Here is a 144,179-nt window from a genome sequence, read left to right as displayed (position 1 = left end):
TAAAATGAACCACAGCCTCAGAAATAGGTTTTTTAAAGAGCAAAAGTTGGAGAAGACTCGAGAGTCCCCTGGACTGCAAGATCCAACCAGTCCATTCTAAAGGAGATCAGTCCTGGGTGTTCGTTGGTAGGACTGACTTTGAAGCTGAAACTCCAGTACTTTGGCCACCTGATGTGAAGAGCTGACTCATTTGAAAAGACCCTGATGCTGGGAAAGATTGAGGGCAGGAGGAGAGGGGGACAACAAAGGATGAGATGGTTGGATGGCATCACCGACTCAATGGACATGGGTTTGGGTGGACTCCAGGAGTTGGTGATGGACAGGGAGGCCTGGCGTGCTGCACTTCATGGGGTCCCAAAGAGTCGGACATGACAGAGTGACTGAACTGAACTGAACTGAAGGAGCTAAATGTTTCACCTGTCTTTATCTGGAAAAAGTTTCTTATTCTTCCATTGAAAACATGGTATGAGATAGAGTATATCCTCACTGAGACTTAGTTGACTTACACATAAAATAACAGAAAAATTTTCTTTTTGATGACCCATAAAGATACAGTTTATCAAAGTAAATTTTTTAAGCTGCTACCTACAAGGTGAAAAGGTTGGAATTATCCTACTTGATATTAAAGTGAATAAGTCATTTACTTGTATTGACTTATTTATGTCAAAGTCCATTTAGTGTCCTGGTTGCTACTTTAGAAACCTGGCTGCTACTTTAGAAACCTTGATGAAATACATTTTTCCACCACCTTTCCCCGCTGCAGTCCAACTTCTGTATTTTCATGATAAGAGAAGGGTCTTGAGAACTGGAAGATAAGAGATTTGTTGAGTCAGTCTGAAGGATGAGTGATTTACCAGGTGAACATAGGGCAAGAGGAAGTAAAGCAACATTCTGGAACACCGGCCTTGTGCTGGGTACTTTTTGCATATGTTACTCCATTATCACCACATCCCCTCAGTATAATTATCATTGATTCCACTGAACACCTGGGGAAACAGAGAGGATCAGTTTCACACTTACAGCCAACCAGCCAGTAACTATAGAGCTGAAATATGAACACAGGTCTGTCTGCTACCTGGCCCTGAGTCTTTCCTCTTTCTATCCTTCCTTCCTTCATCATCCTATTCCTGGCAGGCTCTCTAAGCAGAGAAAGCAACAAGCAGAAAAGCACAGCATCGTAAATATGTTTTCCCACTTTGAGTGACCACTAAGATTCTTTACATTTATCAGAGTTATAAAAATAAAACTAAAGTAATACCCTCTATCAATTAATAATACTGTCTCTAAGGTAAAAGGTCACATTACCCTTCGTAGTTGTCCTTAAAACAAATTGTCCAATCCTAAATCTAGGAAATGTCCTCAATTTGGTCCTTTTGAATGTTTTTACAATTTAAACTCCCAAACTGGCTTCAAAAAGTACCTCATATGCTGATGTAAAGCTTTGTTGACTGCTGGTTGCAAGACAGGCAAGCCGCTGTCCTGGCCTCTCGTTCCAATTGTGATTAGTGTCTTTTTCACCACACTCCAATTAGAAACACAGGTGTACTTCTAAGTCTTCCCTCCCCAGGAGGATTCTTTACCCAGGCCATTACAGTAATGAATCACATGATCTTTCTTCCCTTAGGTGATGGTCAGTGGTGAAAACACATGCAGTAAATCATTAGAGGAATTATTACCAGCTCCCTTAAAAATCGGTTAAGAACATATGCTGCCATTTAGAAATCCTTTAGTATGTTATTTGATCAATTCTTAAATATTTTTATTCCCTCTAAAACTGCATTCTTTAACCTGTCAGAGCTTATTTACATTTTGTTCCTATTCACAAACCACTCAGAAGAGGCTGCGGGAAGAAACTAGTACCAAGTAATGCTGTCTTAAAGCATTCTGGGACTTCCCTGGTGGTCCAGTGGGTGGGACTTCGAGCTGCCAATTCAGAGGATGCCAGTTCAATCCCTGGCCAGGGAACTAGAATCCTACATGCCATGTGGCATAGCCAAAAAGTGAAAAATAATCATAATAGAAAATTAAAAAAAATTTTTTTAAAGCATCCTGTCTACTCTAAGTTCAGTAAAATCTTTGTCAACCTAGGCTTAATCTCAGATTAAACACAACATGGTTACTAAGTAGATGACCTCTTTAAATCTGTTTGCTTTGCCAAGGATGAACAGGTCAAGACTATCTTAATTTGCAGTTCAGAAAATGCTCTTCCCAACTTAGAAGCAGAGGGGAAAAAGAAATCCAAGCATCAACTTAAACATTTCGTAATTATAGGATTTTGGGTTTGGAATCACTTCACTTAATCTTTACATGACCCAGAACTCAACCCAAAAGATCAAAAGAACAGTATTTTCAATTCCATTCATGAAAATTAAGGACTTGGCTAGAGTTAATAAAATTGAGGAGAAAAAAGAAAAGTTGTTAGTCAAAGCAATGTAATCCTCATCCTAATGCCAAGTGGAAGAGTCTTCAGTTCAGTTCAGTTCAGTGGCTCAGCCGTGTCCGACTCTCTGTGACCCCATGGATCGCAGCACGCCAGGCCTCCCTGTCCATCACAAACTCCCAGAGTTTACTCAAACTCATGCCCATCGAGTCGGTGATGCCACCCAGCCACCTCATCCTCTGTCGTCCTTCTCCTCCTGCCCCCAATCCCTCCCAGCATCAGGGTCTTTTCCAATGACTCAGCTCTTCCCATGAGGTGGCCAAAGTATTGGAGTTTCAGTCATACATTATTTCCATTACAGTAGGTCATACTTCTGCTTATAGATTTGTAAAAGAAAACACTATATCTTGAAGGTGAATTGCTCCATGTGGGAAATCCATATTAAGATGCCACTGTTAGAGCAACCCCAGAAGCTTATCAGATCTAAATAAAAGATTGATGGTAATTCTGAGTTTAAAATTTAATGTCCAAGGCTAGCTACTAAATTTTACATTACAAGAATGCTGACGGTACTGTAAATCAATAAAATCAATTATTTTATCTTCAGGGATTGATTTTATAAGATAAAAATTATTTACATATCATTGTGTGTTTTTTCCGAGGTCATTATTTATTTATGTCACTCACTATTATTTGTCAAGATTTTCATTTTGATGGATTTAGTGGATAATATTCCATATATGGTACTTTATAAGTCCTATTCAGCTAAAAATGCCCTTTTCACCTGTAAATTGCTAATAGACATGATTGTTCCTACCTATAAAATTGGCAGACTGTGTCTGCAGATACAGTATAATAACCTGAACACCCGATTCAAAGAAACAATTCGCAACTCTTAATCATATTTTTAACTGACTCCTTGGAAAAAGGAGCTTCAAGCCAGCTATATTGTGCTATGAAGACACAATCAAAATAGTAATCATAGCTATGAGGTATCTTTGTAAACAAACGGTGTCCGTTTATCCAACACCTTAGTTACTATGAAAGTCTTTCCCAAAACCAGGTTACCAATACACAGGGGCTTTATCTTTGACTAAACCCATTTCTCAAGTGGGTTAAAGGCTCGTGCAAGAAAGTAAGTGATCTTCTGTAGGTTTAAAGTGGGCTGTGAAGTTAAGACCCATGAAGTGCCACTCAAAGATAGGAGCTGGCAGTGTTTTCTCCAGACTCTGTCACTAATGTCCTCAATGAACTCGCTTCCCCAACCTCCAAGAGGGAAGAAACCATCTTTCTAAATAATGCAAATACTGTAGCAACACATGCCTCCAATTGTGTTTTCATAAAATTATAAGATCAAGGTTTTTGATCATTTAGGCTGATCAGACACTTGGTTATATTTATAATAAAAAAATTAACAGACGCCAGTATGGAAAAAAGGCTCAAACATTATCATAAGGGATCAAAGTATATTTCAAAATAAGTTATCAAAAGTTATAATTAGTGTTGAAACTCAGAATTAGTATCTGAAAAAGACAAATTTCCTGGACAATAGTGACTTCATAATTTCTTTTCTTAATATAAGGGTGGTCTATTTTAATCATGAGGAGAAATCCTTTTACTTATTCCTAGATATATTGGATTAAAGTCACATGTGCATTAGAAATAAGGGTGTTTTTAAAGAGTTAATCATGTATATTCAAGATAAAGATACAAAAATCAATAATCAATTATATTTAAGTCCTGAAATCAAGAATTTACTCAGAAAAGCTTTTATAGGTTTTCATCAGCTAATATGATTATTTGTTTTTAAATGTTTCTAGTATTAAATTTGGGCTTCCTTGGTAGCTCAGTTGGTAAATTATCCACCTACAATGTAGGAGACCCTGGTTTGATTCCTGGGTTGGGAAGATCCCCTGGAGGAGGGATAGGCTACCCACTCCAGCACTCTTGGGCTTCCCAGGTGACTCAGACCATAGTCTGCCTGCAATGTGGGAGACCTCGGTTTTATCCCTGGGTTGGGAAGATTCCCTGGGGGAGGGCATGGCAACCCATTCCAGTATTCTCCCCTAGAGAAAAATGGACTATGGAGCCTGGCAGGCTACAGTCCATGGGGTTGTAAAGAGTCAGATATGACTGAACGACTAAGCACAGACAGCACGGTATTAAATTTAAACTTTTTACCTTTTCCAAGTAATTTGAATCATTTTCCCTCTATATATCCCCATATTTGAAAAAACACAAAATATATGACACACATTTTAAAACATTTATAGGGTTTTAAAAGTTACAAAAGATACAAGCACCTATGTGAAAGTCAAACATCACAGATATGTAAAAAGAAAAAGTTATTAATCTTCTCTTCACTTTCTCCAATTCTATTCCACTGAGAAAAACAATGTTAAATTTTAGTGTATATTCTCCTCACTAAACAAATAGCTACATATGCATTTATTCAAACTGAAAGTGAAAGTGTTAGTTACTCAGTTGTGTCCAACTCTTTTTGACCCCATGAACTGCAACCTGCCAGGCTTCTCTGTCCATGGAATTTTCCAGGCAAGAATACTGGAGTGGGTAGCCACTCCCTTCTCCAGGGGATCTGCCCAACGCATGGATCAAACCTGGGTCTCCTGTATTGCAGGCAGATTCTTTACCATCTGACCCACCAGGAAAGTCCCATTTATTCAAACACAAATGCATAATTATAAAGGCTCCATTTTATAGTCATAATCAAGTCATTCACATCATTTTACTTCTTAATCAGGACTCTTTGGGTAGCAAGTAACATAAACAGAAAGTAGTTTAACTAAAAAGTAGGATTTACTGTTTTTACAAAACTGAGGCTTCAAGCGCAGCTGGATCTAGGGACTTAAACCAGCACCTGGTTTTACTATGTCCAGGTGCTCTCCTTCTCTGTATTGGTTTGTTGTTGGGTGAATCTTCCCTTGTGGTGGCAAGAGAAGCTTACATCTTCACAGCTCCAAACCCAGGGGGAAAAAAAGAGTTATTCTCTTCCAACAGAATCGGCTCTGGTTGGATCAATGAAATGTCCATTCCTGAGGCCAGAGGACTGCTCTCATTGTGATCACCCAGGCATGTGTTGTGGGTACACATAGACTGAGAACAGTCTCCCTGCCGTAACAAAAATATACAAGATTGGGCAGCTTAAATAACAAGCGTTTACTTCTCATACTTATAGAAGTTGGAAATCCAAAATCAAGAGCTAGATTTGAGCTGGTGTCTGGTGAGGATATTCTTACTGGTTTGCAGACCCCCGAGAGAAAAAGAGACAAAGACAGAGAAAGGAGTGGAGATGAAGGAGGAGGAAGAAGAGGAGGAAAAGGAGGACGGTGGGAGGAAGAGAAAGGGGAGGTGGAGGAAGCTCTCATACTTCTTTTTATAAAGACACTGATCTCATTCATGAGGCTCCATCCTCATGAACTAATATCTGAAGTACCCAAAACATCCCACCTTCTAATATCATCACATTCTGTTCAGTTCAGTTCAGTCATTCAGTTGTGTCCAATTCTGAGACCTCATGGACTGCAGCACGCCAGGTTTCCCTGTCCATCACCAACTCCCAGAGCCTGCTCAAACTCATGTCCATTGAGGCGGTGATGCCATCCAACCATCTCATCCTCTGTCGTCCCCTTCTCCTCTTGCCTTCAGTCGTCACATCGGTAGTTTTGATTTCAACATGGGAATTTGGCAGGATAGTAGCTGTGGACATAAACATCCAGTTCAAAATACTCCCAAAAGGAAAATCCAGGTTCTGATTTTCCAAAAATGTTAATGAATTCTGGGTCAGCAAAACCCACACATTGTCTGTTACCAATGCATCCTGTATCTCTCTTTCTACACTTAATAGTACATTATAAACATCCCTCCATATAAAGTAATCAGTGTAGATATAATATCAATAATGAACAAAAAAAACTTCTTTTTTGTAAATTCCCATAGAATATACCATTTCATCACTGATGGATGTTCTGCTGTCTCCATTCCCCCACTTCCCACAGAGTTTTTCCCCCCATATTATAACTGGTGCCACAAAAACATCCTTGCATTGTCTAGTTCATTTATTTCTGCAATACAGATACCTCTAAGCGGGATTGCAAGTTCTAAATATGATATTTTAATATTCATTACCTGATGTTGGAGGATGGAGGGAATGAAAAAAAGCCACCAAACTAGAAAGGCATCCTGAGACTGAAAAAACAAGCAGGCAGCTCCATCTAATCAATTAATCACTTTATTACAAGGCAACTTACTCACAGGATGTGATGCATATCAAGCAGACAAACAATCCAGCATTCACATCTGCACTCAGCACCACCAAGGGGCCACTGGGACAACTTTATAGTTAACCTAGGGTATGGAGGTGGTGCTTGAAAACAGGACCTAAGTCAGGATTTAAGAATGGATAACTAGTGTCTGGGGACCAGGAATATGTCAGTGAAGGTCTTCATTATTATTTGGAAACTAACAGAGTAGAGCCCATCTCTCCTAATGATTATTAAGTAATCTCTATTTACTACAAAGCCCTTGACAACAGAGAAGTGATTTACCACACAGTATAGTCCTAGGTAGGGTCAGTGGAGGGACAGGCTGAAATAAACAGATCCAAGGAGATGTTAGTTATGCCGACAGCCATACAGCTGATTATATGTCAAAATCTGTTGTTTGCAGATTTTGTTGTTTCCCATCAACAACATAGATGGGAAAGTTGGTTTCCTCACATTTTTGACAATGTTATTACAGAGCGTAAGTGAAAACAATAAAATTAAATTTCAGTGTATCAATTTTATAGTTTAGGTTGTGATGAGCTAGCAGAACACAGGAAAGCAAGAAAATGTGTCACACTTATACCAAATTAAGGATGTTGAGTTATGTTACTAATGTATGCAACTTGAGTTTTAATACTCTCTGCCAAAATACAGTTTATTCCCTATAACTTAAAATGTATATATATATATTATATACATGTATTTATATATATATATAAAATAGCTTTTTATGTACAGTTAATTCCACTGTTTTGGGCGCAATAAAATAGATTTTGAAAAAAAAATTTTTTTAATGTGACTGGAGGCCAACATCCCACTTGAGAAGGCAGATCACCCAACGGTCCATGCTTTCCTGTCTCACCACGTGAAGAACAGAGACTCCATATTCAAGTCAGACCAACAGAGGAGAGCATATCTGCCTGATGGGTATAAGAATGAGAATCAGCTCCTTAAAACACAAGATTGTTGACAAGGAGGTTACCACCATTGTGATCAAGACAAATAATGTGGAGTATTAAAGTTAAGTGTTGATTGTGTGGTTCATTTTTATATTTATTTCAAAACTATATGGAATAGTTTTGCACTGTATATATAGTTTCAGGCAACTATATTGCTTGTTTGTTGTGGTTTAGGTTCTAAGTCATGTCCGATTCTTTTGCAATACCATGGGCTATAGCCCGCCAGGCTTCTCTGCCGATGGGACTTCCCAGGCAAGAATACTGGAGTGGGTTGCCATTTCCTTCTCCAGGGGATCTTCCCAACCCAGGGATCGTAATCAGAGCTCCTGTATTGATAGGTGGATTCTTTAACCACTGAACCACCAGCAAAACTCCATTATATATGTTATTATAACCCTTTCAGTTTTTGCAAATCTCAAAGGTAAAAATGACATCACTTATAAAAAGAATGACAAGTTTGCACACATGGGAAACATTAAAAATCTGCCTGTCAATGGAAAGACAACTTTAAAAAGGTTGAAAACCAGAATAAGAGAATATTTGCTGTAAATGTGGCAAATGAAGGTTTGTCTCTAATTTGTGTTTCCTTAACAGTTTAATGAAAATTTAACTTTTCATATTTTAATTCACCAACCTCTACAGGTCCTTGGTGAGCCTAGGATCTTCCCTGACCAGGGACTGAAACTGCACTCCCAGCTTTGGAAGCTTGGAATCTTAACCACTGGACTGCCAGGAAAGTCCTTACGAACTTTAAAAGTTCTTTTTATGTTCAGAATGGTTTCTGAATTTTATCAATTCCTATTCTAGGGACGTATAACATGATTTACTTTTAATTAGCTAGTGCAATATGTTGAATTATGTTGATATATTTCCTAAGATTGAGTCACCTTTGCATGTGACCATAGGGCATTATTTTCAACTCACTTTTATTGTTTTTATTTTTTTAATTTATTTTTTTTAATTGAAGGATAATTGCTTTACAGAATTTTGTTGTTTTCTGTCAACCATCAACACAACTCAGGCAGAGTCAACCCACTTTTAGATTCAATTTCCAGTTATTTTATTTTGAATCTCTCTAGAGATATACTGCTTTGCTTTGTAAATACATTTTATTTTTAAGTTTTTTCTATATACACACATTTATAAAAATTCCTAAATGTGAATGTTGAAAAAATAAAATTTTCGCATCCCTTGTTCCCTTTTTTGCTTTGCTATTCTTCACCTCCTTCTCCTTATTACCTACATCATTCTTTCTCCACCCTCCCCTTTTCCTCCATGCCCATATGCCTCAGGTTAAAAATATACTGTAAGACTTCCCTGGTGGTGCAGTGGATGGGAGTCTGCCTGAGAAGGCGGGAGTCATGGGTTTGAGCCCTGGTCCTGGAAGCTTCCCCATGCCTTAGGGCAACTACGCCGGTGCACCACAATGACTGAGCTCATGTCCTAGAGCCTGAAACTACTGAAGTCCATGTGTCTAGAGCCTGTGCTCTACAACACGAGAAGCCACCACAATGAGAAGCCCACTCACCACAATGAAGAGTAGCCCCTGCTCGTCACAACTAGAGAAAGCCCATGTGCAGCAGTAAAGATCCAGCACAGTCACTCATCTGTTGATGGATGCTTAAGTTTCTTCCGTGTCTTGGCTATTGTAAGTAGTGCTGCTGTGATCACCAGAATGCACGTTATCTTTTCGAATTGGAGTTTTCTCTGGATATATGCCCAGGACTGGGATTGCTGGATCATGGTAACTCTATAGTTTTTTAAGGAACCTCCATACTGTTTTTCATGGTGGCTGCAGCAATTTTTATCCCTACTATATGTATACAGTTTAAAATTTTTCTTCTTAGGGATTTTTATTTGTCAGGGAGGCAAGCGTGATATTAACGGAGAAGACTTTTTAAATCTATGGGTTTTTTTCATTAGTTCTGGAATTTGACACAAGCACACAAATTGCAAGAAACAGACAGTCTTCAGGAAAAATATTAAATATACTAGGAAACAAGGCACCGTGAACAAGATCCAACAGAAAGAGTAGATGTCACTAAAGTACTCCAAAGACCTCATACTGGCTATATGAAACACAAAATATAAAATAACTATGTTTAACAATTTTAGAAAAAATGCAAGCATGAAAATATGGACAGGCAACAAGACATAATTTTAAAATGTCACAGACACTGAAAGACCATTTAAAACTTATAAGAATGAAAAATATAATAATGAAATTAAAAACTCAATGGGAGGGACTTCCCTGGGGGTCCAGTGGTTAAGAATCTGCCTTGCAAGGCAGGGGACATAGGTACAATCCCTGGTCAGGGAAATAAGATCCCATACACAATGTGGTAAGTAAGCCCAAGTGCCACAATTACTGAGCCTGCACCACAGCTAGAGAATCCATGTGCCCCAACAAAAGATCCCACATGAAACAATGAAGATCTCGAGTGCCACAACTAAGACCCTACTCAGCCAAATAGATTAAAAAAAAAAAAAAAACTCTGTGGAAGATTTCCATGTATGGCAATATGGTTATCAAGATAATTTGGACCACTCTCCCACTGGAAATAATAAAAAATATTGGCTATATTAGGAAAAAAATATGCCTTAGAGGCATCAAAGAGCTAACAAAATAATAAGAAAAAATCAAGCCAAAATCTAGGTACATGAGGAAACACAGAAAAATAAACATAGTTATGAGGCCAGTACTTATTTATTCAAGATAATTCCTAAATGTACTCTTATTTTGTGTGAGGGCATTGTCTCATAACATCATATGATGACCCTACAAACAAGGACTCAACACTGAATAGCTATCCTCTACACCTTGGGGATACTCAACAAGTAGGCTTATCTGGAAAGGGGCCAGTCAAGAGAGAGGTTTCCTAGGCATCTCAGAATTAGATCTGTCCCTTGAAAGTGTAGACCACAGACTGCCAACTCCGCTGGACCAGCACTACAATATGCTTGCAAACCCTTCACTGAAAATATCAAAATAGAATAGGATTGGGGTAAGAAGAACACCCCAAAATCGGAAAGAATGAGCTAGCCGGTCATTCTTCCTTCCTGCTTTACCCACAATGAGGAGAGCAGTAGAAAGGACAGGATGCCTGCTCTCAGATCCAGGAGGAGCAGGCTGCAGGGCTAAGTTCAGATCTGCAATCTTTTCTGTATCACGGTCACCACGTGACTACTGCCTGCCACAACTTCCTTGCCTGCAGTAGACACATTGGACTAAATTTAACTTTGCACCTGCCCCACTCTAACCATCTGCTATTGCTCAGAGCTCTGAGAACACATTACCAGTGCTCCTGTATCAGTTAAGGTGCCCTGGCTTCAAGGAATAGGATGTCCAGCTCAGATGCTGGACAATAAAAGAGGATGTTCTTGCTAAAAGTTCTGAAGAGGGTTCTCAGTTTAAGCACTAAAAATTGGTTTAGGCAATAATAAATTTGTTGATATGGAAGAATATCAGTTATCTCAAAGGCCAGGTAGAAAGAACCACAGCCAAAATTATGAGCCCAGAACCATTTTGGCAAAGACAGTGAATCATCTGACCCAACTTTTCATTCTGTCCTGGGGTATTAACTTCGTGTCACCCTATCAAATGCTGATCACCTCCTGAAACAGCAAACAGAAAAACAAAAACATTAGCAAGCTGTTTTTCATGAGCAAGAAATCCTTGAGAACAGCAACCTAATTTAACTTGATTTAGCTATCTGCCTGCCTAGAAAATGTCAGGGCTAAGGTAGGTGCTCAATAAAATGGTTGAATTCACACACACACACACACACAAATGTAGCTTTGTTCAACACCAATTTTTGCTCACAAAAAATTGATTTCCCTCATTAAGACTATAATGGATGATGATGTTCGTTGAACAATACTTGCCAGACACTAATATCTCAGTTAAAACCCATGACAACCCTATGACTTAGACATTTTTTAATCAGAAGATAAAACTGGAGCTTAAAGGAGTAAACTTTGCGATTACTCTTCTGAATGTTGTTTTGTTTTGTTTTTTACTTTTCTAGACTAATCATTAGCATGCACACACTTAAGCAGATTTTAGGAACCAAAAGCTTTTCACCATATCAGAATCATTTAAAATAGAAGGTTTTCAGCACAGCTTGCCCATAAGCACCAGAGAAAGAGTACAAGTGAACTCTTCCACATCAGAGGCTATTATTTACACTGGGTCCGCGTTTGTTTTCATTTCCAGCTTTGAAATTCCCTTCCCCACCTCTAGTTTTCCTTCTTTTCCTTTGTGCTAATGGTTTAATTACTTTTTGTGACTGTACAACAATGTCTGAGCATTGTGACAATTTTGCTACAGTTTTCAACATTCTTTGTCTGAGTTCTCTAGAAATTAGAGCCTGAGGCAGATTTTACTTTCTGAAGCTTTACCAGAAGAACACATATTCATGGAAGCACAAGGGAAGGAGAACAGGGCACTGAGGCAGGAGGAAGGGGAAGCAGACAGAGGGTGGGTTTTGACTGACCTGGCCCCGACGTCACTAGAAGACACAATTGGTTGCTCAGTAGTGTAGGAAGTTTCCAGAGGCCACATGGAAACATTTCTTAGAAGAGTCCTTTGGGGAGAGGAAAGAGGAAAATCATCCATCCTCTCAGTGTTTTTTTTTTTTTTTTTGAAATATAGTAGATGTCCCTTGGACTACAAGGACATCAAACCAGTCAATCCTAAAGGAAATCAACCCTGAATATCCATTGGAAGGACTGATGCTGAAGCTGAAGCTCCAATATTTTGGCCACCTGATGCAAAGAGCTGACTCACTGGAAAAAACTCTGATGCTGGGAAAGACTGAGGGCAAGAGAAGGAGTGACAGAGGATGAGATGGTTAGATAGTATCAGCAACTCAATGGACATGAGTTTGAGCAAACTCTGGGAGATGGTGATGGACAGGGAAGCCTGGCATGCTGCAGTCCATGGGGTCACAAAGAGTTGGACACGACTTAGCAACTGAACAACAACATAATTGGTGTACAATATTATCTAACATACAGGTGTAAAAAATAGTGGTTCACAATTTTTAAACTTCCTTTATAGTTATTATAAAATATTGGTTATATTCCCTGTGTTGTATGACAGAGACCCCCAACCTCCAGAATCTAAGGCCCAATGATCTGAAGTGGAGTTGATGTAATAATAATAAAAATAAAGTGTATGGCTCAGAAAACTCAAACAGGGGCTCTGTATCAACCTAGAGGAGTGGGATGGGGAGGGAGATGGGAGGGAGTTTCAAAAGGGAGGGGATATATGTATATCTATAGCTGATTCATGTTGAGGTTTGACAGAAAATAGAAAAATTCTGTAAAGCAATTATCCTTCAATAAAAAATAAATTAACTTAAAAAATAAAGAGTTCAATAAATCTTATGAGCTTGAATCATCCCAAAACAATTTCCCTACTCCCTTGTCTGTGGAAAGATTGTCTGTCACAAAACCAGTCCCTATTGTCAAAAAGGTTGGTGACCACTGTTGTACAATACATCCTTGTAGCTTATTTTATACATAATTATTTGTCCCTCTCAATCCCTTACGCTAACAGTGCCCTTCCCACCTTCCCTCTCCTCACTGGTAACCAATAATTTATTCTCTACATAAGATATGGAATGAGTTGCAATGGAATACTATTCAACCATCAAAAAGAATGAAATTTTGCCATTTGCAACAATATGGATGGTTTGGAGGGTTCAGACAGTGAAAGACAGAGACAAAGTGATATCACCTATGTGTGGAATATAAACAATAAGACAAACTGGTATGTGATAACACTAAATAACATTAAATAAAACAGATAAGAATCAGTAGTTAACATTTGCTTCATTGGGTGTTAACATCCTGTGCTTCTGGCATCATTTCTGGGCTCCTCCTGGCAGCCATGTGGAGACAGCCATGGCATCTGCCACCTTGGGAGCAGGCACAAGCCGGGCATATCCCTTTCTGCCTGTGGCATCCCATCAAGTCAGTGTGTTCCCACGGTCCTCTTGTGTCTCATACCTCTGTGGAGACAGGGAGGGCTCAGGGTGGGAAAGAAGGGGCTGAGGTGTGAGGCTCGAGGCAGCGTGATACCTGGGCTGTACCACGGGTGGCCCAGAGAAGCTCTATGACGGGTCCAGCTAATTGAGCAGGAGAAACATGACAACAGCACGGCTTCCACAGATGGAGTTCCATGAGCTTCCCCGTAACAATGGTCAAAACGACCTCTCAGTGGCCCCAAAGAAGGTGCTTTTCCTGGAGGATCTTGAGAAGACCTTGCTAAGTCACTTTAGTCGTGTCCAACTCTTTGTGACCCTATGGACCGTAGCCCACCAGGCTCCTCTGTCCATGGGATTTTCCAGGCAAGAATACTGGAATGGGTTGCCATGCCCTCCTCCAGGAGATCTTCCTGATCCAGGGATGGAAACTGTGTCTCTTGTGTCTCCTGCATTGGCAGGTGGGTTCTTTACTACTTGGGCTTCCCTGGTGGCTCAGATGGTAAAGAATCTGCCTGCAATAAGGGAGACCCGGGTTTGATTCCTGGCTGGGAAGATCCCCTGGAGAAGGAAATGGAAACCCACTCTAGTATTCTTGCCTGGAGAATCCCATGGACAGAGGAGCCTGTCGGGCTACAGTCCATGGGATCACAAAGAGTCGGACATGACTGAGCGACTAACATTTCATTTAGACTACCACCAGCGTCACCTGGGAAGCCCCGAGAAAACCTTAGCTGAGCCTAATAAACTGTCTGTCCAAAACATTCTCACACAAGTCTTCTTGTGCACATACAAGAGATTTCCCTAGGGTATATATTCAGAAGTGAATGGCTGATAAAAAAAAAAAAAATCAGCTGCTTGCAGCAACAGGATAGACTCAGAGGGCATTGTGCTAAGGAAAACAAATCAGACAAAAATACAAATACTGTATATTATTTATATGTGAAATCTAAAAAATCCAGCAAACTGGTGAATATAACATAAAAGAAGCTGATTCAATATATAGGGGACAAATGACTGGTTACCAGTGGGGAGTGAAGGGAGGGACACTATAGGGGTGGGGAAGCAGAAGGCACAAACTATTGGGTGTAAGACAGGCTTAAGGATGTGTTGTTCAACATGGGGAATATAGCTGATGTTTTGTAATAACTGTAAATAGAGTGTAACCTTTAAAATTTGTACACAAATAATTTTAGAGTGAGAAGTGAATGGCTGGATCATTTGAAATGTCTATCTTCAACTATACCAGGTATTGTCATATTATACTCCCAAATAATTACTTTTTATTGATTCGGTCTCTTTCTTTTCCTTTCCTGCGGATATGTCTGAAACTCATCTATCATTTAATATATTCACCTGGGAGTGGGAGGGATCAGTGACTATATCTTCCAGAATTTCTTCCTGTTTTTAGAAATATTTTGCCAAACTCATAGGGAAACTGAAAATATGAATTAAATGGTGTCTATGAGGTATTTTGATTTTCTCAAATAGGCTACTTAAATTCACATTAATTTTAAAACCAAAATTTCTCATTGTTTCCAGGAGAGGGCACAAATTTGTTTTATATTTATTCTTAGTGCTCTTAGCCTAGCTAACTTTACCCCACAGGCAAACTTGTTTGTCTGTATGCTTACACACCCTGACTCCCATTTCACACTCACCCAATAAACACACAGCTTCTGCTATCATTTCAGAGTTGGATGATAAACAGCCTTGGGAAGGCTCTTCACCCTGGTGCAAGACCCAGACGATCTGCATGGGCTTCTTGAGACTCCCATGGCTGTGGGAACTGGCCTGGAATGGAAGATAAGGAGGCTTTTACAAATTAAATACATCTGGCTTTAAATTATAGTTTCTATATTAGTTTTCCTCATTTCCTGTGCCACTGATGCTCCAAAAGTAGTCACAGGAATGGTCCCAGGCAATAAGGGAGTGGATTGTCTGTAGAGAGTTTTAAAACAATATTAACTAAGTTGGTCTGCTTTTATTAATATTAATACATAGTAATAATATTAATACATAATCACATACTGGCAATTCTACACAATGTCAGATACAATGTGAAATACTCTTTCTCCCCCCAAATATTTTTTTGTCTAAATTCTGAAAGAGTTTTGTGGTTACTATTCAGTTTTTTAATTTAGTTATCTATTTTTTTTAATTGAAGGATAATTGCTTTACAGACTTCTGTTGTTTTCTGTCAAACCTCAACATGAATCAGCCATAAATATACATATACCCCCTCCCTTCTGAACCTCCCTCCCATCTCCCTCCCCATCCCACCCCTCTAGGTTGATACAGAGCCCCTGTGTGAGTTTCCTGAGCCGTACAGCAAATTCCCGTTGGCTATCTGTTTTACATATGGTAATGTAAGTTTCCATGTTACCCTGTCCATACATCTTACCCTTTCCTCCCCTCTCCGCATGTCCATAAGTTTATTCTCTATGTCCATTTCTCCACTATTGCCCTGCAAGTAAGTTCTTCAGTACCATTTTTCTAGTTTCCATATATATGCATTAGTTTATGACATTTATCTTTCTCTTTCTGATTTACTTCACTCTGTCTAATAGGCTCTAGGTTCATACACCTCATTAGAACTTACTCAAATGCATTCCTTTTTATGGCCGAGTAATATTCTGTTGTGTGTATGTACCATAACTTCTTATCCATTCATCTGATGGACATCTAGGTTGCTTCCATGTTTTAACTATTGTAAATAGTGCTACAATGAACAATGGGATGCAGGTGTCTTTTTCAATTTTGGTTTCCTCAGGGTAAATGCCTAGGAGTGGGATTGCTGGGTCATATGGTGGTTTTATTCCTAGTTTCTTAAGGAATCTCCATACCATCTTCCATAGTGGTTGTGTCAATTTACATTCCCACCAACAGTGCAAGAGCATTTCGTTTTCTCCACACCCTCTCCAGCATTTATTGTTTGTAGACTTTTTGATGGTGGCTATTCTGACCGGTGTGAGGTGATATCTCATTGTAGTTTTGATTTGCATTTCTTATGCTGTTTTGGTGACTGTAGCTTTGTAGTGTAATCTGAAGTCAGGAGGGTTGATTCCTCCAGCTCCATTCTTCTTTCTCAAGACCATTTTGGCTATTCAGGGCCTTTTGTGTTTCCACATGAATTGTGAAATTTTTTGTTCTAGTTCTGTGAAAAATGCCATTGATAGTTTGATAGGGATCACATTGAATCTGTAGATTGTGTTTGGTAGTATAGTCATTTTCACAATATTGAATCTTCCTATCCAGGAACCTGAAATATCTCTCCATCTGTTTATGTCATTTTTTATTTCTTTCATCAGTGTCTCATAATTTTCTGTATATAGTTCTTTTGTCTCCTTAGGTAAGTTTATTTCTAGATATTTAATTATTTTTGTTGCAATGGTGAATGGGATTGATTCCTTAATTTCTCTTTCTGATTTTTCATTAATAGTATATACAAATGCAAGTGATATCTGTGTATTGGTTTTGTATCCTGAAACTGCTCAATTCACTGATTTTAGCTCTAGTAATTTTCTGATAGTATCTTTAGGGCTTTCTAAGTACAGTATCATGTCATCTGCAAACAGTGAGAGCTTTACTTCTTCTTTTCTGATCTGGATTCATTTTATTTCTTTTCCTTCTCTGATTGCTGCAGCTAGGACTTCCAAAATTATATTGAATAATAGTGGTGAAAGTGGACACCCTTGTCTTGTTCCTGCACTGTTTTAAATTTTAATCACACATTAAAGTTCCAAGTGGTCACAGAAAAATGAGAAAATTCAATTGAATGAGAGAGAACTGAAGTAGGCAAGAGAACTTTAGAGGCAAGATTGCCTTTTAAAATTTAAAATCTTTTGTTTAAGTGCAGAAGCAGAGTTTCGCTGGAGTTGGAGACATGAAATGTGTTGAAAGCAAGCTTGGATGATTCTGAACCATTAGGAACCAAACTCTCAAGCAAATGCATGTAGATAAATCCAATTATGCTGGGGATTCTGTGAGTTAACTTCCATGTAGCACACAATGTTTATTGTAGGATAAACAATAAAATATGCTAATTTTATTTTATTATAAAACTGAATAGTGGCCAATATCACTGATGAACATAGATGCAAAAATCCTCAACAAAATTTTAGAAAACAAAATTCAACAACACATTAAAAAGCTCATACACCATGATCAAGTTGGGTTTATTCCAGGGAAGCAAGGATTCTTCAATATACACAAATCAATCAATGTGATATACCATATTAACAAATTGAAAGATAAAAATCATATGATAATCTCAATAGATGCAGAAAAAGCCTTGACAAATTTCAGCACCTATTTATGATTAAAACTCTTCAAAAAATGGACATAGATGGAACCTACCTCAACGTAGTAAAGGCCATATATGATAAGCCTACAGCAAACATTATTCTCAATGGTGAAAAACTAAAAAACAAAAAAATATTTGGGGGGAGAAAGAGTATTTCACATTGTATCTGACACTGTGTAGAATTGCCAGTATGTGATTATTAATATTATTACTATGTTACTGAAAATATTGTATAAAGTAGGATCTGTTAAACAATGATCTGCTTTGTGTGTCAGATAGGCAGGGCGCACAGCTGCCTCCCAGCACAGTGAGACCACCCTGCAGAGCCAAGGATGGAAGAACTTCCCCCAGCTAAGGAGGCTGCCCCCTACTGCTGGAGTGTGAATCTGCCCACAAGGGCGATAGAAGTTAACCCTCACTTTACCCTCAATCTTCTTTTATTCTGAGATATGTAATTAAGGGAGATTCCCTGGCAATCCAGTGATTATGATTCCGAGCTTTCACTACTTAGGGCCCAGGTTCACTCCCTGGCCAGGGAAATAAGATCCTGCAGTGGCATGACCAAAACCAAACCAAACCAAAAAATTCCCAGAGGTGTATAGTTAATGAAATGACAGCTCCATGAAGATTCGAACTTGGTCTTGTCAGCGCTGATCCCCAAGAACAGAGGGCAGTCAACACATTCTTATTAAATGAAGGGAGCAAGGTGGTGTTACTCTGCACACCTGGGTGTGTGCGTGTGTTCCTGTTTCTGAGTGTTCAGGGTGAGCATTCCCAGGAAAGGTTGGGACCCCATCAAGAGCAGACATTGTGTATTTTTCTTCCTTTGTACCTCCCCACAACTACCCCAAAATGCCAGAGACTCCATGGTTGCAGACTGACTAATCAATTGACTACAAGGTCAAGACTCAAAACATTATTCTAATGAAATGTAAAATGGCCAAGGAGTCATTTGTAGAGACGTGGATGGACCTAGAGACTGTCCTGCAGAGTGAAGTAAATCAGAAAGAGGAAAATAGTTATCACATATTAACACATACATATGGAATCTAGAAAAGTGGTACCAATGAACTTGTTTACAGGGCAGGAATAGAGACCCAGATGTAGAGAACAGATGTGTGGGCATGGGCATCCCAGTTCATGGGATGAACTGGACCAATGGAATTGACATATTAATATATACACTGCTGTTAAGTCACTTAAGTCGCATACAACCCTTTGTGACCCCATGGACTGTAGCTTACCAGGCTCCTCTGTCCATAAGATTTTCCAGGCAAGAATACTGGAGTGGGTTGCCATTTCCTTATCCAAGGGATCTTCCCAACCCAAGGATTGAACCTGCATCTCTTGCTTGGAAGATGGATTCTTTACCACTGAGCCACCTGGGAAGCCCCAAATATATATTGCTATGTGTAAACTCTATGCCTAGTGGAACCTGCTAAATAGCACAGTGAGCTCAGCTCGATGCTCTGATGACCCAGAGGGGTGGGATGGAGAGTGGATGGGAAGGAGGCCCAGGAGGGAGGGAATATATGTGTACCTATAGTTGATTTACTTCCTTGTACAGCATAAACTAACATAACATTGTAAAGCAACTATACCCCCAATAAAAATAAATACATAAAAAATAAAATGGTCAGGGAAGTAAAATTCAATAAAACAAAATAGTCCTTTTTATTCTCTTCTTATCCTCTTACTGATTTCCTTTGGAGGGAGGGCTACTCATTAGAAAATAAAACGCTCAACATATTAAAAGATACAATGCCTGCTACTAATCTTTGCCAAATTTTAATAATGTATTGCTCATTTATACAACTGATGCCAGGAAATACATCTAACTATGTGTCAGAATTACTAAGGTTCTGTTCAAAGCAGGAAAGTAGGAGAATGTAACTTTTAAAGGATCTGAGCAGCTCAGATAAGATGCTCTTTCAAAGATGAGTAATATAGAATATTAAAGACCCTAAAGATTACATAATCCAGCCTTGGTTTGTAAATAAAGATGCCAGAGCCTGGAGAACACAAGACTTCTGTCCAGTCTCACAGAAGGGGGAGAGCCAGGACCAACAGAGAGCAAACTTTACTTTTACCTCAGGTTCTTTTTCTCTGTGACTGAGCTTCTAAAGTTCTAGAAAATGCTCTTTACTTGCTTATTGTATCAACTTGCTTAAAGTACTTAAAAGGTGTTCCAGAGTCACGGCTGTTTATGGTGGCCATTGATTAAACAATGGAAAAGAAATGATATCCTTACATTGGCAAATAACAAGGTACTGATTAATGAAGATTTGAAGATATCTTTAAGAACCACTTATTGCAACACACGTAAATATTTTTTAAAAATTTTAGAGTGTAGATTATTTAGCAACACACATATTTATAAAGTAGAATTGTGTGTTAATTGCTCAGTCCTGTCCAAATTTTTGTGACCCCGTGAACTGTAGCCTGCCAGGCTCCTCTGTCCATGGGATTCTCCAGGCAAGAATACTGGAGTTGGTTGCCATTCCTTTCTCCAGGGGATCTTCCGACCTAGAGACTGAACCTGGGTCTTCTGCACTGCAGGTATGTTCTTTACCGTCTGAGTCACTAAAGGATTAAGAAATATTTATTGAACATCTACCATATACGTGACACAGAGTTATTTCCTGTAGAGATTACTGGATGAATAAATAATAGACACACTTGCAGAACACTCACCATATGCCAGCCTCTGAAATTCTTTACATTCACTAACACATTGATCTTCACAGCAACCTTCTATTATCATCATCCCCCCATTCTACAGATGAGGAAATTGAGGCAGAGATAACTTCGCCAAATCAAACAGCTAATAAGTAGATCTCTACTAATCTGATCACCTGGCAACATAGACTGTACAAACTATTGGATATGATCTCTTTCTTGCTTTAAGGAACATAAATTAGGAAAGGTGAAGGGCAGTGCAGTGCAGATTTAAAGAACACTCAAGGAAGACTCTGATGTCCACCAGGCCATCCACAGAGCTGAGGGGATGGTAAGTCAGGGAGTTCTTTGAGTCCAAGAGGCAGATACTAATTTAGAAATAGCACTGGGAAGACCCAGAGGGATGGGATGGGGAGGGATGCAGGAGGGGGGATCAGGATGGGGAACACATGTAAATCCATGGCTGATTCATGTCAATGTATGACAAAAACCACCACAATATTGTAAAGTGATTAGCCTCCAACTAAGAAAAATAAATGAAAAAAAAAATAAAAGAGACTTAAATTTGAAAAAAAAAAAAAGAATGAAATAATGCCATTTGCAGCAATGTGGATGTAACTAGAGACTATCATATGTAAGTCAGAAAGAAAAAGACAAAATACCATATGATATTAATTATATGTGGAATTTAAAGTACGACACAAATGAACCTATCTATGAAACAGAAACAGACTCATGGACATAAAGAACAGACTTCTACTTGCCGAGAGGGAGGGGGTTGGGGGAGGGGTGGAGGGGGAAGTTGGGGTTAGCAGATGTAAACTTTTATATATAGAATGGATAAACAATGTATAGTACAGGGAACTACAGTATATTAAATATCCTGTGATGAACCATAATGCAAAAAATATCCTGTGTAAAACCATAATGTACATTCAAAAGGAAGCTATATATGAGTCACTTTGCCAGACAGCAGTAATTAACACAACATTGTAAACCAACTATACTTCAGTTAAAAAAAGAAATAGCTTTTTTAAAAAGGAAGAAAGAAAAGAAAATATTATTTACTTGTAACCCATATTTGTTTTTATGAGCTAAATTGTGTCTCTACCCCAAAACTCCAAAATTCATTTACTGAAGCCTTAACCCCAGCACCTCAGAATGTGACTGTCTGGAGAGAGGGGCTTCAAAGAGGTAATTAAGGTAAAATGAGGTCATTAGGGTGGGCCCTTATCCAATCTAATCGGTATCCGTATAAGAAGAGGAGATCTGGACACAGACAGACATGAAGGGAAGACCATGTGAAGACACTGGGAGAAGACGGTCTTCAGTTAGCCAAGGACTGAGACCTCTGAAGGAACCACCTCCGCTAACACCTTCATCTCAGACTTTCTAGGCTCCAGAACCATGAGGAAATACTTTTCTGATGCTTGAGCCACCCAGTCTGTGGTACTTTGTTATGGCAACCCTCAGCGATAAAGAATCTGCCTGCAATGCGGGAGACCCAGGTTCAGTCCCTAGGAGGGGCAGATTCCTTGGAGGAGGAAATGGCAATCCACTCCAGTATTCTTTTTTTTTTTCACTCCAGTATTCTTGACTGGAGAATTCCATGGACAGAGGAGCCTGACGGGCTACAGTCCATGGTGTCACAAAAGATCGGCCACAACTTAGCAGCTAACAACAACAACAAAGACAAAAAGCAAAATAATATAGAAGAATACTGGGTACTTTGCAGAATTGAAGGAAGAGTTGGTTACAGGAACCAGTCAAAGTCAGTAACCACCAGGACTGGAAACAGAGCCTACACACACACACACACACACACACAAAATCTCTCTCATCTGTGTTTGACTTCATCCTTCTCTTCTAACTCTGCTTTTCTCTCTCAGCTTCAGAATATAAAAATGTCAAGGATGGACTCGGTTGACCCAATGTGACTTGTATGTCCCACCCTAGACCAGTCAGTTCATTCTCTCCTCTCAGCAAGGTGTCTCTGCACATCCTTGGCTGGTCCATATCCCTGAATCTAGAGGCTCCTCTGGGTCACTGTACACAAAGAGCAAACCTGGTTGCTGAGCTGGGAGAAAGATACTCATTTGTCTGCTGAGAGGAGGAACTTGAGGATCTGACTGTTCCTTCAAAAGACTTTCCATGAAACTCCTGTTTGCAGCCCTACCTCCTACCTTCAGAAGAATCTGTGCCCCTCAATCCTAGGGCCTTTCTGAAGTGTGGTGTCATTAACTGGCTTCCTTCTTAACTGTTTCCCATCTGCAGAAACTGTGTTTTGGCTTCTCAGCTCTGCAAGGTTAGTTACCACTCAGCCAGACCCTGTCCCTATTCCCCACAAAGTTGACATTAACTATTCACTCCTTCCCTCTGTCCTTGTGGACTTGGGCCATTTTGACTTGTTTGTTGTCATTTTGGTGGTGTTTGGGAAGGGATCAAAGAAAAGTGAATGCTTTTAAACAGCAATGTTTAACCAGAAGTCTATTCTGGGGATTTTCAAATAATCCACTCTGAACATGCCACAGTGACTGCCTTCCGGCTTGGGAGTGGTGATGGGGGTTTGGGGGCAGAGGGGAGCAAGGTGGAGGGAAGTGTGGGAAGGCGCTGGCCCCCACCCCCTATCTCCAGCAGAAAATCTTTTGCTTTTTTCTGCTTTATATTTTGGGGCTTCTCCAATTTCATTTGGACAAAAAGCCTTTAACTAAAAATAGAAAACCTTTAAAACCACTGCATAACACCAGGCTGCCTCTTACATATTTTATAGAGCTGTAATCATAGTGTACACCCGGTTTGGTATTCTGGCTTGTTTTACATTTTACATTATGTTGCATTATAAACATATTTTCATATTTCTGTAGCTTTTTCATCACCAGTTGTTCAACCCCGTGCCTGGCACATGATAAGTCCTTAGTAAACAGTGATTGAATGAATGAATGATAATATTTAATAGCTGCTGTTTTGGTTTTTTTTTAATTTTGTCTTTGTGAAGCTAGTGAAACTTATATGTTGTACATGATACTAGTAAACCTTAAGCCTAAAAAGTCATTTTACATAGAAAATTGAATGTCTTATATAGCTGTTTCAAATTGCTTCCTTTTCTTTCTTTTTTTGATTAGTTTTTATTGGAGTATAATTGCTTTACAATGTTGTGTCAGTTTCTGTACAGCAAAGTGAATCAGCTATGCATATACACATGTCCCCTCTTTTTTGGATTTCCTTCTCGTTTAAGTCACCACAGAACATTGCGTAGAGTTCCCTGAGCTATACAGTAGGTTTTCATTAATTATCTATTTTATACATAGTATCAATAACATATATATGTCAGTCTCAATCTCCCAATTCATTCTATCACCTCCCAATAGCTGCTGTTTCTAATTTCTTATTATTACCGTAATAACTTGTGCTGAATTCATACATTCACTCACCTAACATGCCTACTACATGCCATACACTGGTGAATGGTGCTGAGAATATGGCAATGAGATAGACCTGGTCCTTTCCACACCACGCTTGTAGTCCAAATGAAGAATCAGGCAAGTGAGCTGAGAATCACAATACAGAAACATAAACACTATAGCAAGCAAAAATGACGAAACAAAAATTGGAGCACTGAGTAAGTGTGTGTTAGTCGTTCAGTTGTGCCTGACTCTTTTCGACCCCATGGACTGCAGCCCGCCAGGCTCCTCTGTGAGATTTTTCCAGGCAAGGATACTGGAGTGGGTTGCCATTTCCTTCTCCACTGAGTAGGGGCCAGTAACCTAGACCTGAAAGTCATGGAAGGCTCCCTGGAGGAAGAGACCAAGGAAAATCATTTTAAAAGTAAGCAGAATGTGCCAGGTGCAGAAGGGAAGACAAATGCTCCCCTCAGAGGAAGCAGCAGATGCACAGCTAGTCACAGAGGAGACTATGGCATAGTCTCAAGGTTCAAGATGACTGGAGGACAGTGTGTGTATAGGTGAAAGGCCAGGGATGAGCCAGAGAGGCAGATGGGAGCCAGGGAATGAAAAATCTGGCGGATTTTCTGCATTTGGCCTGCACCCTAAAGGTAATGAAAACTGTGAGCACTCTTAGAGTAAAGCCCACTTGCCATTTCAGGGTCATATCTGCAGATCCTACTATATGGCCTGTAAGCTGTGATGAGTCTGCAACTTATCCCTAAGAGCAATGGATACCATTGAGGGATTAAATAAGCGGACAATATTTGCATCTCAAAACAACAACAACAACAAAAAACAACCACCCAATCTGATTGCAACTTGAAGACTGAATGGAGGGAAAAGGAAGACCATTTAGGACTAGCAGAGAATATAAGAGATGGGCAGTGGGGGTGAACCGAGGTAGATGGGTTCAAGGAACAGGCTCAGAGAGAAGCAATAAGCCTTGGTGGCTGGAAATGGAATGTAAAGGAGAAGAAAGAGGCTGAGATGACACTGGATTTCTGGCTTAGGCAATGCGTGGGCTGTGGCACCACTCATTAAGATAGAGACTGTAGGATACGGTAGCCAGTGAGTTCAGTGGGCACACAGGGCTTAAGGCACCCGAAGAAAAGAGCACTGGACCAAAGATGGGATCTGGGTATCATGCTCAGCATGGAAGTGGTGAGGGGTGTGGAGCTGAAGAGGAGAGTGAGATTGTTCAGGAAGAGATGTGGAGAAGAAGGAAAGAGTCATGTGATCAGATCCCCAGGGTGTCCTGATAATTCAGGATGGGCAGAGGGAGATGAGCTTGCTAAGGAGCTGGGAAAGAGCAGCTCAAGATGCTGGATGAAAATCATGGAGGAGCCGTGTTATGGAGGCCAAGCAAGACAGTGCGGGAGGAAGGGGCAGTGTGTCGGCCTGATAGGGACTACAAAGTCGCATCCAGAATGCTACCCGGGCTTCCCTAGAGGTGCAGTGGATAAGAATCCACCTGCCAATGCAGGGGACATGGGTTTGATCCCTGGTGTGGGGAGATTCCACATGCGGAGCAACTAAGACTGTGTGCTGCAACTATTGAACCTGTATCCTAAACCCTGTGGGCCACAAGCACAGAGCCCCAGTGCTGCAACTACCGAAGTCCATGTGCCCTACAGTCTGTGCTCCACAACCAGAGAAGCCACCACAATCAGAGGCTGAAGCACTGCAACAAAGAGTACCCCCCCCCCCCACTGCAACTAGAGAAAGCTGGCTCAAAAGGCAACGAAGACCCGGTGCAGCCAAAAACAAAAATAAATAGAAATGATATGGTAGCACAGGGAACCATGTTCAGTATCTTGTGATAATGGAAAAGAATATGAAAAAGAACATTTTATATATATATGTGTGTGTGTGTGTGTGTGTGTGTATATATATAGTAGCGCTAGTGGTAAAGAACCCACCTGCCAATGCAGGAGACATGAGACACTGGTTCAGTCCCTGAATCGGGAAGATCCCCTGGAGGAGGGCATGGAAACCCACTCCAGTATTCTTTCCTGGAGAATCCCATGGACAACGGAGCCTGATGGGCTACAGTCCATAGGGTCACAAAGAGTTAGCTGCAAAGTGTGTGTGTGAGTAAGAACACATACACACACAGATATATAACTGAATCACTTTGCTTTATAACAGAAATTAATGCAACATTGTAAATCAACTATAATTCAATAAACACTGGGATGACCCAAAGGGATGGGATGGAGAGGGAGGTGGGAGGGGGGTTCAGGATGGGGAACACATGTACACCCATGGCAGATCCATGTCAATGTATGGCAAAACCACTACAATATTTTAAAGTAATTAGCCTCCAATTAAAATAAATAAATTTATATTTTTTTAAAAAAGGAATGTCAGGAGATGCTTGATAAGGCCACTCAAAGCAGAATGATGAACAGAAGTCAGGCTGCAAAGGTTCAGAAGCTTCTGGTTTTCAAAGCATTTAGGCAAGACTTTCAAGAACTAGGGGTGAAAGAGAGAAGAAAGTGATAGGAATCCAGATAAGGAGAAAAAGAAGGTAAAAGAAATTTGAGCATGTTTGAGTTCTACCAGTGGCTACATATTATCATCTATTTAAAACCAAAACCAACCAACCAACCAGATAAACATACAAAACTCTGTTCAAAGGCTGGCTCCAACTTTCTACTATTCTTTCACCATCACCCAGTGCTACAGCCAAACAGGTTAGTTCCCCAAATAAACTGCCCAGGTCACCACCTCTTTTTCTTGCTCTATATTATTTCCTCCCTTGAAATGTTACTGTCACCTCCCCTGGTCCAATCCAACCCACCTGCATCACTTTTGGGAACCCCATGATGCTCCACCTGAGACTCTCCAGAGCTCACTGCTTGACCCACACAGTGTGCTCTTCTTTCTTCTGTCCCTAAGTTATTTGGATATTTCCATCAGGCCTCATCTCCTTCTGCTTCATTGACTATGCTAAAGTCTTTGACTGTGTGGATCACAACAAGCTATGGAAAATTCTTAAAGAGATGGGAATACCAGACCACCTTACCTGCCTCCTGAGAAACCTGTACGCAGGTCAAGAAGCAACAGAACTGGACATGGAACAAAGGACTGGTTCAAAATTGGGAAAGAAGTAAGTCAAGACTGTATATTGTCACTCTGCTTTTTTAACTTATATGCAGAGTACAACACGTGAAATGCTGGGCTGGATGAAGCTCAGGCTGAAATCAAGAGTGCTGTGAGAAAAATCAGTAACCTCAGATATGCAGGTGATACCACTCTAATGGCAGAAAGTGAAGAGGAACTAAAGAGCCTCTTAATGAGAGTGAAAGAGGAGAGTGAAAAAACAGGCTTAAAATTCAACATTCAAAAAACTAAGATCATGGCATCCAGTTCCATCACTTCATGGCAAATAGATGGGGGAAAAGTGGAAACAATGGCAGATTTTAATTTGGGGGGCTCCAAAATCATTGCAGATGGTGACCACACCATGAAATTAAAAGATGCTTGCTCCTTGGGAGAAAAGCTGACAAACCTAGATGGTGTATTAAAAAGCAGAGACATCACTTTGCCAACAGAGGTCCATGTAATCAAAGCTATGGTTTTTCCAATAGTCATGTATGGATGTGACAGTTGGACCATAAAGAAGGCTGAGCGCTGAAGAATCAATGCTTTCAACTTGTGGTGTTGGAAAGACTGTCGAGAGTCCCTAGGACAGCAAGGAGATCAAACTAGTCAATCCTAAAGGAAATCAACCCTGAATATTCATTGGAAGGACTGAGGCTAAAGCTGAAGCTCCAAAACTTTGGCCAGCTAATGTGGAGAGTCAACTCACTGGAAAAGACCCTGATACTGGGCAAGACTGAGGGCAGGAGAAGGGGGTGACAGGGCATGAGATGGTTGGATGGCATCACCGACTCAATGGACATGAGTTTGAGCAAACTCAGGGAGATGGTGATGGACAGGGAAGCCTGGCATGCTGCAGTCCATGGGGTCGCAAAGAGTCGGACAGCACTTAGTGAGAACAACAACTCATGACTTCACTTGACTAAATTTCTAGAAGGCATGGGTTGTTCCTTAGCTTTGTAAGCTCTTTTTATACAGTAGGAGTTCAACAAATATGGATGAGCAAAAACTTCAATGAACTTCATGGAAGTGTTCATCATCCACAGTTGATACCCTGGCAAGAGATAACCCTCATTCAGATCTTGTCCTTGGCCCCTGCATTTTCATGAAATAGCAAATCCCTAGGCGTTCATGATATGCCAGGCATATCATCTATCGTACACATCCGTCCTATGAGGTGGCTACTGTAATCACTCCATTTTATAAATGAGGAAATTAAGGCGCAGAAATGTTAAGTGACCTACACAAAGGACACATAGCTAGTGAATGGCTGAACCAAAACTCCAAATCCAAATCTCTTGGCCCTTGGAGCTTATGACCTTATCCAAAATGGCACACTGACGTTGCCCTGTTCTCTCCGCTATCCTTGATGACTTGAAGAATGGAGAAAAACAATTTTAGGAAGTACTCTAAAAGTGCCCTCAGTAACAGCTGTGCAAAAAATTGTAAAATATGCTGCTTTAGAAAGCCCTTTCAGACTGGTAGAAAAGTTGGTGGATTCTGCCATTTGTTTCCTTTTTAAAAATTTGGTAATGAGTAAATAGCATAAATAGTACACACCTCCAAGAAATAGCCAAAAAGAAGTCAGTCATTGAGAAAACAAGATATTGGAATACTGGAAAGAAAGGAAGTAGCTAGATAGCAGAAATATTCACTTTTCTTGGCTTTTCTCTGGCAACACTCAATATTTAGTAAATTCTGGATGTTCAGCTCCCTGGCATGATTCTGAAAACCACTTTTTGTACAAAAATTATATTTCCAAGGAAGATTTGTTCATGATGACACAAAATTAGGTGTCCTTAATTTTTTAAACTTGTAAAAATGACTCTTTGCTTACATGACTTTGTTTTTCTAGTAGAGAAACATCAAGCCCAACAACTTATCACTGCCTGGAATGAGAACCCTGCCCTCATTCCTAGGTAGTGATCCAGGAGTTGGACTGTGTTTTCTGTTTTCACAGACATGTTGGGGTCGGTCTTTTTCCATTCATCTAATAACATTACTCATTATTTCTTGACAATAATTGCTTAACAACTCATTTGTTTTTCTTTGGAGTACCATTCTAATCAGATATTCATTATAATAAAATTAAAACATAGCTCAATTTCTGCTAATGGACTGTGGCATTCTTCATATTAGGAAAAGCTTCTATCTCTATGTCATTATAAAGATATTGAGTTCCAGGAATATTCTAAACAAAGTCAGAAACATCCAGTAATAGTCCCCACTTTGGCCAGATTCCCAGTAATGTCATTGTGTTTTTTCCCCAGATAGTCTATTAGAATGCTGGTTCCTCATCTTTTAAAGATAAGCTGTCCACCCTTGTTTGATGGGAAAGATTTCTTTTTTGGCCTAACTCCTTTTCTTCTCTCTGACCACTTGTCCTCCATCAAAAAGTGCTTCATAAAACACTTTTAAAAATAAGAATGAATTAAAATAGCTGGGTTTGAGAATTTTTTTTCCTCTCCCCAAAATTCTGGATCAGGCCTAAAAAATCTGTTTTGGTCAAAATAATGTCATAACCTTTAGTGAACCCTTTTAGATTCACTAGTATTGAAATGTTTTATAACTGATTTACTGTTTATTCCTTTTCCCTTTATGAGAAATTTAGAAATTGGTCAAAACAATTTTCTTAAATAGAGAATTGTGGAGAGAAATCTAGCGTTTGGAGGCATGTGATGTCACACTTTTAGCAGTGCAGCAGCTGGGCTTTATCCTCAGCTCCCCAGGGGAGTGAGAAGAGTCCATCCCATCACGCAACTGGCTGCGGCCAAGGCAGGGATGAATACCTGAGGGTGACCTGGAACAGGTGCAATGTGGCTTATCTCAGCTGTACTGTATAACGTAGGATATGCCAGTGCAGTCCTGGCATCAGGTAGAACAGAATTCAAATCACAAAGAACCACTCTGTGACCTTGTTGCTGTTCAGTCATTCAGTCGTGTCCAACTCCTTGCAACACCATGGACTGAAGCATGCCAGGCTTCCCTGTCCTTCACCTCCCAGAGTTTGCTCAAACTCCTGTCCATTGAGCTGGTGATGCCATTCAAAACCATCTCAACCTCTGTGGCCACAAGGTCCCTCTGTGACCTTTGGAAACTCTTTAATCAGCTTGAACTCCTGTTTTCTCATTCACAAAATGGAAAACGGTGATATCCATCAGGGCCTAGTCAAGAGACAAGAAACCATACCAGTCATCTGAGAAGTGAGAATTTAATATGAAAAAACCCTTAAGGACTTCTTTGGTGGTCAAGTGATTAAGGTTCCACATTTCCAGTGTAGAAGCTGTGGGTTCAATTCTTGGTCTGGGAACTAAGATCCCACATGTCACCTGGCAAGGCCGAAGCAAACAAACAAACAAACAAACAAAAGCTGGTGGCTCAGACTTTAAAGGATCTGTTTGCTATGCTGGAGACCCGGGTTTGATCCCTGGGTTGGGAAGATCCCCTGGGAAGGAAATGGCAACCCACTCCAGTACTCTTGCCTGGAAAATCCCATGGACAAAGAAGCCTGGTAGGCTACAGTCCATGGGATTGCAAAGAGTCAGACATGACTGAGTGATTTTCCTTTCACTTTTGTTAATTAGGTATAACATTATTAACTAGGAGACCAAAAAGGTAAAAAGAAGACATTAAGAAATCATACCAGCAGCAACTATGGCAACAGCTACCTTCCCACAAAGTGGAGCAGAGAGACAAAAACCAAGTAATTGGCACAAACATCATCTCTGGAACACCTACTCCATGCCACGCACAATGCCAAGTGCTTCACACGCCTTACTTTATTCACTTATATTAACAACTTAGGGAAGTGTCCCCATTTTACAGATGTATATGTAAAGAAGCTGGGTTTATCTGACTCCTTAACTCCTCTGCCATATATAATGAAACAGTGTCTGGATCTTATCTCAGTAAGCAGACATCCTTCCCACCTCCATCCTCCCTCCCAGTTCTAATATATTCAATATTCTCAGAGCTTGGCAGATCCTGGGGAGAGGCAAGGGGCATGCAGAGTCAGGCAAACTTACAGAGGGCCTATGGGGAGGAAGTGGGCCCATTTTGTGGTTCAGAAGTGTATAATGAGACCCTGACAATAGGCAGATGGTAAGGAAGAGCAAGAAGGGAATTCACCTGGCAGGAATTCACTAGGAAGGAGAAGTCTGAGCTCATGGCCAATGGTTCACTGGGGAACAGTGGTGCTGGTCACTGAAGCCTTGGGAGATGGTCTGATCCAAGAGGGTCAGCAGCGTGGAGGTTCATAGGCAGGACTGTGAAGCTGGGGTGGAGCTCCTGAGAGAATTTTGAAGGGAAGAAGCCTTCTTCTTTGTATCTTAAGCCATCACTATGACCTGGAGCCCTGGAATGAGAGAGCCATCTCTGGTCATCAGGGCGGAACAAAGGGTCCAGTTTAGAATGGGCAGCTGTGATGAGAAGTGGCATCTTCCTGAGTTTTGGAGGTTTCAGTGAAGAAGGCAAAGGTTTTTGCAGGAACAGCCCATAGTCATGTCATCTCAAATAGTTCTAGAAAAAGAGTCAACCTCTAGAGAGGATTGTTGAGGTGAGAGCCACAAGGCTGAGTGAGTAGCATGTTCCATCTGCCTTGGGTCAAATTGCCCAGAGACAGACTCTGAGATGGAGACTTGCAAGTAGGTGTCTCACCAAGGTGTTTAGTCAGCAGTAACACCTATAAAGAAGTGAGGAAAGCAAAACTGGGCACAGGGAGAGACTAAACTGCACTGCAGATGCAACAGAGGCCTACCTAGCTGACTCCAGCCTCAGTGGGAACTGGGATGGCCCCTCAGAATATTCCCAAATTGGGACTGGTCTTTTTAACTCCCACATAGACTTACAACTCAGTGCCATTCTAGGGGAGCGGTTGTAAATCTTGTTCTACAGGAAATTCCTAGACATATGCCAATCAGGAGACCTTAGCATCTGACACCCCAGCATTCTGACACCCCAGCAGTTGGGGCAATGATTGCCTTGGTCCCAAATGAGAGATCAAAGAAGCCCACCACAGCATACCCTGTACATCCATCAATTTTTAAAGTATTTCTCAGATAACTCCTCTAAGTTAGGCATTATATGGAGCACAAGAAACACAACAGTGATTGAGATGGACAAATATTCAGCCTCAAAGTACAGTTACATTTACTAAACTTTTCTTGGCTTCAATGACCTCATCTACAAACTGGATAATAATAGTTCCTAACGCAGAAGATTGCTGTTAAGAAGGAATGAGGTGCTTCCCTAGTAGCTCAGTGGTAAGGAATTCACCTGCCAAGGCAGGAGATGTGGGTTCGATTCCTGGTCCGGGAGGGTCCCACAAGCCACAGAGCAACTAAGCCCTTGTGCTACAACTATAGAGCCCGTGCTCTAGAGCCCAGGAGCCACAGCTTCTGAAACCTGCATGCCCTGGGGCCCATGCTCTACAACAAGAGAAGCCACAGCAATGAGCAGCCCGCACACCACAGCAAAGAGTAGCCTCCACTAGCTGCAACTGAGGAAAAGCCCACACAGCTACCAAGATCCAGCACAGCCAAAAATAATAAGTTAATAAATAAGATTATTTTTAAAAAGAGTGAATAAGACAGCACATCTAAAACCCTTAAATCTGCCCAGTACACAGCAAGCTCTCAATTTGTATTAGATGTTGTTATCATGATGTGCAACGTCCACTCTACAGTATTTGAGGACTACAGCCTGGAGGACCAACAGGGCAGTCAGCTCCACCACTGCCATCCTTCCCAGGCAAGAATTTGCATGAATAATGGGTCATCCCCCAAGGGATAAAGAGTTGGAACTCTGGCACTGATCCAAAAGCAACAGTGAGGAACTCCTGCAGGAGAGAAGTGTTTCTCTGTAGTTTACCTTGTCGACTGATGGCCAGTCCAGCCCCCGTGGACTCAGAGAGGCAGAGGACTGCAGGAAAGATTAACTACTAACACACATCCAGTGATGCCATTGAATCCCAGACCAGTCTCGGGATTTTTCAGTTACATAATCTCTGTGGCCAAGTAAGCACAGCCTGGCCCAGCCAGCAGCTCTGAGAGAGAGGACACTCACCAGGCAATCAACTCAAGTTCAAGTCCATTTCTCCCCCTTGGTGCCTCTCAAGTATCTGTTCCCCTCCCCTGGACTTGGGCTCTGAACTGGGACTTGAACCAGGCACCGCATCCAGGAATTTCCCTGGACTCTACGGATTCTTTTCCTTGGCTTTGTGACCACAAACAGCTGTGCCCCAACCCCTTCTTCTGGCTTACCTGTTGGCTGGGCACACCTGACCCCTGTCTGTCAGGTAAGAGGGCCTGAATGGCAGAAATGAGAGCAGAGGGTATTGTCTTCACACGGAGTCCTTGTTGGAGAAGTGAGGAGACGCTTTCAGCAACACGTGCACCGTCTCTGCTGTCTCTGAAGGCGTTGGACGCTGCAGCGGCAGCACTGTGCTTTGGGTACCTTGGCTTTAGCAGCCACGGAAACATCACAGGAGGCCACTGCAAAGGGGGCAGAGGTTACTGGTCCTGAGCGATACCCAGAAGAACTGTTCCACACATGTACACGGGACTCCTCGCTAAAGTCTCCAGGGACTCCCCAAATAATTTGGGAGGAAGCTGAGGTTCTGAAGTTCCCACATAGCAGGGAGGGATAAAGCCAGAGAAATTCTAGTCTGTATGCTCTTGCGACCCTCTTTGTCTCTCCCATCTGCCTCCAGCCAGTATCACCGCTCTTGTGTGTCCTGAGGTCTTAAGAGTTATTTATGGATAATTGAGATTTGTTTTGTCATGTAGCTTCTATTCTCCCTACTACTAACCACAGTATAATTTCCCTTGGGGGATCACCAACTCTTCTTCTCTCAGTTCACAGAATGAATATGGGGTTGATTGTACCCTTGGCTCAACATACGGACATGTGTCTCAGCCTTGCTAATCAGAAAAAAAAATATGACATTTCTTTTGGTCACACTGATTGGTTTGGGGATGGGCACATGATCCAGTCATAAAGCTCAATGAAGTTTTTACTGGGAGTCTTAGGGAATAATTACTCTTTCCCAACATACTTGAATAGAGGTCTGCTGCTCCTGGAAGCATCTTCTAACCACATAATATTTGGAAATTGAACCAACACTGAAGATAACCAGAGATGAGAGAGAGTGTTTGGGTTCCAGTGATGCCATTAAATCCCAGACCAGTCTCCGGATTTTTCAGTTACAAGGGCCAAAACATCTTGTTTTCAGTTAAGGCTGATTGGGTTGTTTTTCTGTCACTTGCAACAAAGAAAATAAAGACAGATGCAGTCTGCAACCTGTGCACGAAAGGATATAGAACTTAAAAGGCATGCAAGCTCACTTCAGTTTCCATCTCTCCTTTAATTTAATCCTTATTTCAACTATGAGATGTATTAACAAGTAAGGATGAGGATTTTATTGTCCCACTGAGGAGGTGATAAAGCTATACCCTTGATATGCTGAATGACTTGCCCAAGGTTTTCTAGTTAATATTAATAGATGATGGAACTTAGGGTTGGTGACCTTCTCATCTGGGAGATAGAAAAAGTCAACAAGATCAGTCCACAACACTACAGGTGATGAGACCTACTTACTGATAGTATTGTCTTGAGGATACTTTTGAGAAAGCATCTGATGCTGCAAATATTTTCTGTTTATATCCACTAGTGTCATTTTATTTTGCCTTTGGTCATATTTATAACCCTAAGTGGGCTTCTCATATTAATGGAGACAAAAAAAGTGCCTGGAGAAAACAAACTCAGTTGATCAATAAGAATTTATCAAATACTTAGAAACTATGCCATGACTTTCAACCTCATTCCCTCAGGTTTTCTGCCCTTGGCTCTCCAGAGCTGCTCACCCAGATCTCCTTCTGAAAGAGAGCAGAGTTGGGGCAAGGCTGCCACAAATACCAGTTCTGGGCATTAGGGAGCTTTTAAACAGCCCTGGGTTTCCTATTTCCAAGCATGAGTCACTCCTTAGCCTGGAAGTTGCAGCTGTGAGTGATGCCTAAGTAGATTCAGATTGACTGACTGACTGACTGACTGACTGTTGGACAGATTGGTTCTTTCCACTGTCAACCCAAAATTCTCCATGACTTCACTCTGTCCAACTGCTGGGATGTGAATATCACTTATAGGAAAACTTGGATAAAGACTCTTGCCCCATTCACTGATTCATGTAACAAATGCTAATCGTATACCTGCTACGTGTCAGACACTGGACTAGATTCTGAGGATACGAAACCAACGCATAGACAGCTCCTGTCCTCAACAACTTTACAACTTAATAGAGAGCAAGCCACCAATGATAAGAATAAGGGTTCTAAAGCAATTTAGGTGTTTTTATACAAATGTGTACAGAGTACAGTGGAGGAAAATGAAGGAAGTTCCACCTTGGGCAAGAGAGCCAGAAAAGACTTAGAGGTGGTTGGTGCATAAAGTGAATCTTGAAAGAGAAGGACATATTTGCCAGTCGATGGAGGTGGGGTGGGGTTGGGTAACTCCACGCAGTGGAAACAACAGGAATTTTCCATTCCAGCTGCATGAGACAGAAAACCTGACACTGGTGGGTTTAAAGAAGAAGGGAATTGACTAGGGAACTGATTGAGAAAACAGAAAGTCCCAGGATGGACTCATCAATCATGATGGGATTCTGGGCCCAAGCACTGTCTTTAGGACCTACTCTCTATCTCTCGTCTAATTTCCTTTGAGATAGCTCCAATAGTATCAAGATGGTGACAGCAGATCTGACCCAACATCCCCTCAGTTCTTAGCTTCAGAGCAAAAATGACTTCACATCCCACTCTTCACAGAAATGTCTCATTCTCCAAAAATGTTTCATGGCAACCCATGGGCTCTGGGGAGGGAGCATTCAGATGCCCATCCCTGAAGTGTTCGCTGTGGCCAGGGGAGTGGGAAGCTCTGATTTACTGCTGCCTGAGTCACTGTTCCCCCCAGAGAGCCGGGGTGGAGCCTCCTCGCCAGGACAACTTGGACGAAGAGTGGGGAAGGACAACCCAGGCACTGAGCACAAGAATGAGGCGTTGACCACAAGCGTCCATTTCAGCTCTAACCCTGCCAATCTCCGCTGCCTGGTGTCACTGTGGGAAAGGCTTTCTCTTCATTCCCACCAGAGAGTCCCCACCTCTAGGGAGAGCCAGCAAGCAGCTGCAGTCCCAGAGAGGCCCCTGGAGTCTCAGGGGAGTCCTGGCTGTCCCTGACCCCCCCACGACCCCTTTCCCCGGGGACCTAATGAGACCAGGCCACAGGTATTACCACCTTAGTTTTTTACTTTTTATTATACTCTATTGGAATCTATGAGCCACTGCTTAGGAAGAGCAGCTAGAGCCTACCCTCCCAGGAGCTGAATTTCCAGTTGGTGCAGTGGCCTCACTCCTGTATTTTGGAACCTATTTCTACCTGCTCATTGCATGTTATCCTCAAAGCTAAGAAACATGCTCATTCTTGGTACAGTGTCTTCCTTGTCTGGAACTTTCTGGCTATAGTTCCCTATATCTTCATAGACCTTCTTATACAGAGGAAAGGGAATTTAAGAACACACACACACATATATATACATTTTATAGGTAGATATATATATATATAAATTTTTTTTATTAATATATAAATTTCATACAATAAAATCTACCTATTTTAAGTGTACAGTTCAGTGGGTTGTGACAAGGGCACATACCCATCGAACCACCACCACCATTGAGCTATAGAACATTTCCACCTCCCCCAAAAGTCCCCTTGCACCCTTTGCAATCTATACGCATCCCCTATTTCTGGCCCCAGAAAACCACTGATATGCTTTTTGCTGCTCCGGATTAGTTTTGCCTGATTCAAAATTTCATATAAATGGAATAGTATTCTGTACTCTTTTAGGCTGACTTCTTTTGCTCAGCATAATGTTTTTGAGATTCATCCATGCTCTGGCAGGCATTAGGAGTCCCTTTCTTTTTTGTGACTGAGTAGTTTTCCATTGTATGCGTGTACTGCAATTTGTTTATCTACGTTCCTGTTGTTAAACACCTGGGCTATTTTACCTTTGAGCTACTATGAATAAAATGACAATAAATATTCATGTATAAGTCTTTTTGTAGACATATATTTTCATTTCTCTTGAGAAAAGATGTAGGAATGGGGTTTCTGGGTCAAAAGTGTATGTTTAACTTTGTAGGAAAACAGGCAAAGCAATGGTTTTCCCCAGTGGCTCAGCAGTAAAGAATATCCTACAACACAGGAGACATGGGTTCAGTCACTGGGTAGGGAAGATCTCCTGGAGCAGGATACGGCAACCCACTCTAGTATTGTTGCCTGGAGCATCCCATGGACAGAGGAGCCTGGCGGGCTACAGTCCACAGGGTCTCAAAGAGTCAGACATGACTGAGCACAGCACAGGCAAAGTAACAAGGATATATTTACAGGACAGAGAGTTGTAGGCATTATTTTGTAATAACTTTTTTCACCTAGTACAAAGTATTTATTTTAATTGTAAAAGAAAACCTTAATTATAAAATTGCCATATTTTTATTATAAATAATTCATATATTCAGAAGAGTGTAAGGTAAACATAGAAACCCCTCTTGCAGTTGCTTACTTTCCAGATTTTTCATGCATATACAAATACATATGGATAAATATAAACATATATGTGTGTATACAAACATGTACATATACATACACACAGACATCTATATTATTCCACAAATGGGATCCTTTTATAACAATATTTCACAACTTACTTTTTAAACATTTAAAACCTGATCATTGTTTCTTACTAGTACATAGAGATTTACTCCATTGCTTTTTTTTCCTTCCAGTTTTTTTTGAGACATAATCTACATAAGATTAGTAGTACTGTATAAGCTTAAGCTGTAGTGCATGATGATTTGAACCACATACACCATGAAGTGATTATCGCAAGTCCAGTTACCATCTCACATAGGTATTGTGAACTTTAAGATGTAGTCACAACCTAGAAGTTCAAAGCCACATTTTATTTGATGGGAATTTGGGGGACTTCAGCCTGGGAGATAGCATCTCAAGTGACCCTGACAGAGCTGCTCCAAAGAAGCAGGAGGAGGAGTCCATTTATACACAAGTTTGCAGCAAGGGGCAGGTAGTTTAAACACTGAAAGATTATTGTTAATTAAGGAAAATCAGATATCTCAGTCTAAGGAATTTAGTGCTTTTCTATGTATGGGAAGCTGCAAGAGTCTGGACTCACTGCAATCATTCCTTTCATGTGCCTCTCAGCTATCCGGAGCCAGCAGCCTGTGGTTTGATTACTGATATTCCTAGTTCCTTGCTCACCACGGGGAGTGGGGGTAACTTGTGGTGGGAGCTCGACAGCTGTCAGATAGCAGGCATTGTTCTTCCTGGGCTCAGAAATTCACATTTGGAGGGCTGGATCCACGGATGCCTGGGACATCCTCGTTTATTGATATGGCCAGAAACATTCCATTTCACAGTACAGAAGTAAAGAAATATAAAATTTTTTTTCTTGTGATGAGGACTTTCAGTACTCATTCTCTCCAAAATGTTCACACATAACATACAGCAGTGTTAATATATTTAACATGTTGTACATGGCATCTTTGGTACTCATTTATCTTATAATTAGAAGTTTGTACCTTTTCACAGCCTTCATCCAGTTCTTTTCCCTACGCTGCCTTCCACTTCTGGTAACCACAAATGTTATCTCCTTTTTAAATGTTTGTTTTTGAAGTATAATTGACATAAAACTATGCTGGTGTCTGATACACAGCATAGTGATTTAGCATTTCTTTGAATGGAATATAATCTATAGAAATATTGAATTACTATGTTATACATCTTAAACTAACACTGTATATCAACTATACATCAATAAAAATTAATTTAAAAAAAGAAAGTAGACAGATGGATATTTAATAGAGAATAGAGCACTCATAGATGTCAATGCTCCAGGCCATGGTTTCCTCATTAGCAAGATGGAAATAATACCTACCCTAATTCTTGCCACCATTGCAGTGGTCAGAATGGATAATGCATTCAGGACATCATAAAGTGCTAAGCTGCACAGCATGGACAAAGGGCCAAAGGGATTCCAAGGGAGGAGAGAGTGGAAAGGGTTTAAGCAGGACTGGATCAAGAAGGACCTGACCCTTGTATATTTGATGAAATCTGCCCAACAGGTGGACGGATGTATGGACAAACAAAGAGGTAGACAGATGACATAGTCTCAAGAAATAAGTAATAATTTAAAGACTTTAGGGAGAATATTAGATGTATATTAATTAAGATATGTGTGTGTGTGTGTGTGTGTGTGTGTGCTCACTCATGTCTGACTCTTTGCAACCTCATGAACTGTAGCCTGCCAGACTCCTCTGTCCATGGTATTCTCCAGGCAAGAATACTGGAGTGAGTAGCCATTTATGTCTCCTGCTTGGCAGGCAGATTCTTTACTACTGAGCCACCTGGGAAGCCCTTTAATTATGATACCTGTTTTGAAAAATCACATGGGCATAAATAAGTTTCCCAAGACCTTCACCATACATATTTCTCATTTTGGTGCTCAACTGAGGCAAGAGTGACCGCTGCTAGTGTGGTCCTGCAAGAAAGATGATGCTCCTGTGAAAGAAAAAGCATCATCTTGGCTCTTGCTTCAAAAATTCTGTTATACCAAACTCCAGACTTTCTTAATATTATTTCTGTACTGTGCTGTTCTTTGTCGCTCAGTCATGTCCAACTTTTTGCGACCCCGTGGACTGCAGCCTGCCTGGCTCCTCTGTCCATGGCAATTCTCTAGGCAAGAATACTGGAGTTGGTTGCCATGCCCTCCTCCAGGGGATCTTCCCAACCCAGGGATTGAACCCAGATCTACTGCATCGCAGGCAGCTTCTTTACCAGTTGGGCTATTTTCTACTAAAAGTTAAAAAAAAAAAAAAAGAATTATGCAAAGAATAGAAAATGAAAGACGAGAAGTGCACAAGTTGACTAAAGAATGCTTACTTTTGTGTGGTAAAAGTCTAAGATAATATGAAAGCTTCTCTTCCCTAAAATTTGCTGGCTGCCCAAGTCCCTCCCTTACTGAGGTAGCCAGGTGCATTGCTCAGGGTTAGGGAGGAGATACACTATCCCCTTTGCTGCTGCTGGAGACCATGGAAGTCTTTGGAGACTAGAAGCCAAGCTCTTTCTCACCTTTGAGCTGGTGTCTCCTGTTTCCTTCATCCAAATGCTCTTTTCTCATTCTCAAGCCTGGTTCTTTCTTATTATTCAGGTCTTGGCTTAAATATTATCACAGTGAGGATTCCCTGTTCACCCAGGGCTTTCTACCACAACATCCTGTTTTAATTTTCTCTAGAGCTTTTACTAGTGTCAATATTTTTCATGTATTTATTTGTTTGCTTTCTTATTGTCCTCCTTCCCCACTGGAACACATGCTTTCTGAGGGGAAAGACTTTGTCTTTTTTTTTTTTTTAATTATTGTGTACACATGGCTTCTCTCTAGTTGTGGTGCATGCATGGAGCTCAGTTGTTTTGGCTTGAAGGCTTAGTTGCCCCTGGGCAGGCGGGATCTTAGTTTCCCAACCAGTATCCAACCCATGTCCCTAGTATTGAAAGGCCGATTCTTAACCACTGAACTACCCAGGAAGTCCTATGACTTTGTCTCATTTGCCATCATATCCCCAGTGCCTGGTTCCTGCTGAATAGTGGTAGCTCAGTAAATATCTGATGAATGAATGAATGAGGTCACTCCTTGAAGAAGAGGAAGAGAAGGGAAACGATGACTGCTGAGTAACCACCCAAAATAAACTGAGAAGAAACTGGCAGTGATTTGGGTTTAGACTCAAGAAGTAAGATGAGGCTTTCTGCCTTCTAGGGCCTTGTGTGTGTTAAGTAGCTTCAGTGGTGTCCCACTCTTTGAGACCCCATGAATTGTAGCCCACCAGGCTCCTCTGTCCATGGGATTCTCCAGGCAAGAATACTGGAGTGGGTTGCCATGTCCTTCTCCAGGGAATCTTCCCAACCCAGGGATCAAATCCAAGTCTCTTAAGGCTCCTGCAGGCAGGAGGAATCTGGTGGGCAGGTTCTTTACCACTAGTGGCACCTGGGCTTGAGAGATGGCATAATTTCAGCTCTAGAAAAATTGAGGAAGTTTCATTTTCGTAACATCTAGCTCTATCACTATAGGATTCATATGTGCTGCACAATTCAATTCAAAACTAGTGTCTGATTTGATGGGCAAGATTTTATTAATGATATAAACAATAGACCTAGTGTCCCTAATTATATATGTGACATTTGACCAAAGTAAATATAAAAATATTTCTGATTTCTTTGAAACACTGTAAGTTTCATATATTGTAAACCTTTTTATAACTTTAGAGAGGCCATTGATTTTTCTAAAGACTCAAAGATTTTTGATTTTTGAAAAATTCAAAGATTTTACTAAAGCTGTTTGTCCTAGCTTTCAAATATATTTTTCATCTTTATATAATTGTAAGTTCTTTTAAATCTGTACTTGGCTAAATAATACATAGAATTAAGATAATATGATTTTGTTTAATTCTAACAATTTGAATTTAACCTGTTGATAAAGCTCATTTTCAACAGAAAGGGTACGAATCTCCAGTTGGTTACGTTGAAATTCTAACTGATTTAAAGCCTATTATTTTCCCTTGGGCTTTAAACACCAGGGATGGGAGAGGCAGGCTAAACCTGCTGAGAATGCTTGGGAACATAACTGGTCTTCACACCAGATAACAAAAAACGGCAAGAAGGAAAGAGAGTGGAAGGTAAGCAAGGAGGGGAGTTCTCACAGTGAGAGAGATAAGTTATAAGCATTTGCTAAAGGCAAATGCACTGTTTATTTAAATACTTGCAAGTGAGAAGCTGTTTGACTCTCTTGTAGACCAGGACTATTTATTTAAAATCTAACCAGTCATCTAGATCACTGCTGCCCCATAGCTGTGGCTCCTGGATACTCAAAATGTGAAGTGTACAACTGTGGAACTGAATTCTTAAATTTTATTTTAATTGATATAAGTTTAATTTAAATTTAAATAGTCACATGTGACTGGTGGCTGTCATTGAATAGCATACATCTGTATACTCAGCTAAATTATGTTTTAATTTACTGTTTCTCAGAACATTAAAGATATCATAGTTATGCTTTAAAATTAATGTAGGGAGCTAGTATTTTGGATAAGTGTAGATCCAACCACAAAAATGTTGAGGAGTAGCAATAGCGAGAATCTCCTAATCACCTTCTCATTGTGTCTAATGTTCTCCTGTTTCCTTTTTTGGAAACCAAGAAGCAAGTTTCTCCTGTTTTTTTGCTTTTGCTGCTGCTGCTGCTAAGTCGCTTCAATTGTGTCCGACTCTATGCGACCCCATAGATGGCAGCCCACCAGGCTCCCCCGTCCCTGGGATTCTCCAGGCAAGAACACTGGAGTGGGTTGCCATTTCCTTCTCCAATGCATGAAAGTGAAAAGTGAAAGTGAAGTCGCTCAGTCGTGTCTGACTGTTAGCGACCCCATGGACTGCAGCCCACCAGGCTCCTCCGCCCATGGGATTTTCCAGGCAAGAGGACTGGAGTGGGGTGCCATTGCCTTCTCCGTTAGTGCTTTTAGCAGAGAATTAAAAAACAAGTCCAACCACCAGGTCATCATCCGAGATATTACCCATCTGGACACTTAGTATTCTGTTGTTTGTTTTTGCCCTGAAGAATTCAGTTGACTGCTGGTATTCAATTTTTTCTTGGTGATAATCATTTTGGAGATGGAGAATTGTTGGCTTGCTGTACTATCAGTTAAAATCCTTTGGGCTGCCTATGTTTTCACACCCACTAGAGCTACCTGATGAGAGGGCAAGCTGGAGGAGGATCCAACAGAAATGCATTAGGGTACAATTATTCTGGAGATAATCACATGGTTTTGTAGTTTTCATTTTTTAATCCATTTTTTTACTTGGTCTTTCTTTTCCTCAACTACAAGTCTTTTGGTGGTGGTGGTGGCATGGGATGGTGTGGTTTTGGCTTTATTTTGTTTAAGAGAAGAGGAAAAGCAATCCAAGATGTCCCAGACCTGCAGGTCTGGACGTCCTAGATTTGTAGGTAGCACAAGCAGTCTAGAAGAGACAGGCAATGTAGGATGCCCGCTGTGTGTCTAATTTTATACCTTACTGCTGTTAAGTGTCTCTTGTGCAAGAGTGAAAAAACAGATTTGGAGCCTTAGACATCCAAAGAAAGGCATCATTACAAATAGTCCTACATACACGTTCAGTGGAGTTGGACCATGGAGGGCAGTAGACCTCTCTCCTGAAATGGAAGAACAGTAATAATGCACTTGTTTATTTTTAAAAGTTAATTTTTTTCACACAAAATTATTTTTGTTAAATTTCACCTTATAAATTTCGTACCACCACTGTGAATTCATAATATAAATTTTATTCATATTATTTATTTTTTAAAAAAATTTATTGAATATAGTTGATTCACAATGATGTGTTAATCTGCTGTATAGCAAAGGGACTCAGTTATACATATATATAGATATATAATCTTTTTCATATACTTTTCCATTATGGTTTAATCACAGGATATTGAATATAGTTCTCTGTGCTTGCTTGTGTCCCTTGTTGCCAGACAGTTAAATTCTTGATATAGCAGTCTTTATATGGGGGTAGCAGTGAAATGTTTCTTTCACTCTCACTGTCCTTCCATGCCTTCCAAGAACTTGAAAATAAAGTTGCCTCTGCAGATCATCTCCCAGGTGGCACAGTGGTAAAGAATCTGCCAGACAACACAGGAGACACAGGAGACTAGGTTTCAATCCCTGGGTCAGGGAGATCCCCTGAAGAAGGAAATGGCAACCCACCCCATTATTCTTGCCTGGAAACTTCCATGGACAGAAGAGTCTGGAAAGCTACAGTCCATGGAGTCGCAAAGAGTTGGATACAACAGAGCATGCAGATATCATACAATCTGTGGATAAAACCCTAAAATATATCCATGTGGCAGCCATGGAGTATACCATACAGATGTCCCTCAGGAGAGAACCTGGGATAAGGACTGTTATTAGCTGGTAGCCTTCAGCTGCCATGCTTTAGGAATCTACTAAGATACATGCCAAAGCCACCAGGCTATTCCCAGTCAATGGCAGAAATATTAGAGCCGGGCCTTTCCTGCCCAACCCAGGTCTCTTCTATCAGGCTCCTTGAGAGAGCTTCTTGATGATGTGGCCCAGCTTTTACTCAGGACTGCGGTTACCCAAAGTTCTTCCCACCCAACCCCCTTCTTTCTCTAACTCCTTTCACGGGTGCCAGTCTGCATTGCAGTCTGAGGCTCCTCGTCTCCTCATGCCTCCTCTTGCCTTTATCTCCCACAGGCATTTCTTGGACACCTAAGTCTGTACTATGTTTGCCTCCCAGAGGACCAAACCAACACCATACAAAATGAAAGAGATTAGTTACCTTGAATTACCAAGGAGAAATAATCTTGAAGGGCATTCTCAATGGCTAGAATACAAGCTGGGTCTGCTCTATTCAGCACTGTACACCCAGGGCTTAGTGCAACGATTGACATCAAGTAGACTCTCAAAAACTTATGAAAGGAAGAGGGAGGGAAGAAGGGAAGATTTTGGATTAACTGAGGTTAAAAAATCTAATTAAACTTTGTTGTTGTGTTGCTATTGGTCAATTGCTAAGTTGTGTTTGACTCTGTGCGACTCCATGAACTGCAGCACACCAGGCTTCCCTGTCGTTCACCATCTCCCAGAGTTTGCTCAGACTCATGTCCATTGACTCAGAACTGGAGCATTATAAGGAAAAACATGTAGTCAGAAGAGACTGGTCAGTTTGGCATTTAGAAAAGGGAACGTCAAAGAGTAAAAATTTGTTATTGCATTCTCAGCACTACCTAGGGACAACGCATACACACATTCAAAGCTGCATGCTTATCTGCATATGCATAAACAGTACATGTGCAGAAAATGCTGGGTATATTATACATATATGTTCATATATTACTTTGTTCAGAATTCTCAATATATACCAAAAATAAAGCACAAAGTTCAAAGGAAAATGAAACAAACAAAAAAAATCTCCTCTCCACACTGCCAATGGAAACATTACCAATTGAGAAAACAGACAATTGCCAGCTCCAGGCACAGACACAGCACTTCTGTTGCTACAACTTCTCATTTGTGCAATTAGTTCTACACAGAGAGCCAGGGTACTTCTGTCATTAGCGTCTGGCAAACATCCCTCAGTTCAGATGTTGCAATTGCAGTGTCCCTGAGAAGAGGCTCTGGACTCTGTCAAGAGCTGTAATCCTACTAAATTCCATCAAACAAGTCTCATTTTTAAAATTTTTAAAATGAATAACCACTTAATATCCACAATAAATATATGTTGATTTGCAAACCTTTGGGCTTTATTTAAATTTATGCAAAGTGATATTTTCTTACATATATCTTCTTTTGCAATTATCTTAGTGGAAAAAAGTACCTATTCAGAGTTCAACTCATTTCTTGGGAAAAATGAAGTTTTCGTTGGGATTATTTCAAAAGCATTTACAAGACTATAAAATGTCTTTAGAACTCTGAGGGCAAAGGCCTTGGGACACATACTTGAAGCTAGTTTTATTAATAGCATGGATTTAGAATTGTGTTCATAGCCATAATTCATATATATTTATATATAAACATATATTCATGTATTATACTGCATATAAATTCTCTACACATAATTTTATATTAATACATTCTTTATTTATAAAGTTTTTAAAGAAATTCTTAAAATTTAATTTTGTTTAATTTTCATTCATTCTCAAGTTGCAATATCTCTACAGAAATGCTTAAAAGAAAACCAACTGCATAATTCACAGCACTCTAAAGAATGTCTTAATGATTCAGTCTCATAGTTCTAAAGTCTTTGTTTACATATAATATTTATTTGGATAATGGCTTTTAGCTAGTTACCTCACTTTTTCAAAAGCAATAACCCCTAAATAATCTTGCAACTCATAACAAACAAGGCTCAGATTGCAAACACAAATTCTTTTATTCCAGATGTTTAATGAGCAATGAATGTGAATCTTTTCCTTGAGGGACAAATAAAAGATAATTGAATGGAGGTAGATTTGCTAGTTCTGCCTGTGATTAGAATTGGTTTCTCCAAACAGCAGTTTAGAAGAGTGATGAGTAAGCAGGAAGTGATTTGTGAATGGAGTTAAAATAGAAAAAGATAAACCACCATTCCTCTTAGGAAGTCATGTTCAGTCTGTCATTGCAGTAATGTTGACATTATAAAAGTATCATTGATTTTCTCCATTAGTAACTTTCCCAAAATCAAAGAAGGACTTGGATTGAAAACAAACTCTTCAAAGCCCTAGACACAATTTTATAGTAGAAGAGGCACATCAGAAAGGACAGGGAGCAAAATGGACACTAGTATCATCTTCGGGTGGCAAAGTTAGTGGTGATTTTCTTCTTTCTCTTTTTAAATATGTTCCAGATTTTATATCATGAGCATGTATTTCCTTTTTACTCAGGGAAGTTTTGACTTAAAAAATAAAAAGAAGAAGACATGGTGACTGAAGATGAAAACCCATAAGAGAGAGTTTCAGTTTTCACTACTTGGTGCTGGTTAGGGTTGGTCTGACACCACACTCTTGAGCTTTGAGAATCAGTGAAGAGGGCATAGGACCTCAGGGTGGTCTAGGGCAAAGGGATCTGAGCTAATATTCTGTGGTACTCTGGTGTTCTTGTTCCAGACTCCTGGTTCCTTGTTATTAGGCAATCATGGTGGCATTCTTCTCATCTTTGGGGTCCCATAACTTTCTCCCAAGTGACTCCACTGCACTGCCTTCTTGAAGACAGTTGCCATCTTGGCATGACTCATGATTATGAAATAAAGTTGAGTCCTGGTGAGACAGCTAGATGAATTAGCTACAAAAAGCATCCAAATGGCCTTTTTTTACTTAATTATGGGACATATATCTAACAAATAAAAAGAAACTCTTATCTACAGTTAATAATAATCATTCTTTTAGGCAAATGTTTATCCCCAAAAGTCAACATAATAAAATCATTCGGAGGTGTTTTGGATTGATTTGGTCGTGTTGATAATTATACTCTTTACTTCATGGCCCTCAGTATCATTAATATTCCACTCACTGAGGACTTTTTAGGATCAAGTTAATTTTTTGATTAACACTGGTACTTATATCTTTTCTCATGACCAAGTCTCCTTATTCTGTGGTAGAATTTTGGGTTCTCAACAGAATCTTTTCCAAATTCTTGGAGGTTCATCTTCATGTGGAAATTGAATATCTTGTTTCTCTGAAGCATTTACCTCAGGCTCACTCCTCTTTCCTATAACATCTGCTTCCATGCTGCTTCCAGAGGGTTCAGTTCAGTTCAGTTGCTCAGTTGTGTCCGACTCTTTGTGACCCCAAGAACCGCAGCACGCCAGGCCTCCCTGTCCATCACCAACTCCCGGAGTTTACCTAAACCCATGTCCATCGAGTCGGTGATGCCATCTAACCATTTCATCCTCTGTTGTCCCCTTCTCCCACCTTCAGTCTTTCCCAGCATCAGGGTCTTTTCCAATGAGTCTGTTCTTCGCATTGGATTTCCTCAATAGAGACAGGTTAATGAAACTTTGTATATTCCCCTGTCTTGGACATTAATCATATTTGTGCCTGCCATTATTTTTTCAGTCGCTTTTTAATATTGAGGGAAATTTATACAGTATGTAATTCTTATCCCCTGCAAAGAGTTGAGCTCCTAGCTTTTCTTGCAGCTGAGATGCAGGCGTGTGACATGAACATTACCAAATGCACTTGCAGGGGACTCATTCAAGAGATCCAAGCAAAGAGGGTCTGTGATGAGCTTTCATTCTGTAGGTGGCAGCAGAGCTGTCTGGCCTTTGAGGTAGGAGTGTTGGAGACTGAATTGCACTGGGCAGAAATGCGTGTGCTATGCTCACAGAGCTGGCAGTGGCAACAAGTTGAAGTATTTGCATTTAGTGCTTAGCCTTGGCGGCAGCCGTGTCAACACATTTCTCACGGGGCCATTTCTGAAGCAACGTTTTGCCTGTTATTCTGGGGGAAATAGCCTTGAAATAAGTTCCTCCAGTTCTCTTAATGGTAACATAAACTACCTTCTATTTTAAAATACATTCCTTATACTGCTTGAGCCAGCCAGAATAAACTCAGTTGTTTGAAGCTAAGAAGATTACCCAGCACAATTCCCTCCCAATGCTCTATTCTTAGGAGGAATAGTATGGTTACTATTCATCCAAAAAAAAAAAAAACTGAACTTTTAATTTCCAAAATCCTTGGTCACAAGAACAAGAGTATCTGTGCACAAGAATTCAAAGATGACAGAGTGTTCCTAAATATTGGTAGTATCTAGAAAATTGAATTCAGGAAAGGCATTTCATCACCTAAGTATTAATATCACAACTCTACACTATTATATTTTCCTAGATTAAAGAACACAGGGAGATTCCAGCGCGATAGTTTTGAAGAATGACACACGTTATGGAAACATCCTGAACATTGTGTTGTCACTAACGTGGGCTGCATAAAGAAAATTCTACACAGTGCTTCTCATACACTCTTCATTTCCTTTATACATTTGGAGCACTTATAAATCTTGAGACTGGTGTGCTGCAGTTGGAGCAGTGTCGAGTTCAAGGAAGCACAGCGCACACCTGTGGTCATGCCTCTAAGGGAACAAACGGGAGGGATGTGAGCAGAGAGCCCAGCTCCCTGTTTCGTCCTCTCCCGGCCTCTCCTCCTCAATCTGATGCAGAGCCCTGGATTGTGGTTCAGGTGCCTTTCAGGGTAATTAGAGATGATCATATCTGAGATTAAAAGGCCCCTTAAAATGTACTGAAAACAGGGTCCAAATTTTCACAGCAGATATTGAAAAACTGCTTAGAATTTTACCTTCAAAAACAAAACTAAAAAATTTTAAATTAAATTTTGTATTTAATAAAGTTTCATCTATATTTGCAGCTATGTGCCAGTTCTCAAAATACTGAATCAAATGTGGATTTTTCAGAATAATTTTCCCTATGAAAATGCATTTGAGCAAGATACAAATATTCTTCCCTCCACCTTTGACTTTCACAAAATCATAAAGTAGATTACTTTTGAAAAAAATAGCCTAGGGAGTTTTAATTGTTCACATGGGCATCTCTTTAATATTTTTGGCATTAAAAATCATTCTTTTTTTTTTTGGTCAGAGACCTTTAGCTTTTTTCCCTTCAGTTGTTCACTGGAGTGATTCTTCTAGGTTTTCATTTATCAAAAAAGTCCATCATTCCTCCATTTCTTTCAACATCACTTGTTTCCATCTTGTGTGATTCTGGATCTTTTACAAGATCAGTACTGCACCATGGATTAAATGTGCAATATATTTATGTTGCATTTTCAGATGTTTGCAAGGCTGATGAACTGACCAGGTACTAACTAACAAGATGTTGACATATTGGGCCTAGCTGGGGAGTTTCCCAGGTGGCTCAATGGTAAAGAATCCACCTGTTATGCAGGAGACACAGGAGAAGCGTGTTTGATCCCTGGGTCTGGAAGATCCCCTGGAGTAGGAAATGGCAACCTGCTCCAGTATTCTTGCCTGGAAAATGCCATGGACAGAGGAGCCTGGAAGGCTACAGTCCATGGGGTTGCAAACGGTCGGACACAACTGAGCGACTGAGTACACACAGGTGCTATATTATGCAGCAAAATACCTTTGAGTGTGGTTTGATCTTGTTAGTGGTTAGTCCACTGGTGAATATTCTCATATTCTTATGACTTTGAGTCTCTGTGCAATTTGGTTTACTGCAAAGGCTGGGTAATAGACACTTTGAACAAGGATCACCTCACCTACCACTCTGCATCCACAGGGTTTTGGTCCCCTCCACCTTTCCCTCTTCCTAGTGCCTGGAATTCTGTGGCTATCTACCATTATACCAACACCGCATCTCTGAAGTCCAGAAATTGGTCTCACTGAAGGCTCTTACATGAACCTTCAGAGTCCACTTGGGTCTGTCTCAATTTTAACACGTTAAACTTCTCGGGACATTAAAGGTTTATAATTTTGGTCAGAATTGTAGCTCCAAGTTAAATATGCATTTCTAACAGCAAATAATAAGGTCGTAGTAAATTTCTAAAGTCATCTGGTAACATCTATGTCTTTTTACATATCTCAACAGTAATAGAACTATCAATGCTGAAACTTCAACTTTTTTAGCGAGGATATAAACACAGTATAAACACATAAATTAAGAAAAGAGTTGTTACGTACTTATGTTCAAACAGTTATCTATCCACTTAGTCATGTTTAATACTTTGTTTTTTAATTTAAAATTTTGAAAACTTAGCTTAGTCCTAAGAATGAAGTATTTTCTGGCTATGATCACTTCAAATCATTACCAGAAAGTGAGTTGAGCAATATTTTCACTCTATAATTTAAAACTCTGAGTTTTCAATAAAATATCATCTAAAACACGTATGCTATTGGATAGCGTACTCTTGAAACATGTGCAAAATAAACAATCATTTATTTTCCTATTTGCTGTTTTAAAACAATTTTATTGGGTTGAGGGTGTAGGTTTCAGAATGTAATGTTTGCCAAATTCTGTAATCCTTTTTTTTTCTTTTTAATGTCTCACAGGGTGTGGTGCCTTTAGAAAATTTTTTAAAAGTTGTAGTTCTTGGTGTATTTTTCCTTCACTTTTTCAAAAATAGTAAGAAAATCTAAACCCCACAGGGAAATTCTGGTTCCTACTATTGACTCCTGGACTCCACTTTTCTAAAAATAAGATTATTCTATGTAGCCAACTTTTGTTTATTTCCTTGCCAGGAGTATTTATGTTCTTAACACTGTAGGTTCATTATTAGAAATGAAGTCTTGGTAACTACTATCTTAACGTTTATTATTATTATTTTTTGTTAGAATGGTGAAAATAATGTAGGAGGAACTTCTAAAAGGAGGCATCTAAATTCAGTTATGTCCCTTTTGTGGGGACCTGGTTACTGAAAAACCTCAGTGAATCCATTCCGTTCTTGTTTTTCTTTTATTAATCCATGGTTATTGAGAAGCACTTAGCAAAATAAATATTTAATATTATTTTAATTAAAATTAATTAAAAGAAATAAAGGAAAGTCTTGATTCCATAAGACTGCAGTTGTTCTTAGAAAAACAAATTCTCTGTAAATCTTAACTAATTAATAGTAACAGAAAAAGACATTGTTGGAAAATATCTTTTTAAAAGAGAGCGATGCCAGCAAAGAAATACTATTTTCAAAACATAACAGGGGATAGTGAGAACCGATGATCCGGATTTTGTCTTATATTTGGCACAATAATGACAATTCAGTCACAAATCGCATGGCTGAAAACTCGTTTCTAACTCCTAATCCCCCTCCCAAATAGAAACTATCTCCCTATTCTCACACACCAGTAAATACAGACTCTACTGACACTGTACGTGTGTACAGAGGGGTGTATGTGTGTGTGTAGGTATGCTTAAAGTAAGAGAATTAGGGTAGGAGTTAAAATATGATAGAATCCCTCTTTTATTTTCCCCTTTCTGTCCTTGGAGCTGGGTGTTTGAAGGAGGAACCCTACTTTTTCCAGCAACCAGCAAGCGTCAATACTTTTTATTTAAAAGCAACTAGAGAAAAACACCGCCTAAAGCAAACCAAGGCCACCCCACCCCCCCATCATCTGTGGATCAAGGCAGCAAGTCCCATTTGGGTACCACTTGGCAGGGGGTTCTCTTTCATCCTTCTCCTCACCGCCCCTGTCGGCGGGATGTGACCAGGACTGCGGGTCTCGGGGTGCCAGCGAGGAGCCGCCCGCCCGCCCCAAGAGAGGAGGAGGCTCCGGCCTGGGAGCCGCCCCCTCTCGCCGCTGGAGAACAAACGGGATATTCAGCAGTGGCCTGTGGCTGCCAGAGCAACTCCTCAGGGGACATCCAGCGGCGAAGCAGACGGCACCATAATCGCCTCTAGAAAAGCGCCCCGGCCCCGCCTGCCGCGCACACCCGGCTACCTGGGCTGCCCCGCGGCGGCGCGTGCGAGCGAGCGGGAGAAGCCGGGGTGCGGGGCGCGCCGGGGCGGGAGCCCGGGCGGGTGCGGAGCGCGCGGTGCTCCGGTGTGCGCGCCGGGGTGGGGCGAGCCCCGAGAGTCTCCACCAGCCATGAGGGGCGCGGGCGCCTGGGCCCCGCTCTGCCTGCTGCTGGTCGCCGCCGCCCAGCACTCGCGGCCGCAGCTCTCGGAGAGGTAACGCGACCCCCATCCGCACCCTTCCCCTCCTCCCTCCCTTCCCCTCGCCCGCTGCTTTGCTTTACCCAGTCCGCTTTGGGGCGCCGGGGGACCCACGCGCCACCGGGACACGGGACGGCGCCCGTCGTCGGGACTCCCTCCTGCGCCCCTAGTTTCGCCCGCTGGACGGCCCTGCAGCTGGCCAGCCACCACGTGGTAGGGGCTTAACCTGCCCTGGGTCTCCTCTGCCCGCAGCTTTATGCGGGTGCAAAGAAGCACTGGGGCCCAAGTATGTGAACTTTGGTTTACTTCTGTTTTCTTCCCCAAGAGGCTTTGCCCAGAGGCTTAAGCCTACGGAAAAGCCCGAGTTGCCCGGCGCCCGGAGCAGCCCCCGGAAAGTTAACTCTTCACCAGCCTGTGAGCTGCCGGACGGCTCCAGGACCTGGGCTGCGGGACTCGTCCTATGGCCAACTTTGGCATCTCCTTTTCCACCTCCATCACCATCAACCTCCCTTTTCAGTGGGAGGCTCTGCCAATGGCCGACTATTTTCCAAAACGGGAAGAATTAGGCATCTCTCTTAATCTAGGAAATTAAAACTTTCCCACATTAACTAATTACTTGTCTATCTTTAAAACCAAGCACTTCACAGAGCCTAGCTCTCACCCTTTCTCTCTCACTCCCCCCAGTTACATTTTCTATTTACCATTTTCCAGTGACATCTTATCACTTGATAAGGGCTTGATTGCATATGGATGGTGGATGGATGGATGGATAGATCGGTAGATTGATCTTGTTATTATGGTGTTACTATGGGGGAGATAGTTGTAGCTGGACTGAATGTTTTATTAGGCTATAATTTAAATATTCTAAGAGCTAATAAGTATTTCAAATTCCCTATGTGATCCAGACACTTAATAGTCAGTATTCATTTTATCCCTATTAATAAACTACATCTTTCTGAAATTGACAGTGAATTGTTAGGCTCTGTTTCAGATTTCTTTTCCTCTCTTATTTTCCCAGACCTGTTTTCACATGTGGCGGCATTCTTACCGGAGAGTCTGGATTTATTGGCAGCGAAGGTTTTCCTGGAGTGTACCCTCCCAATAGCAAATGTACCTGGAAAATCACAGTAAGCAGTTTTTAAAAGAGAATTCTCCAAAAATGAATACTGGAAGCAGTGGAAGAGCTGCTGCTTTTTTTCTCTGGTGACAGAATTTGGGTTGGGGGTAAATGTCTGAAATAGTGAAATGTTGGCTTTGCCTCAACTATTTGGGAGATTTTTAATAGAACTGGTGGTGTCCTGCGTTAACAATTAGGAAGGGCTCGAGATAATGCTTGGAGGGATAAATTCTTAAAGCAGATGTGTTTTCTGAAAACCCAGTTGGACTCAGCTGAATTTCATGGATTCAGAATGAAGGCTATTTTCAGGCAAAGGCCCCTTGTAAAGACTTTTAGGAGCTATTTATTGCTCCTGCATTTCATAAATGTCTCCCAGTGGTGGATAGAAAATCAAAGGTAGTACTCACCTCTGACTACTTTATATCCATTGGAGGGCGGTTAGGCAAAAGAAAAAGAAAAAACAAATCCTATTAATGTCTCTGACTTAAAACCACCCCTAAAGGGACTTCCATGGTGGTCTAGTGGCTAAGACTCTGAGCTTCCAATGCAGAGGGCAAGGGTTTGATCCCTGGTGGGGGAAGTTCCACATGCTGCAACTAAAAGTTAGCATGCTGCAGCTAAAAAGAATCCCACAACACAAAATCCTGCATGCTGCAGCTAAGACCTGGCATAGACAAATAAATAAATATTTAAAAAATAAAAAATTAAATGATTGTTCTCACAAATGCATTTGGGGGGGATGGATATTTTCTAAAAACCACCACTAAAGGCAACCTAAAAATAGAGAATAATAGTAACTTAGTGGGGGAAAGGGCTTCCCTTGTGGCTCAGCTGGTAAAGAATCTGCCTGCAATGTGGGAGACCAGGGTTCGGTCCGGGGTTGGGAAGATTTCCTGGAGACAGGAAAGGCTACCCGCTCCAGTATTCTGGCGTGAAGAATTCCAAAGGCCATGGGGCTGAAAAAAGTCAGACAGGACTGAGCAACTTTTACTTTCACTTTCAGGGGGGAAAATGCGTAAATATCAAACAAAAACTAACAGAATGCCCAGGCTGGTTAGTAATAGCATAGATTAAGTTAAGTCAAGATAAGAAGTCAGATTTAGAGACAGCTAGCTTAAAAAAAATAAGTCTGGATTTAGTCAATTAGACTAAGTCATCTTTCCAGTCAGCACAGTAGTGACTGTTATCTTCTGTATTTTTTCATTTTAGGGAATTTGTTTAATAATTGAACACATTAGTTCACGGAAAGCTTCATTCAGCGTCAGCCATGAATTATGACTTTTTAAAGTAGACACCTCTTGTTGAGCACTTACTGTGTGCCAGAAGTTAACAGGCATAATTTTACTGAATCTCTGAAATCACTGTGAGAAAGTACTATTATTCCCATATTATAGATGAGGAAACTGAGGCCCAGAGCAGCAGTATAAATGTTCATGCTCAGCTGCTTCAATTGTGTCCGACTCAATTGTAGCCCTTCCAGGCTCCTCTGTTCATGGGCGTTCTCCAGCAAGAATACTGGAGTGGGTTGCTATGCCCTCCTCCAGGGGATCTTCCTGACCAAGTTATGAAACTTGGGTCTCTTGCATCACAGGTAGATTCTTTACTGCTGAGCCACCAGGGAAGCCCCTCGAAATATTGATATTAGCATAAATGTGAAATAAGGCTCTGAAACAAACATGTAACTTGGTTTTCACGTTATAGTTGTGTTTCAGTTGTAAGTAAATGGCTATGAGTTAAAAATGACCCAAGGAAATTAGGGACCGAGAGGCATCTTGTGCCTGACAAGTAGACTCCATGGTTAGCCCAGGGTTTGGGGTGTTAGGGGCATTGTTAGTGTTGGGGGGAGAGAGGAGGGTGTCCAGTGAAAGTTCTCTTTGACAAACTAGAGTGCTCTAGAGAGCCCTGACTACCCCATTCTTATGTATGGGGGAGGGAAGTATTAATGGATGCTGCATATGGATACAATGCAAAGGTGAGGTAAGTGGGCTCACATTTCTTCACTCATAAGCTGTGTGATGGATTTATCTTCTTTAAACCTCAGAATTGTTGTAAAGACAACATGAGATGGTACATATAAAGCTCTTGGGCTGAGTGCCTGGGATGTAATAAGTGCTCACTAAATATTAGCCAACACTGTTACCCTTTGTTACTGGTATTGACTCATCTTTCCTTCTGACCCGCAGGCAACGTGGCAGATCACTGCCACCTGCTTAGTATATTGGCTCAGCTGGGCGTGGCATCAGCTTAAAGCAGCTTATCTTTGATGGAACAATCAATGTTGTCATGTACCTTTAGGAAATTTTTGTACTTCAGTTCTCCTATAATCTTGTTGGGGAGATTCTATGTGAGCTAAGACTAGGTCAGCTCCCAGTTAAAGGGATCCAAAGTAACCGTGGCTCAACCAGAAGCTTGGGTTTCCCTGGTGGCTCAGTGGTAAAGAATCTGCCTGTCAATGCAGGAGACGCAGGTTCGATCCTTGGGTGAGGAAGATCCCCTGGAGAAGGGAATGGCAACCCACTCCAGTATTCTTGTCTGGGAAATCCCGTGGACAGAGAAGCCTGGCGTGCTACAGTCCATGGAATTGCAAAGAGTCGGACACAACTTAGCAACTAGAGCAACAACAAAACCAGAAGCTTGGTTCTCTCTTACATGAAAGGATCTGGAGATAGCCAGTCCAGAATTGGTGTGGCTGCTTCAAATCATTAGTAACTCAGTATCCACTCAGATGTGTGCTCAAGTCCAGCCATCAGGTAGGTACATGGTCTAGCCAGCAAAAAGGAAGAGAAGAAGGGCACAGATCCTCCCTTGAAGGACATTGTGCAGAATTACATGCACCTCGCTGGTCACATCACATTTGCCAGTTATTAATTACATGGCCCCTTCTAGCTGCAAGGAAGCCCTGAAATGAAGGCTTCATGTCAGGAATCCGTGTGCTCTGCTAAAATCCAGAAGTCGTCTTTTGAATAAACGTCTTCTATCAACTGTGGAAAGAAGGGAAAACAAGCAGACGACAGGCAGTCTCTGTGACATATTTATTTGTGGTTTGCCTAGGCTGCCCGAACTAATGTTCAAAAGTTGAGTAACAAATGCCAGCCTTTTTAGAAAAATATATATTTTTAGAAAGCATAGGTAATGTTCAAGAAAGGATGGCACAGTTTGTTTTTCTAGTGAAAAGCTTTATATTTTTCACTCTTAGCTGGTTGATTCTATTTCAAGCGGCTGCCACTTGTATGTTTGCATGTGAGTAGCATCAAGAACTTCCAGAGGAGCCCAGCACATTCTCCTGGTTATAATTGTACCCTCAGCAGAATGTTCACAAAGGCTGTGGATGCTCTCAAGGTTATAGTTTGACGGTATCTTCTTTTCTTCATATTTCACAAGGAAAAGAACTGCATCCTTGGTAAAAATCTTTATAGTTCTTCCTCATGGTCCTCTCGTGTGTCAGAGTAGCTAAAAGGAGCTCCCTAGCTTCTGTGTATCCCTGGGTTGATAAAAGAAGGAGAACTGTGGTTGGGCTACAGTTTGTAGAAGCTTGTAGCCCTAAGGTCTATTATTCATTCAACAAATGTATGTTGGGTCTTGGATATCACTGGAGTTATGGTGAACAAGCTCCTTGACCTCATGCAGCTAGCTAGCATCCAAGTTTGGAGAGATGAGGCAATTAATGTTTAAACAAACAAGTAAATAAGAAAATATTAAGTAGTGATGAATGAATTATAAAAATAAAGTGGATACTACTTCATACCCATTAGGATGGCTACTATAAAAAATAGAAAATAGCAAGTGTTGGCAAAGAAGTGGAGACATTGGAACCCTTGTGCATTGCTGGTAGGAATGTAAAATTATGCAGCTGCTGTGGAAAACAATGGGACACTTTCTCAAGAACTTAAGCATAGAATTATCGTATTACCCAGAAATTCCACATCAGGGTGTATACCAAAAAGAAGTGAAAGCTGGAATTTGAACAGATATTTATATGTGCATGTTCTTGGCCACGTTATTCACAATAGCCAAAAGATAGAAGCAACCCAGGTATCTATCTACAGATGAATGGACAAACAAAATGTGGTATACAGAGGAATATTATTCAGCTTTAAATATTAAAGAAATTCTGACACATGCTACAACATGGATAAACCTTGAAGACGTTATGCTAAGTGAAATAAGCCAGTCACAAAAGAACAAATATTGTATGGTTCTTTTAACATGGGGGCACCAAGAGCAGTCAGAGTTAGAGAAAGGAAGTAGAATGGTAGTCTTCTCAGGCTGGGGAGTAGAGGAAAGGAGTTAGGATTTAATGGATATAGAGGTTCAGTTGGGAGGGATGAGAAGGTTCTGGAGATGGATGTTGGTGATGGGTGCACCACGGTGTGAATGTACTTAATGCTACTGACCTGTACACTTACAATAATGGCGAAAACAGATACATTTTATGTTATGTATATTTTACCAAGATAAAAAATATTTTTGAAATAAAATAAGGGAATTTTCTCGTGGCTCAGTGGCTAGGATGCTACACTTCCATTGCCTAGGGTGCAGGTTCAGCCCCTGGTCAGGGAAATAAGATTCTGCAAGCTGCATGGTGCAGTCAAAAAATGATAATAATAATTAAAATAAAAAGAGGAGTGGAGTATTAGGTAATAATTGTATAATTCACTTACATGAAATATTCGGAAAAGGCAAATCTGTAGAGACAAAGAGTATTATCGATTAGTGTTTGCCTGTGGCAGGGGATAGGTAGGTATGGGATTAACAGTTAATGGTCATGAGGGATCTCAAGAAGGTGGAAATAGTCTAAAATTGACCTATGGTGGTGGTTGTGCAACTTGGTATTTTCACTGAAAGTGCACTTAAAATGGGTCAGTTTTATAATATGTTAATATTCCTCAAGAAATCTGTGAAACAACTAAACAGACATAACCTAGTGGTGGAATAGCAGGAGCAATGAATGAGGTGATCAGAAAAGGCAAAGGTGACATTTGAACTGAGGCCTGAGTGATAAGGAGCCAGCCATGTGACGGTCTGGGGAAGAGCATTTTAAGCAGAGGGACCAGCAAGCATCCATACAAAGGCCCTGAGATTCAAAGAAGCTTGACTTGTCTGAAGAACAGCCAGGAGATCAGTGTGGGTGGGAACAGAATGAGCAAAGGGGATGATTAGAAAAGAAGTAAAAAAGGTAAGCAGGGCCTTGCAGGCCATGGTGAAGAGGTTGAATTTTTTGAGTAGGAAGCTACCGGAGAATCTTAAGCAAAGGACTGAGATGATCTGATTTTTTTTTAAAGATATTTTTCTTTGATGTGGGCCATTTTTAAAGTCTTTATTGAATTTGTTATAATATCATTTCTGTTTTGTGTTTTGGTCTTTTATCCTCCAGGCATGTGGGATCTCAGCTCCCTAACCAGGGATTGAACTCACACACCTGAAGTGGAAGGCAAAATCTTAACCCCTGGACTGTCAGGGAAGTCCTGAGATGATTTGATTTGAAAAGATGATTCTGGCTGCTGTGTGGAAGATGAGTTGTAGGGAGCTAAGAGTAGAAGCCAGGAGACCAATTAGGAAGCTCTGCAGTCTCCAGGAGAGAGGTGGTAGAATGGACAGGAGTAGTTACCAAGGAGATGAAGACATATGGAGCCTTCTGCCTAAAGCAGTTGTCTTAAAGGTTCTGAATGCAGCAGGGGTGGAGCAGTACCAGCCAAGAGGCCCAATGCTCCAGGCTGTCTCTGGACCCTTCCTTGTCACCTGCTCCAGACAGGGCTGTGTTGTATAGCCCCAGTCAAGGCAGTCTATTAAAGGCTTTCTGAAAGCCAGTGGATCCAGTCTACCTTCCAGCTCCTGCAGTCAGTAAACTGAGGAGTTCCCACTAGTGATTCAATATCATAGAGACCCTCAAGATGGAAGAGTCTCAGAGTAGCCCTCAAACTCAAGTTCCCATAGCTAGAAATATCCCGCCTCTCACCCCTCATCTGCCTCCCAGTCCATTCTTCTAGACTGGAGATGTGTCCCAGCAAGGTGGCTTTCACCATCAAATTCCTTGTCATTAAGCTGTGTCTTATCAGTGGGGGGATTGGGGAAAGTCTGATGTTAATGTCTGTATACTTTGAGAAAGGTGAAGGCTAGCTAGTGGTCACAAGCAAACTTTCTAGCCATTTGTATTGGACTTTCTGATTTGGAAGTTCACTTTGCAGAGTGGAAATTTAGATTTGTCCTTAAATTATAGTACTTAAAAGAATTCATTGCTATTCTGTGGACAGCTGCACTGTCTAAATGAGCAATCAACATTGGCTATTTAAATTTAAACTTAATTAAATTTAAGTTAAAAATTTTTAATCCAGTTCCGTGGAGCTTCTCTGGTGGTCCAGTGGCTAAGACTCTGCACTCCCAATGCAGGGGATCCAGGTTTGATACCTGGTCAGGGAACTAGGTCCCAGATGCCACAACTAAAGATCCTGCATGCCACAACTAAGACCTGGCATGGCCAAATAAAACTTTTAAAAAATCCAGTTCCTCAGTCATATTTCAAATGCTCAGTGGCCACATGTAGATGGCAATCACCATATTAGACAATATTTAATATGAATATATCCATCATCACAAAAAGTTCTTTTGGACAGTGCTGTTGTAGAAAATGTTCAAGGTGTTTTTTTGTTTTTTGTTTTTTTTTTAATTGGAATGTAGTTCCTTTACAACATTGCGTTCATTTCTGCTGTATAGCAAGTAAATTAGCTATATCTCCACCCTCTTAGACCTCCCTTCCAACCCCCTGGCACCAACTTCCCACCCTTCTAGGTCATCACAGAGCACCGAGCTATGCTCCCTGTTCTACACAGCAGCTTCCTGCTAGATACCTGTTTTACACATGATAGTATATATATGTCAATGCTACTCTCTCAATTTTTCCCACCCTTTCCCTCCCTTGCTGTGTCCACATGTCTGTTCTCTAAGTCTGCGTCTGCATTCCATCCCTGCAGATAGGTTCATCAGTACGGTTTTTCTAGATTTCATATATGCAGTATGACCCTCGTAACTCAAAAAGACACATGTGCTCGAATGTTCTTTGCAGCACTATTTACAATATCCAGGACATGGAAGCAACCTAGATGTCCGTTGATGAATGGATAAAGAAGATGTAGTGTGTGCGTGTATATATATATACACACGCACACTGGAGTATTACTCAGACTTAAAAAGGAAAGAAATTGAGTCAGTTGTATTGGTGTGGATGAACCTAGAGCCTGTCATATGGAGTGAAGTTAGTATTCATTCAGTTCAGTTGCTCAGTCGTGTCCGACTCTTTGCGACCCCGTGAATCGCAGCACGCCAGGCCTCCCTGTCCATCAGCAACTCCCAGAGTCCACCCAAACCCATGTCCATTGAGTCGGTGATGCCATCCAACCATCTCATCCTCTGTCGTCCCCTTCTCCTCCTGCCCTCAATCTTTCCCAGCATCAGGGTCTTTTCAAATGAGTCAGCTCTTCACATCAGGTGGCCAAAATATTGGAGTTGCAGCTTCAACATCAGTCCTTCCAATGAACACCCAGGACTGATCTCCTTAAGGATGGACTGGTTGGATCTCCTGGCTGTCCAAGGGACTCTCAAGAGTCTTCTCCAACACCACAGTTCAAAAGCATCAATTCTTCGGCGCTCAGCTTTCTTTATAGTCCAACTCTCACATCCATACATGACCACTGGAAAAACCATAGCCTTGACTAGACAGACCTTTGTTGACAAAGTAATGTCTCTGCTTTTCAGTATGCTGTCTAAGTTGGTCATAACTTTCCTTCGAAGGAGTAAGTGTCTTTTAATTTCATGGCTGCAGTCACCATCTGCAGTGATTTTGGAGCCCAGAAAAATAAAGTCAGTCACTGTTTCCCCTGTTTCCCCATCTATTTGCCATGAAATGATGGGACTGGATGACATGATCTTAGTTTTCTGAATGTTGAGCTTTAAGCCAACTTTTTCAGTCTCTTCTTTCACTTTCATTAAGAGGCTCTTTAGTTCCTCTTCATTTTCTGCCATAAGGGTGGTGTCATCTGCATATCTGAGGTTATTGATATTTCTCCTGGCAATCTTGATTCCAGCTTGTGCTTCATCCAGTTCAGCGTTTCTCATGATGTACTCCGCATATAAGTTAAATAAGCAGGGTGACGATATACAGCCGTGACGTACTCCTTTTCCTATTTGGAACCAGTCTGTTGTTCCATGTCCAGTTCTAACTGTTGCTTCCTGACCTGCATATAGGTTTCTCAAGAGGTAGGTCAGGTGGTCTGGTATTCCCATCTCTTTCAGAATTTTCCACAGTTTATTGTGATCCACACAGTCAAAGGCTTTGGCATAGTCAATAAAGCAGAACTAAATGTTTTTCTGGAACTCTCTTGCTTTTTCGATGATCCAATGGATGTTGGCAATTTGATCTCTGGTTCCTCTGCCTTTTCTAAAACCATCTTGAACGTCTGGAAGTTCATGGTTCACGTATTGCTGAAGCCTGGCTTTGAGAATTTTAAGCATCACTTTTATTAGCATGTGAGATGAGTTAGTATTAGGTTTTACTAATTAATTTTGCTGAGTGTGTTCTAAAAAATATTCAAATCAATTTTGCTGAGTGTATTCTAAAAAAAGAGTTCAAATCAGAGAATTTGAGGATTAAGAAATTTTAAAATATTTTGTTATCAGTGATGGGGTTAAGGGTTTCTTAGTTTCCTTTATGAGTTCACTACTGTGACCTAAGGAGTGTCTGCATAAAATACTAAGCCTGCATACATAGGGGTGTCAGGAGTTAAGTATGATTTGACAGCTGAAGGATCTCTAATTTTTAGGATATGGTGGCTGGTCTTCTGAACAGGCTTGGAAGGACATGATTGGGTTGAGGCAGAAGTCATCCAAAGTGATTGAAGGAAAAAAAAAAAAAAAACCAAAGTGATTGAAGGATAAGAAGTATTAATAGTAACTGCACCTGTATCAAGCCTGGCAACATGAAGTGTATCTCCACTTATTGACATATCACCACCTGGACCTCTCTATTACAGTGGTCCTTGTGCTGGGCACATGCCCAGAGGGGCAGGACTGTGCTGGAGACAGTCCTGCCGGAGATTGCCCCTCTCCAAAAGTCAGGGAGAGTGGACCATTGTCAACAAGAGCACAGCCAGGGGGATATGGCTTACTGGTAACATTGGCAAGGCACATTTACGAAGAGACCCGCAAGCATGGTTCTAGGTGCTGGAGACACACAGATGAATACGTGGGAGATGTGAGCATGGCGGGCTGGGCAGCCTGGGATGACGTGTTTCCCAGGCTCTGAGTGGGAAGGGACGTAAAGCCCAACAGGCGCCGTGACTTCTTGATTCCAGGGGCACAAAGATCACCATTCTATTAGTGGTTTCCTTATAAATTTGTTGCTAACTTGGCACATCACCAACTCTTCTGAACCTTGATAGTCTCATCCATAACTTGTTCATTTTTCAATCTCATAGTAGAACTAGAAATTCATAGTGATGATGTGAAACAGTTTTTTAAAATAAGAAGACCATACGTAGGTAGCAAAATAATACCTTGCGAAAGCAATTCTATTCAGAGTTTGACTTGGGCTGCATTTGGTATGGCCAGCTAAGTGGAACCAGCTGAACCTTTGTTTATAGCAACTATGCAAATTAGAGGAAACTTGAAGCCTAGAACCTTCTGGGAACTCTCCTCTACTAGGTATGTAGAAATTGTTATTTTAAATTGGTTCCTGACGTTAAAACTAAATATTCCATCTGAATTGCTGTTATTATCTAAAGAAATAGCAGTTGGTATGCAGATGTCAGTGAAAATATTCTGTCCTTACATTTAAAAGTGGGCATCATTAACAACACAGTTTTTAAAATGAGATAATTCATGTATGTGGTCCTATTGTTGTAAATCATCATTGAAATTGCAAGGTATTTATTTATGATTTATATCTCTTCTTTATTTCCAAGTTTTTTTAAAGGCACTGAAATTAGAGAGCAGATTATTGAAGGTTTCAGTTATTATTTTTGGCAGAAATCTGGCTTGGGAAAAAAACCAGCTAACATTTGAGCAGTTTAAAATTTGGTACTGGAGGTTCCTTTAGTAATGTGGGCCGATTAGAAAGTCACAGACCTATGCCAGAAATAGGAGGAGAATTACAGCGATGAATAGAGTCAGTCCCATTTAAGCTGAAAGTGTGTGGCAAAGTTTTCCTTGTTTGGCTAATTAACACAGAAGAAAAAGGCATCAATTGTCATATGTAGATCTTCAGGTTCCCCAAGTAATACATGTACTGTCACTTTGATAGCTACCTTTTTTCTTCTGTTCAACTGGAATTAAATATACTAGTTATTATGTATGTCACAGATCTAAAATAATAACATGTAGTTATTTCATCTGCATCCTATTCCATGATGTCAGTGGATACATGTCCATTTCACAAATAGTGAAACTGAGGTCTAAAGCATTTGTATCTTTACCAATATCCCTGAAAATGGCATGAAAAGACTGGCACATTTCTGGCTTGGCAATATAAATGCACTCTTATGCCCTTCTGTAACAAATAAACAAACATTCATTCAATGCTTGTTGAGCATCTACTATGTACTGAGCATTGGGTGGGGTCCTGGGAGTAAAAAAGGAAGACCTAGTTTCTATCCTTTGGAGAAGGAAATGGCAACCCACTCCAGTGTTCTTGCCTGGAGAATCCCAGGGACGAGGGAGCCTGGTGGGCTTCCATCTATGGGGTCGCACAGAGTCGGACACGACTGAAGCGACTTAGCAGCGGCAGCAGCAGTTTCTATCCTTAGGGAATTTATAATCTGGTAGGGAGTAGTTAGGGTTCCCTGGTGGCTCAGTGGTAAAGAATCCACCTGCCAATGCAGGAGACCCGGGTTCAATCCCTGGGTTGGGAAGATCTGGAGAAGGAAATGGCAACCCACTCCACTATTCTTGCCTGGGAAATCCCATGGACAGAGGAGCCTGGTGGGCTGCAGTCCATGGAATTGCCAAAGAGTCAAACACGACTTAGCGACTAAACAACAACAGGGAGTAGTTAGATAAGAAAATCAAGGACTTCCCTGATGGTCCACTGGTCTACTTGCCAGTGCAGGGGACACCAGTTCAATCTTTGATCCAGGAAGATCCCACATGCATGCACCACAACAATGGAGCCCGAGCCCTAGAGCCTGTGAGCTGCAACGACCAAAGCCCATGAGCCCTAGAACCGGTGCTTCACAACAAGAGAAGTCACCACAAGGAGTAGGCACTGCTTGCTGCAACTAGAGAAAGCCTTCGTGCAGCAACAAAGACCCAGTGCAGCCAAAACTAAATAAATGGATAAAATTTTTTAAAAATAAACACCTTAAAAATAGAAAATCAATAGCAATTCTGTTGTGTAAATAATTGTGCTGCTCACTGTAAGTATAGTTTTAAGTATTGATAATGTGGAATAAGGCTTATGAGATTTTAAAAATTATTTAAGATTTTAGATGATTTAAATGAAAATAGTTCTTACCTCATGCAAAGAGTAAAAGATGCTATGACTCATTTTACCTCTGTGCTGCTCTGAGACTTGAGAAACTGTTATATGCCCTTTGTTTGACAGCACAGGGCTGTTTCACAACACATGCCTTGATATTTCGAAGTATGCCTAATAAACAATGATGTATAGGCATTCCTGTACCATGGGGAGATTTTGTTACTAATGTGTGTTAAAGTCATCATATGGAATACATCCTCCAAAAGCCTGATTAAATTTAAATGGCATTCACATTTAGTTTAAAGAAATGATAGACTGAAAACATGATTGGGATGTACATCCTCATAACCTTCATATGGCTTCATGAAAATAAAGCAGGGGTGGGACATGGAATTTCATAGAAATTAATACATATAGTGATTATTTATTAAGATTAGCAATAGGTATATAATTTGAGAAAACAAGTAGGGAATTTAGACAGGAACTCAATATTTAAGTCCCTTAATTATACCGAAGGCTATAGCAAGGAGTTCTAAAATTACTGTAATTATTATTTGCCTGGTATAACCACAGCAGCACAGATAGGGGAATGGAATTTTGGCCTTCAACACATATTTCCTGGCTTTAAACTACATGTAGGATTTAGAGTTAAATAGAGATTTAAATTCCAGTCTTAACTGTGGGGTTTGTCTTAATGTACATATACATTGGTTGGGCTAGGCTTCATTATTTCAGCTGCCTGAGTAGTAATTTAACCCAGTGCTTGACTTAATATTTATGTCTAATTCCTTAGTAAAGATGAGTACAGTTAACAGCAATGTCTCATACCCAAATTTGATTATATGAGCAAGAAAAGAGCGCCATAGCTTCTGGTTGCTTGTTTCTTAATTAGGAGAGTGTCATTCAGAAACTTTGTGATTCTTACAACGGTTAAGTGTGTGTGTATGTGTGTGTGTGTGTGTGTGTGTGTGCTCAGTTGCTCAGTCGTGTCCGACGAAGTCGTGTCTTGGACTCTAACCTGCCAGGCTCCTCTGTCCATAGGATTTCCCAGGCAAGAATACTGGAGTGGTTGCCATGCCCTTCTCCAGGGGATCTTCCCAATCCAGGGATTGAACCTGCATCTCCTGCATTGCAGACGAATTCTTTACCCAGTGATCCATTGGGGAAGCCCCCTTGTGACCCTTAAATTGTTCCAGTGAGGTTTCAGTTGATAAAACACTGGAAAAATTAAAACGTTTTCCTTGCTGCCTTCCATCCTTCTTAGAAGGAGGGAGGAATATAGATCCTAAACAAATAAGCCAAGTAGATGACGTTTTCCCACTGGGGCCCCAGTCCAATTTTTCTAAATTTGTTTATTTCCCTGTTTGCTTTTAAGGGCTTCTGTTGCTTTTTTGGTTTTGTTTTTCTTTGCTTTCTCACATGGAAATCAAATATGCTTTTGTTGATTAACAACATGATGTTTTTTTAATGTGCTTATTTGTACTGCCTGTATTTTTAGTGCTTGGTGAGGGCAGATGCCTTAGATGGCTTAATGAATAGAGAAGGAAATGAGAGACCATGAAAATGAACTCCTCTTTAGGTAATTTTTCTGAAAAAGATTCTCTTTAATAATATATTAACGACAAAAAGTCTTTTTTCTGAAATATCGCTATAATAGAGCACAAATACAGCAATCTAAAACTGTCTATTAAAAAGCTGTCTAATGAAAAAGCATTTAACAGAGGTAAAATGCCCAGAAGTGATTTTAAATATTTTATTATTAAAAAGACTGGTGGAGTTACTTTCCCAGAGTTCCCTTTCTCAGAGTTCAATTTATGATATGGAATTATAGGCAAATTTGAATTGTTCCAAAAATTTTGTGGATTCCTTGCAACTGGGATGGGTTGCCATGGAGTGGTATTTCTCCTGGAGTGGGTTGCCATGTCCTCCTCCAGGGGATCTTCCCCACCCAGGGATGGAACCTGAGTCTCCTGCATTGCAGGCAGATTCTTTACTGACTGAGCCACCAGGGAAGCCCTTGAACTTATGCACCCACCCCTTATAAATTAGCAGCTTTATCAACAGTGGCAATGGCACTTTGGGGGTACTCTTGAATTTCTTACTCTAGGAACTTGGGAGAATAGAAGTGTTTTCTTCAGTCACATTATTTCTTAGATCATAAGAGTTAATGTGGCAGGTCTCTGGAAAACCAGTACGCTGCTGCTGCTGCTAAGTCGCTTCAGTCATGTCTGACTCTGTGCGACCCCATAGATGGCAGCCCACTAGGCTCCCCCATCCCTGGGATTCTCCAGGCAAGAACACTGGAGTGGGTTGCCATTTCCTTCTCCAGTGCATGAAAGTGAAAACTGAAAGTGAGTCGCTCAGTCGTGTCTGACTGTTAGCGACCCCATGGACTGCAGCCTACCAGGCTCCTCCATCCATGGGATTTTCCAGGCAAGAGTACTGGAGTGGGGTGCCATTGCCTTCTCCGGGAAAACCAGTATAAATTTCTGAAAATAAATGGGACACCCATAGAAATGTGGGGAGTTGCAGTTAAAGCAGGACAAGTCCCTCCCCTAAGTGTCACCTCTCTCTTACCACCTCTCCAACACACTGCTAAGCGTGACACATAAAAAAAATAGTGTTTGCCAAAGTGTGGAGGGAGGGGGAGGCCTTTTGGTCACAGACGGGCTATTCCGTGGACCAGGCTGAGAAGAAACACAGGGAAGCCAATGGAGATTGGATTGCTGTTTACTGCTCCCAGAAAGGAGTTGATATTGTTACTGACTGGGGTTCTTGGCCTTTCTTAATCAATGGAGACTGATAAGAGGCCAGACAAGAAATTCAGGCAAGGCTTCACTGGGGCCTCTGCAGCAGCAGAGGGGAGTGAAAACAAGTAACACGTTCCCTTGCTCATTCCCTGAGGAGGGTTGAGCTGGTTCTTCATAGAGGGTGAGGGTAGGGGTGTGTCCTGGGGTTGGGTCAGAGAGGTGGCTGAGGTGGTTGGCCCACCCCTGAGGTGGTGCTGAGTGCAGGGGTCATGCGCAGTACCCCGTTTTGCCCCTGGCTCTTCAGAAGTGGCAGTTGGGTATTTGGTCTCTTTGTATCTTGTTGTCCAGAATTTGCCCCAACTGCGCATGTGCAGGACTCTTTTCAGTCCCTTAAAATTTCTTTGTATTTTGTTGATGGAAGAGATGTTTTTCCAGGTACAGGCGCTGCAGCAAAAGGTCTGAAGGCCTGTCTCAGTGGGGGTCTGATGGAGGTCTGACCCAGACTTCCTAAAAGCCTGGGCTATGACTGATCTTCTGTGAAGAAATCATACTTCATGACAGTTTAAGGTACCTACCAGAGATCAGGTGCTGGGTTGGGCACAGAGACTGTAATGATTGGAAAACCACGTCCCAGAACAGCTTGGGATAATAAGGAAGAGTCAGTAGTCTGGGAGATGTCCGGGAAATGAATCATGGTAGCACATTGTGACAGGGTTCTTGGTGGAACTTTGTGAGTATGGCATTATCCAGTAACGAGAAGAAAGGGCGTTGGCAAGTCATACTGAAATATCATTCAGCCATTTGCTAGGAATGTGATGCAGTTTCCAGAACTTTCCAAAGTTGGTTATCATCGCCAGACCTGCCTCATAAGGGTAGTGTGAGGATTGAAGGAGGAAGTAGACGAAAGGCCCTTGGCACAGTGCTTGATGCAAGAAAGTACTCAATAAATGTTTTTTTTTTTTTTCAACCTCTCTTCCAGGGTTGTAATAAGGCATAAAAGTGTGGTGTTTGTGTAGAACTTGTCTGCAAGCCAGTGCATTTCAAACTGGATGGTAATCCCTTTGGGGCATGGCTAGCTCCCACTGGAAATACCCATTCCTACTCACTGTGTCCTTTCTTCACTTAAAATATGGTCTTTCATAAGACTTTGTCAACAGAAGTGCTTCCAAACCTTCCCTGATTCTCCTCAGGCCATGGGCCCTCAACCAACCACCCCCATCCCACACCACCTGAGAATGCCCTTTAACTTTTTTTAAAATTAATGGATAATTGCTTTACAGAATTTTGTTGTTCTCTGTCAAACCTCAGCATGAATCAGTCATAGGTATACATATATCCCCTTCCTCTAGAACCTCCTCCCCCATCTCTTTCCCCATCCCATGCCTCTAGGTTGATACAGAGCTGCTGTTTGAATTCCCTGAGACATACAGCAAGTTCCCATTGGCTATCTATACATATGGTAATGTAAGTTTCCGTGTTACTTTTTCCATACATCACGTTCTCTCCGCCCCTCTCCCCAATGTCCAGAAGTCTGTTTTCTATGTCTGTTTCTCCATTGCTGCCCTGCAAATAAATTCATCAGTACCATCTTTCTAGATTCCATATATATGTGTTAGTATACGATATTTATCTTTCTCTTTCTGATTTACTTCACTCTGTATAGTAGGCTCTAGGGTCTTCCACCTCATTAGAACTGACTCAAATGTGTTCCTTTTATGGCTGAGTAATATTCCATTGGTTATGTGTACCGCAACTTCTTTATCCATCTGTCAATGGACATCTAGGTTGCTTCCATGTTCTAGCTATTGTAAATAGTGCTGCAATGAACAGTGGGGTCACGTGTCTTTTTCAATTTTGGTTTCCTCAGGGTATATGCCTGGAAGTGGGATTTCTGGGTCATATGGTGGTTTTATTCCTAGTTTTTAAAGGAATCTCCATACTGTCTTCCATATGAAAATGCCCTTTAACTTTTAAAACTAAGATGTTAGAGGCAGAGAAGTAATTGCCAGCTAAAAATTAGAAATAATTTTCTGTCTTTAGAGATGGAGATTTTAATTCACTTTTGGAGCCTCAAACCATCAGAATAATCCCCATTATTACAAATTAACTAATGAATTTATTCATTATTCCTAATAGAGGCACTTCCATGAGTATAGTTTCTAGAGCCAGACTGCCTGGGTTCAAACACCAGCTCTACTGTTGTGGTGGTGAATCTCCAATGATGTCCTTTAAAAAACCTCATCTTCTGGTATTCACACCTTTTCCTAGTCCCTCCAAACATTGAATCTTGACTGACCTGATGGAAAAATAGAGTGAGGCAAAGTGATACTACATGACTTCTGGAGTTAGGGCATAAGAAATCTTAAAGTCTTAGTCCCTTAAAACATGAACGCTGGGGGAAGCTAGCTGCCATGTAAGGACGACCATGCTGTGAGGAAGCCCAAGCTAGCCCTGTAGCGAGGCTTCATGGACAGAGAGAGAAATATGCTCAGACAACCCCCAGCTGTTCCAGTATTCTGAGCTAGGGTGTCAGACATGTGAGTGAAAAGGCCTTCTTGGAGGACCAGCCCAGGTAAGCCTTCAGATGACTTAATCCCTAGCGGAGAACTGATAGTAATTGCATGAGATAATTCAAGCGAGAACCACTCAGCTGAGACCAGTGAATTCACAAAACATAAGAAATAAGAGTATATGAAAGAATCCGCCTGCCAATGCAGGAGATGCTGGTTTGATCCCTGGATTTGGAAGAATTTCTGGAGGAGGAAATAGACACCCACGCCAGTATTCTTGCCTGGGAAATCCCATGGACAGAGGAGCCTGGAGGTCTACAGTCCATGTGGTTGCAAAGAGTCAGACATGACTTAGCAACTAAACAATAACAACACACTGCTATATTTAAAATAGATAACCAACAAGGACCTACTATAAAATAATAATAAATACAATTTTTCAAAAAAGAAATGAGTACCTTGTTGTTTCAAGTCATCAGATTTTGGGGTTGTAACAGTTACTAGCTATATGAGGTTTAGTTTGGAATTTGTTAGTTTCCTCCATGCCCCAGTTTCCTTATCTATAAACTATGGCTACTAACACTCCCTACCTCATAGGATCACTTTGAACATTAAGTTAGCTATTGCATGTATAGTGTTAAGAAGAGTGGTAAATACTAAAATACTGTTAGCATGTAGTAAATACTAAAACAAAGATATTATTCATTCAGAAAATATTTACTGAATGCTTAGTATGTGTCAAGCCATGTTTTATATTCTGAAGATACAGTACTGAAGGTTCTTGCATTGATGGTGTTTACTTTCTGGGGGGAAAGAGAGACAATAAAATAGATAATTGATTGTAGGATGGGGATGGGTACCATGAAGACAGTAAAAGAAGATGATGTAATAGAGATTGACACTGATGATGTGACCTTTGAACTGAAACCTGAATGATGCAAAGCATCTCCCCACTGATGGTCCCTGAAGAAATGGTGAGGTCATCACTGCTCTGAATGCAGATGACTTGGTATATGGCATTCAGCAATTTCTGAGGTTTCTTGTCCTTTGTGAATATGAAATATCTTCCAGATGATTATGAGTGCAAAGGCCTTACTCACAAATTAAGGTTAGCTCCTGTGGAGAGAATAGTGGATTTGGTTTGCTTCTTTGTCTATTTATGTTTAAGTTGTTTGGTATTTACTTTAGAAAGCTGCTTTAGAATATAGGGGGGGAGGGTGGAGCTTAAGGGTCAGTTCTTGTGAGTAGTGTTGCCTTGGGTCCCAGGTGACACAGTGGGATGCAGAGTTGGGAGGCAGGTGTTCTTATCATCCCAGCTCACAAGTTTCTGCAACCTTTTGGGGGGGAGCAGAATCTTAGGAGCATCAGGAAATAGCACCCTTGAAGTAGATAGAGGCTTCCTATTTATTGGCATGTTCAGGGGACTTGGATGGCACATCAGTCACCAGGAATGTTCTGTTTATCCATCCATCTGTGAAGGGACACTTGGGTTATTTCCATCTTTTGGCAATTTTGAATAATGCTGCAGCAAAGATGGATGTACAAGTGCGTGTTTGAGTCCCTACTTTTAATCCCTTTGGGCATACCCCTAGGAGTGGAATTGCTGGATCATGTAATTCTTGGCTTTTTCAGAAGCCATCAGTTTGTTTTCCTGGAGAAGGAAATAGAAACCCACTCCAGTATTCTTGCCTGGAAAATCCCACAGACAGAGGAGCCTGGCGGGCCATATAGTTCATGGGATTGCAGAGTCGGACACACTTGTTGACTGAGCACACACACTTATTTTCCAGCAGTAAGAGAAGAAAGACCTGTGAATACTATCACTAGGGAGCCAGACTGCTTTGTAGGCCTGTGTAGATATCCCTTTGGGATACTCCAAAACAACTGAGATTTTAGGAGGGATTCTGGCACAGTCATCAAGTTAATATGAACCTGCACCATTGTATTTAGGGATTACAACTAAGCATGTATTGTTTGGGGGATGCATATATGTAGCAGAAAAAAATTTTTTAGAGCAAGAGGTTTATCAGAATCCAGGCAGCTACCCTAAGAGTTGTCTATATACTTGTTTTTACTATTATAATTGTGAGTTACAGTTTTAATGAACTTGCTTTATTATTCTCCATAAGTCTTATATATATTTATCCATATAAATCTTAGCAATACATATATTGTTTCATTACTTGCATCATTGTATTTAGGGATTACAGTGGTGTAGAGACAATTTATAGAGACAAATCTTAGCTATTTATATATCTGAAAATAATGAAACTGTATTTCTTGTTAGAGAAATGAATCATAGAATTATTAAGTCAGAAGGGAGTTCCCAGTTAACATTCCTCGCTGTCTCTCTATACCACAGTGAAGACTGGAATCTACTTCCTCTGTGACCCCATAGCATCCGGGGAATATCTGTATTACAGCCCTGATCACTGATCATCTGTTTACTAATCTGTCTTCTGTATTAAACTGCAAAGCTCTTGAGGACGAGACCCTTGTTTTAGTTTTCTGTTCTCCTAGTAGTTAACATGGTGCTTGACACATGCAGTAGTAACTGAGTGAAAGAATGAATGTATAAATGAGTGAATGAATGAGTGAACAGATTCAATGACCAAACCTGATTTTAGGCAGAATGGCATGGAAGCTACAGATCCCTGCAGAAGAGTATCTATTTATTGCCAAAGATCTCTGGGAAAGGAGACAATCTGGAGATGTTCATCATCTGCAGAATGCTGCTGCTGGAAGAAATGTTCCCTTCCTCCGTCCTCCCGTGTGTCTGGCTGTGTTACACATGTATGCTGTTTGCACTTCCCCCGGGGTTTGTGCATTGTAAGTCACTGTGTGATTGTACCAGCTGACTGCCTGTCGGTTTGCATATCAGTGACGTGAGCAGAACAACACACCCTGTGGATTGAGTGTTGGTTTTTGAATGTTTACTTTCCTTGCCGGGATGGGTGAACAGTCTTAGATGCATCACGGAGTGAAGCTCTTCCGTGCCTTCTATTCCACCGCACAGCGTTAGTATACGTGTCCTCATGTATGTATTCATTTTGTATAGGCAACAGTACAATGCTGCACTATTCGTGTTGACTTTCAAAGCTGCAGCTTTACATATACAACCATTTGGGGTTGGAATCTGTAAATAGTTGTACTTACTATCTGTTTTGAGAAATCGATGAACAGCTAATGTAAATTAAGAGTGTATTCTACTAGCTAGTTCACTTTGGGAAAAATGTTACTGACTTTTCAAGCCAGCCAACCCTACAAAAGTGTGAGTGATATAGAGCTGACTGAAATAGATTAGATTATAGTATCATTTTAACATTTGTAGAATTGTTTGGTGAATGAGTGTTTATAACATCCAGTCACAACATCTTAAGTGTTATATTTAAGTTTACATATTTCATTCCATTTACGCCCTACATCTTTTGGGGAAAAAAAGTCATTTGAGGGGAATTCTTCACGTCTTGTGAGGATGAATTAACAGTATAAATTGTCATCTTGTTGATGATGGTACTTCTTTCTGGCTGAATAGTGATTTCACAGTTCCCTAAGATATGTATTTAGTGATCCTGGGGACCTTTATGAGGGGAACAGACATGGTGGTTTCTGTCACAAATCCAGGCAACAAGAGACAAGATTTTTCTTTCCACTTGGTGTTATTTTGTGAGCTATGATAAAGACACAAGATGCAGCATCTGTTAGGGACACAACAGGGAACAATGCTGGTATGGAAACTGATGAAATGATTTTATTTGATTTATGCAAAAAATATTTACTGAGCACTGTGTTCCAGGTGGGCTTCTCTGGTGACTCAGTGATAAAGAATCCACCTGCCAATGCAGGAGATGCCGGTTGGATCCCTGGATCAGAAAGATCTCCTGGAGAAGGAAATGGCAACCCACTCCAACACTCTTGCCTGGAAAATTCCATGGGCAGAGGAGCCTGGCAGGCTACAGTCCTTGGGGTCGCAAAGAGTCATACACAACTGAGCGACTAAACAACAACAACAATTGTGTTCCAGGCACTGTTTGGTCACCAGGGATACATCAAGGAGCCTGGCAGACAGAGCTTCTTGCCCTTGAGGAGCTTTGCATGCCTGGCATGTGCTGGGAGCAGCGAAGAGGCCTGTGGTATGAACCAAGGGAAGGGGAACAGATGCTGAGGTCAGACAGGGAAGTGAAGTGTGAAAGTTGTTCAGTCATGTCTGACTCTTTGTGACCCCATGGACTGTAGCCTGCCCGGCTTCTCTGTTCATGGAATTCTCCAGGCAAGAATACTGTCGTGGATAACCCTTCCCTTCTCCAGGGGATCTTCCCAACCCAGGTCTCCCACCTTACAGGTGGATTCTTTACCATCTGAGCCACCAGGAGATCATATAAGGCCTGGAGACCAGTGTGAGCAAGGTAGTCTTATCAATCAGAGTCTCCATAGAAAACAGCACATTCAAAAGATGATGATGGGGGGCAGGGGTGGGTGTTGTTTACAAAGAAGATGTTTAAAAAGGTTAGGGAAGCCTGGAGGAGGGAGATATTACTAGAACACAGGAGTCAACCTACGATGACCTCAGAGAAAGAACCAGGGAAGTTAACATCCCGATCTCACTCTTCCTATTTTCAGTTTCTTGTTGGGGCTACCCATGGCTCCAGCACCCTGAAGACAATGGTTGATACACGGATCCAGGTCAACCACCCAGGAAGGGGAGTAGGGTGGAGATGGGAAGAGAATGGACCCAGAGGGGCCAATGGAAGATATTGGACATGGGGAACCTGTGTCAGTGGTCTCCAGGGAAACAGGACCAGTAGGAGCTAGATAAACATATACACACGTACAAACATATGCATATGTGCATATAAATATGCAACATCTATATGTATATATGGGCTTCCCAGTTGGCTCAGTGGGTAAGGAATCTGCAATGCAGGAGACACAGGAGATGAGGGTTCTATCCTTGGGTTGGAAAGATCCTCTGGAGAAGGAAATGGCAACCCACTCCAGTATTCTCTTGCCAGGAAAATTCCCTGGACAGAGGAGCCTGGTGGGCTACAGTCCATAGGGTCACAAAGAGTTGGACATGACTGAAGTGACTTAGCACGCACGCATACATATATACATCCATATATACACGTGCTGTGTTGCGCTTAGTAGTTCAGTCGTACATGCAACCCCATGGACCATAGCCGGCCGGGCTCCTTTGTCCATGGGGATTCTCCAGGCAAGAATACTGGAGTCGGTTGCCATGCCCTCTTCCAGGAGATCTTCCCAACCTAGGGATCAAATTCAGGTCTCCCGTATTGCAGGCGGAAGTTTTAGCATCTGAGCCACCAGGGAAGCTCGAGAACACTGGAGTGGGTAGCCTATCCCTTCTCCAGGGGACCTTCCCAACTCAGGAATTGAATTGGGATTTCCTGCATTGCAGGCGGATTCTTTACCAGCTGAACTACCAGGGAAACCCCTCATATGTACATATGTACATATAAATATATACACACGTATACATACACACATATACCAATACATGCTTGTGTGTGCTCAATCGCTCAGTCGTGTTCAACTCTGCAATGTTATGGACTGTAGCCTGCCAGGCTCCCTGTCCATGGAATTTTCCAGTCAAGAATACTGAAGTGGGTTGCCATTTCCTCCTTCAGGGGATCTTCCTCCTCCAGGGATCAAACCCGAGTCTCACGTCTCCTGCATTGGCAGGCGGGTTCTTTACCACTGTGCCACAGAAGTACATATGTAAAGAGATTTGTTTCAAGGAATCCACTTATGCGATTGTGGAGGCTGGCCAATCTGAAATTTGTAATGCAGGTCAGCAAGCTAGCATTTGTCAGTCGGGGTCGAAGATGTTGCAGTCCTGAAGCAGAGTTCTCTCTACCTCAGGAAAACCTCAGTTTTGCTCTTAAGGCTCTTCAGCTGATTGGATGAGGCCCATCCACATTATCAAGATAATCTTTATTTTAAGTGAGGTGATTGTAGGAACTTCAGTGGTAAAGAGTCCACCTTGCAGGGGACTCAAGTTCAATCCCTGGACCGAGAATTAGGATCTCACTTGCTGCAGGGCAACTCAGCCCTCATGCCGCCACTACAGAACCTGAGTGCCGCAACTAGAGAATCTATTAGCTGCATGGAAAGATCCAGCATGCCACAACTAAGACCCAACACAGTCAGATAAATAAATAAGTAGATTAATTAAAAAAAAATAAAACGAGGTGATTGTAGATGTGAACACATCTGTGAAATACCTTCACAGCAACACCTAGATTAATCGAATCTAATTAATTAGATTCAGTTAGAATCTAATTGTGTGAGATTGAATCACTGGGTGCTACAGGCCAGCCAAGCTGAAACTAACCATCCAGAGCCAGTGCCGAGCTCTGGGCGAGCAGGGCCACAACATGACGGGTGTTTGTAATAGATGCCTGGATGCTGTGTTAAGAACAGAGCATGGGGGGTGTGGCAGGGATGGAAGAAGGGAGGTTAGCTAGGCGGCTCTTTCTATAATTTAGGCAAGAAGTAATGATGGCTTGGACCAGCCTGGGAGCCCCAGAGGAGTAGGTGAGAGCTGGTTAGTTTCTGGATATACTTTAAAGTAGAGCCAATAAGAATTGTTGATAGACAGAATGTGGGGTGGAAGAGACAGGGGGGAGCTAAGGATGGCTTCAAAAGTTACTGGTCTGAGCATACCGGAAGGATGAGACCAAATGTGGCAGGGAAGGTGGGATGGAGCAGATTTGCCGGGGTGATCAGGGGTGGTGTTTCAACATGTTGAGCTGGAGTGTACATCAGATCCCACACCAAAATGTCCTTCCAAATACTGCTTAACTTGGAAAGAGAACAGGTGGCAGTTAACAGTTGGCTTCCTATTGAATCAGTCCTTTAGGAAAATAAGGAAAATACAAACATGATCACATGACATCAGTGAGCCCCCGTCTTTAAAGTTTGCAGTTCAAGGGACTGGCTGCAGTAAAGGATATGCTTAGGTGTCTGGCAGCTGAAGATAAATGTGTTCATGCAAGTTTTTGAAATGAAGTGGCATATAGAATTTAAAAAAATAGCTTTGCTTCACTGATAATGTTGATAAAGACATTTCTTTTACTTCAAATGACTTGCTCTGGTGTATGACGGCAATAAATCTTATCTCTTGCCTAGAGTAAACCTATTATTCAGAGCCATAATGTCAGTATTTTGCATTAAAAATTAGGAATTAGAACCTTTGAGATTGAATTGAGGTACATAGGGTTTGGTTGCTGAGAATTTGGCATATTCCCAACACTGGATGTTTTTCTTCACTTTTCAGAGAAATAAATCAATAACTTAATAATAGATATATTTTCTAACCATACCCAGATGCTGCAGCAGAACATGAAAAAACACTTTCTAGAGCTAAATGTTATCGTAGATAGAATCAGGAACCCATTCACTGCTCCTGCCCAAATTGAAACAGTCAGCTTTCTAGGCCTTGAGTGTGATAAACCCATCAATCTGACATTTTACAGAATGCTGTCATTTATAATGAGAAGTCGCTCTGTTATTCTGGATCCTGATTTGATTTGACTCACCAGAACTTTCTGACAGAGCCAGGAAACACTCATTGCCTTTCTTGACATCCTATGATTTTTAGTATTTTCTAACTTTTAGAAACAAGAATAAAAAATAAAACTGCCTCTGGGACTATTATAAAATGTATTGGCACACTTTTTTTGTGAAAGTGTAATTGATTTACAATGTGTTAATTTTTGCTATATAGCAAAGTAAGTCACATGTGTGTGTGTGTGTGTGTGTGTGCGTGTGTATATGTACATTATTTTTTACATTCTTTTCCATTGTGGCTTAATCATAGGATACTGAATATAGTTCCCTGTGCTATACAGTGGAACCTTGTTTTTATCATTGGCACAGTTTGTAATCACCCATCTTGTTTATGTGAAAATACTATTAATTATAAGATAGTAAATGAATTTAATTTTAGACTTTTTCAAAACAGACCTAAAGTTGACAAACTATATATTCTCAGTATCCATTAAATGGTCCTTGGAGGTCGAAAATTTGAGAAACACTATTCAAGACAATGCTCTTTTGATTTACAATGTTGTGTTAATTTCTGCTATACAGAACTGCTACTGAACTGAACTTGGATCCTTTTGACCACCCATGCAACATAGACAATCTACTGACACTAACTAAGTACAGTGTTTATTTGCAGGGCACCAAGCAAGACTAGCAATCTCTTCAAGAAAATTAGAGATACATTAGAGAACATTTTATGCAAAAATGGGCACAATAAAGGACAGAAACAGCAAGGACATAACAGAAGCAAAAGAGATTTAGAAGAGGTGTCAAGAATACACAGAACTGGGTCCAGATGACGATGATGGTATGATCATTCACCTAGAGCCAGACGTACTGGAGTGTGGAGTCAAGTGGGCCTTAGGAAGCATCACTACAAACAAAGCTGGTGGAGGTGATGGAATTTCAGCTGAACTATTTCAAATCCTAAAAGATGATGCTGTGAAAGTGCTGCACTCAATATGCCAGCATATCTGGAAAACTCAGCAGTGGCCACAGGACTGGAAAAGGTCAGTTTTCATTCTAATCCCAAAGAAAGGCAATGCCAAAGAATGTTCACTTCATTTCACATGATAGCCAGGTAATGCTCAAAATCCTTCAAGCTAGGCTTCAGCGGTACATGAGCCAAGAACTTCCTGATGTACAAGCTGGATTTAGAAAAGGCAGAGGAACCAGAGATCAAATTGCCAGCATCCACTGGGTCATAGGAAAAGCTTCATTGACTACCCTAAAGCCTTTGTGTGGATCACAACAAACTGGAAAATTCTTCAAGAGATGGGGATACCAGACCACCTTACCTGCCTCTTGAGAAATCTGTATGCAGGTCAAGAAGCAACATTTAGAACTGGACATGGAACAATGAAACAACGGACTGGCTCCAAATTGGGAAAGGAGTACATCACGGCTATATATTGTCACCCTGCTTATTTACTTTATATGCAGAGTACATCATGCAAAATGCCAGGCTAGATGAAGCTCAAGCTGGAATTGAGATTGCCAGGAGAAATATCAAAAACCTCAGATATGCAGATGACACCACCCTTATGTCAGAAAGCGAAGAGGAACTAAAGAGCTTCTCGGTGAAGGTGAAAGAAGAGAGTGAAAAAGCTGATTTAAAACTCAACATTCAAAAAACAAAGATCATGGCATCCGGTCCCATCACTTCATGGCATCAGATAGTTAAGTATATCCTTCGAGGAGGGACTAAGACTGTTTTTTCACTGAACTGTTGTTTAGGCTATCATTATTTTTCTTGCGTAACTGCTTTTCCTTTATTTCTGAATTCTACTACATCTCTAATTAGTATAACTTCTTGAATCTGTTCTCTGGAACTGAGGGAAGGCCTAGGAGACTAAAGCCTTTCTCTACAAACAAGAAATAGGAGATATGGAGGGGCTTTTGTACCTCAGAATGCTCCAAAGGGTTTTGATCATGTTCACTCCCCGCTTCTCTTTGATAGTCCTCAATCCTGAGGGAAAGGGAGGGGGCAAGAAAGCTCAGTAAAGTTTTGGATTGGTTAATCATAAACTTAGCTGGGTAAGTCAGTTTTAAGGAGACTGGGTTTCATTAACAAAACAGAATAAATTGGATGTGGCATACAGTAAGAAGTGAGTTTTTATTCTAGATTACAGGGCAAGAAAATATGACTAGACTTCATAGCAATTTGTTATACAGGTTCATATCAATTTCAGACTTCCTAAATAGTAGGTTTCAAGTTTGCACAATGTTGCGGGTGGCCTTAACTAGTGGCTGGGTTATAATAGATAATACTTGTAATTTTACCCAGAATTTATTGAGTTTTTAATAACTGTCAGGCACTGTTCTAAACTCAGTAGATTGATAGATATATGTTCTTACCACCTGCATGACATTGTGTGTTTCTGCTTATTTTAGTTTGTGTTTTTTTTAAGGTATACTTTATATAGAGTAAAATGCAAATTTAATGTTTACAATTTAGTGTATTTGACAAACACATTACACCTGTGTAACTGATACCTCCATCCACATAAATATTTCCAGCATGCAAAACCTTCCTTCCCCCTTCTTCCCCATTGGCAAAAGTACCATAGATTAGTTTTTCCTATTCTAGAACTTCATAAAAATGGAATAATTTGGAGTGCACTCTTGTTCCTTCTTCAGGGTTTACTCAGCATAATGTTTTTGGATTTATCTATATTGTTGTATCAGTAGTTTATTCCTTTCATCGCTAAGTACTATTCCATCATATGAACCACAATTTGTTTATCCATTCTCCTGTTGACATTTGGGCTGTTATGAATAAAGCTGTTGTGAACTTTCTTCTGTAAGGCTTTTTAATATATACATGTTTTCTCTTGCACAGCTACCTAGGGTAGAATTGCTGAGTCATGAGATAGGTATATGTTTAACTTCATGTGAAACTGCCAGATCAGCTTCCAAAATAGTGACCCTTTTACACTCCCATCAGCAATGGTAGAAAGTTCCGTATGTTCCATGTTCTGACATTTGATATCCTCATCAGTCTTTCTAATTTTAGCTGTTCTAGAGAGTGTACAGTAACGTCTCACTGTAATTTTAGTTTGCATTTCCCTGATGGCTAATGAAGTTGAATGCTTTTTCATGTGCATCTTGGTCTTGCTTTGTGATGTGCTCAAGTTTTGCACCTGTGTTTCTTAATTGGATTATTTGTCTGTTATCATTAAGTGGTAGGGGTTCCTTATTTATTCTGAATATAAGTTCTTTGTTAGATACATGTATTGCAAATATTTTCTTACCATCTATGGCTTATCTACTCATTTTATGAGTTTCTTTGAATGACCAGAAACTGAAATTTTTTGAAGTCCAGTTTATTGGTTTTTTACTCTTATAGTTAGGGCTTTCTTGCTACCCAGGGTTGTAAAGATATTCTTCTATATTTTCTTTTAGAAGTACTATAGATTTAGCTTTTACATTTATGTCCACAATCCATCTCAAATTAATTTTGTGAGATGTGAGGTGGGAGTCAAGATTCGTATTTTTCTGTGTGGATTTCCAGTTCAGTTTTTCAACATCTTTTGTAGAAACTGTTGCTGATTGAGAAATTAAAATGAGAATTCAGTGTTCTAACAAACACATTCTTTAAAAGGTATTGTTGTCAACTCATTGTAATTTTCTGTGTGGTAACTTCATCAACCAAACTTGTTAGGGGTGCCTTGCACATTCCTCTTATCATGAAATCGATGTATGAAATCAGGTTTTGCAGTGTCACGCAGATGCTCATCTTTATTACACGTTAAGTTTTGATGCTTTCTGTTTGGAATTTGAAACTATTTTAGGGTTGACAGGCAAAACATTTGAATACACATTTCACCAAAGAAGATATACGAATGGTCAATGAATACATGAATATATGTTCAGCATCATTAGTCACTAGGGAAATACAACCCTAAACCACAATGAGCTCTCACTTCACTTCCACTAGGATAACTATCATCAAAAAACAGATAATTTTAACAAATGTTGTTGAGGATGTGGAAAAATTGTAACTCTTGTATACAGATGGTAGGAATGGAAAATACTATAGCCACTTTGGAAAACAGATTCTTTTAAAGTTAAACATTTACTCAATGATCCAGCAATTGCACTCTTAGGTGCACACATCTACATAAATTTTGCACAAAGATGTTAATGAAAGCATTATTAACAAGAGCCAAGAAGTAGACACATCTTAAATACCCACCAACTGATGAATGGATAAATAATACATGGCATGTCACACAATGAAACATTACTTAGCCATAAAAGGGAATGAAGTGCTATTGAAGTTCATACTACAGCATGCATGAACTTCAGACACTATGCTAAGTGAAAGAAGTCAGATGCAAAAGACCACATGTTATATGATTCCACTGATATGAAATATCCAAAAAAGCAAATTTATAAAGATAGAAAGTAGTTCAGTGGTTGTCTGAGGCTGGGCATGGGAATGAAGAATGACTGAATGAGCTTGAGGGATCTTTTTAAAGTGATGAGAATGTTAGAAAATTGGATCAAGCGGGAGTTCTTGGTGTCTAGTGGTTAGGATTCAGGGCTTTCACTGCCATGGCCTGTGTTCAGTGCCTAGTCTAGGAATTGAGATCCTGCAAGATGCATGGTAAAGCAAAAAAATTTAATTTAATTTAAAAGTAAAAATAAATTCACATATAAAAAAGTGGATTGTGATGATGACTGCCCAACTCTAAATATTCACTAAAAATCATTGAGATGAATCAGTTGTATGGTTTGCAAGTTTTACCTCATGTATCCTTAAGAGAAATCAGTTGTATGGTTTGTAAGTTTTACCTTGGTGAAGTTTTTTTTTTTTTTAAGTTTTCAGAATTGGAATGGGGTCTGGGATACTAAAGAAACACTAAAACCCTGAGTGGGGACTTATAAAAGCAGAACCGCTGTCTGGCATTACAGGGCTCTAGTTTCGAGAATCATTTTCTTGAATTAAAAACCCACATGATAACACCTCCCCTCGATATCATCCATCCCTCTAGGCAGCCAAGAACTTTGAGGAAAGGGTGAATTTTTTTTTTTTTTTCATTTTATGAATAAGCCCAAGGTTTGCAGTTGCAGAAACAAGAACAGACAGGGGACAGCGTGGAGGCGGAGCAGGACACCGTGCCAGGCCATGTTTGATGCAACGACCTCCGCCCTGCCGTGACTTTCCAAACCATCTGTGCCAATTACACGCCGTCTGGACTACTGAGTTCGTTCCCAGCTTCTCCCCAATTTTCTTCTTCCCATCCACGAGTGTCTTCTTTTTGTGATTTTCTCTCAATGTGCTGTTGTCACAGAACATTTAATTTAAATGTCACACCATCTGAGCAAAAGGATTCAGTGTCTTTTCTCCTGCTGACTGAACTTTCCTCTGGGAGTCCTGAGGTTTTTCTTAAAAAGCATGTTCTTTTACCCACTTGTGTTTGTAATTTCATTTGTGTTTTTTGAAAAGCTTCCTTGGGGAGTGGGGCTCTGAGGGAAGGAGAATTTATGAGCAGAGTTATCGAGGTTGTTGGTCTTGGGAAGCCAGTATTGGAAATAATGGAGAAGCTGGCTCTGTTTACGCTCCTAACCACTGTACCAAGGACATGCCCTTCGGGTTGTGGCTTCTGGCACCTCTCAGCCCCGTACACACCCTCCTCTCTACTCTCGCCTTGTGGCTTCACATTTGGGAGACATGTGGCTAAAGTAAGAGTCATCTCTGGGCTCAGACTCTGTTTTCTCTTGTAAAAGTTTTCCATGTCCTCTTTCCTGAGAGAACGACACCTTTTAAAATCATTCCCCTCCCTCCAACCATCATTCCAGCTGCCTTTTGATACTGAAATTATACCTCTGATATCTTATACTTGTCATGTTCAAAAGCAAACTTATGACACCTTCTCTCCGTCCATCCTACTTTCCTCTAAAACAAAACAAAAGCTTTCTCTCTTTCTCACTGTTCTAATGTGGATGGTACCTGTGGGCTTGAAGCCTCGAGGTCCTCTTTAGAGAAGTTTCTTTTCCCTGCCATTCTCCCTTTCATCTCCACCACCTTAAGTGAACCCAGTTGTCCCCTGCAGATGCCCATTGTAAAATTAAATCAACAGTGGAATGTCATTTTTTTGCCTACCAGATTGATACGTCTTGATTGCATCAGTGTAGCTGAGGGTGTGAAACATGAGAATATGCATTAGTTCAGCTTTTTCTTGGATATATTCTGTAATCATCTAAAATGCCCATACTCCTTAACTTGACCGAGCCATTTCTAGGAATTCATCCTACAGAAATATTCCCTTAAACACAAGAAGACTTATACAGTTGTGGTCATATAGTAATGAAAAATTAGAAACATATTGGCATGTGTTAATCATGCAGTTGCGTCCGACTCTTTTCAACCCCACGGACTGTAGCCCACCAGGCTCCTCTTTCCAGGCAAGAGGGATTCTCCAGGCAAGAATACTGGAGTGGGTTGCCATTTCCTTCTCCAGGTGATCTTCCTGACCCAGGGATCAAACCTGGGTCTCCTGCACTGCAGGCAGATACTTTACTGCCTGAGCCACCAGGCAAACCCCATGAAACATATTAAAGGGAGAAAATGATGTGATTGTTTCTATAAACTATAGTATAGGCATACACTAGAATAAAGCTATTAAAAATGATAACATAGCTGTCTTTTAGTTCTTTTGAGTCCTCCATAGCATCTAGCATTGTTCTTGGTATGTAAGAATAATGCTTAATAGAATAGAAGAAGCATTATTCCAGGGGCTTAATAGAATTTGGCTTTTGTTTTTAAGCATATTCTTATACATAATTTTATGTTATACATAGCATAGTCTTACAAATAACCTAGAATATAGTGTCATCATTCTTATTACTTTCTGTAAAACATGCTTGAAACTTATCTTTGTCTATGATACAGAGAAAGAAAGGAGGGAAGGAAGAAAGAAAAAGCAATGAGGGAAGGAAGGAGGAAGGGAGGTATTTATCAGTAAGAAAAAGTGAGAAAGTGAAAGTCGCTCAGTTGTGTCCGACTCTTTGCAACCCCATGGTCTATACAGTCCATGGAATTCTCCAGGCCAGAATACTGGAGTGGGTAGCCTTTCCCTTCTCCAGGGGATCTTCCTAACCCAGGGATCGAACCCAGGTCTCATGCATTGCAGGCAGATTCTTTACCAGCTGAGTCACCAGGGAAGCACTCAAAAAAGGAAAGGGATAAGATAAATGTTAGTCTTTATAAAAATCACCTTAGTGACTTTTGGTTAAGCATGGTAGATTAAATGTTCGTGTTTATTTCTGCCTTCTCTCAAGATCCCACAAAAATTACGGTAAAGAAATTTAAAAATTTAAACCCACAAGGACAAAGGGAACTGGAATGGAACTAACAGTAGATGAGAGATATTGACAAAATTTTGGAGGGTAAGAAAGCAGATGATCAGTGGTAACTGAATTAGCAAAGGAGAGAGAATGAAAATTGTGTATCTGCCAGAGGGGAGGGGGACGGAGCCACTGCAGAGCAAGCTGATTTGTGCCACAGAATCCCTGAAAGGAACTGAAGGTGCCAGATTTCTTGGAAGGCAGCAGAGCAAGGGAGGTTAAAAACTGGAGTTACAGTTGAAAGCCTTTTAAGAGCGATTGGGCTTCCCAGGTGGCGCTAATGGTAAAGAACCCGCCTGCCAATGCAGGAGACATTAGGGATGCAGGTTCGATCCCTGGATTGGGAAGATCCCCTGGAGGAGGGCATCGCAACCCACTCCTGTATTCTTGTCTGGAGAATTCCATGGACAGAGGGGCTTGGGGAGGCTATAGTCCATGGGGTCGCACAGAGTTGGACACGACTGAAGAGACTTAGCATGCACACATAAGAGCAATTAACCACCTCTCAGTTCCTGCCCCACTCCCCTGCCTGTTGCCTCCATCATGGTAGGGCTGCTTCTTTAGGAAGCAGAGGGATTCTGGGCCTGAGAACTGCAGGCCCAGCAGAAGGGGTCAGGCCTAGGTGTGGCACTGAAAACTGGGTAGTTAAAGTCTGCATATGGAAAGGGGAGGCCCTCCTGATCCCCTTACTCTCTGCTCCTTTCATGAAAGCTGCAGCAAGGTCTTTACCCTTTGGGCAAGGCATTGAAGAATCTCAGAGAAAATGAACAGCCCCAAAGGAAGGCCCTCCAGACACTGACTTTTGGGAGACTCAAGGAAAAAGTCAGTCTGTCCCCAGTCACACTGTAGTGATCAGTCCTGCCACAGGGCATTCTGTCAGCCTGGCCCCAGTTCTGAATATGAATAGACAGCTGAAGGTCCCTAGACATATGAGGAAAACCTCTTACCTGAAAGAGTGGAGCCCCAAACAGAAACTCCAAAGAAACAGACAGTACAGAGGGCAGAAGAAAATTTCAAAATGAATATTGTTATCTCAGAGAGATCAAAAAGATTATCGTAAATTAAGAACAGGATACTTAAGAAACAAGAAGATAAGCAAAATGCTCTTGGAAATTAATAACTTGGTAGAAATGAAAAAGATCAATAGAGGAGCTGGAAGATAAACCTGAACACACTCAAAAAGTAGAACAAAAGGAGAATGGGTAGGATATTGCAGAGAAAAGAAAATTAGGGAACCCCTGTATGACCAAGAAGAGTTCTAGAAAAAAAAGAACAGAATATGAAGGGGAGGAAACTATCAAAGAATACTCAGCACAATGAATGGAAAAAGATAAACACCAAGGCACACCTTTGTTAAACTTAGATGAGAAAATCCTTTCTGGAGGAGGGGGAATCACGTAGAAAAAGAAAGGAACATTAACTTATTGGAAACTAGAAGACAGTGATTAACAGTGCCTTTAAAATTCTAATGAAAAGTATTTTAAGCTACAATTCCATACCCTGCCAAGCTGGCAGACAAATGTGAGCACAGAATTAAGGTGTTTTTAGAAATGCAAGATCTGAAACTTTTCATCTTTGTGTACCCTTTGTAAGAAAACTATAAGAGGTGAGCTCCAGCACAATGAGGGAATAAGGTAAATAAGAAAGAAGAGAGAGGAGCCCCGTGGGGATTTCCTGAGTTGGTGATAAAGGGAAATCCCAGCCTCGCAGGTGTGCAGCAGCTAGTCCAGACTGGAAACAGAGAGAGGACAGGAGGGTGGAAGGTTCCTGAATCATTGTTTCCAAGAGGAAAATGGAAGTGATAGGACACCAGTGCCTGCGCATTATTGTGAAGGGTTTGAGTGACAGGCACGAGACAAACAAAGGCCCCTTAAGGAACAAGGCAACTTATAAATCTAAGAAAAACAAAAAATTATACAAGAACTGTAACAACGTAGTTCAGCAGTGAATAATATTTGTGTGGTCACAATACTGAAAATGCTAAATATTGATTTAACCAGGATTTTGATGATTGGATTCCCTGGTGGCTCAGATGGTAAAGAATCTGCCTGCAGTGAAGGAGACCTGGGTTCATTCCCTGGGTTGGGAAGATCCCCTGGAGGAGGAAATGGCAACCCACTCCAGTATTCAGGCCTGGAGAATTTCATGGACAGAGGAGCCTGGTGGACTACAGTCCATGGGTCACACAGAGTCAGACACAACCGAGCTACTAACACTTGCACTTCTTGATGAAGGAACGGGGGCAAAGTAGTGAGTAAAGAGATGAAGTTTTAAAAGGATAAGTTGAAAAATAGCAGCACAAGCATTTTGTTAAAAAGCAGGAGGTAAAGGCCAGATAAAACAGATGAAAGAGTTAATTTGATTGTCCCTGAGTAATGGAAATCAGGGATCGGAAGAGAGTCAGGGCTGTTATTTTCCATTAAAGTCTTGTAGTGCTCTTTTAAATTATAAAATAGCATGATTTTTTGGATAAAAGCATCAAGTTTATTATTTTTTTATTTTTATTTTAAAATTTTATTTATGTTTTGGCTGCACTGGGTCTTCAGAAAGCTGCACGGGTTTTCTCTAGTCCCAGTGAGTAGGGGCTCCTCTCCAGTTGTGGTGTGGGGGCTTCTCTTTTTATGGAGCATAGGGCTCTAGAACTTGGGCTCGGTAGTTGTGGCTCATGGGCTTAGATGCCCTGCGACATGTGGAATCTTCTGGGACCAGGGATCAAACTCATGTCCCCTGCATTGGCAGGTAGATTCTTAACCACTGGACCACTAGGGAAGCCCAGGAATTAGGTTTAAAAACAACTTGAGCTCTTTCTTGTAACAACCTAATGTGGCCACGTGAACCCTGTTTCTTACTCCTTGAGGAGAACATTGGATGCTCACGTTTGCATCTGTTCTGCTTGAAACGTATTTATTACCTTCCTGTGACTTCTCTCTTCCCAGAAGGGAAGGGCTTTCTGTTTCACTCCTAGTAAAATAGTAGCATTTTGTATTTCTGGGCCATTACAGATTTCTCAGATGAAATCACAGGTTACAAAATTGTTTTCTTGAAAATATTTCAGATTTTTTTCCTTAGGTCACTGCATAAAAATCAATGCTGTCCTATAAAAGCTTTCCAAAAAAATTACACCCACGTGTTCTTAAGGAGAAAACCCCGAGTACTATATGACAGAAAGGGCCCTCACTAGCAAAGAACAACCCTGACTTCTGTATCTGTTACCGTTAAACTTCGCTGTCAGAAAACATGAAACAGTGGCTTAGGGTAGAAACGCTTTTTCTCCAAGAATCTCCACCAATCATGTTTATCCCATTCTGGATTAACTTGTGTTGACAGCTTCTAGAGAATTGAAAACATATCCTAAAACGACTTAAGTAAGTACTTTGTTCCATATTTTGAAGGCATGAAAAAATTGGCTAGCTTTAATTTCTGTGACCTATCTGCAGTCTGCTGAAATACAGCTAAGAAGCAGCAATGAATATCCTTACTGTAAAGAGTCATAATCCATTATATTCAGGTTGAGAGTGTGTGCATGCTAAGGCATGTCCAGCCTTTTGCAACCCCATGGACTGTAGCCCGCCAGGCTCCTCTGTCCATGGGATTCTCCAGGCAAGAACACTGGAGTGGGTTGCCATGCCCTCCTCCAGGGGATCTTCCTGACCCAGGGATCAAACCCGAGTCTCTTGCATCTCTGGCGTTGGCAGGTAGGTTCTTCACCACTAGTGCCACCTGGGAATCCCATGCAGAGTGAGACAGTACAACAAAGCAGACAGCTTGGGATGGGCACTCTTACAAATCAACTTCTCTCTCCTGAGGTCAAGGAAAACGTCTCTCACGTGTCTTAGTGAAGCCCTGACTTATTGCAAGCAGCTTCCCTGGTGGCTCAGACAGTAACAAATCCTGTGGACAGAGTAGCCTGGCAGGCTGTAGGCCACGGGGTGGCAGAAAGTCTGACACGACCGAGGCGACTTAGCATGCACAACTTGCCCTAGGTAGGTACTGTCAAGTTTTGAGTCAAAGGGAACCTCGGAGTCTGTTTTCTACAGCCTGATGTATGATGCTGTGCCAGCAGCTGGTATTTAACAAATACTTGTTGATTTGCAGAACAAATAATCAAATGGCATAGGAATTCCCCAAACTGTTCACAGATCTGAGACTGAAATGAAGATTGGAAACTGTTCCCCATCTCCATCGTAATGGAGCAGTGAGCTGTCCTGAAGAGAGATCTTAGTTCCCTGCCCACAATTGAACCTGGGTTGCCTGGATGAAAACCAGGAGTTCTAACCACTAGATCACCCGAGGCTAGAGGCTAGAAGCAAAGGGGTCTGCCATTTGAAAGCAAATGTTTCAAGGAGGCAAAAACTATTAAAAAAAAAGGTACAAAATATATTATCAGAGACACAGTACAAGGTATGGGAGAGCACACAGAAGCATTTTATTGTTTAAGACAGAAGCTAGGCAGAAATACCTACCCAGAGAGGTGTGTGTGTGTCTTGAATGAGGAGCACAGAAAAGAGATGATTTAAATGACTTATATCATTCTTCCAGGTCTTTGAAAGTGAAACAATTTGGCCAACTGTCTCCTTTCTTTTTCCACACCTGACCTGTTCTAGGACCCTCCCCAACATGCATATGCAACATTTTGCGAAGATGGAGTCCATTATTGCAGAGGCCTATGGTTGCAAGCCCACACTTCTTACAGGGTGGTACCCCCTCCCTTTTGACCCCCAAGGAACCTTCCTGCATGTGTGCAGACAGGGAAGTTTTCCTTGACCCCAGGAGTGGTCATCTTATCTCTACTTCTGCAGAGCTCAGTTTCTGCCACTAGCTTTGTCCTTGGAGTGTCTGGGTGAAAACAAAGCTTCAGTTTTAATCCACTTGACAAACACCAGCTGTCCAACCCAGGAGCCGTCTATCTCCTACCTAACTAACTTTCGCTGCACTTTTTTTTGATACCTGGCCTCCAGCTGCCTGTGGGTTCAGACTCAGACACAGATGAATCAAAATGAAACAGTCCTGCCTCTGGAAGGTTCACAGTCCTTCTGGAGGCAGAGAACACACACCCCAGGCCCTGTGGACCCTGTAGATGCTGAGGGATCTACCAAGAGAGCAGGGGGAACAGTAGATGAGTGGGCTCTGGGAGCAGAAAGAGGGAAGATAATGTCCCCCTGAGTGTGGACATTGGTGGAGGACTGGGAGGTTGGTGGGTTCCTAGAAAGGTGCCACTTGGCCCAGAATTTGGAATCGGGGTGACAGTGGGTAGTCTGAGACAGGAAGAAAGGGTTCCAGGCAGGGGGTGCACACGTGATCTCATGGAGGTGGAAACAGAAAGGGGCTGGGTGTGTTCGTGGATGGGTAGAATGTCAGAAGGGTGGGCCTCACACACTATTATTCTAAGGAGTTTGGACTTCATTCTCCAGGTGCCAGGAAGCCATTCTTTCACCCTTTTATCCATTCAGCAGCTCTTCATTTGGTCAACCTATGGTTTTTACTTTATTTATGTATGTATTTATTTGGCTATACTGTGGCGGCCTGTAGAACTTCCCCAACCAGGGGTCGAACCTGTGCCCCCTGCAATGTGGGAGTATGGAGTCTTAACTACTGGACCATCAGGGAAATCCTTTTTCTAAATTTTTAAAATTTTATTTTTTAATTTTTTTGTCCATGCCATTTGGCCTGCGGGATCTTAGTTCCCCAACCAGGAATTGAACCCAAGCCCCTGTAATGGAATCATAGCATCCTAGTCACCAGATCATGAAGGAAGTCCCTCAACCTGTGGTTTTTAATGGGACAGCTCCAAACTTTAGAGGAAGGACCCAGGTGCCCTAGGCCAGGATGGCCAGGTGTCCTCATTTGTCCTAGACCATTCTGATGTGTGCCTGTCATTCAGGGCATCTCATGTGGTTTACTATTTGTTGTGGATTTTTCACTGTTTTAAAAGGCATATTACTCCTAAGAGTTGCTTCAGTAATCCAAGATGGGTTTGGTAGAGCTTCCCTTGGTGGTTCCATCTTCTGCCAAGATCTTGTCTAGAAGTACATATTCTATATATGCAGTGCACAGAATTCTCTCTTAAACATGTGGTTAGATGAGAAAGATAAATAGTGAGAACTTGTCTTTTTTTTCCCAACACAGCTAAGACCTCTCAAGGGCAGTATTCAGGACACACAGTGATCACATGAGATAGCTTGGAACTTCAGCCACTATGTTCAGTCTTAGGTGGTTGGAAGGATGAGTATTTCATGCTGCTGCTCCCCGCAGCCACGTGGCACCAGTACTGTGGTTGGCACTGTGGCCAGTGAGACACATGAGGCCACCAGGCTTCCAGTGGGCTGGTCCCATGGACAACCTGGGAAGTATAGATTCATTGTTCATGAAATGTATGCTGGGAAACAGAGGCTGAGCTGTTCTGTTTAAAATAGTCTGAATGCTCTTGCTAGGATGGTTTTGTTATTTATTGTTTGGTATAAATCGACAGCTCTTTGTTTTATAAATCTTTATTTTATTGTTTGGTAGTGATTTTTTATTTTATTGTTGGGTAATGCTTTTTTATTTTGCAGTAGATCCTTTCAGGAACAAATAGCCAAAAAGGCACCTTGTGTTTAGTGAAAAATTAAGTATTGAATTTCCAGTTCTCAAGAAAGGTGATGATGAATTGCCTAACTTGCTCAGATTTGTCATCACTTATATCCACAGTAGGGTACTAGTGATGTCATGAGCCACAGGAAAAGCAGAAGAGGCACCAATGTGAAAAGATGTGAGCAGTAGGGAGTTTCTTTAAAAAACTAAAAATAGAGCTACCATATGATCCTTCAATCCCATTTCTGGGTATATACTGGGAGAAAATGTAATTTGAAATGATACATGCACCCCAGTGTTCATTGCAGCATTATTTACAATAGCCAAGGTATGGAAGCAACCTCAATGGCCATCAACAGATGAATCAATAAAGGAGATGTGGTAAATATATATTGAGATACTACTCAGCCATAAAAAAGGGATGAAATAATGCCATTTGCAGCAACATGAATAGACCTTCAGATTATCACACTAAGTAAATCAGACAAAATGTGGAATCTTAAATATTAAGATTATTAAGATTAATATTAATTTTAAATTAATTAAATTAAATTTTAATTTAAATTTAATAAAATTTAATTAAATTTAAATAAAAATTTTAAAAGTAATTTAAAATAAAAAATAAAAAATTTAATTTTAAATAAAATAAAATTAAATTTAATTAATATTAATTAATAATTAAATATTAAGATTAAATATTAAGAATCTTAAATCTTAAATCCTAAAGATACAAATGAACTTACATGCAAAACAGAAATAGATCCACAGACATAGAAAACAAACTCTTTGTTATCAAAGGGAAAGGGGGAGAGGAATATAGGAATTTGGGATTAACATATACACTCTACTATGTATAGAGTAAACAACAAGAATCTACTGTATGGCACAAAGAGCTATAGTCCATATTTTATAATAACCTATAATGGAAAAGAATCTGAAAGAGGCTATGTATATATATGTCTCCCTGGAGAAGGGAATGGCAAAACACTCTAGTATTCTTGCCTGGAGAATTCCATGGACAGAGGAGCCTGATGAGCTACAGTCTATAGGGTTGTAAAGAGTCGGACATGACTGAATGACTAACACACACACACACACACACACACACACACATGCACACATATATATACCAGTTCAGTTCAGTTCAGTTGCTCAGTTGTGCCTGGTTCTTTGTGACCCCATGGACTGCAGCAGGCCAGGCTTCCCTGTTCATCACCAACTCCCAGACACACACACACACACACACACACACACACACACACATATATAAATAACTTTTATTTATATCTAGTTATATATTTATATGTATATATATAACTGAATCACATTGCTATATACCAGAAACTAACACAACTTTGTAAATCAATTATAATTCAATAAAAAAAAATAAAATAAAATAACTTCATTCAGAATTTTAAAAAAAGGAATACTCTACATTTAAACCTGACTTTTTCTTCTATCCCAAACAAAACCTAAACCAGCAGCTCATTGCCCAGTCTCCCCATCCTGGCTGGAATTTCCTCAGATCCTGTTGCTCTGGGTTCTGCCTTGTTGCTCCTTCAAGTTTTTCCCACTAGCATGTTCCCTCGCGGACTAAGCCAAGTCTTCAGTCATAAGATCCATTTCTTTTCCCAACTGGAGCAGTCCCATTGGCTGCTGACCCTCTTCTCACCTTCACTGCCCAGCCACAGATAAAGGCATCATGGGGTCATGATGGTAGTGTCAGTTAGACTTTGCAGGAGCCATTGAATTTATAGCACATACCTCAGTGACGCTTACTGAATTCACTCACTTTCCTGATTGCTCCAAATTGTCTATCACCTCTCTCACCATTCACACAGCCTGAGACCGTGCCCACTTTTTGGGGGGCCATGTTATAATGTTGATTTGTATAGAACTTAACAGGCACCAAAAAACAACAAAGACATCTCTCCAGTTGCCCGTCACCGACCTGCTTGGGCAGGACAACTGACTTATGTCAGGATAATTAACCCAAAGTGCAAAGCTGTACCCCAAGTCCTCCAAATCTCACTGGCCTCCACAACAAATGGTAATTTCTTTTCCAAAAAAAAAATATTTTATTCAGGTATAGTTGATTTACAATGTTGTGTTCATTTCTGCTGTACAGCAAAGTGATTCAGTTATATGTATATATACATTCTCTTTCACATTATTTTCCATTATAGTTTAGTTGCAGAATATTGAATATAGTTCCCTATGCTAAACAGTTCAGTTCAGTTCAGTTCAGTCGCTCGGTCATGTCCGACTCTTTGTGACCCCATGGACTGCAGCAGACAAGGCCTCCCTGTCCATCACCAACTCCCCGATTTTACCCAAACTCATGTCCATTGAGTCAGTGATGCCATCCAACCATCTCACCCTCTGTTGTCCCCTTCTTCTCCCACCTTCAATCTTTCGCAGAATCAGGGTCTTTTCAGATGAGTCAGCTCTTCACATCAGGTGGCCAAAGTATTGGAGTTTCAGCTTCATCATCAGTCCTTCCAATGAACCCTCAGGACTGATCTCCTTAAGGATGGACTGGTTGGAGCTCCTCGCAGTCCAAGGGACCCTCAAGAGTCTTCTCCAACACCACAGTTCAAAAGCATCAATTCTTCGGCGCTCAGCTTTCTTTATAGTCCAAGTCTCACATCCATACATGACTACTGGAAAAACCATAGCCTTGACTAGACAGACCTGTGTTGACAAAGTAATGTTTCTGCTTTTTAATATGCTATCTAGGTTGATCATAACTTTCCTTCCAAGGAGTAAGTGTCTTTTAATTTCATGGCTGCAGTCACCATCTGCAGTGATTTTGGAGTCCAAGAAAATAAAGTCAGCCACTGTTTCCACTGTTTCCCCATCTATTTGCCATGAAGTGATGGGGCCAGATGCCATGATCTTAGTTTTCTGAATATTGAGTTTTAAGCCAACTTTTCACTCTCCTCTTTCACTTTCATCAAGAGGCTCTTCAATTCTTCACTTTCTGCCATAAGGGTGGTGTCATCTGCGCATATGAGGTTGTGATATTTTTCCCGGCAATCTTGATTCCAGCTTGTGCTTCCTCCAGCCCAGCGTTTCTCATGATGTACTCTGCATATAAATTAAATAAGCAGGGTGACAATATACAGCCGTGACGTACTCCTTTCCTGATTTGGAACCAGTCTGTTGTTCCATGTCCAGTTCTAACTGTTTCTTCCTGACCTGCATACAGGTTTCTCAAGAGGCAGGTCAGGTGGTCTAGTATTCCGATCTCTTTCAGAATTTTCCACAGTTTATTGTGATCCACACAGTCAAAGCCTTTGGCATAGTCAATAAAGCAGAAATAGATGTTTTTCTGGAACTCTCTTGCTTTTTCGATGATCCAGCGGATGTTGGCAGTTTGATCTCTGGTTCCTCTGCCTTTTTTAAAACGATCTTGAACATCTGGAAGTTCATGGTTCACATACTGCTGAAGCCTGGCTTGGAGAATTTTGAGCATTACTTTACTAGTGTGTGAGATGAATGCAGTTGTGCGGTAGTTTGAGCATTGTTTGTCATTGCCTTTCTTAGGGATTGGAATGAAAACAGACCTTTTCCAGTCCTGCAGCCCCTGCTGAGTTTTCCAAATTTGCTGGCATATTGACTGCAGCACTTTCACAGCATCATCTTTTAGGATTTGAAATAAGTCAACTGGAATTCCATCACCTCCACTAGCTTTGTTTGTAGTGATGCTTTCTAAGGCCCACTTGACTTCAGATTCCAGGATGTCTGGCTCTAGGTGAGTGATCACACCATCGTGATTATCTGGGTCGTGAAGATCTTTTTTGTACAGTTCTTCTGTGTATTCTGCCACCTCTTCTTAATATCTTCTGCTTCTGTTAGGTCCCTACCATTTCTGTCCTTTATTGAGCCCATCTTTGCATGAAATGTTCCCTTGGTATCTCTAATTTTCTTGAAGAGATCTTTAGTCTTTCCCATTCTATTGTTTTCCTCTATTTCTTTGCACCAATCACTAAGGAAGGCTTTCTTATCTCTCCTTGCTATCCTTTGGAACTCTGCATTCAAATGGGAATATCTTTCCTTTCCTCCTTTGCTTTTAGCTTTTCTTCTTTTCACAGCTATTTGTAAGGCCTCCTCAGACAGCCATTTTGCTTTTTTGCATTTCTTTTCTTGGGGATGGTCTTGATCCCTGTCTCCTGTACAATGTCACGAACCTCTGCCCATAGTTCATCAGGCAGTCTGTCTATCAGATCTACTCCCTTAAATCTATTTCTCACTTCCACTGTATAATTGTAAGGGGTTTGATTTAGACCATACCTAAATGGTCTAGTGGTTTTCTCTACTTTTTAAAGGCTCATAGTTTCACTGAGTTAGACAAGGCTGTGGTCCATGTGATTAGATTGGTTAGTTTTCTGTGATTGTGTTTTTCAGTCTGTCTGCCCTCTGCTGGAGAAGGATGAGAGGCTTATGGAAGCTTCCTGATGGGAGAGACTGACTGAGGGGGAAACTGGGTCTTGTTCTGATGGGCAGGGCCATGCTCAGTAAATATTTAACCCAGTTTTCTGTTGATGGGTGGAGCTGTGTTCCCACACAAGAGACTGACCCAGACTTGCCTGTGAGTGTCCAGGAGTTTCCAGCGGAGGTGTGGATCGGTGGTGGCCTGCTGCAGGGTTGGGGGCACTGGGTGTAGCAGTACGTGGATGGGACCTTTTGAAGGAGGTCGCCGTTATCTTCATTACCTCCACCATAGTTTGGCCCCAGGTACATAGCAGGTGTGCTATACAGTAGGATCATGTTATTTGTCCATTCTATTTGTAAGAGTTTGCATCTGCTAGCCCCAAAGTCCCAATCCTTCCCTCCCCTTTGGCAGCTTCCTCTCTGTCTGTGTGTGCGTGCTAAGTTGCTTTGGTCATGTCCGACTCTGTGGGACCATATGGACTGTATGGCGCCAGGCTCCTCTATCCATTGGACTTCCAGGCAAAAATATTGGAGTGGGTTGCCATTTTCTCCTCCAGGGAATTTTCCTGACCCAGAGATCGAACCTGCATCTTTTACATCTCCTGCATTGGCGGGTGGATTCTTTACCACTAGCGCCGTGTGTGAAGCACTCTATGTGAGTCTGAACAGATGGGGATCTCTTGCTTATGACGCAGTCCAGTGCCATTGGATGACTGTCCTGGACAGCTCTTTTGAGCATTAACTCTTGTGTGACTCTTCCTTCTAGAACCTTCCTGTTTCCTCCACTGAGTTCCCTCCTTAGAGCCAAAAGAGAACTCTGAAAGGATTGGGCAGAGACATTTATGGCCAGGCCTCGGCGTGGGTACCTGTCTCCCCTCACTACATCCCACTGATCAGGACCCAGGTGTCTGGCCTTACCTAACTGCAGTGCAGGCAGGAACATGTCAGCTTCCTGTGGGGCTGGGGAAAGGACTTGAGATGGTAAGCACCTCCTCAGCCTCTGCCTCTATCAGGCTACGGGAAACACAGTTGGGGAGAAGTCAGGAGACCTGACCCCTGCTGCTGACTTGCTGGGTGCCTCTATTTTTTTTTTTTTCAACTACAGAGGGCAGGTCTTTATTCCCAATCCCGATCCCCCCTCCCACCTCCCTCTCCACCCGATTCCTCTGGGTCTTCCCAGTGCACCAGGCCGGAGCACTTGTCTCATGCATCCCACCTGGGCTGGTGATCTGTTTCACCATAGATAGTATACATGCTGTTCTTTTGAAATATCCCACCCTCACCTTCTCCCACAAAGTTCAAAAGTCTGTTCTGTATTTCTGTGTCTCTTTTTCTGTTTTGCATATAGGGTTATCGTTATCACCTTTCTAAATTCCATATATATGTGTTAGTATGCTGTAATGTTCTTTATCTTTCTGGCTTACTTCACTCTGTATAATGGGCTCCAGCTTCATCCATCTCATTAGGACTGGTTCAAATGAATTCTTTTTAATGGCTGAGTAATATTCCATGGTGTATATGTACCACAGCTTCCTTATCCATTCATCTGCTGATGGGCATCTAGGTTGTTTCCATGTCCTGGCTATTATAAACAGTGCTGCGATGAACATTGGGGTGCACGTGTCTCTTTCAGATCTGGTTTCCTCAGTGTGTATGCCCAGAAATGGGATTGCTGGGTCATATGGCAGTTCTATTTCCAGTTTTTTAAGGAATCTCCACACTGTTTTCCATAGCGGCTGTACTAGTTTGCATTCCCACCAACAGTGTAAGAGGGTTCCCTTTTCTCCACACCCTCTCCAGCATTTATTGCTTGTAGACTTTTGGATAGCAGCCATCCTGACTGGCGTGTAATGGTACCTCATTGTGCTTTTGATTTGCATTTCTCTGATAATGAGTGATGTTGAGCATCTTTTCATGTGTTTGTTAGCCATCTGTATGTCTTCTTTGGAGAAATGTCTGTTTAGTTCTTTGGCCCATTTTTTGATTGGGTCATTTATTTTTCTGGAATTGAGCTGCAGGAGTTGCTTGTATATTTTTGAGATTAATCCTTTGTCTGTTTCTTCATTTGCTATTATTTTCTCCCAATCTGAGGGCTGTCTTTTCACCTTGCTTATAGTATCCTTTGTAGTGCAAAAGCTTTTAAGTTTCATTAGGTCCCATTTGTTTAGTTTTGCTTTTATTTCCAATATTCTGGGAGGTGGGTCATACAAGCACTCCGAGCTTTCTTCCTTTTCAGAAGGCTGCCACTGCCATTTGTCTTGTACCTGTTTGTTGTTGATTTTTAGTCACCAAGTTGTGTCCGACTCTGTGCGACCCCATGGACTGTAGCCTGCCAGACTCCTCTGTCCATGGGATTTCCAAGGCAAGACTACAGTGAGTTGCCATTTCCTCTTCCAGGGCATCTTCCTGACCCAGGGATTGAACTCACGTCTCCTGCATTGGTCGGATTCTTTACCACTGAGCCACCAAGGAAGTCCATTAGTTAGTGTACATTGTTACATAAGCTTAATGTGCTAATTATAGGAGTCGTGGTCTGCGCTGTTTTTTAAAAATTAAGATTATGAGTGTTTGGGGACTTCCCTGATAGTCCTGTGACTAAGACTCCACGCTTCCGATGCAGGGGGCCCAGCTTTAATCCCTGGTCAGGGAACTAGATCCCACATGTAGCAACTATGGCTCAGCACAGCAAAATAAATAAAATAAATTTTCTTTAAGAAAAGATTGTAAGGATCTCAGTCATTTATTCAATAGTTACCTTTTGAACTCCTGTAATAGGCAGGTATTGGACTAGCTGTGGACAAGCTCTGGTCTCTTGATTGTACATTCTGGTGGAGAGACAGATGATAATCTGTAAAGAAATAACATGGTTATGTGGATGACATGATCTAAAGCAACTGAAGCGCTCAGGAGAGGCCCCTCTGGAAAGATGACAGTTGAGCTGAGTGTGAAATGATGAGGTAGGTAGAGGCAGACGTGTGAATATCAGGGGGGAGAGTGTGCTGAACAGAGGGGCCTGACTGTGTAAAGGCCCTGAGGTGGAGAACCAGCTTGGAGGGTTCCTTGAATAGCCAGATTGTTGCATGACAGAGAAAGGTGAGGCCAGAGAGATGTCAGGGATATTATACGAGGCCTTTCCCTCTCTGTGCCTCAGTTTCCTTACTTGTAAACTGTAAAACTTGACTAACATCACCTTCCTAGGGTTGCTGTTATTAAATAGAATAATATGAGTAAAGTGATTAGGAAAATACCTGGCACCTGATACACACCACCCAGGTGTGTGACTGTAGGTACAGTGAGGATTCTATTCCTACCTCAATGGGAAAGCTTTTGGACAGTTTTCAGAAGAGGAGTGTCATTCTATTTTGACTGGTTCTCATGGCCTGTACTTGAGGTAGTTGGGGGTTTCCACCCTCCTTTTCAACATGCAGGTTAATAGAGTTGTTTTATTTTTTTAATCCCCAGCCAAAAAAGTTTCTTTTCTAAACGTCTCATGTTATTTCCATGAATCAAAATGTTTGTTCTGTTTTCCAAATGCTTATACAGTTCAGCCTTTCAAAAGAAGAGTATTTACATAGACACAGAATATACATGAATAGGATCTTGAAGCTTTGGATTTATTCCCCTCTTGAGGCATCGCCAAATATTTCTGCATAATTTGTGCGTATGTTGCTCTGGATTACATTTGGGGATATAAATGAGTTGATAACACAGCTGCTATGCCTCTTGAACTTTCCATAAATAAAATGTGGTCAGTGTTTTAGAACACGCTTTCCCCAAGGTCTGTTTGTGGAACACGAGAATCTTAGATTAAAACAAGGGCTTTTTTTTTTTTTTTTTCATTAGAGTGTAATTGCTTTACAATGTTTTGTTAGTTTCTGCTGGACAGCAAGGTGAATCAGCTATACGTATACATATATCCCCTTCCACTTCAGCCTCCCCCCCACCCCACCATCCCACCCTTCTAGGTCATCACAAAGCACCAAGCTAAGCAACCTATGCAAACCGTAATTCAAAAAGACACACGTACCCCGTGTGTCACACAGTTCGTTCTGTTCATTCAGTTGCTAAGTTGTATCTGACTCTGCGACCCCATGGACTACAGCCTGCCAGGATATGGAGCCAGGACATGCGTGTGTGCTGGTCACACAGTCATGTCCAACTCTTTGCGAACCCATGGACTCTAGCCCCCCAGACTCCTCTGTCCATGGGATTCTCCAGGCAGGAACACTGGAGTGGGTTGCCAGTTCCTGCTCCAGGAGCTTGGACATGGAGGCAACCTAACCTCCATTGACAGATGAATGGATAAAGATGTATAGATATATGTTCGTGCATGCTCGGTCGTGTCTGACTCTTTGTCACCCTGTGGACTGCAGCCCACCAGGCTCCTCTGTCCTTGGAATTCCCATGCTGGAGTGGGTTGCCAGGGGATCTTCCTGACCGAGGGATCAAGCCCATGTCTCCTGCAGCTCCGGCATCAGCAGGCAGATTCTTTACCATTGAGCCACCTGGGAAGCATGGTATTAGTCATAAAAAGGAACGAAAAACAAGGACTTTTTTAAAAAGTAGGCTTTAGAAGCAGATCTTTTTGCTTAAATTAGTAAATGGTGTTTTGGGGAAAGAAAAGCTATAGATACAAAGGAGCGTTCCCACTTCTGCGGAAATCTACTCCTCAACACAAAAGAAGCTGACTTCTATTTGCATTTGCTTATGGTTTCCTGAAAATGCAAACAACCAGCCTAGAATGCAATTCCCAGTTCATTTTCTGGCAGCAGCCCTGGCATTGGCATCGAGCGACTTGGCACTCCTGCCTGTGACCGTGAGGACATCCCAGGCGGGGTGAGCTGAGGTCATTGTTGCAGTGCCAGGCTTTGGCCCATGAAGGATTCAGCTGCTGATAGGGAAAAACATGAATACAGACTTATTTTTTTACAGGCAGATAGTTTATCCCCTGGTCAATTTGATCTCACAAATCAGTGGCCTTGTCTAATATGTTACCCCAAGAAAGTGTCTTAATTGAGTTTCTGCATTGTGTTAGCATTTACCGGAGATTTGAAAGATAAAGTTTCCCCAAGGATATGTCTTTTTTTTTTTTTTTTTAAAGAATGACCTAGAAAAGAGAGAGGCCTTCTGGAGGTTTGCTGCTGGATGGGGTATGAGATATTAAAACTCAAAGAGGCAGAGCCACCTAGGCTGTACCTTGTCCAGGATTTGTGCAAAGAACCTAATGTCCATTTAGCTCTTGATAGATTCATTCATTTAGTAAATATTTATGATGCAACTCTGCTTGGGGCCATGGGTTGTCCAGAAGCTGGGAATGCAACAGTGAACAAGACATGGGGATCCTTACCTTCTAGAACTCCATCTTTCAGGGAAAACAGACAGGGGCCAAGTAAGTGGGTTGAGCCTTCCAGGGCTCAGAGACCCGAGGGCCAGGTTGTTAACTGAGCACAGCCCATCTTGAGAGGAGGACGTGGGAGGGGTCTGGATGCACCTCCAGGAAGAGGTGACCTTGAAACTCAGACCGTGAGCCTGAGTAAGAGAAGGGCAGAAGTGGAAAAGTGCTCTAGGCAGAAGAAATAGCTTACCGAGTCCCTGTTGTTGTTTTTATTTCTCTCTCTTCTCTTCTTCCTCACCCTTGGGAAAATTCAAGGATGCCCAGGTTGGGAAGTGATATGTACAGCATTATCCCACTTTCATTTATTTTTAAAACAGACATAAGAACACAATTATGGATTTTGCATGGATACATATACAGGTATATTAATTTAGCTTTTTGAATAGCACAGAAGGAAACTCACTAAATTTGTGAGTGTTTGCTTCTGAGAAAGGCAGGGGAATGAGGCTGTACATGAGGACAAAGAAAGCTATTTTATCTGAAATTATTTATTTACTTTATTGAAGGAGACTTTAAAGAATGTTAACAATAATCAATTCTGGCTTGTTGGTATCCAGGTGTATATTACTTTATGTATCTTCCAATATTTTTTTATACTGCTAACAAAGAAAAACCAAGGGTACAGACTATAGATTCTTGAAGTGGGAGGTCATCTTCAGAGAAGTTCTTTCCAAAATCCTTTAGAATGGTAATCCAGGAACTCTTAGCAGAGTTCACATCACAGGGCATCAATCTTGGTTCCTTATATAAAGATGAACAGTGTTGTGCTATAGTGAAGGGTTCACTTCGGCATGCATTTCACTTACAACAGAATTTCTCTTGGCCTTCAGTGCAAGATGGCATTTATCTATGGTTCCAGGAGACCCACAGTGAATACCGATCTCTCCTGAAATCTTCCCTCCAAAGAATTTTTGTTAGGGTTGTTGGATTTTGTGTTCAGAGTTATACAATGTAACCCATTTTCTATTACCAGCATATTTGTGTCTCATTCTCAGAGAAGCTTCAACTTTTCATTGCATCCAGACCAAGTAAAGAATGTTGGAGAAGAAATGATTTATCCCATAGGGAATGAATTTCCAAAGCTTGGGTTCTATTTCAACAGCCTCACTGCAGTCACACTATTTTCTTAGTGACAGAGAACTGAGAAGTTACTAATGAAACAAGACTATCATGTCCGTGTCCCTCCATGTTGCAGTCATCAGAAGACTTCAGGACAGCCTTCCTCATTTCTTATAAACTTTAGGCCCTGGCTTATGGTCACTGTTTTCAGCACCAATCTTGTCATCATTCACAGTCATTTCAACATCTATGTGGATGATCCCTTTGGGTCTTTTATCTCCTCTCCTCCATCACTTCTTAGTCACCCACATCCATTGTCATTATCCTTGCCTCCACCACAGTCTACAGACTTCATTTTCTTGGGCTTTAAAATCACTGCAGATGGTGACTGCAGCTATGATATTAAAAGATGCTTGCTCCTAGGAAGAAAAGGTGTGACTAACCTAGACAGCATATTAAAAAGCAGAGACATTACTTTGGCAACAAAGATCTGTCCAGTCAAAGCTATGGTTTTCCCAGTGGTCATGTATGGTTGTGAGCGTTGTACCATAAAGAAGGCTGAGCACCAAAGAATTGATGCTTCTGAACTGTGGTGTTGGAGAAGACTCTTGAGAGTCCCTTGAACAGCAAGGTAATCAAACCAGTCAGTACTAAAGGAAATCAGTCCTGAATATTCATTGGAAGGATTGATGCTGAAGCTGAAGTTCCAATACTTCGGCCAACTGATGCAAAGAGCCGACTCATTAGAAAGACCCTGATGCTGGAAAAGATTGAAGGCAGGAGAAGAAGGGGACGCAGAGGATGAGATGGTTGGATGGCATCACTGACTCAAAGGACATGAGTCTGAGCAAGCTCTGGGAGACGGTGAAGGACAGGGAAGCCTGGCGTGCTGCAGGTCATGGGGCGCAAAGAGTTTGACACGACTGAGCCAACAATAGCAACAACTGACCTCACCCCACTGAGTCCTGACTTCTGTCCTTATAACCCAGTGTGGATTCCGTAGTCCACCATTGTGGTCATTCCCCTGCCTGTGTCCTCTCTCCCTCCATCGTCCTAACTTGGCAAATATCCCTCCACCTTCCCAACCTCCCCCCACAACACTGCTTAAATTCAACTCTGCCTACTCTGGACCTCCACCTAGACAGCTGAACATGGCTGGAGAGAAAGAGAATACAATCATGCAGAGGACTCACTTTTTTCCTTTTAAATGAGATATAGTTTATGTACAAGATTATTTAAGTTATAGGAATACAGCATAGTGATTCACAACTTTTAAAGGTTACACTCCATTTATAGTTATTAACATTATAAATTATTGACTATATTGCCTGTGTCATACACTATATCCTTGTAGCTTGTTTATTTTGTGAAAGTGAAAGTCACTTAGTCATGTCCAACTCCTTGCAACCCCATGGACTATGAAGTTTATGGGATTCTCCAGGCCAGAATACTGGAGTGGGTAGCCTTTCCCTCCTCCAGGGGATCTTCCCAACCCAGGGATCTGACCCAGGTCTCATTTATTTTGTGCATAATAGTTTTTACCTCCTACTCTGCTCCCATTCCCCCCCTGCCCTCTCCCCACTGGTTTGTTCTCTGTGTCTGTTAACCTGTTTCATTTTTTATATTCACTAGTTTGTTGTACTTTATAGATTCCACACTTAAGTGATATCATACAGTATTTGTCTTTCTCTTTCTAAATTATTTCACTTAGCCTGATGCTCTCCAAGTCCATCCTGTGCTGTGCTTAGTCGCTCAGTCATGTCTGACTCTTTGCGACCCCATGGACTGTAGCCCACCAGGCCTCTGTCCATGGGGATTCTCCAGGCAAGAATAGTGGAGTGGGTTGCCATGCCCTCCTCCAGGAGATCTTCCCAATGCAGGGATTGAACCCAGGTCTCCTACATTGCAGACGGATTCTTTACCATCTGAGCCACCAGGGAATCAGAGTCCCAAGTCCATCCATGTTGTTGAAAATGGCAAAATTGCATTATTTTATGACTGAGTAATATTTCATTGTATATATGTACCACATCTTTATCCATTCATCTGTTGATGAACACATAGGCTGCTTCAATATCTTGGCTTTTGTAAATAATGCTGTTATGACCACTGGGGTGCAGGTGTCTTTGGATTACTGTTTTTGTTTTTCTCAAATATGTACCCAGGAGTGGAATTGCTGGATCATACGGTAGAGAGGACTCACTTTTAATTCATTTACTTACAGTGGACCCTCAGTACTCATGACAGTCCTGTTACACTTCTCTAATCTGTTACCCACCTACTCATCTGTTCTCAAACTCCAAGTAGCTCCTCCCACCTCCACTCTTTTGCTGCTGATGACCTCGTTCTCTATTTCACTGAGAAAAACAAAGTGATCAGAAGAAAAGTTTCACATGCCATCACAACCTCGTGTACCAACCTACCTGCATCTGCCTGCCTTCCTGTCACTGGGCAGACCATCCATGCTTCATCAGTGTCTTAGATCAGCTCTCCCCTGGCCTGCTAATGACATTACTCAAGCAATTTTCCCTTTCTTTTACTTAATCAGTTTTGCCCTCTCTACAGGATTATTCCCACTGGCAAGCAAGCATGCCTTAATTCAGCCCATTTAAACATCCTTTCTTGACCACACATCCCCTTCTAGCTACAGCCTTTTTACTCTGTTCATCTTTCCAGCTGAACTGCTTGAAAGACTTGTCTATATTCATTTTCACCAATTCCTCTCACTCCATTTTCTCTTGATCCTTCTCTTCTCAGGCTTCATCCCTACTGCTCCAGCAAAACAGCCATGTCAGAGTCACCAGTGACCTCTGGTTGCTAAACCCAGTGGTCATTTCTCAGTCGTCATCTTACTGACTAAACAGCAGTGCCTGATTCAGCTAATCAGTCTTTCCTGCTTGACACACTCTCTTCGTCTGGCTCTGGGCACCACATCCTTCTGGTTGCCTCCTACTTATTGACTCAGTCCCTTTGGTGGTTTGGCTCCATCTTGGAGACACAATGACACTGGAATGCCCTAGGACTCCATCCGTAGACCTCTTTCCTTTTTCATCTATGCTCACGCTGTGGGTGGATGAGTATCATAGCTTTGAATTGCCCTCCATAGAGTTTATACATTTACGCAAATAGTCATTATTCACTCAAGGACCATCCAAATTAATTTAGTTCCAAATGTTTTTCTTAACTGGGAATTTTTCAGTGATTCATGGAGAGCTTGCCTATGGTCAGGGTAGCAGATATGGCATCACATTGTGATAATTTTCTGATCATGGGATAAAGAGAGATTGTATGCAACAAAACAATACAAAACAAAAAAAAACCCAAGGATATTCTGCAACAGATATCGCAGTGAGAATGTTTAAAAATTAAATTGTGTTTTCTGTTGTCAACTTCTTAGACTGTGACTTTAGAGCTTCTGATGTTCATACTTAAGATAAGCCTCCAGCAATTAGAATGCAACAATGGTACGGCTAAAATATCCCCCTTGTGATTACTGGGTTATAGTTTCTCCATTTGGGTGTTTATGTATTTGATTAAAAAAGGCAAATAGCACTGACACACTTCTTATAGGAAAAAAAATTTCATGTCACTTACCAAATATGGGGAGCTTACCAACATGGGGAAACCACATTTATGTGATGGCATCTGTTGAGCCTTAAGTCTGAGATGGTTAATTAAGATGAAGCAAACAGTGTTGCTTGTGGATCTTTGTTGTTTTTTAATCACTGACCTTTATTATCTGTAGGTTTTTACAGAATGAAATTCTTATGCTATTGAGTGTGAAACAAATCTGATCAAGACTTTATGACTAAACAGCTTGTATGAAGAAATTAAAAGATAGTGTGAAATAAATGGGGCTTTTGTAAGAATCCTGCCAAATGCTTTTGTAGCCATTTTTTTCTACCTAGTCAGGGAACAAGGAGGGAGGAGGAAATTATGGTGAAGAAAGTCTTAAGAGAAAGTGGAGAAAGTGAAAACGCATCTTTTTCATCAGTGTATTATGTTTCAAGGCTGCCTAGTATATAGTTTTCACCTGGAAAACAAAAACTCAGTGACTTTGAGAAGAGCTGATTCAACAATTAATCAATATAATCAGTGTAGATAATTGGTCTGGCCTCTTGAGGACCCAAAGTGAATTATCTATAAATTACCTGCACAGTTGCCAAATCACCCTTTGAGTTTGAACTTCATAGAAACATTCTATATCTTGAGATTGTCCTATTATGTTATTTGTAAGAATTGGCGTTTCAGATGTATCTTTGCCGAGCACTATGTCTGAGTGCCGTGGTGCTTTAGAATGTGCAGGTGTGTGCTAAGATCCAGTTGGGCCTACAAAGAATATTGTAAGCTATGATTTAGTAATTAATAAGACTGATCCAGGAACTTCCCTCGTGGTCTAGGGCTTAGACCAGTGCTACCAATGCAGGGGGCCCAGGTTTGATCCCTGGTCAGGGAACTAGATCACACATGCCTCAACTAAGAGTTCACATGCTGCAACTAAAACAAAACAAAAACAAAAACGCATGCTGCTACTAAGACCTCGTGCAGCCAAACAAATTAATAATTAATTTTCAAAAATAAGACTGATCCAATAGTTTGCAACTTTGAGACAGACTCCCTAAGAATAAGCTCATGTACCCTAGAGAATTGTGGAATTTGTGAAAAGATAATAAATGCTCATCTTTTACTGGGAATGCATTATGGTAGAATGCCTTTTCTGGCCTCATTGAGAGTCGAAGGAAAAAAAGCATGATTTGGGGTGTTAAACTTTTCTCTGCTCATTTCAGTAATTGCCTTAGACGCCGTTTCCATGACACAGTTTTCCCCTTGGCCGTTTCCTTGGCAGGTTCCAGAGGGAAAAGTAGTAGTTCTTAATTTCCGATTCATAGACCTGGAGAGTGACAACCTGTGTCGTTATGACTTTGTGGATGTGTACAATGGCCACGCCAACGGCCAGCGCATCGGGCGCTTCTGCGGCACATTCCGGCCTGGAGCCCTTGTGTCCAGCAGCAACAAGATGATGGTGCAGATGATTTCCGACGCCAACACAGCTGGGAATGGCTTCATGGCCATGTTCTCTGCCGCGGAACCAAATGAAAGAGGTATTGTTCCCACATTACGGCAATTATAAGGGCCCATAGTTACTGAATGCCTCCTGTATGTCAGGCACTGTTCTAGGCACTTAATCCAAAGTTGAAGAACAGTTCTTCTCAAACAGAGAGTTAATAAATACCACCAAATCATCAAAATGTTACTCAGTTACATTCAACTCTTTGCAATTCCATGGACTATAGCCCACCATGCTCCACTGTCCATGGAATTCTCCAGGCAAGAATACTGGAGTGGGTTGCCATTCCCTTCTCCAATGGATCTTCCCAACCCAGGGATTGAATCTGGTATCTGGCATTGCAGGCAGATTCTTTACTGCTGAGCCCACCAAACCATCAAGAGACCATTAAAAAAATCAGTCTTGCCAATGGGCAGGGGAGTGGAGAAGGGATGAACTGGGAGTTTTGGGTTAGCAGATGCAGACTGTTACATATAGAATGGATGAACAACAAGTCCTACTGTATGGCACAGGGAATTATATTCATGTATTCTGAGATAAACCATAGACAAAAATCAGTATTTTTTTTAAAGCCCATATATATTCTTATAAAATTCAAATGTAGAAATTCATGGAGTAAAAACTGTGAAACCTTGCACACAGATATAGAGACTTTTCGCCCCATTGTAGTCCCCTCTTAGAAATAGCCATGCATGGCTGGGGGGGTCACATACATGCTTTGTGCACTTACTTATAAGTTTGTACTTTTGCAATAACTTTTAACATGTGTAAGTGGGATCATGCTTTCATATTGTTTCACAGCCTTTTCTTTTTGCATCGCCCTACAAGTTTGAGTAGTTTCACGTCAGTACATGTGATCTCCCAAGCGTAGAAACCTCCGTCCTTGGAAGACAGCTGCAATGGCCAAGATCTGCAGCCTTCTGCCCAAGGGCACTGCCTAATCTTTTCTTGCCTTGGACTGTAGCTCAGCCTCTCTGGTTTGAGATATTAGAGTACAGAATCTGGGGCTGACAGAGCAGCCAGAATACTTGGAAGGAAATCCTGGCTGGGAGCTTCTGAAGAACTGAGACACAAAATATACATATAAAATCCACTCAAATCTTTGGCTAACAGCTAAACTCTACATATATGGGGGAGAGCCCAGGTGGCCTGGCACAAAAGCATCATCTGGAATATGAAGAAACCGATCCAAGATACAGCTGCTGCCCATTAGCAGGGTGATAGACTTCGAGCTTGGATCTAGCCAAGTTGAATGCCTGCCAGAACAAAAATCACTTTTCATTGGAACACAGTAGAATCTAGAGACTTTATAGTGTATCATTCATAATGTCCAGTATGCAATCATCTGATGAAACCAGGAAAGTGTGTCTATATACAACAAAAAAAGCAGTCCGTAAAAACTGACCCCCAGGGCTTCCCTGGTGGTTCAGTGGTAAAGAATCCGCTTGCCAATGCAGGAGATACAGATTTAAGGCCTGATCTGGGAAGATCCCACGTGCCACAGAGCAACTAAGCCCGTACCACTGTTGAGCCTGTGCTGGAGAGCCCAGGAGTCACAATTACCGAGCCCACGCGCTGTAGCCACTGAAGCCCATGCACCCCACAGCCTGTACTCAGCAACGAGAGAAGTTAGCACAGTGAGAAGCCGGCACACCGCACCTAGAGAGTAGCTCCCGCTCACCACAACGAGAGAAAAACCAGTGCAGCGACAAAGACCCAGCACTGCCAAAAATAAGTAAATAAATAATTAAAAAAAAAAACTGACCGTGCAAATAGCCCAGAGGTTACAGGTAGCAGACAAGCATTTTAAGGTGGCTATTATACCTATGTTTAAGGATTTAAATGAAAATATATGTGTAAAAAAATAAACTGGGAATATCAGAAACGAAATGAACTATAAAAAAAGAATAGTAATACTAGAGCTGAAAGATAGAGATTATGAAATTTTAAAATTTATCTGAGGGGCTTACAAGTAGATTGGAGATGGTAGAAGAAAAATGCAGTGGTTTTGATTAGAACTGATTCAATCTGAAGAACCAGTAGGAAAAAGATGAAAAAAAAGACAGTCTTGGAGACTAGTGAGACAGTATCAGGTGGTCTAACATATGTGTAATTTGTGCCTCAGAGGAATAAGGGAGTGATAAAAGTGCAGAAAAAAGGTATCTCGAGAAATAATGGCTTGAAGCCACCCAAAGTTAGTGAAGAACATGAATTTACAGAGCTAGGAAGGTCAACAAACCCCAAATGAGATAAGTGAAAAAATGAAGTCACACCTGGGCACATCATAATTAAAGAAATCAAAAGATAAAGAGAAAATCTTAAAATCAATCAGATAAAACACATATTACATATAGAAGAGCAATGGTGTGAAGGATGGCTTTCTTTTAATCAGAAACAGTGGAGGCCAGAAGGCAGTGGAACAGCATCAACCCAGAATTCTATAACCAGACTTCAAAAACGAAAGTGAAATAAAGACATTTTCAGATAAACAACCATGTCACAAGAAATATTGAAGGAAGTTCCTTAAATTGAAGGGAAGTGGCCCCACAGGGTAACCGAAAGGTCATAGAAGGATAGAAGGCCACTGGAAATGGTAAATATGGCAGACTATGTATTATTTTATTTTCTTCTCTTCATTTCTTTACCATGTGTCTGTTCAAAACAAAACAAAAAGCTTAAGTGTGTATTGTGGCAAGTATAATATATGATATATATGACAACAGTGGAACAAAGGATGGAGAAGCAAGTGAAAATATACAATACATGAAGAAATATTCTGTTAACTCTAAAAGTCTGTGATAAGTTAGAGATGCATATTGCAGTCCCTAGAGAACCCATTAAAAATGCCCTTTTAGTTTTAACTAAAAACCAAAAGGTTAAAATAAATACCAGAATTATTTAACCACTGCAAAGAAGGCAGGAAAGAAAAAAGAGATGGAACAAGAGAAAGGTGTGACAAATAGAACAAAATAGTAATTGGTACACTCAATGCAGGCTTATCAATAAATACATTAAATATAGAGGATTAAATACTCCAATTAGAAGACAGTAAGTATTAGAATGGGTTAAAAAGCAGAGCCCAACCATAATTGTCTACAAGAAAGCACTTGAAATATGAAGACAAAACAGGCTAAACATAAAAGGATGGAAAAATATGTGTCATGCAAACTTCATTAAAGTGAAAACTAATGCTTATAAAAAGATAATTTTACATAGATAGCCTGAAGAATAGGAAAAACATTTGCAAAAATACCTCATAACAGACTTGTATTCAGAATGTATAAAGAACTTATATAACTCAACAGTAGAAAAAGATCCCAATAAATATAAAAATGGGCAAACCCTTGAACATTTACTTTCTAGAAGAAGATATACAAATAATTCATAAGTGCATGAAAAACTGTTCAGTGTCATTAGTTAACAGGGAAATGCAAATTAAAAACACAATGAGATACCATTACATACCCACCAGGTTGGGTTAAAAAAAAAAAAAACTGACAACACTTAATGGTGGCAAAGATGTGATGCAACCAAAGTTCTCATCCCTTGAGAGGCATAAAATACTACAACCACCTGGGGAAATATTTTGGTAGTTTCTTATCAAGCTGAACATCTACATCTATGCTTGGCCCAGCAATTGCATTCCTGGGTGTTTATATAAGAGATATGAAAATACAAGTCCACCAAGAGATTTGAACAAAAATGTTCATAACAGCTTCATTCACAGTAGCCCAGACTGGAAGCAACCTAAATGGATATCAACGGGAGAACGGGTGAACAAATTGTTGTTTCCACACCCCAGAATACTACTTAGCAATGCCAAGGAACAAGCTACCAATACACACCGCAACTTGAATGTATCTCAGACATTGTGCCAGGCGAGAGAAGTCACGCACAGAAGAGGAACACCATATGATTCCATTTATGTGAAGCTCTAGAATAAAAATAATCTACAGTGAAATCTTTCAGAAAAGTGATGTGGAGATCCAGCAAATTGACTGGTGAGGGATATAGAAATTTTGGATACATACATCATAGGCATGTGGCTCACACAGGTGTAACCATTTTCCAAATTTTTACAGCTAAGATTTGTGCATTTCAAAGTATCGAATTTACCGCCCCCAAACCTATAAAGTAATAATAATAATAGTGCAAGTGGTGGGCATTGGCTAGCTATATTGATAGAATAGTAGAATGATGGGATTTCCCTGGTGGTCCAGTGGTTAAGACTCCACACTCCCAATGCAGGGGGCCTGGGTTCAATCCCTGGTTGAGGCACTAACGGTCCGCATGCCACACAGCATGGCCAAAAAGGATAAATAAATAGAAATAAAAAGACATAAAAAAAAGAATAGTAGATTGATGATACTTGTTGAAACTGAACGATGAATACACAGAGATTCATTATATTGTCTGTTTGCTTTGCATATGCTTGAAGTTTTCCATAAACAAAAAGTTGTACAAATTATTCCAACCTCTCTCTCCTTGGGGACCCCTAGACTTTTTTTTATCAAAAACAAAAGTGAAATAAAGACATTTTCAGGGTCTGGAATTCTCAAGGAGGAAGAAAGGACAACCTTTTTTTCTGTCTACATTCCTTAGGATTATATAACAATAATGTATCCTGCTTGAGGACAGTCTCTGGAAAAAAACCTCTGGCTAATCCTGTTATCTTAAGGTGTAAATTATGGGAGTAGGTCTAGTGAGGTCTTTACAACCTCCAGACATTCTTTTGATTCACTGTAATAACTAATTAGAGAGTATATAATTCCATTGCTAACACTAGCAATATTCTAAGATACTAATTTCATATGGTTGCGTTGCCATAAACTTGGACTTTTTTTCACTTTTAATAACTTCAGGTGATCAGTATTGTGGCGGACTCCTTGAAAGACCGTCCGGCTCTTTCAAAACCCCCAACTGGCCAGACCGTGATTACCCTGCAGGAGTCACTTGTGTGTGGCACATCGTAGCCCCAAAGAATCAGGTGAGGTTCCCTGAAAACATGAAGAAAGTATGCATGTGTGAATTGCCCAGTGTGAACTGTTAAAGATACAGGCAAGGAAGGCCCTGCTGGACACAATATTTCTTCATGCAGAGACCCAGGTTAAAGTTGCCTTTGTGCTCTTTGACTTGCAAAGTCATGGATTTAATTTCCCATTAGAGAATTATAATCTTCCACAGGTTTAAAATACAAATGGCCTGCAAATCCCACATGAGGTTGTTTAAACACTGTGGAAGGTGTTATAAGCACGGGTTTATGAGCAGAAGTGACTAACTGCAGCAGGACAAGAAATCCCCAAGTTTACATACACCTAAGGTTACCATCTGCTCACAGAGCATCATGCGCTGGTAATAGCCCTCCAAATCACCAAATCCAAAACAGCCAGAATGCTTCACTTCAACAAAGCCAGTGCAAGCACATCGCATCATCTTTTCCAAGAACAAGGTCTCTGACATGAAAACTGCTGTGCTCCGTGATGGTTTTTCTTTTTCTTTTTTTGGTTGTTGTTTAAAATTTGTGCAGGTTCCCCACAAATAACTATTCATTGCTCTAAAACAATCAACAGAGATCTAGTTTCCCAGTGTTTATTAGTTTGTGGTTATATAAATTTTTACCCTTTCTGGGGACCACTTTCAGATGTTAATTTCAGGACAGAACTTAGCATGAGAATAGACCAACTCTTTGCTATAGAATTTTGAAAATAACTTTTAAAAATTATTATCTTGGGAAACATAGGCTTTAATCCAAACACTGTATGGTGACTATTATGATACTGTTAAAAAAATTTTTTCTAACTTGATCTTTTGTTTACACAAATACTGTTTGCCATATATTCATTTCCTTAGTGGAAAATTATTCAGGCAAATATACCATTCAACTCAGTGATTTGAGTGCACACACACACATACTTTGATCCTAATCCTAAAACTCAGTTTTATGTTTAAATGAAAAATTTACTCATTTATTTGATAATAAAGAATTCTGTAAATCTATTGAACATTTTATAGTTTAAGATAACATTTAAAAATTAAATTTACCCAACATTTAAGCTATTATGTAATTCTTGAGGTTGTATTGATCATTTTTCTCTTTGTGTCATTTGTAAATATGTTAGATTAAGTAATTTCCATTTAAGTATACTTGCAGATTACAACTTAGCATCTTTTTCCCCAAGTTTTTCTCTTTATTTAAATTACATTTGGATTTTATTTATGTAATTTTTGGCTTTAGCCAATTGAGTCTCTAGTCATAGTTGTAGTGTCTGAAATCAGTGGAAACTGTCCAAATGAGAAAAATAATAAGAGAAAATTAAGTCTTAAGTAATTTCTATGTAAATCTTTGGGCATTTTCTTCTTTTAAAAGACATCTTTTTAAAAAAATCATAGCTTTCCACTTTACCCTCCTTGTTTTTATCTTCTCTCCAAAAATTTGTAACCAATTTCTAAGTAGAAAAAGTTCAGCCAATTTTTTAGTAACCTGGAATGCATTTTATTTCTGACCAATGAAAAGTTACAGGACCCAAAAGGGAAATATTTTAATGTAACTTAAAGCAGTGTTGAGTATGAATAAGCTATTATTCACCCTTTCACTGTGCTTTTGAAAAGTGGATAAATATGTGGATATGTGGCAATCATGTTCAAAGCCAAACTTTCCTTTTATGTCTCTTTGCTGTTACAACTTCACCCACATTACTGTCCAAGTCTTCGCTAGCTAATAGCTAATAACAATGTGACTGTCCTAACATGAGTTAACACCTATTATCTTCCATAAGCAGTAGGGAGGGTTGCCTGCCCACGCAGGAAGAATAGGGACCAGTCTCTGGGTGCCATGGGTATTTATGAACCCAGTGAGACTTCCTTTGATTCATACGGTGGAGGTACTCTTCAAAGATCTGCTTTTATAAGGGGAATGGTTGCTTTTAAATCAAAACTTCCTATTGACTTGAGTATTTTAGGACACTATTGTTGGTACCAGTGCCAAAAAAAAAAAAAAAAACAACTTCAGAAATCTAACACTGACTTTGTGCATTCATGCTTCTATGCATTCTCTTTACCATGCATTCTCTTTACCAACTGAGCTATCAGCGAAGCCTGATTAAAATTGTATGTTTTATATTATGTGACTTTTACCACAATTAAAAAAAAAAAACATTAAAAAAAATCCTAACTAGGGTTGATCTAGGGCTTTAAGTGATCTTTTCAAATAGTTAAAAATGAAAGCAAGAGAATAACACAATGTTGTTAACTAAAGAAGTTTGAAAACGATAAGAAAAAATTTAAACAAGGTGAATACATTTTTTTAGGAAGGAAAAACACAGTAACCTAGGGAGAGGAATAATTCTGTTTGAGGTTATCCTGCACTACCCCTTTCACCCTTCTAATGTTGTGCTTTCACTAAAGCTTATAGAAGTAACGTTTGAGAAATTTGATGTTGAGCGTGATAACTACTGCCGGTACGATTACGTGGCTGTGTTTAACGGTGGGGAGATCAACGACGCTGAAAGAATTGGAAAGTATTGTGGAGACAGCCCCCCTGCGTAAGTAGCACCTGTTTTATTTTCAGGGCGCTAAACTTGTTTCTTATGAAACTGTCTGATTATTTTTTAATATGTTTTTAAAGTATTTCTTCCCTTATTCGGCTACGTCAGGTCTTCGCTGCAGCACGTGGGATCTTTGTTATGTTGTGCACACAGACTCTCTAGTTGTGGCGTGTGCGCTTCAGTTGTTGTGGCATGTAGGGTTAGTTGCTCTTGTGGGATCTTAGTTTCCCAACCAGAGATCGAACCCAAGTCCCCTGTATTGCAAGGGGGAGTCTTAACCCCTGGACCACCAGGGATGTCCCCTAAAATTGCCCAATTATATTGTATTTTCTGGAAGATGTTGTGTTGTTGTTTTGTTCACAAATTCTTGGGTTCCTTCCCAGTGGAGTCCCATATAGCAACAACACAAAGAATAGCCAACCCAGAGAGCAAGGCAGCATTAACAAGAGAGGAGAGAGGCCCGGGCAGCTGAATAGATAAACAGAAGCAGAAGCAGAGTTGGTGATGCCCCAGGCCAGATGCTAAGCCAGAGCCCTGGAAACCTCCCTGCCCTGTGAGGGGAGATCCAGTGTCAGAGCAGAATTAGGAAAATTCTAAGGAAAAATCTGGGGGCTGTTTATTGAGAATCCAGATGAGGAAACCTGGAAGCTTGGTTGCAGATGGTTTTACCTGATGAGAGGTCTGTCCTGGACCTTTGGAGGCTTTATGCTTCCTCACTTGGTTGCCCAAATTCTTGCTGAGTAAGCCCTGGTAGCTCAGACTGTAAAAAATTCACTTGCAATGCAGGAGACCTGGGTTCGATCCCTGGGTTGGGAAGATCCCCTGGAGGAGGGCATGGCAACCCATTCCAGTCTTCTTATCTGGAGAATCCCATGGACAGAGGAGCCTGGTGGACTATAGTCCATGGGATCATAAGAGTCAGACGCGACTTAGTGACTAAGCTACATGTCACACCTTCGCATACAATACTAGTAAAGGTGGCAGTTTAAATGACTACTGCTTGCCCGAAAGTCACCATTGTGTTAATTTAAATAGTCTTTCTAAAAAAATATTAGTCTTTCTTACCCTGTTTTTCAACCTAATGAGAGTATCTGCATCACTTGATTTTAGTGAATTTCTGTGATTTCCCAAAGGCACATTAGAATTAAAGCACAGCATTTTCTTTATTTTTTATAAATTTATTTTTGTTTATTTCTTTGGCTATGCTGGGTCTCAGTTGTGGCATTCAAACTCCTAGTTGCAGCATGTGGAATCTAGTTCTCTGACCATGGATCAAACCCGCCCCCTCTCCCCCCACTCCCCAGGCATTGGGGACATGGTGTCTTAGCCAGTGGGCCACTAGGAAAGTCCCAAGTTACTTGCCAGTTTAGATTCATTTATATTTATTAAGTTTGATAATATTAAGAATTTTAATATGTACAAGTTAGTAGTAATTTAAACGGGTGTGTAATCAGTCACTCAGTCATGTTTGACTCTTTGTGACCCCGTGGACTGTAGCGCCCGCCAGGCTCCTCTGTCCATGGGATTTTCCAGGCGAGAATACTGGAGTGGGTTGCCATTACTTTCAAAATTACTATATACAAATTTGGCTTTGGAGATGTCTATGTGACACCAGTGTGGTTGAATTAATTTTCCTTCCCCTCCAAGGGAGAAAATAAGGAAAATTGGCTATTTGGGGCCTTGGCTTCTGGTGAAAGGAAGAAAAATAGTCTCTGGTGGGAATTCTTAACCAAAAACCAGTCCACATGTGAATTTGAGGTTATAATTTACACTACCTGACTATTCCCCCAAAAATGCAGTCAGAAACTTAAAGAATTTCCAAGTTGTGAGTGCCCACGTGGTATGACAGAGGAAAACACAAATCCTCGCTGAAAGAATGCATCTTAACTTAGGCTTTGAGAATTCCTATAAATAGTTTCAAGAAATACAAGTACTAATCAAAAAAATCATGAAACATGAAGAAACAGCCAACATAAACCATCATCAGCAGAAACAAGCTGTAATCAGACCTACAGAGGCCTGATTATAGTAATCAGTAAAAATATAGTAAACTTAAAACATACATATTTTAATTTTATATTAATTAAATATAAATTAAATATATTAATTAAATATTACTATATATAGTAAAATATAGTAAAATTATGAGATACAGAATGCAAAATAAGTATGTGCAAAGAAATTCATGTAAAACATATTACTTGAAAGCCTTTAAGGTACAGACTGTTGAAAGTGAATAAGAACCAAGAGACGTTTAGAAATGATCAAATAGATTTAACAAAGAACCTAACAGAATTTCCAGAACTGAGGTATATAATAGTTTAAACAAGAAAGTTAATACATATGTTAAATAGTTGATATGACATAGTTCCAGAAAGGATTTAAGGAACTGAGAAACAGTATGAAACATGGCACAAAGAGACAAATAGATGGAAAATATGGAAGAGAGGTTAAGATTTATAGAAGCCAGAGTGAAGGAACCTAATACACACTTAATCAAGGTTCCTTAAGAAAAAATACAGAATATAGGAAATTTAATGTTTGAAGAAATACTAGCTGAGTGTCTTCCAAAATGGAGGAGAGATATCAATGATCAAATATGAGAAGTCAATAAAGCCTAAGTAATATATATTTTAATAGATCCATGCCTACATGTATTATAGTAAAACCACAAAACAGCAAAGAAGGACGTTAAAAACATCCAGGAAGAAAAGACAGATTATCACAAAGAGCCTAACTGACTTCTCAGTACAACAATGAAAGTTAGGTCTTAGAAAAATATCTTCAAAATGCTAACACAAAATAACTGTCACTCTAGAATTAATTACCCAGAAAAACTTCTCTTTTGTGAATGTGGGTGAAATACAGACATTTTCAGCTGAATAAGAGCTGAGACAGTTTACTACCAACAAAGCCAAACTAAAGAAACTGCATTATGACTCTAAATCAGGCAGAAAGGCAATGGCCACAGAATAAAGGACTGAAATGCAGGAACAAACGCTGAGCAAAGATACTGGATATAGAGTTGAAGGATTCTCGGGTCTCTGTCTTGTTTGAGAATCGGGTGATGATATTGTGAAACTTTATAATATGCCAAAGTAAATATGGATGTGAATTGAGGTATCCTCTTAAAAAAAGTAGAAATGAAGAGGTAGAAGGCTGTAAACCAGCAGGCTTGGTCTAATGGGTAAATAGAGAACACTACAGGACTTCGCCGGTGGTCCAGTGGTTAAGCCTCCACAGTCCCAAGGCAGGCGGCACAGCAGTTTGATCCCTGATCAGGGAAGTTTTGAAGGAGAAGAACTGGCAGGAAGATTTGACCTACCACGATGGAACAAGGTCAGAAAGCTGTTGTAATTAAGACAGTGTGGTTTTAACAGAGAGATAGAAAAATTGACTAATGAAAACACCAGAGAAGCCAGAGGCTTCTACAGAGTGTCTCTACAGAGTGGGCACATTCCAGAGTCCCACAGGTCAGCAGCCAAAGGATGGCCCTGTTGAGAATGGAGGCAGGGACCATTTTTGTTTCCATGGGGAAATGAATTGTGTTCATATCTATGTCACACAAAAATCAATTACAGATGGGTTACAGGTGTAATTAAATGAGAAGTTTAAATGAGAATTTCTGCTCATCAAAACACACCTTAAAGGGAGAGAAAAGAGAAGCCACAAAACGGAGACAGATGTTTGTAAAATATTTGATATACTTGACAAAGACCTAGGTCTAGGTTCCAGAACATATCAAGAAATTCTTAAAAGTGAGTGAGGGAAAAGTAACAACTTAATAGGAAAAATGGGCAAGGGACATGAAAAGGCATTCCCAGAAGAAGAAAGCTGCACAGTGAATACATCTTTGAGAAGAATATAAATTGGTACAATCACTTTGGAAATCAGTTTGGCAATAACTACTAACATTGAACATGAACTTGTATCCTTTAACCTAGTGTAGAGCGTATACCCTAACCTTCTGGTGTGTCCACTAAGGACACTTTTGTCTTCGTGCATCACAAGACATAAAAGTGTTCTCTTTAACGTTGTTTGTTCCAGAGGGAGAGTAAACAGTTTATCAATAAGAGAATAGTCAGATTCTGTTGCAGTTCACACTCTATAGCCATGAACGTAGTGAATAAATCTCACAGTTGTAATGTTGAGGGTAAAAAAAAAAACAGAAGAAGACACACTATATGCTTTCATATATATGAAGTTTAAGAGCATACAAACTTGTAGGTTATATGGATATAGACCGGTGTTGTTCAGTCACTCAGTCGTGTCTGACTCTTTGCGATCCCATGAACTGCAGCACACCAGGCTTCCACGTCCTTCACTATCACCCAGAGTTACTCATACTCATGTCCATTGAGTCGGTGATGCCATCCAGCCATCTCATCCTCTGTCACCCCCTTCTCCTCCTGCCCTCAGACTTTTCCAGCATCAGAGTCTCTTCCAACAATTCGGCTCTTCACATCAGGTGGCCAAAGCATTGGAGCTTCAGCTTCAGCAGCAGTTCTTCCAATGAATATTCAGGGTTGATTTCCTTTAGGATGGAGTGGTTTGATCTCCTTGCTGTCCAAGGGACTCTCAAGAGTCTTCTCCAACATTGCAGTTCAAAAGCATCAATTCTTTGGCACTCAGCCTTCTTTATGGTCCAACTCTCATGGATGGTCCAACCCTCCACATAACTACTGGACAAACCATAGCTTATATAAGTAAATCTGTAGATAAAGGAAGGGAAAGAAGAAGCACAAACTCAGGGTAGCAGTTGCCTCCACGAGGGTGGGTGGGGGTGGTGGGGGCGCTGTTGAGCAGTCCTGGCTTCCTGAGAAGTTTGCCTGGAAGAGCTGGACTGCCAGCCCACCAACTAGCATTTGGACCAGAGGAACATCTTCCCACAGTCAGAGTACTTCTGGGGTGGGGCAGTACAGAAAGTGAGAAAACCTCCTTGGGGAACTTTTCCCCTGTTAGATGTGTGAGGAGGAGTGTTGTGATTGTCAGGACATCACCAGCATCCCTGTGCCTGATTCAATGCAGTATCAGTACTGTTGGATTCAGTTCAGAAACGTTTACCAGCCATGTGGTGGGCACGATGTTAGGGACCTGGAACTCCAAAATTAATAAAAGATACGGAGGTGAGTAGCAGGAGGGCTGGAAATAAGGCAGACAGGTAAATGTGCAACCAAAAGTCTTGGGTGGATTTCTGACAAGGAGTACTTTGGTCCAGTAGGGACAAGTGGTGGGGAGATTGGGAGAGATTATGCTTCTTGAAGCTGAGTCTTGTTAGATACAGAACAGACGATTCGTTCCAAGCAGAGTTTGGTTGTAAAGACACACAGAGGAGATGGGTGCTGTTCTGGAGCCTGCACCTTCAGTGGGAGAGAGAGAGGAGGCTGAGAGTGGAGTTAGACTCCACATCATGCAGACATGGGGGCCCTCCCCATGCAGGTGGGGGAAATGACAGGGCGGTGCCCCCAGAACCCCCTCCTAGACAAAAGGAACAGGGAGGAGGCTGTGGGAGCCGTCCAGGTAAATGGGGGTAGGGAAGGGTGGTAGAGATGAAGATGAGGAGGTAAGTCAAGAAATATGGTGGTTGGTAGGCTGCAGACAGTTCTCATTGCCAATTCTATAAGACAGCAGTCAGCATCCTTCACCCAGTCCTGGGATTTGCTAGTGGTGAATGGACACACATGAGATGTCCCCTTGCCTCTCAAGTGATTGTAACATTAATTTGTAAATGCAACACTTGGCCCTCAGTACATTTATGGCACTGCGGTTCTGTCACATTCATACTAAAGCTCAGTAGCAGCATAGCTGAAATGTCTTTGTTACAAAAATACTCTTCCTTGAGAAAATTCAGCTTCCAGTATAGTGCTTCCAAGATTAGTTCATACAAGAGGCAGTGAATGATCACTATAATTATAACATCGTGCCCATAAGGCTGGCTTGGTTGGATCTTCAGGTTTTCTTTGCTGCTTACAAGAAGTGCTTTTTGTAATTTTATCATCTAAACAAGGTTAACATGTCTTATTTGTAATTGTAGTTGAGAATTCATGTGTTTCATCCACGCTGTGTTTATTTCATGGAATATTTTCAGAAGCAGGATAAAATATTCGCATTTGCGGCTTGATGCTCAGAAGCATTATTTAAATGACCTTGGTCCCATTTTTGTGACTGGAAGGCAAAAGGGAGGTCACAGAGCTCGTTCTTAGGTTTGGTTCATCCCTTGGCTCGGAAGGCAATAACCTTCAGGATGGAGAAGACCCTGCCCTGTTTCTAACTGGTGGTCAAGTCCAGATCTACCTTCCCCTCCATGCTTCCAACTCAAAGTAGCTGATAGGTGAGGGAAAACAAGAGTTGCCTCATTTATTTGTTGTCCAAGATGCCTAAGAAATGGTTCAGCTGAGAAGATGCCTCAAAAAAGGAGTTTAGTCAAACCACCAATTAATTCAGTTAAATAACTTTAATTTTTTCCACTTCTGAATTAAATAGTTTTAAAATGGAATTAGCCAAACAGCATTTTTAAACCATTGTTTAAATAATAGCAAAAGATTAGATGAAACTACCACCTTTTATAATACAGTTATCCCCTAAGATTTAAGTAAGAGAGCTTCTGTGCCTCAGTAATTATTGCCACTAAATCTTTAGTCCCAGCTAACCAGCACACCCCTAAGATTGCTTTAAAGTTAGATTCTTAATGAGGTTGTTCGTGACCACCAAATCACACTCTCTCTTTCTCCTTAAGAGCATTTTGCTACCCAGATTATAAACAGAAAGGTTTCCATTTTAGGCACGCATGAGAACTCTTATTAACAACGAAATGAAAGTCCCATTAAATTCTGCGTGGCTTTCTTATCCCTAGGTGACCAGCCTGCTGAGATGATCCCTTTGGTTGTGTCTTCACAGGATGCGGAAATTTGTCCACCAGGTTTCTCCATCTGATTCCCCATGACCAGCAATCCCTAGCTCCCCAGGCCAGCTGGAACTGAATCTTAGTTCAAAGATGCTGTGTGGTTGCTGAGTCAGCCCAGACCCTAGAGCGCTTATGAAGCATCAGCTGCAGCTTCAGTGTTTACATGGTCCCTAGTGTCTGCCACCGTCTTCAGAGGCACCTGGTCCTGGGTTCAAATCCTGACTCTCCTACACACAAGCTGAGGACCTTGGGCAAATCACTTGAACTCGCTGATCTTCAGTCACCTGTTCCATAAAAAGGGGATAACAACAGGGTTGTTGTGAAAGCACAATTCAACAGTTTGCAAAAAGCACAGTGCCGAACTGAGCAAACGTTCAGTAAATGTTAGCTATTTGCATGAATATTGAGCAGGTTAAGAATGTCATCTTTTTAAGTCTTTCAACTTTTCGGTTTAAACAGAGAATAATCTATTGTTGGAAATTAAAGGAAAGTTCTACATTTCAGAGGTGTCCCTTACACTTTTAAATCTATATATATGCATTTTTAAAACTTTTTTTTCCTTTTAGGCCGATTGTATCTGAGAGAAACGAACTTCTCATTCAGTTTTTATCAGATTTAAGTTTAACTGCAGATGGATTTATCGGTCACTACAAATTCAGGCCCAAAAAATTGCCGACAACCACTGCACTGCCTGTTACCACCACCTTTCTGGCGACTACAAGTAAGTCTGCTTTGAAATTTCTACTCAGACTTGAGGAGTATAAGAAAAATTCTTCTGAAGTGGGGGAAAAAAAAATAACTGATTAAGAGGAAAATACTTGAAACTAAAATAAGTTAAATAAGACAAAAACCTACATCAGAGAATAATATGATTCCATTAATGAAAGAAAAGTATAAGATATAAGAATGCTTATAAGCTAATAATTTTAAAATGTTATCCAAGAAAATTATGGTCACTTAAAAATACTAGGAACCCTATTATAAGTAGAGATCATAACAAGCCTAATTTTCCTTCTTGGCATTTATAAAATCATGTTTTTCTGTTTGTTACATAGAACTGTAGTATTTTGGGTTAAAATTTCAGGGCCCTGATTCCTGCTTGGTTTCATTTCTGCCAGTATTTGGACTTTGTTGTGGGCAGGGGTATGATCCAAAATGTGCCATACAAAATATATTATTTTTTCAAACTGGAGTAAATCAAACAAAAATATTCTATGTATTGTAGACACCAACTGGGGACCTCTGGTCTGGGTATGACCTAAGAAATGCAAGGGCAACAGAGGGTTCCTGTTTCTTGTCTCTACATCCCATCAGCACAGCCCTCCAGGATTTCAGGCCTCAGATCTCAAAATCGAAAAGGGAGGAGAAACAAGTGGGAAGGGGGAATCTAAGGTTAAGACGTGAAATAGGCGGAAATAAGCCCAGCTTTATTGCCCGCCATTTTCTGCCAGTTCGCAGAGAGGGCTGTCCTGAGTACAGGCACTTCCGGAAGGGCTGATTTTTCTGAGCACTCCGCGAGTGTGCCACCTTGTGGCCCGGAAGTGTACTGCCGCACATCGCAGCAGTGTTTCTCCAGTTCTCTCAGTGGACCTTGGTGTCCTTATTCTTTCCAGTGAATCATCTGTCTGCACCCATGTGGTTCTCCAGCTTTTATATCCAGTCCTAAACTTTCTCTGAAGTTGCAAACATGAATTTTTAATTATCTCCTACAGGTTTGCAACTGCTAGCCACTGAAATGAAAATATATCAGATTTAACTCATTCCTATCACACTATATTCTGTCTCATTTCTGCTTCTCCACCTGTTTTCTCAAGCCTGGGCCACAGCATCTGTAGCCACACTCCTAGAGTTCCCTTGACTTCTCTATCTTAACTCCCCACAGCATGCCCTGCCCCTTCCCCCCACTCCCAACAGCGCAGACTGTATCTTTCCCCCTCTTGTCTACACCTATGCCTTCCAATACGGTGGCCACTTTTAGATGCTTGAAATGTGATTAGTGCAACTAAAGATCTGAATTTTTAACTTCATTAAATTTAAAAAGCCTCCTGTGGCCAGCGGCCAGACCAGAGGACAGCGCAGGGGCCAATCTCCTTCACACTTTGTCCCTGGGGCCTCTCCTTCTAGCTTCATCTTTGGGCTCTATCACCTTGCTCCTTATGCTCTAAGTATTTGGGATTTTATCCTAAGTGTGGAGGAAGCTGTTGGTGGATTTAAGCAAAGTTCAGGGTTAGATTCTCACTTAATGTTGAGACTTCATCTCACTCAGATGTTGATGAGACTTTAAACAAGAGCAGGAATAGAGTGGTACCATCTGATTTCATGATGTGGAGGCTGCCGGACACCCTGGCAGGGGTTGTCTGAGCCAAGTGGTGCAGGTAGAAGCTGGACAAGGGCGAGGGGGCGTGCGGAGCATGGCAAGGAAGTGAACACCGAGTCCAGCAACTCAGTCTGAGGGTTCGGCCCTGAGGAAGGGAGGTAGAGAGCCTGAGTGTTTGAACGTGGTGAAGCTGAGGGGAAGTAGCTTGCAAAGAGGGAAAACAGAAGGGCGGAGCAAGGGAACAACTGAGGAGGAAATTTCCACAAAGATGGCAGGGTCTGGCCTCCAGAGGGCATGCAGAAGGACAGACCTTAGGCCAGAGGTAGACAGCCTCCTCTCTTAGGAGAGGAAGGAAGTGAGGGTACAGATGGAGACAGCTCGGAGGCCTGGTGGAGGACATTTTGTTCTGTGATCTTTGTTCTCACCAGAAAATGGGCAAGGTCACCCGCTGAGAACGAGAAGGGAGGTGGGAGCCCTGGGGGTTGTGGGAGCAGCTTGTCACTTGGATGAGGGTCTGTTTGTGTTCTCAGCTGTCTGTGAGCAGGCACAGAAAGAGGAAAGAGTCTCCTACAGGACTGCTAAAGGGCAGAGGGCAGAGCGGAACAGGAGTGTAAGTATTGTTAAGAAAATGACTGATCTAAAGGACCATGAAAACTATGTGGAGAAGCTAAGGAATTAAGATGGGCCAGGTCAGTGGAGTGGGAAATAGGAGAGGGGTCAGTATGTTGAACCTCTAAAGAAAGAAAGAATAAGTAGTCATGAGAGTAGGAGATTAAATAAATAAGCATGAAGGAAAGGAGGTTCTGTTGAATGAAGGATGAGAGATTGGTGGTGAGACTTCAGCAGAAGGACACATGAGCTTGGGACTGAGGGGCAAAGATGGATCAGAGGGAACATCTGGGGTGGAGGGGGAGGGTTTAGGCTACAGCCAGAGAGGGATCGTCCCCAAGGAGGGAGGACCCACCGAGATGGTTGAGGGAGCACATGAAGAGGAAAGCTGAAAACGCTGTGCCACGCTTGGGTGTGCAGGGCGGCAGAGAGCAGACAGGAAGATGAAGCGTGTCAGGGTGGGACACGGACACCCACCCAACGTCCAGGCTAATGTCCTGAGGCCGAGAAGGAGCTGGTTTCAAGTGGTCCTCGGAAGAAGATGCTCTTTCATCAGACAAGGAGAACCACTAAGGCACTTAGCTTTGGACTCAGTGAATTAGATAAATTTAGGTCCCCAACTTTTAGAACAATATTCCCTCTAAATGCTTTCTGAGCTCTTTCTCTAAAATAAATATATATATGCTATTATGTATATTTTAACATTATGCTGTGTATATTTTAATATTATAATCCACTTTAGATCCTTTTGGAGATAAGTAGGGATACAAATTAAGAGTAAATTCACAGAAGGGTTAGCAGAACATATTAGAAGGACAAATTACCCAATATGCACAACTCTATGACAGTTGTTCTGTTTAGTTCTTCCTGAGATGTTGCCACATATAAGGGAATCATTACCAAATGTTTTGGAAACATTTTTAATGATGATAATGAGGATTAAATACTTTCATTTCATTTCATAAGAATTAAATATTATCATCATCATATCACAGCTTTCCAACCTTGGCACTATTTACATTTTTGGCCAGATGATTCTTTGCTGTTGGGGGCTGTCCTGTTCACTGTGAAATGTTGAGCAGCATCACTGGTTATCTATCTACTAGATGCTGGTATCATCCCCTAGTTGTGACTGCCAAAAATATTTCCAGAGTTTACCATATGTCACCTGGTGGGAGAAATCACCCCCAATTGAGAACCACTGTGTTTATCTATTTAGTTGTACTTTAAATTTGTCTACTCAGTTCTTAAGATCCTTATAGGCAATGACAGGCTCAAAATGTTTTAGTGATGGATTGCATCTAATTACAGATATAGCACACTTCATCACATGAGCATTGTTCCCCAAAACCTGTAATACTAACATTTGGGTAATTGTGTATTTCAAATGCACCAAGAAAACTCCCTCCACTCAGGGGAACCCCATAAGATTCCTTTGGTGAAGTGAAGAGTTAACCTATTCTGTGTTCTTATTTGTTGTTCTGGGTTTTTGGTAAGCAGGGCACATGAGACTGCATCTATTTTTGGTTACAGCATTAGTTATATATAAAGGAAGAAGAGAATAGGGCTAAATTTGGGTTATCTTTGATCTCAGGTTTAAAGCTCAGCAGAAGACATTGAGTTACCCTGAGGAAATTAAGAGTAGAAGTTGGTAACATGAGGCATATCCTTTGCAGGTTCTTTAATTATTTCATTGCAGTGGCAGATTGGTGGCTCAGAGAAATATATGGGAATTTTAAATGGGCTTATTCAGATCTAAACACCAATTATATATGCATTCATTTCCCTGAATCTTGTGTATTTCTTCTTGGAATGAAGGTTTAAAGCCCACTGTGGCCCTGTGTCAGCAGAAGTGTAGACGGTCGGGGACCCTGGAGAGTAATTATTGCTCAAGTAACTTCGGTAAGAAAGAAAACCCAGCCTTTCCTCTTTAATCAGAAACCCGAAACTGCATGCTTAATCTCAAAGGCACTGCCATGAATGGGATGGTAAAGGGTCAGTTACACTCTGCATCTACCCAGGAAAATATTTTCCTCCACGCTAAGGTGTGTTGCACCATTCGAAGTATGAGTTCACAACTGAGAAAAATGTGTGCAGAAAATATACATTTCTTACATAAACTTAAAACTTAATAATTTGACTTCTGGTATATGACACTGCTGTCCTGTGTATTCTGGCTGGCTCAGTGTTTCCCTCACCCCAGAAAAAAAGCCCGGCATCCTTTTTTTTTTTCTCACATAGTTTTCATGTACTGAGTATTTTTTCACACATCTGTAATTCAACTTAAAAAAATCAGAAACATATCCAAGCTGGCCTCTCTCAGAAGAAATTCAAGTTATTTCCTTTGCAGTGTCCCTCCAGAGGACGAAATTAAAACTTGAAAATCTGAAATCCATTTGGAAACGCTTATAAACTGGAAACTGAGGAGATATTACCTAATGAATCAGAATTCCTAAAGAGTTTTTTTTTCCAATTAAAAAAATCTTGCACATTCTGTAAAAACTGCTTAAGAGCAAATGATCCCAAGTTGAATTATGTTGGTTATGTTTAAAAGGAATTTGGAAGAAAAGTCTTATCAGGAAAAGAAAGTTGCTACAGCCTAAATAGGTTACCCAACACAGAAGGCCTCCCAGAAGAGGCTTTGCTTGCTTTTTCTTATGCCTTCAAGTGGTAACTGCAGCCCAGATTGACCATATTGTAGTAAAGATGTGAGGACAGTAAAGAATCTAGGGCCCTCAAGAGGGAGGGAATATATGTATACATATAGCTAATTCAGGGCTTCCCAAGTGGCTCATTTGGTAACGAATTTGCCTGCCAGTGCAGGCGATGTGAGAGTTTAATCCCTGAGTTGGTAAGATGCCCTGAAGGAGGAAACGGCTTCCCACTCTAGTATTCTTGCCTGGGACATTCCGTGAACAGAGGAGACTAGTGGGCTACAGTCCATGGAGTCAAAAAGAGTCGGGCATGATTGAGCGTGCACACACACACACACACACACACACACACACACACACACACAGCTAATTCAGTTTGTTGTACCACATTATAAAGTAACTATGCATGCTCAGTAGCTCAGTCGTGTCCAATTCTTTGTGACCCCACAGAGTGGAGCCCGTCAGGTTCCTCTGTCCTTGGGATTTCCCAGACAAGAATACTAGAGTGGGTTGCCATTTCCTACTCCAAGGGATCTTCCCGACCCAGGAATCAAACCTGAGTTTCCTGAGTCTCCTGCATTGGCAGGCAAATTCTTTAGCACTGAGCCACCTGGGATGCCCCCAAAGCAACTATACCCCAATAAAAATACTAGGGCCCTAAGTCTAACTGGAGTTTGCATGTCAAAATTCAAATAACCAGCATGAAAATGAAGACCAGTTGCACCAGGTGTCATTGCTCCCACATCCCGTGTGATCTCCTGTAACAGGTGCTTAAAGAAATCTCCCTCCCAGTCCTTCGGCGCTATCTGATTTCACTCTGCTACCAACTGACATTTTGCAGAGAATCGCTCATCACTGGGAATCAAAGTAAGGCGTAATAAAAATTCTGATGTGATGAGCTGTGCACACCACATAAGCAGTGAGTTTTCATTTTATCCTGAAAGGGTAATATTATCAAGTCCAAAACTCCATCTATTCCATTGTGACATTCACACGGCAAAATGACCCAATATTATTACCAGAGGCCAGTTGGTTCCTAACCAGGATTGGTAATGGTCTTTTAGGGGCAGGGTTTTGTTTTTGTTTTAATTGGCCACATCATGAGGCATGCAGTAACTCTTGGTTCCCTGACCAGGGATCGAACCTATGCCCCCTGCAGTGGAAGCATGGAGTCTTAACCACTGGACCACCAAGGAAAGCCCTTTAGAGGCAGGTTTTGGTTTCACAATGACTGGGGGCTGCAGTTGGTTTTCTGGGTAAGGACAGGATTGTCAAAAAGACATTCAGTGCAAGTCCTGCATCACATGGAATACACCCCCTCCAAAAAATGCCCAAAGCATGCCTTTGTGAAATACTGCATCTTTCTTTCTGTGGCTCAGAAGTAAGACTCTTCTCTGAGTGTTACATGGTAAGAAGAGAGAGTTACATAATGAAAAGCAATGGAATTTTGCTAGAGTTTTTCTAACCAAGGAAATATTTAATGTTATACCTCACTTCTATACTTTGACTTGTTAATTGAGATAAAAAGGATAGATAAGAAAGAGAATATGAAAGACCCAGAGGGACTTCCCTAGAAGTCCAGTGGCTAAGACTCTGAGCTCCCAATGTAGGGTGCTTGGGTTCGATCCCTGGTTGGGGAACTAAGATCTTGAATGCAGCAACTAAGACCCAGCTCAGCCAAATAAATAAATAAAAAGAGAGGAACCAGGGGGAGATACAGAAAGGTAAGTGCTCACCCACACAGACACAAGGACTCAGATCTTTATGGCTCAACCCTCCAGCATGCAACTTCTTATTATGGCACTGCCTTAAAGATACACGGTCCTGTTGAGTATTAACAATTACCATGTTTGGTAATTGATCCACACGTTGGATAAAACATTGGAACAAGTCTCTGTCTCAGCAACTGGCTGCAGTTTGGTAGTTATTTTGGTTTTTTTCAATGCATAACAGCTAGGGTAACATTACAGCCCCACGACTCCTGTTTTTCAACCTGAATTTTGGTGACAGATATATAGAATTAAATTTAATGACTCTTATTAGGCCCTTCTTTCTAACATTAAAATGTTTCCCACCTGAAAGTTAGAGGAATGTATCAACACAACTGTTTTCAGTTCTGCTTACATTTGTCTTCACTGTCCTATGATTTAAAAAATGTTTTCTTTTGCAGTCTTGGCCGGCACCGTCATCACCACCATCCCTCGAGGTGGGAGTTTGCATGCCACGGTCTCGATCATCAACATTTATAAAGAGGGCAATCTGGCAATTCAGCAGGCCGGCAAGAACATGAGTGCCAAGGTCATCGTGGTCTGCAAGCAGTGCCCACTCCTCAGAAGAGGTGAGCAGGAAGAAAACTCCATTCTATCTTCCAGGGGAGCTCAAGGGTAGAGAAGGGGAAAGAAGAGCCTCTCCGAACAAGTCATGGATCTTTACACACCGTGGCTGGTCTAGAGAAGTCAAGTCATGGCTCATGTATTGCCCGCTTCTGATGGAGAAGGAGGGCCTTGGAGTCAGGCAGAACTGGGCTCCAATCTCAGTTCCTGTAACTTGTGAGAGAAGACAGGATGATGGAAATGGTCAGTGAGTTCAAGAAGCATTTGAAATTGGATCAATAGGGAACAGACAGAGAAAGAGGTTTAGGAGAAAGATTTTCAGCTATTGCACTTAAAGTACCACTACTATGTGTAGAGGAAAATATCTATCAAGGAATAGGAAATTCAAGGACTTCCCTGGTGGTCCAGTGGCTAAGATTCTACACTCCCAATGCAGGGGGCCCGGGTTCAATTCCTGATTCAGGGAACTAGATCCCACATGCTGTAGTTAAGAGTTTACATACCTCAGTGACGATTGAAGATCCCATGAGCAGCAACTAAGACCCAGTGCAGCCAAATAAAAATATTTTTTAAAAAAAGGAACAGGAAATTCAGAGCTGGTGTTCAGAAGAGAGAGGTATCTATGGGCTAGAATGAAAGATCTGGGGCTCATCTGTAGATATGAGATTATTAAATTCACAGGTGAGAGTGAGCTTATTAAGATAAATTTTAGGAAAAGGAAAATTACCCTAGAGCCAGAGCACGTGATTTTTTAAAACAGGTATATAAAAGTAATGTTATGTTCTATGGTTTTTTAAAAAGTTAAATAAGTAGTGCATGGTTAGTCGCTTTAGTCTGTTTGGTCTGACTCTTTGCGACCCTATGGACTATATAGCCCGCCAGGCTCTTCTGTCCCTGGAGATTCTCCAGGCAAGAATACTGGAGTGGGTTGCCATGCCCTCCTCCAGGGGATCTTCCCAATCCAGGGGTTGAACCCACATCTCTGATGTCTCCTGCATTGCTAGGCAGTCTTTACCACTAGTGCCAACTAAGTAGAGAAGGATTTAAAATAAAAAGGGAAGCCCTTTCCCTTTCCCTGGAGGCACAACGAAAAGCTCCTTCCAGAAAGTTCTGTCCATGTAAAAATGTACATACACATGTAGACAAATGGGATCTTTCTGCACATATTCTGCTTAAACTTTCCTCCACATGATATGTACGTGGACAGCTTTCCATCAACAGCACATACACAGCTCTCTCTTTCTTTGGAATGGCAGTAATGGCAGTAATGCCTGGCACTCCACTGTGTGATGAACCGTGACTTCCCATCCGACATCAGCTTGTTCCTTTCCTCAGTCTTATTACAAACTTCTTCCACAATCAAAAGAAGCCAAACCTCTACCACACAAACAGAAATACAAATATCCACATTAAGAAAGCTTTACTATGAATTCAGATTGTTCAGAAAAGTCAGAGGCCAGCAGCTTCACATTGACTCTATTTTTGAAAAAATATATATATTATAAGAAAATCTTTCTACAATAAAATGGAAAATGCCAGAAAGGGAAATTTTAATCAGTTTTATCATAACAGATTTGATCTTCAGAGCTTCATATAACATTATAAATGAGATTAAAATGCAACAAACATGATAAATAAAATGATAGAGTAATTTTTGAAAACACAACGGATAAAAGGTTGATATTATTTAAGTAGTATTAAGGACTTGATTTCTGAATAGAAAATAATTGGTGATTTCAAAGCAAAATGTAGAAAGGATATAATCAAGAATAAATTATAAATTAATACAGTAACATTGTACCTCACTACTAAGAAAAGGAGTGAGCATCAGAAAAATAAGGCCAATACCACCTTATAGTTTGTTGAAAAAGCAACATAGTACAACTTTCATATGCTCACATACTGTTGCTCAGAAATTACACTCTAAAACATAGTTTCTTAAAGAAATAATCAGAGAGAAGCACAAATATGCATGCAAAACACATAAATTCCAAATAATAATCCCATTGACTCTCAAGAGAGAATAGTAAAGACTCTGTAAAAGGTAAGACTTCTTTCCAGAAGTACCTGGAACATCAAATAATCCAGGTCTGGACACTTACTGTCATATCTCATCTCATCTCATCTCATCAGATCTCATACTTAACTGTCATCTCTATTGTGGTGGCATCTGCCCGCCCAGCCTGCCAAGCCTTCATAGGCTCAGGACCACTACAGTTATAGTGGTAGACCACAGAGGAAGGCTTATAGAGGGGGAAAATGTCTCTTATGACACACAGAGGGAGAGGGAGAGTAAAGGAGGTGGTAACACATACATTTTTCTGAAGCAAGGTAAATCTTCAGAGCTGAACCCAACATTCCTCAGTGTGGGCTCCAGTCTAGGCCTACCTACCTTAACCAGACACACAGATATATAAAAAAAAATAGAACAACAGATAGAAGTACTTTTTAGCACATATCTTTTTAGGGACTATAAGAACGTAAGGAAGTATATGGTCCAACCATGCCCTCAAAAAACTTACATAGTATAAATGTTGGAGGGGTTAATAAAAAGTTCAAGACAACAACTTGGAAGTCAATGGATCACTAGTTGCCAAATGCCTGGGGAGATCCAGAAGCCTAGTGGGACCAGGAGGGGCCTTCTGAAGACGGCCCCTTGAGGAAGGGGAGCTTTTCACAGGAATAGTGTTTGTAGAGAACACTCAGTAAATATATTAGACCTTATGCAGAACTGGACCTGACTGGGTCTAATCATTCCATCCAGTTTCCTAATGTAAGCAGACCTGGAACATTCTATTCTGTCAAAGTTAGATTTTTTTTTTTCAATGAGAGTCTTAAACAAGATTTTATGCTAGAAAGAACAAATATCTAATCACACCATTTATAGAACGTTTACCTGGAGGTAAGTTATAGTCTAAGTTGTTTCAAACCAACACACACAGAGAAAAAAATTAATCTTACATTCTCTTTTAGGTTTAAATTACATAATTATGGGTCAAGTGGGTGAAGATGGGCGAGGCAAGATCATGCCCAACAGCTTTATCATGATGTTCAAGACCAAGAATCAGAAGCTCCTAGATGCCCTGAAGAACAAGCAATGTTAACACTGTGTCCATTTAAGCTGCGTTCTGTCACTGCCTTTGAAAGATCTTTTTTCTCAGTAGAAGAAGAAAATTTATAACCTGAAATATTGAGCATTCAGAGAGATTTACTCTTCACAGGATGTAGGTAGGAGAGCTCGGGTGTTGCTGATGGAAGTTCTGTTGCCTGCATGGAAGAGGAGCAGATATCTGATTGGAAGCCTGCAGACTCAGTGGGGTGATGAGGCTAAATGTATCAAACGTTGACAGTTTGGAAGCAGTTTATTTATGCATCTCTGTAAAAGGATATTTTAGAAATGAGTTGTGTGAAGATGTAAAAAAGAGATTTTTATACGTGCAATATTTATAGTGATATTTGTTTTACCTTCAAGCATTTGCTCTGAGGTGTTATATTCTTCTCTCGCATTTTTAAAACCAGTGCTTAATAAAATATTTTTAAATGATTATATAATTGCCGTTAAACTTTTTTTTATTAAAAAGTGGAACAACATGAAAAGAATATTCTTTGGTATTTACCTGTAAGGTTGTCCTTGTATCAAGTGGCTTCCCTCATAGCTCAGTTGGTAAATCATCTGCCTGCAATGCAGGAGACCCGGATGCGATTCCTGGATCGGGAAGATCCCCTGGAGAAGGAAATAGCAACCCACTCCAGTATTCTTGCCTGGAGAATCCCACGGCTACAGTCCATGGGATCGCAAGAGTCAGACATGACTTAACGACTAAACCACCACCACTGAAAGATCAGTCCAAGGACGACAGGAACCAGTTGGATCCAGTCATGTAAACAGACTATAATTCTTTTCTGCAGAACCAGAGAACTGAGAGCTGGAATGGTGTCCCTCAGGAATCTCGTTCAGGTCCTTCACTTTGTAATAGAAATGGAAGCTCGGGTATATTTAGTAACTTGTTCAGAGCACACACCTCCCAAAAGTCAGAACAGGCAATCAAGCTCAGAAGTCCTAAGTCCAAACCCAGTGCCCTTCCTGCCACTAGAAGAGGTCTTCTCTGCCCCAGAGGAAATCTCTCATCTTGCAGAGTTCAGTCTTTGTTTCCCTAGCCTAAATCATAATTAGTCATTTTATAGGACTTTCATTACAAGTACAGAAATTAGAAGGGCGCCTCCCACCGCTATTTTGTTTATCCCTAGTTAACTGGGTCAGGGTGTATCTGCTGGGATGCATTCTGCCACTGCCTTTAAAAAATCTATACTCACCCAGGAGAGGAAGAACTGTAAAAGCGCTCCCATTGTGTGCAGAGCTACTTAAAATGCAGCCGTGCTTGCTGGGGGTGTGGCAACCAGCCTCAGGAGGTTGTCAGCCTGGAGCTGCAGAAGAGGGAACAATTGTCCCTATCCAAAGAAGATAGAAAGCAGACGAGCGGATAAACACAGACTTGGGTCATAAGGTCCCTCATAGCTGAAGCAATGTTTTAGAAGTAAGGGAAAATACTCCTTTGGGTAAAAATAATAACTCCCAGCCCTAGATGTGACCAGACACTCAAAGAGCAGAAAATGGAAATTCAAAAGGAAGAATCCTGCTTGGGCAGCTAAGGGAGCAGAAGAAAGCAATGAATGTGGGCAAGTTTGAGGGTCAGGAATCATTCCTAAACTCTCCCAGTGGGATGACCATCAGTACCAGGGAATACAGGGCGTCCCTGGTGGCTCAGCAGTAAAGAATCCGCCTGCCAATACAGGAGATGTGGGTCAACATAGGTTTGATCCCTGGGTGGGGAAGATCCACTGGAGAAGGAAATGGCAACCCACTCCAGTATTCTTGCCAGGGAATTTCCACGGACCGAAGAGCCTGGAGGGCAATAGTTCAAGGGGTTGCAGAGTCAGACTCAACAACTAGACAACAACAACCAGGGAATTCGCCAGCTGAGGAAGTGGATGAACCAGAGGAGCTGGTGGGCGGCTTCCCTGGCCAGTGCCACCTTTTAGAAAAGCCCTCTCAACCCACAGAGGGCACAGGGCAGCTGCGAGCAGCCAGGATTTAACTGTGGAATCCTGATTGATTCCACCCTTCTCTAGACAGCTCAGTACCTTTCAAGAGTGCATGTTATGGGACCTTGGGAGCAATTAAGAAAGATTTTAGCATTTCTTACAGAAACTTATTGGTGTACCACGGGTAGCAGGTTTGCAGCCATCAGCTTCCTTCACAACCAGTGGAAATACCTCCATAGGTTTCTGAGAGTGGCTTGGAATCACAGTGAGGTAAAAAGTAATCCAGACTATTCATACCACTGACATTTCTGACAGAAGACTTAGAACCATTGATGGGATTTGTGGTTAATAATAGATGGCAATGATTTTTTTTTAACAATTTTTTTTTTCTTTATTGAAGGATAACTGCTTTACAGAATTTTGTTGTTTTCTGTCAAACCTCAACATGAATCAGCCATAGGTATACATATGTCCCCTCCCTTTTGAACCTCCCTCCCCATCCCACCCCTCTAGGTTGATACAGAGCCCCTGTTTGAGTTTCCTGAGCCAAACAGCAAATTCCCATTGGCTATCTATTTTACATACAGTAATTAAGTTTCTATGTTACTCTGTTCATACATCTCACCCTCTCCTCCCCTCTCCCCATGTCCATAAGTCTATTCTCTATGTCTGTTTCTCCATTGCGGCCCTGTAAAAAAGTTCTTCAGTACCATTCTTCTAGATTCCGTATATATGTGTTAGAATACAATATTTCTCTTTCTCTTTCTGACTCACTTCACTCTGTTCACCCACATCATCAGAACTGACTAAAATGCATTCCTTTTTATGGCTGAGTAATATTCCATTGTGTATATGTACCACAACTTCTTTATCCATTCATCTGTCCATGGACATCTAGGCTGCTTCCACATTCTAGCTATTGTACATAGTGCTGTGAATAACAATGGGATACATGTGTCTCTTTCAATTTTGGTTTCCTCAGGGTGTATGCCTAGAAGTGGGATTGCTGAGTCTTATGGTGGTTTTATTCCTAGTTTTTTAAGGAATCTCCATACAATCTTCCATGGTGGCTGTATCAATTTACATTCCCACCAACAGTACAAGAGTGTTCCCTTTTCTCCACACCCCTTCCAGCATTTATTGTTTGTAGAATTTTTGATGAGGGCCATTCTGACTGGTGTGAAGTGATATTTCATTGTATTTTTGATTTGCATTTCTCTAATAATGAATGATGTTGAGCATCTTTTCATGTGTTTGTTACCATATGTATGTCTTCTTTGGAGAAATGTCTGTTTAGGTCTTTTTCTCACTTTTTGATTATGTTGTTTGTTTTTCCAGTATTGAGTTGTATGAGCTGCCTGTATATTTTGGAAATTATTCCTTTGTCAGTTGTTTCAGGAGAAGGCATGGGCAACCCACTCCAGTACTCTTGCCTGGAAAATCCCATGGACATGGACGGAGGAGCCTGACAGGCTGCAGTCCATGAAGTCGCTAAGAGTCAGACAGGACTGAGAGACTTCACTTTCACTTTTCACTTTCATGCATTGGAGAAGGAAATGGCAACCCACTCCAGTGTTCTTGCCTGGAGAATCCCAGGGACAGGGGAGCCTGGTGGGCTGCCGTCTATGGGGTTGCAGAGAGTCAGACACAACTGACTCGACTTAGCAGCAACAGCAGCAGCAGTTGTTTCATTTGCTATTATTTTCTCTCATTCTGAGGGTTGTCTTTTCACCTTGCTTATAGTTTCCTTTGCATTTGTGCAAATGCTTTTAAGTTTAATCAAGTTCCACTTGTTTACTTTGGCTTTTATTTCCATTACTTTAGGAGGTGGGTCATAGAGTATCTTGCTTTGATTTATGTCATCAAGTGTTCTGCCTATGTTTTCCTCTAAGAGTTTTATAGTTTCTTGTCTTACATTTAGGTCTTTAATCCATTTTGAGTTTATCTCTGTATATTGTGTTAGGAAGTTTTCTAATTTCATTCTTTTACGTGTAGCTGTCCAGTTTTCCCAGCACCATTTATTGAAGAGGCTGTCTTTGCACCATTGTATATTTTTGTCTCCTTTTCAAAAATAAGGTATCCATAGGTGCATGGGTTTATTTCTGGGCTTTCTATCTTGTTCCATTGGTCTATATTTCTGTTTTCGTGCCAGTACCATGCTGTCTGGAGGACTGTAACTTTGTAGTATAATCTGAAGTCAGGAAGGTTGATTCCTCCAGCTCCATTCTTCTTTCTCAAGACTGTTTTGGCTATTCAGGATCTTTTGTGTTTCCATATGAATTGTGAAATTTTTTGTTCTATTTCTGTGAAAAATGCCATTGGTAATTTGATAGAGATCACATTGAATCTGTAGACTGTGTTTGGTAGTATAGTTATTTTCAGAATATTGATTCTTCCTACTATTTCTCCATCTGTTTATGTCATCTTTAATTTCTTTCATTAGTGTCTTATAATTTTATGTATACAGTTCTTTTGTCTCTTTAGGTAAGTTTATTCCTAGATATTTAATTATTTTTGTTGCAATGGTGAATGGGATTGATTACTTAATTTCTCTTTCTGAATTTTCATTGTTTCATATAGAAATGCAAGTGATTTCTGTGTATTGATTTTGTATCCTAAAACTTTGCTAAATTCACTGCTTAACTCTAGTAATTTTCTGATAGTATCTTTAGGGTTTTCTAAGTACAGTATCATGTCATCTGCAAACAGTGAGAGCTTTACTTCTTCTTTTTCTGATCTGGATTCCTTTCTTTCTTTTTCTTCACTGATTGCTGTAGCTAGGACTTCCAGAAATATGTTGAATAATAGTGGTGAAAGTGGACACCTTTGTCTTGTTCCTCATCTTAGGGGGAATGCTTTTAGTTTTTCACCATTGAGAATAATGTTTGCTATATGCTTATCATATATGGCCTTTACTATGTTGAGGTAGGTACATCTATGCTCATTTTTTGAAGAGTTTAATCATAAATGGTGCTGAATTTTGTCAAAGGCTTTTTCTGCATCTATAGAGATTATATTATTTTTATCTTTCAATTTGTTAATATGGTGTATCACATTGATTGATTTGCATATATTGAAGAATCCTTGCATTCCTGGAATAAACCCAACTTGATCATGGTGTATGAGGTTTTTGATATGTTGCTGAATTCTGTTTGCTGAAATTTTGTTGAGGATTTTTACATCTATATTCATCAGTGATATTGGCCTGTAGTTTTCTTTTTTTGTGCTGTCTTTGTCTGGTTTTGGTATGAGGGTAATGGTGGCCTCATAGAATGAGTTGGGAAGTGTCCCTTCCCCTGCAATTTTTTGAAAGAGTTTTAGAAGGATAGGCATTAGCTCTTCTCTAAATATTTGATAGAATTCTCCTGTGAAGCCATCTGATCCTGTGCTTTTGATTTTGGGGAGATTTTTTTTATCACAGCTTCAATGTCAGTGCTTGTAATTGGACTGTTCATAATTCCTATTTCTTCCTGGTTCAGTCTTGGAAGATTGAACTTTTCTAAGAATCTGTCCATTTCTTCCAGGTTATCCATTTTATTGCCATAGAGTTGTTCATAATAGGTTCATAATCCTTTGTATTTCTGCATTGTCTGTTGTAACCTCTCCTTTTTCATTTCTAATTTTGTTGATTTGATTCGTCTCTCTTTTTTTCTTGATGAGTCTGGCTAAAGGTTTGTCAATTTTGTTTATTTTCTCAAAGAACCAGCTTTTAGTTTTATTAATCTTCAGTATTGTTTCTTTCATTTCTTTCTGCTCAGATCTTTATGATTTCTTTCCTTCTACTAATTTTGGGGTTTTGTTCTTCTTTTTCCAGTTGTTTTGGCTATAAAGTTAGGTTGTCTATTCAATGTTTTCCTTGTTTCTTTTGGTAGGATTGTATTGCTATAAACTTCCTTCTTATAACGGCAGCTTTTGCTGCAGCCCATAGGTTTTGAATTATCATGTTTTCTTTGTCATTTGTTTCTAGAAACTTTTTGATTTCCCTTTTGATTTCTTGAGTAACCTGTTGGTTATTTAGAAATGTGTTGTTTAATCTCCATGTGTTTGTGTTTCTTACAGTTTTCTTCTTGTAATTGATATCTAGTCTCATAGTGTTGTGGTCAGAGAAGATGCTTGATATGATTTCAATTTTCTTAAATTTACTGAGGTTTGATTTGTGACCCAAGATGTGGTCTATCCATCTATCCAAGATGTGCACTTGAGAAGATGTTTTCTGCATTTGGATGGAATGTCCTGAAGATATCAATGGGAACCATCTCATCTAATGTACCATTTAAGACTTGTGTTTCCTTATTAATTTTCTGTTTTGATGATGTGTCCATTGATATGGGTGGGGTGTTAAAGTCTCCTACTATTATTGTGTTACTGTCAATTTCTCCTGTTATGTCTGTTGGTGTTTGTCTTATGTATTGATGTGCTCCTATGTTGGATGCATAGATATTTACAATTGTTATGTCTTCCTCTTATATTGATCCCTTGATCATTATGTAGTGTCCTTCCTTATCTTTTGTAATCTTTAAGATCTATTTGTCTGATATCAGGATTGCTACTCCAGCTTTATTTTGCTTCCCATTTGCATGGAATACATTTTTCCATCCTCTCACTTTCAGTCTACATGTGTCTTTAGGTCTGAAGTGGATTTCTTGTAAACAGCATATATATGGGTCTTGTTTTTTGTATCCATTCAGCCAGTGTGTGTTTTTTGGTTAGAACATTTAATCCATTCACATTTAAAGTACTTGTTGATATATATGTTCCTATTGCCATTTTCTTAATTGTTTAGGGTTGATTTTGTAGTTCTTTTTCCTTCTCTTGTATTTCTTGGCTATATAAGTCCCTTTAACATTTGTTGTAAAGCTGGTTTGGTGCTACTGAATTCTCCTAACTTTTGCTTGTCTAAAAAGCTTTTTATTTCTCCATCAATTTGAGTGAGATTCTTGCCGGGTACAGTAATCTTGGTTGTAGATTTTTCCCTTTCAGTACTTTAAGTATATCCTGCCATTCCCTCTGGCCTGCAGAGTTTCTGCTGAAAGATCAGCTGTTAAGCATATGGGGTTTCCCTTGTATATTACTTGTTGCTTTTCCCTTGCTGCTTTTAATATTCTTTCTTTGTGTTTAGTCTTTGTTAGTTTGATTAGTATGTGTTTTGGCATGTTTCTCCTTGGGTTTATCCTGTATGGGACTCTCTGTGCCTCTCGGACTTGATTGACTGTTCCCTTTTCCATGTTGGGGAAATTTTCAACTGTAATCTCTTTCAAAAATTCTCTCATACCTTTTCTTTTTCTCTTCTTCTTCTGCGACCCTCTCGGGTGGTGGCCGAGAGGACCTACCCCACATCCAAGGAGAGGCGGCCGCATGGGCGCAGGAGGGCCGAGAGGAGCTACTCCACGTTCAAGGTCAGGAGGGGCGGCCGTGAAGAGATACCCCACGTCCAAGGTAATGGACCACAGTCTTGTCTAACTTAATGAAACTAAGCCATGCCCTGTGGGGCCACCCAAGACGGTCGGGTCATGGTGGAGAGGTCTGACAGAATGTGGCCCACTGGAGAAGGGAATGGCAAACCACTTCAGTGTTCTTGCCTTGAGAACCCCATGAACAGTATGAAAAGGCAAAATGATAGGATACTGAAAGAGGAACTCCCCAGGTCAGTAGGTCCCAATATGCTACTGGAGATCAGCAGAGAAATAATTCCAGAAAGAATGAAGGGATGGAGCCAAAGCAAAAATACCCAGTTGTGGATGTGACTGGTGATAGAAGCAAGGTCCAGTGCTGTAAAGAGCAATATTGCATAGGAACCTGGAATGCTAGGTCCATGAATCAAGGCAAATTGGAAGTGGTCAAATAGGAGATGGCAAGAGTGAACGTAGGCATTCTAGGAATCAGCAAACTAAAATGGACTGGAATGGGTGAATTTAACTCAGATGACCATTATATCTACTACTGTGGGCAGGAATCCCTTAGAAGAAATGGAGTAGCCCTCATAGTCAACAAAAAGGTCCAAAGTGCAGTACTTGGATGCAGTCTCAAAAATGACAGAATGATCTCTGTTCGTTTCCAAGGCAAACCATTTGATATCACAGTAATCCAAGCCTGTGCCCGAACCAGTAACGCTGAAGAAGCTGAAGTTGAACGGTTCTATCAAGACCTACAAGACCTTTGAGAACTAACACCCGAAAAAGACGTCCTTTTCATTATAGGGGACTGGAATGCAAAAGTAGGACGTCAAGAAACACCTGGAGTAACAGGCAAATTTGGCCTTGGAGTACAGAATGAAGCAGGGCAAAGGTTAATAGAGTTTGGCCAAGAGAACACACTGGTCATAGCAAACACCCTCTTCCAACAACACAAGAGAAGACTCTACACTTGGACATCACCAGCTGGTCGACACCGAAATCAGATTGATTATATTATTTGCAGCCAAAGATGGAGAAGCTCTATACAGTCAGCAAAAACAAGACCTGGAGCTGACTGTGGTTCAGATCATGAACTCCTTATTGCCAAATTCATACTTAAATTGAAGAAACTAGGGAGAATCACTAGACCATTCAGGTATGACCTAAATCAAATCCGTTATGACTACACAGTGGAAGTGAGAATTAGATTTAAGGGACTAGATCTGATAGACAGAGTGCCCGATGAACTATGGGCAGAGGTTCGTGACATTGTACAAGAGACAGGGATCAAGACCATCCCCATGGAAAAGAAATGCAAAAAGGCAAAATGGTTGTCTGAGGAGGCCTTACATATAGCTGTGAAAAGAAGAGATGTGAAAAGCAAAGGAGAAAAGGAAAGATATTGATATTCCTAGTTGAATGCAGAGTTCCAAAGAATAGCAAGTAAAGATAAGAAAGCCTTCCTCAGTGATCAATGCAAAGAAATAGAGGTAAATAACAGAATGGGAAAGACTAGAGATCTCTTCAAGAAAATTAGAGATACCAAGGGAACATTTCATGCAAAGATGGGCTCGATAAAGGACAGAAATGGTATGGACCTAACAGAAGCAGAAGATATTAAGAAGAGGTGGCAAGAATACACAGAAGAACTGTACAAAAAAGATCTTCACGACCCAGATAATCATGATGGTGTGATCACTCACACTCAGCTAGAGCCAGACATCCTGGAATGTGAAGTCAGGTGGGCCTTAGAAAGCATCACTATGAACAAAGCTAGTGCGGGTGATGGAATTCCAGTTGAGCTATTCCAAATCCTGAAAGATGATGCTGTCAAAGTGCTGCACTCAATATGCCAGCAAATTTGGAAAACTCAGCAGTGGCCACAGGACTGGAAAAGCTCAGTTTTCATTCCAATCCCAAAGAAAGGCAGTCCCAAAGAATGCTCAAACTCCTGCACAATTGCACTCATCTCACACGCTAGTAAAGTAATGCTCAAAATTCTCCAAGCCAGGCTTCAGCAACACGTGAACCGTGTACTTCCAGATATTCAAGCTGGTTTTAGAAAAGGCAGAGGAACCAGGGATCAAATTGCCAACATCTGCTGGATCATTGAAAAAGCAAGAGAGTTCCAGAAAAACTAAGCCTTTGACTGTGTGGATCACAATAAACTGTGGAAAATTCTGAAAGAGATGGGAATACCAGACCACCTGACCTGCCTCTTGAGAAACCTGTATGCAGGTCAGGAAGCAACAGTTAAAACTGGACATGGAACAACAGACTGGTTCCAAACAGGAAAAGGAGTATGTCAAGGCTGTATATTGTCACCGTGCTTGTTTAACTTATATGCAGAGTACATCATGAGATACGCTGGGCTGGAAGAAGCACAAGCTGGAATCAAGATTGCCGGGAAAAATATCAATAACTTCAGATATGCAGATGACACCACCCTTATGGCCGAAAGTGACTAGGAACTAAAAAGCCTCTTGATGAAAGTGAAAGAGGAGAGTGAAAAAGTTGGCTTAAAGCTCAACATCCAGAAAACTAAGATCATGGCATCTGGTCCCATCACCTCATGGGAAATAGATGGGGAAACAGTGGAAGCAGTGTCAGACTTTTTGGGGGGGCTCCAAAATCACTGCAGACAGTGATTGCAGCCATGATATTAAAAGACGCTTACTCCTTGGAAGGAAAGTTATGACCAACCTAGATAGCATATTCAAAAGCAGAGTCACTGCTGTCAGAGTCCTTTCCCTCGCTGGGAGTCACAGCCCACCTCACCTCCCTAGGAGGCCCTCCAACACTGTGCTGATCTCTAGACCTGCTGTGGGGACAGCTCAGATTCTAATCTGGTCCTACTCCTGTGTGTTCTTGCCTCCAATGTCCACAGCTATCAGAACTAATGCATTTTCTTTTGTGGGAGCTCTCAGTGTCCTTTGATGTATTCCATAGACACAGAGTCTGCCTAGTTGATCGTGTGGATTTAATCTGCAGCTTGTACAGCTGGTGGGAAGGTTTTGGGTCTTCTCCTTTAGCCGCACTGCCCCTTGGCTTCAACAGTGGTTTTATTTCCACCTCTGCATGTGGGTCGTCCACTGGGGTTAGCTCCTGAGACTGCCCTGGAGGGCTTGGGTTTGCCCCTGTGAGGGCCAGGTGAGGAGGTGGTGCAGCTGCTTGGGTCGCAGGGCTTCTGGCAGCACCAGGTACTCAGGGGAGTTGGCGGCTATGGCAGCAGGTAATATATGCTCTAGAAAGGTATGACCACAAGTATTGCCCAATACACTCCAGTATTCTTGCCTGGAGAACCACCCTCCCTGACAGAGAAGCCTTGAAGGCCACAGTCTACAGGGTCACAGAGTTGGAGACTACCGAAGCAACCCTGCATGCATAGACACAAGACTTTTTTGCCTGTGGCAGCTCTGCCCCAGTGAGAGTTGAGCATGAAGGTAGCGCAGCTGCTTGGCTTGTGGGGACCCTGGCGGTGCCAAGTGTGCAGGGACACGGATTGCCTCCTCCACAGGAGTCATGGCCCTATCAGAGTCTTTCTGAGCCTCTTTCTGGTGATCAGAACCCCTCTTTGGCCAGCCTTTCTCTGTAGCTTTGCCTGTTCAGGCACTCAGAGGGCTCCCTTGCCTGGGGTCCTTCTCTGTTGTCGGGTGCAAACGG

General features: G+C 41.0%; 1 protein-coding gene across 1 annotated transcript; it reads left to right on the top strand.

Moving 5' to 3' along the window:
* The first annotated feature begins 52,067 nt into the window (after positions 1-52,067).
* PCOLCE2 (procollagen C-endopeptidase enhancer 2) lies at positions 52,068-133,629 on the top strand. Its single transcript, XM_043874546.1, has 9 exons — positions 52,068-52,439; positions 53,443-53,551; positions 107,498-107,753; positions 112,582-112,706; positions 115,124-115,260; positions 122,734-122,888; positions 126,912-126,995; positions 129,918-130,085; positions 133,054-133,629. Exons 1-9 carry the CDS (start codon positions 52,357-52,359, stop codon positions 133,182-133,184), a joined length of 1,248 nt encoding a protein of 415 aa, XP_043730481.1. The 5' UTR covers positions 52,068-52,356; the 3' UTR covers positions 133,185-133,629.
* The last annotated feature ends 10,550 nt before the right edge of the window (positions 133,630-144,179 follow it).

Source organism: Cervus elaphus, chromosome 19 (assembly GCF_910594005.1).
Source record: "Cervus elaphus chromosome 19, mCerEla1.1, whole genome shotgun sequence".
Taxonomy (NCBI): domain Eukaryota; kingdom Metazoa; phylum Chordata; class Mammalia; order Artiodactyla; family Cervidae; genus Cervus; species Cervus elaphus.
Note: the sequence above shows the minus strand (reverse complement) of the source record. Positions and strands in the feature narration are given on the sequence as shown.

Coding starts and splice junctions, on each gene's coding strand:
- PCOLCE2 (XM_043874546.1), top strand. CDS start 52,357: ATGAGGGGCGCGGGCGCCTGGGCCCCGCTCTGCCTGCTGCTGGTCGCC. Junction 53,552..107,497: donor AATGTACCTGGAAAATCACA/GTAAGCAGTTTT, acceptor TTTCCTTGGCAG/GTTCCAGAGGGAAAAGTAGT. Junction 115,261..122,733: donor TGTGGAGACAGCCCCCCTGC/GTAAGTAGCACC, acceptor TTTTCCTTTTAG/GCCGATTGTATCTGAGAGAA.